The sequence below is a fragment of the Lytechinus variegatus genome, chromosome 1 (genome assembly GCF_018143015.1).
Source record: "Lytechinus variegatus isolate NC3 chromosome 1, Lvar_3.0, whole genome shotgun sequence".
NCBI lineage: Eukaryota > Metazoa > Echinodermata > Echinoidea > Temnopleuroida > Toxopneustidae > Lytechinus > Lytechinus variegatus.
The window spans coordinates 28,277,463-28,421,641 of record NC_054740.1 but is presented as its reverse complement, the minus strand read 5'-3'; the positions used below and the strand labels follow the sequence as shown (position 1 = coordinate 28,421,641).

Genomic DNA, 144,179 nt, shown 5'->3' with positions numbered 1-144,179 from the left:
TCACACCCCATCGCTTCGTTATTTCTTTTTCCTCTTTAATTTTTCAATTTTCTGTATGTTTGATTTGTCAAGGATTGTAGCCTATACATTTCTTCAATCTTAAATTTCATCTTTATCCTTTATTTCTAAATATGCAAAATAGGCTTCAGCTACAAGTTGATTTAATTATTTTAAACTATTTTTCTTTGTGCTTTTGAGAAGTGGAAGTAACAATGCCAGTGTTTGTGGTGGTCGTGGTGGTGGAGGTGTGCTGTTTCCCCCTTGATTTCTTGTTATCATTCTCGACATTATCCATGACATCTTTACCATCATCCCTATCATCATCATCATCATTTAGATTACAGGAAATTTGAAGCATATTGTTGATGCTAAATGTCTTAAAGTCAAAACAAATATTTGAATAAAAATTATGTATTTTAATGGCAATAAGTCAATGGAAGGTGTTGGGGAAAGCGACAGAGGAATTTTAATCTTGATCTCAACGGAGAGAAAAGCTATTGTTCGTATCGGAATCTTTGAAAGTATTCAATTGTCAAATCAAAAGACGCGCGCGTGGCCCGATTTCTATGAACATCCTGTGCTAAATTACTTTCCTCGATAATAGGTCAGGAGGGAGCGCGGATTAGACATTTCTCATAAAAGGGAGTCTGGGCATCTATTGTTCATGACTTGGTGGCATGAACAATAACGTGTAGTCGCTATCAGACAGGTGGCTACTTTGGTCGAACATTATTCTTTTTAATGCCGAAACAGATATAATGAATATTTCACCCCATCATGAAATGTCCACAGAGTGAATTTTACATGTTATGTTTATCGTTCTTTCACTGTTCAGCTACGATTTTATATCAAATAGTGATCCCATAGGCATAGGGCTTCCTGGCATGTCGACGAAGACCGTTGCCTTTTTTCAAACCGCTTGCTATGTATGCTCGCTCGCTGAATGAAATGAAGCCTCGCTGAATGAAATGAAGTTTGAAAATAATCAATTATTCAAAGGCAAAATATGCAATGAGGCCATTTTTTGTCTAAGATTGTCATATTTTCATTTTATATTGCATTATGAGGCTACAAAGATCAGATATGATCATATTTAAAAATATTTTTTCCAGAGATCTTTATATCCTCTCTATACAAATCATCTTTATTTCATAACAAATATACAAATTACCCAGGTCCTTTGCCGGAAATAGTGGGGCAAAGTCCGCTTCACTGGCAATCTGCAGGATTATGGAGTATATATATATAAACATATAGGTATATTGATATAAAACAAACACATAATGAGCTACGTGCAGTACATAAGAAATCTTAGTATGGGGAGATGTGTAACTATAAAAGGAATGAATTATGTGGACAGATGTCACAGGAAGAGAAAGTAAAATAAAAGTGAAAAAAAAAACACGAGATTAAAAAGAAAGGAGAGAGGGAGAGTCCAGAGATGACGAGAGATGGATGGATAGATAGATAGATGGATAGAGAGAGATGTGAGATCAGTTACGTAATAATGATAACGTATAAATATTATGCTAGAATTATGTTTTGTAATAAATACATTTAATTTTGTATTCAACCTGGGTCATCACAAAGAGGGCTAAAAATCACTGACCTCACATTTTTTTTAGGCGGGGGGGGGGGCAGACCAGAAATACAGAACAAATAGGCTTATACCCCTTTCATAAACCCAATTATGCGGCTAATAGCAGCATAATTTGGTCGTAAAATTGGAAGAGGACCAGAGTTATCCGCATTATTTTGATGCTGCTATTATCCGCATAATAGCAGCATCGGGACAAGATTTTGAGTTTAAGAACGCATTTCCAAATAATGCGGATAATTGCCATGGTACGGTCACAAGGTCCCTTTTCCAACACCACTGCATCGGAGGGGGGCGCGTCCAGTTGTCATGACGATTATCCGCCTTTTTCAGGATGGGCGCTCGTAAAAAATAATGCGGCTTATTTTCGGATTTTGTGAAAGCAATTTTTATTAAATTATCCGCTTTACTCTTAGGCGGCTAATTGGAGGATAGGTTTATGAAAAGGGTATTATTTTCATTTTGAAAGTTTTTATTGATTTTTAGTTTGTACTGATCTGCATTTCCTCTTCTTGATTCACAATTTTTTTTTCTTCTAGTTCTGTGTACTTTGCCAAGAACGCCCACATCATTTTGTGGATTTTACACCCCAAACCTGTTTTACCCTTTCATAAACCCAATTATGCGGCTAATAGCAGCATAATTTGGTCGTAGATTCGGAAATGGACCAGAGTTATCTGCATTATTTTGATGCTGCAATTATCGGCATAATAGCAGCATCGGGACCAGATTTTGACTTTATGAACGCATGTCGAAAGTAATGTGGGTAATTGCCATGGAGCGGTCACAAGGTCACCCTTTTCAAACGCAACCGCATCGGAGGGGGTGTGTGCGGTTTCCATGACGATTATCTCCTTTTTCAGGACGGGCGCTCGTAAAAATAATGCGGATTATTTCCGGAGTTTATGAACGCAATTTTTATTGAATTTTCCGCATAGGTTTATGAAAGGGGTATTAGTATTGAATCTGTCCGATCCCTCTTTATCTATATTTCAATATATAATCTTTAGTTTTCTATATTTTGTCTCCTTGTGACTGGCAATGACTTTGTTACAGTATGAAAGCCCGTATGTACGACGAATAGACCCTGACAAAATATGACCAAACTTTACACTGATTCATGCTATAGAACGATAGTTGAGTGGGTCGCAAATGTTTGTTGCCGACACTGGATAGAAATCGCCTACATTATCCAAAACAGTATATAGTTGAGTGCATCGAACACCACAAATCGTATCCAGGTTACGATTTTTCTAAAGCATGTTTTGCATTACGACAATATTGGCAAGAATAGAAATGACATAAAATTTACTCTGCACCAATAATTTTGTTGCGGAATACCGCGCATTCTAAATAAACAAGGGTCTTGTTTTGAAGACTACACGAATGTAAGGGTAAATATTCATATCTGAATGACACGCGCCTCAAAACCAAGCGAACAACAACAACAACATACGGTTGGCTGCACTGTGAAGATACATGGCTCTAATATATTATTGTGTGTGTTTGCGTGGGGATCGCAGCTGTGCTGTGATTGGTCACTTGATCGACGACGATGCCCTTTTTTGGAAAAGGATGGTTTCAATTGTGTGTGTATAAACCCTCTCGTATTTCAGAGGAAATAAATTGAATAGCAAAATAGTATTTCATTCAAAAGAGCATTATTTTTCACATTTTTGTTTGTTCAGTTACATCAATAGATACGTCATTTGAAAGGGTAAACATTGAACTTTCATTTCATTTTCTTAATTTCTTGGTATCTCTACAATTCCTTGGGTTATTTACTCTTTGAAATGTTCATGAAATCATAATTTTCTAGGTTTTACTTATTGAAAAAAACGATGTAAAATATTTCATCTTTTCTCAATTTTCCAAACGCAAATTTGAAAGGTCATAACATGATCATAAAGTCCATGAACCATGCATCATTTCATGTGTAGAAGGTTTCGTTATACAACGTACGGGTAAAGAGTTATGACCGTTTTAAAATCAGTCTTTGCTTACGTTTCGGTCAATTTAGGATTCCTCGAATATCCCTGGCACTAGAGGGGTATTGGACCTGGCACAGTAAGAGTTAATACATAACAATTATAACGTACATAATTTATTAACCCACGGAATTCAGCAATTGCAATTCTCAAAACTGTCATAAAATTGAAAACTTGCATACAATACACCTCATACTGCACAATCACGTACAAGCAGACTCAACTTAAACTGGCGTTTGCAACTATTTTACTTCCATTGACATTACGCATGTCCCCGGTCTTCGATCTTCGTTTTCCAGACCTGTTGTTGGGTGTCTGGAAAACGAAGACAGAAGACCGGGGATCGCATCCGTCTAGCTAAAATAAACCATTATTGTATTCAGATCAAATTCAGGAATATTCTGATGTTGGATATGTAATGAATTATGATTGGTTGATAAGTTAATGATTAATGATAATTGATTGAGCAATATATCGCGCTCAGCTCAGCTGGCATTAAAATTTTATACAATTGACATAACGCATGTCCCCGGTCTTCGATCTTCGTTTTCCAGACCTGTTGTTGGGTGTCTGGAAAACGAAGACAGAAGACCGGGGCCATCGCATCCGTCTAGCTAAAATAAACCATTATTATATTCAGATCAAATTCAGGAATATTCTGATATTGGATATGTAATGAATTATGATTGGTTAATGATTAATTGTATGGATATCGTAATGTGAATGATAATTGATTGAGCAATATATCGCGCTCAGCTGGCATTAAAATCTTATACCATTGACATAACGCATGTCCCCGGTCTTCGATATTCGTTTTCCAGACCTGTTGTTGGGTGTCTGGAAAACGAAGACAGAAGACCGGGGCCATCGCATCCGTCTAGCTAAAATAAACCATTATTATATTCAGATCAAATTCAGGTTTATTCTGATATTGGATATGTAATGAATTATGATTGGTTAATGATTAATTGTATGGATATCGTAATGTGAATGATAATTGATTGAGCAATATATCGCGCTCAGCTCAGCTGGCATTAAAATTTTATACCATTGACATAACGCATGTCCCCGGTCTTCGATATTCGTTTTCCAGACCTGTTGTTGGGTGTCTGGAAAACGAAGACAGAAGACCGGGGCCATCGCATCCGTCTAGCTAAAATAAACCATTATTATATTCAGATCAAATTCAGGAATATTCTGATATTGGATATGTAATGAATTATGATTGGTTAATGATTAATTGTATGGATATCGTAATGTGAATGATAATTGATTGAGCAATATATCGCGCTCAGCTGGCATTAAATTTTATACCATTGACATAACGCATGTCCCCGGTCTTCGATATTCGTTTTCCAGACCTGTTGTTGGGTGTCTGGAAAACGAAGACAGAAGACCGGGGCCATCGCATCCGTCTAGCTAAAATAAACCATTATTATATTCAGATCAAATTCAGGAATATTCTGATATTGGATATGTAATGAATTATGATTGGTTGATAAGTTAATGATTAATTGTATGGATATCGTAATGTGAATGATAATTGATTGAGCAATATATCGCGCTCAGCTCAGCTGGCATTAAAATTTTATACCATTGACATAACGCATGTCCCCGGTCTTCGATCTTCGTTTTCCAGACCTGTTGTTGGGTGTCTGGAAAACGAAGACAGAAGACTGGGGCCATCGCATCAAATTCAGGAATATTCTGATATTGGATATGTAATCAGTTATCATTGGTTGATAAGTTAATGATTAATTGTAAGGATATCGTTATCAGCTAGGGCATAATTAATACATAACAATTATAACGTACATAATTTATTTCACCCACGGAATTCAGCAATTGCAATTCTCAAAACTGTCATAAAATTGAAAACTTGCATACAATACACCTCATACTGCACAATCACGTACAAGCAGACTCAACTTAAACTGGCGTTTGCAACTATTTTACTTCCATTGACATTACGCATGTCCCCGGTCTTCGATCTTCGTTTTCCAGACCTGTTGTTGGGTGTCTGGAAAACGAAGACAGAAGACCGGGGATCGCATCCGTCTAGCTAAAATAAACCATTATTGTATTCAGATCAAATTCAGGAATATTCTGATGTTGGATATGTAATGAATTATGATTGGTTGATAAGTTAATGATTAATGATAATTGATTGAGCAATATATCGCGCTCAGCTCAGCTGGCATTAAAATTTTATACAATTGACATAACGCATGTCCCCGGTCTTCGATCTTCGTTTTCCAGACCTGTTGTTGGGTGTCTGGAAAACGAAGACAGAAGACCGGGGCCATCGCATCCGTCTAGCTAAAATAAACCATTATTATATTCAGATCAAATTCAGGAATATTCTGATATTGGATATGTAATGAATTATGATTGGTTAATGATTAATTGTATGGATATCGTAATGTGAATGATAATTGATTGAGCAATATATCGCGCTAGCTCAGCTGGCATTAAAATTTTATACCATTGACATAACGCATGTCCCCGGTCTTCGATCTTCGTTTTCCAGACCTGTTGTTGGGTGTCTGGAAAACGAAGACAGAAGACCGGGGCCATCGCATCCGTCTAGCTAAAATAAACCATTATTATATTCAGATCAAATTCAGGAATATTCTGATATTGGATATGTAATGAATTATGATTGGTTGATAAGTTAATGATTAATTGTATGGATATCGTAATGTGAATGATAATTGATTGAGCAATATATCGCGCTCAGCTCAGCTGGCATTAAAATTTTATACCATTGACATAACGCATGCCCCCGGTCTTCGATCTTCGTTTTCCAGACCTGTTGTTGGGTGTCTGGAAAACGAAGACAGAAGACCGGGGCCATCGCATCCGTCTAGCTAAAATAAACCATTATTATATTCAGATCAAATTCAGGAATATTCTGATATTGGATATGTAATCAGTTATCATTGGTTGATAAGTTAATGATTAATTGTAAGGATATCGTTATCAACTAGGGCATAATTAATACCTAACAATTATAACGTACATAATTTATTTCACCCACGGAATTCAGCCACTGCAATTCTCAAAACTGTCATAAAATTGAAAACTTGCATACAATACACCTCATACTGCACAATCACGTACAAGCAGACTCAACTTAAACTGGCGTTTGCAACTATTTTACTTCCATTGACATTACGCATGTCCCCGGTCTTCGATCTTCGTTTTCCAGACCTGTTGTTGGGTGTCTGGAAAACGAAGACAGAAGACCGGGGCCATCGCATCCGTCTAGCTAAAATAAACCATTATTATATTCAGATCAAATTCATTAATATTCTGATGTTGGATATGTAATGAATTATGATTGGTTGATAAGTTAATGATAATTGATTGAGCAATATATCGCGCTCAGCTCAGCTGGCATTAAATTTTATACCATTGACATAACGCATGTCCCCGGTCTTCGATCTTCGTTTTCCAGACCTGTTGTTGGGTGTCTGGAAAACGAAGACAGAAGACCGGGGCCATCGCATCCGTCTAGCTAAAATAAACCATTATTATATTCAGATCAAATTCAGGAATATTCTGATATTGGATATGTAATCAGTTATCATTGGTTGATAAGTTAATGATTAATTGTAAGGATATCGTTATCAACTAGGGCATAATTAATACCTAACAATTATAACGTACATAATTTATTTCACCCACGGAATTCAGCCACTGCAATTCTCAAAACTGTCATAAAATTGAAAACTTGCATACAATACACCTCATACTGCACAATCACGTACAAGCAGACTCAACTTAAACTGGCGTTTGCAACTATTTTACTTCCATTGACATTACGCATGTCCCCGGTCTTCGATCTTCGTTTTCCAGACCTGTTGTTGGGTGTCTGGAAAACGAAGACAGAAGACCGGGGCCATCGCATCCGTCTAGCTAAAATAAACCATTATTATATTCAGATCAAATTCAGGAATATTCTGATGTTGGATATGTAATGAATTATGATTGGTTGATAAGTTAATGATATTTGATTGAGCAATATATCGCGCTCAGCTCAGCGGGTGTCTGGAAAACGAAGACCGAAGACCGAAGACCGGGGACACGTATCACACTCGTGTGAAAGCGTTTGTAGTTCACGCACGAAGCGTGTACAAAGCAGTGCAAAGTGTGTACAAAGCACGTGCGCGGGTTAGAATGGACTTTGGACCTTGCCCCCTACACATGTTCTCCCATTGACATAACGCATGTCCCCGGTCTTCGATCTTCGTTTTCCAGACCTGTTGTTGGGTGTCTGGAAAACGAAGACAGAAGACCGGGGCCATCGCATCCGTCTAGCTAAAATAAACCATTATTATATTTAGATCAAATTCAGGAATATTCTGATATTGGATATGTAATGAATTATGATTGGTTAATGATTAATTGTATGGATATCGTAATGTGAATGATAATTGAGTGAGCAATATATCGCGCTCAGCTCAGCTGGCATTAAAATTTTATACCATTGACATAACGCATGTCCCCGGTCTTCGATCTTCGTTTTCCAGACCTGTTGTTGGGTGTCTGGAAAACGAAGACAGAAGACCGGGGCCATCGCATCCGTCTAGCTAAAATAAACCATTATTATATTCAGATCAAATTCAGAAATATTCTGATATTGGATATGTAATGAATTATGATTGGTTGATAAGTTAATGATTAATTGTATGGATATCGTAATGTGAATGATAATTGATTGAGCAATATATCGCGCTCAGCTCAGCTGGCATTAAAATTTCACACCATTGACATAACGCATGTCCCGGTCTTCGATCTTCGTTTTCCAGACCTGTTGTTGGGTGTCTGGAAAACGAAGACAGAAGACGGGGCCATCGCATCCGTCTAGCTAAAATAAACCATTATTATATTCAGATCAAATTCAGGAATATTCTGATATTGGATATGTAATGAATTATGATTGGTTGATAAGTTAATGATTAATTGTATGGATATCGTAATGTGAATGATAATTGATTGAGCAATATATCGCGCTCAGCTCAGCTGGCATTAAAATTTCACACCATTGACATAACGCATGTCCCCGGTCTTCGATCTTCGTTTTCCAGACCTGTTGTTGGGTGTCTGGAAAACGAAGACAGAAGACCGGGGCCATCGCATCCGTCTAGCTAAAATAAACCATTATTATATTCAGATCAAATTCAGAAATATTCTGATATTGGATATGTAATGAATTATGATTGGTTGATAAGTTAATGATTAATTGTATGGATATCGTAATGTGAATGATAATTGATTGAGCAATATATCGCGCTCAGCTCAGCTGGCATTAAATTTCACACCATTGACAATAACGCATGTCCCCGGTCTTCGATCTTCGTTTTCCAGACCTGTTGTTGGGTGTCTGGAAAACGAAGACAGAAGACCGGGGCCATCGCATCCGTCTAGCTAAAATAAACCATTATTATATTCAGATCAAATTCAGGAATATTCTGATATTGGATATGTAATGAATTATGATTGGTTGATAAGTTAATGATTAATTGTATGGATATCGTAATGTGAATGATAATTGATTGAGCAATATATCGCGCTCAGCTCAGCTGGCATTAAAATTTCACACCATTGACATAACGCATGTCCCCGGTCTTCGATCTTCGTTTTCCAGACCTGTTGTTGGGTGTCTGGAAAACGAAGACAGAAGACCGGGGCCATCGCATCCGTCTAGCTAAAATAAACCATTATTATATTCAGATCAAATTCAGAAATATTCTGATATTGGATATGTAATGAATTATGATTGGTTGATAAGTTAATGATTAATTGTATGGATATCGTAATGTGAATGATAATTGATTGAGCAATATATCGCGCTCAGCTCAGCTGGCATTAAAATTTCACACCATTGACATAACGCATGTCCCCGGTCTTCGATCTTCGTTTTCCAGACCTGTTGTTGGGTGTCTGGAAAACGAAGACAGAAGACCGGGGCCATCGCATCCGTCTAGCTAAAATAAACCATTATTATATTCAGATCAAATTCAGGAATATTCTGATATTGGATATGTAATGAATTATGATTGGTTGATAAGTTAATGATTAATTGTATGGATATCGTAATGTGAATGATAATTGATTGAGCAATATATCGCGCTCAGCTCAGCTGGCATTAAAATTTCACACCATTGACATAACGCATGTCCCCGGTCTTCGATCTTCGTTTTCCAGACCTGTTGTTGGGTGTCTGGAAAACGAAGACAGAAGACCGGGGCCATCGCATCCGTCTAGCTAAAATAAACCATTATTATATTCAGATCAAATTCAGGAATATTCTGATATTGGATATGTAATGAATTATGATTGGTTGATAAGTTAATGATTAATTGTATGGATATCGTAATGTGAATGATAATTGATTGAGCAATATATCGCGCTCAGCTCAGCTGGCATTAAAATTTCACACCATTGACATAACGCATGTCCCCGGTCTTCGATCTTCGTTTTCCAGACCTGTTGTTGGGTGTCTGGAAAACGAAGACAGAAGACCGGGGCCATCGCATCCGTCTAGCTAAAATAAACCATTATTATATTCAGATCAAATTCAGGAATATTCTGATATTGGATATGTAATGAATTATGATTGGTTAATGATTAATTGTATGGATATCGTAATGTGAATGATAATTGATTGAGCAATATATCGCGCTCAGCTCAGCTGGCATTAAAATTTCACACCATTGACATAACGCATGTCCCCGGTCTTCGATCTTCGTTTTCCAGACCTGTTGTTGGGTGTCTGGAAAACGAAGACAGAAGACCGGGGCCATCGCATCCGTCTAGCTAAAATAAACCATTATTATATTCAGATCAAATTCAGGAATATTCTGATATTGGATATGTAATGAATTATGATTGGTTAATGATTAATTGTATGGATATCGTAATGTGAATGATAATTGAGTGAGCAATATATCGCGCTCAGCTCAGCTGGCATTAAAATTTTATAGCATTGACATAACGCATGTCCCGGTCTTCGATCTTCGTTTTCCAGACCTGTTGTTGGGTGTCTGGAAAACGAAGACAGAAGACCGGGGCCATCGCATCCGTCTAGCTAAAATAAACCATTATTATATTCAGATCAAATTCAGAAATATTCTGATATTGGATATGTAATGAATTATGATTGGTTGATAAGTTAATGATTAATTGTATGGATATCGTAATGTGAATGATAATTGATTGAGCAATATATCGCGCTCAGCTCAGCTGGCATTAAAATTTCACACCATTGACATAACGCATGTCCCCGGTCTTCGATCTTCGTTTTCCAGACCTGTTGTTGGGTGTCTGGAAAACGAAGACAGAAGACCGGGGCCATCGCATCCGTCTAGCTAAAATAAACCATTATTATATTCAGATCAAATTCAGGAATATTCTGATATTGGATATGTAATGAATTATGATTGGTTGATAAGTTAATGATTAATTGTATGGATATCGTAATGTGAATGATAATTGATTGAGCAATATATCGCGCTCAGCTCAGCTGGCATTAAAATTTCACACCATTGACATAACGCATGTCCCCGGTCTTCGATCTTCGTTTTCCAGACCTGTTGTTGGGTGTCTGGAAAACGAAGACAGAAGACCGGGGCCATCGCATCCGTCTAGCTAAAATAAACCATTATTATATTCAGATCAAATTCAGGAATATTCTGATATTGGATATGTAATGAATTATGATTGGTTAATGATTAATTGTATGGATATCGTAATGTGAATGATAATTGATTGAGCAATATATCGCGCTCAGCTCAGCTGGCATTAAAATTTCACACCATTGACATAACGCATGTCCCCGGTCTTCGATCTTCGTTTTCCAGATGTTGTTGGGTGTCTGGAAAACGAAGACAGAAGACCGGGGCCATCGCATCCGTCTAGCTAAAATAAACCATTATTATATTCAGATCAAATTCAGGAATATTCTGATGTTGGATATGTAATGAATTATGATTGGTTGATAAGTTAATGATTAATGATAATTGATTGAGCAATATATCTCGCTCAGCAAAGCTGGCATTAAAATTTTATACAATTGGCATAACGCATGTCCCGGTCTTCGATCTTCGTTTTCCAGACCTGTTGTTGGGTGTCTGGAAAACGAAGACAGAAGACCGGGGATCGCATCCGTCTAGCTAAAATAAACCATTATTATATTCAGATCAAATACATGAATATTCTGATATATGATATGTAACGAATTATGATTGGTTAATGATTAATTGTATGGATATCGTAATGTGAATGATAATTGATTGAGCAATATATCGCGCTCAGCTCAGCTGGCATTAAAATTTTATACCATTGACATAACGCATGTCCCCGGTCTTCGATCTTCGTTTTCCAGACCTGTTGTTGGGTGTCTGGAAAACGAAGACAGAAGACCGGGGCCATCGCATCCGTCTAGCTAAAATAAACCATTATTATATTCAGATCAAATTCAGGAATATTCTGATATTGGATATGTAATGAATTATGATTGGTTGATAAGTTAATGATTAATTGTATGGATATCGTAATGTGAATGATAATTGATTGAGCAATATATCGCGCTCAGCTCAGCTGGCATTAAAATTTTATACCATTGACATAACGCATGCCCCCGGTCTTCGATCTTCGTTTTCCAGACCTGTTGTTGGGTGTCTGGAAAACGAAGACAGAAGACCGGGGCCATCGCATCCGTCTAGCTAAAATAAACCATTATTATATTCAGATCAAATTCAGGAATATTCTGATATTGGATATGTAATCAGTTATCATTGGTTGATAAGTTAATGATTAATTGTAAGGATATCGTTATCAACTAGGGCATAATTAATACCTAACAATTATAACGTACATAATTTATTTCACCCACGGAATTCAGCCACTGCAATTCTCAAAACTGTCATAAAATTGAAAACTTGCATACAATACACCTCATACTGCACAATCACGTACAAGCAGACTCAACTTAAACTGGCGTTTGCAACTATTTTACTTCCATTGACATTACGCATGTCCCCGGTCTTCGATCTTCGTTTTCCAGACCTGTTGTTGGGTGTCTGGAAAACGAAGACAGAAGACCGGGGCCATCGCATCCGTCTAGCTAAAATAAACCATTATTATATTCAGATCAAATTCATTAATATTCTGATGTTGGATATGTAATGAATTATGATTGGTTGATAAGTTAATGATAATTGATTGAGCAATATATCGCGCTCAGCTCAGCTGGCATTAAAATTTTATACCATTGACATAACGCATGTCCCCGGTCTTCGATCTTCGTTTTCCAGACCTGTTGTTGGGTGTCTGGAAAACGAAGACAGAAGACCGGGGCCATCGCATCCGTCTAGCTAAAATAAACCATTATTATATTCAGATCAAATTCAGGAATATTCTGATATTGGATATGTAATCAGTTATCATTGGTTGATAAGTTAATGATTAATTGTAAGGATATCGTTATCAACTAGGGCATAATTAATACCTAACAATTATAACGTACATAATTTATTTCACCCACGGAATTCAGCCACTGCAATTCTCAAAACTGTCATAAAATTGAAAACTTGCATACAATACACCTCATACTGCACAATCACGTACAAGCAGACTCAACTTAAACTGGCGTTTGCAACTATTTTACTTCCATTGACATTACGCATGTCCCCGGTCTTCGATCTTCGTTTTCCAGACCTGTTGTTGGGTGTCTGGAAAACGAAGACAGAAGACCGGGGCCATCGCATCCGTCTAGCTAAAATAAACCATTATTATATTCAGATCAAATTCAGGAATATTCTGATGTTGGATATGTAATGAATTATGATTGGTTGATAAGTTAATGATAATTGATTGAGCAATATATCGCGCTCAGCTCAGCGGGTGTCTGGAAAACGAAGACCGAAGACCGAAGACCGGGGACACGTATCACACTCGTGTGAAAGCGTTTGTAGTTCACGCACGAAGCGTGTACAAAGCAGTGCAAAGTGTGTACAAAGCACGTGCGCGGGTTAGAATGGACTTTGGACCTTGCCCCCTACACATGTTCTCCCATTGACATAACGCATGTCCCCGGTCTTCGATCTTCGTTTTCCAGACCTGTTGTTGGGTGTCTGGAAAACGAAGACAGAAGACCGGGGCCATCGCATCCGTCTAGCTAAAATAAACCATTATTATATTTAGATCAAATTCAGGAATATTCTGATATTGGATATGTAATGAATTATGATTGGTTAATGATTAATTGTATGGATATCGTAATGTGAATGATAATTGAGTGAGCAATATATCGCGCTCAGCTCAGCTGGCATTAAAATTTTGTAGCATTGACATAACGCATGTCCCCGGTCTTCGATCTTCGTTTTCCAGACCTGTTGTTGGGTGTCTGGAAAACGAAGACAGAAGACCGGGGCCATCGCATCCGTCTAGCTAAAATAAACCATTATTATATTCAGATCAAATTCAGAAATATTCTGATATTGGATATGTAATGAATTATGATTGGTTGATAAGTTAATGATTAATTGTATGGATATCGTAATGTGAATGATAATTGATTGAGCAATATATCGCGCTCAGCTCAGCTGGCATTAAAATTTCACACCATTGACATAACGCATGTCCCGGTCTTCGATCTTCGTTTTCCAGACCTGTTGTTGGGTGTCTGGAAAACGAAGACAGAAGACCGGGGCCATCGCATCCGTCTAGCTAAAATAAACCATTATTATATTCAGATCAAATTCAGGAATATTCTGATATTGGATATGTAATGAATTATGATTGGTTGATAAGTTAATGATTAATTGTATGGATATCGTAATGTGAATGATAATTGATTGAGCAATATATCGCGCTCAGCTCAGCTGGCATTAAAATTTCACACCATTGACATAACGCATGTCCCCGGTCTTCGATCTTCGTTTTCCAGACCTGTTGTTGGGTGTCTGGAAAACGAAGACAGAAGACCGGGGCCATCGCATCCGTCTAGCTAAAATAAACCATTATTATATTCAGATCAAATTCAGAAATATTCTGATATTGGATATGTAATGAATTATGATTGGTTGATAAGTTAATGATTAATTGTATGGATATCGTAATGTGAATGATAATTGATTGAGCAATATATCGCGCTCAGCTCAGCTGGCATTAAAATTTCACACCATTGACATAACGCATGTCCCCGGTCTTCGATCTTCGTTTTCCAGACCTGTTGTTGGGTGTCTGGAAAACGAAGACAGAAGACCGGGGCCATCGCATCCGTCTAGCTAAAATAAACCATTATTATATTCAGATCAAATTCAGGAATATTCTGATATTGGATATGTAATGAATTATGATTGGTTGATAAGTTAATGATTAATTGTATGGATATCGTAATGTGAATGATAATTGATTGAGCAATATATCGCGCTCAGCTCAGCTGGCATTAAAATTTCACACCATTGACATAACGCATGTCCCCGGTCTTCGATCTTCGTTTTCCAGACCTGTTGTTGGGTGTCTGGAAAACGAAGACAGAAGACCGGGGCCATCGCATCCGTCTAGCTAAAATAAACCATTATTATATTCAGATCAAATTCAGAAATATTCTGATATTGGATATGTAATGAATTATGATTGGTTGATAAGTTAATGATTAATTGTATGGATATCGTAATGTGAATGATAATTGATTGAGCAATATATCGCGCTCAGCTCAGCTGGCATTAAAATTTCACACCATTGACATAACGCATGTCCCCGGTCTTCGATCTTCGTTTTCCAGACCTGTTGTTGGGTGTCTGGAAAACGAAGACAGAAGACCGGGGCCATCGCATCCGTCTAGCTAAAATAAACCATTATTATATTCAGATCAAATTCAGGAATATTCTGATATTGGATATGTAATGAATTATGATTGGTTGATAAGTTAATGATTAATTGTATGGATATCGTAATGTGAATGATAATTGATTGAGCAATATATCGCGCTCAGCTCAGCTGGCATTAAAATTTCACACCATTGACATAACGCATGTCCCCGGTCTTCGATCTTCGTTTTCCAGACCTGTTGTTGGGTGTCTGGAAAACGAAGACAGAAGACCGGGGCCATCGCATCCGTCTAGCTAAAATAAACCATTATTATATTCAGATCAAATTCAGGAATATTCTGATATTGGATATGTAATGAATTATGATTGGTTGATAAGTTAATGATTAATTGTATGGATATCGTAATGTGAATGATAATTGATTGAGCAATATATCGCGCTCAGCTCAGCTGGCATTAAAATTTCACACCATTGACATAACGCATGTCCCCGGTCTTCGATCTTCGTTTTCCAGACCTGTTGTTGGGTGTCTGGAAAACGAAGACAGAAGACCGGGGCCATCGCATCCGTCTAGCTAAAATAAACCATTATTATATTCAGATCAAATTCAGGAATATTCTGATATTGGATATGTAATGAATTATGATTGGTTAATGATTAATTGTATGGATATCGTAATGTGAATGATAATTGATTGAGCAATATATCGCGCTCAGCTCAGCTGGCATTAAAATTTCACACCATTGACATAACGCATGTCCCCGGTCTTCGATCTTCGTTTTCCAGACCTGTTGTTGGGTGTCTGGAAAACGAAGACAGAAGACCGGGGCCATCGCATCCGTCTAGCTAAAATAAACCATTATTATATTCAGATCAAATTCAGGAATATTCTGATATTGGATATGTAATGAATTATGATTGGTTAATGATTAATTGTATGGATATCGTAATGTGAATGATAATTGAGTGAGCAATATATCGCGCTCAGCTCAGCTGGCATTAAAATTTTATAGCATTGACATAACGCATGTCCCCGGTCTTCGATCTTCGTTTTCCAGACCTGTTGTTGGGTGTCTGGAAAACGAAGACAGAAGACCGGGGCCATCGCATCCGTCTAGCTAAAATAAACCATTATTATATTCAGATCAAATTCAGAAATATTCTGATATTGGATATGTAATGAATTATGATTGGTTGATAAGTTAATGATTAATTGTATGGATATCGTAATGTGAATGATAATTGATTGAGCAATATATCGCGCTCAGCTCAGCTGGCATTAAAATTTCACACCATTGACATAACGCATGTCCCCGGTCTTCGATCTTCGTTTTCCAGACCTGTTGTTGGGTGTCTGGAAAACGAAGACAGAAGACCGGGGCCATCGCATCCGTCTAGCTAAAATAAACCATTATTATATTCAGATCAAATTCAGGAATATTCTGATATTGGATATGTAATGAATTATGATTGGTTGATAAGTTAATGATTAATTGTATGGATATCGTAATGTGAATGATAATTGATTGAGCAATATATCGCGCTCAGCTCAGCTGGCATTAAAATTTCACACCATTGACATAACGCATGTCCCCGGTCTTCGATCTTCGTTTTCCAGACCTGTTGTTGGGTGTCTGGAAAACGAAGACAGAAGACCGGGGCCATCGCATCCGTCTAGCTAAAATAAACCATTATTATATTCAGATCAAATTCAGGAATATTCTGATATTGGATATGTAATGAATTATGATTGGTTAATGATTAATTGTATGGATATCGTAATGTGAATGATAATTGATTGAGCAATATATCGCGCTCAGCTCAGCTGGCATTAAAATTTCACACCATTGACATAACGCATGTCCCCGGTCTTCGATCTTCGTTTTCCAGATGTTGTTGGGTGTCTGGAAAACGAAGACAGAAGACCGGGGCCATCGCATCCGTCTAGCTAAAATAAACCATTATTATATTCAGATCAAATTCAGGAATATTCTGATATTGGATATGTAATGAATTATGATTGGTTAATGATTAATTGTATGGATATCGTAATGTGAATGATAATTGAGTGAGCAATATATCGCGCTCAGCTCAGCTGGCATTACAATTTTATACCATTGACATAACGCATGTCCCTGGTCTTCGATCTTCGTTTTCCAGACCTGTTGTTGGGTGTCTGGAAAACGAAGACAGAAGACCGGGGCCATCGCATCCGTCTAGCTAAAATAAACCATTATTATATTCAGATCAAATTCAGAAATATTCTGGATATGTAATGAATTATGATTGGTTGATAAGTTAATGATTAATTGTATGGATATCGTAATGTGAATGATAATTGATTGAGCAATATATCGCGCTCAGCTCAGCTGGCATTAAAATTTCACACCATTGACATAACGCATGTCCCCGGTCTTCGATCTTCGTTTTCCAGACCTGTTGTTGGGTGTCTGGAAAACGAAGACAGAAGACCGGGGCCATCGCATCCGTCTAGCTAAAATAAACCATTATTATATTCAGATCAAATTCAGGAATATTCTGATATTGGATATGTAATGAATTATGATTGGTTGATAAGTTAATGATTAATTGTATGGATATCGTAATGTGAATGATAATTGATTGAGCAATATATCGCGCTCAGCTCAGCTGGCATTAAAATTTCACACCATTGACATAACGCATGTCCCCGGTCTTCGATCTTCGTTTTCCAGACCTGTTGTTGGGTGTCTGGAAAACGAAGACAGAAGACCGGGGCCATCGCATCCGTCTAGCTAAAATAAACCATTATTATATTCAGATCAAATTCAGGAATATTCTGATATTGGATATGTAATGAATTATGATTGGTTAATGATTAATTGTATGGATATCGTAATGTGAATGATAATTGAGTGAGCAATATATCGTGCTCAGCTCAGCTGGCATTAAAATTTTATACCATTGACATAACGCATGTCCCTGGTCTTCGATCTTCGTTTTCCAGACCTGTTGTTGGGTGTCTGGAAAACGAAGACAGAAGACCGGGGCCATCGCATCCGTCTAGCTAAAATAAACCATTATTATATTCAGATCAAATTCAGAAATATTCTGATATTGGATATGTAATGAATTATGATTGGTTAATGATTAATTGTATGGATATCGTAATGTGAATGATAATTGATTGAGCAATATATCGCGCTCAGCTCAGCTGGCATTAAAATTTCACACCATTGACATAACGCATGTCCCCGGTCTTCGATCGATCTTCGTTTTCCAGACCTGTTGTTGGGTGTCTGGAAAGAGAGATAGAGGAAGAGGGGAAAAGAAGAGAATAAAGAGAGAGAGAGTGAGTGGAAGGGAGGGAGAGAAGAAAAAAAGATTAAAAGAGAAAAAAGGGGAAAGGAAAGAAAAAGAAAGAGGGATAAGTAATGGGGGGAAAGAGAAAAGAAACGAAAAGGGGGAAAAGAAGAAGAAAAATTAGGAAGAGAATAATATTAAAAAGAGAGAAAGATGGGAAGAAAGATAAGAAAGAGAGAGATGGAAATGAATGTCGAATGTCCCATTGGGGGATTTGAAATCTCATCTTTTTTAGGTTGGAATATCAAAAATGTTCAGTTTAATCGTTGAAATATGTATCTTCTTAATGGCTAACTTTTCGACCAGGCCATAATATGTAACATTTCTGCTCGCGCTTCGCGCTCGTGGTAATTATCTAGTTACATACGCGTCCTGTTCAGGTTCACAAACATTGCCCAGAATGTTAAATTTTCAGGACAATATACATGAAATTTGATTTTTAGCTTGCATATGGCTTATGAGAATTAACACATTTATGTTGCTTATAAAGTAAATCTAGGAAATTACTGTCAGGACATGGGCGTTTGCCCCTTCCCCCCAACAAAAAAGAGAGAATCAACGCTTAGAAAAAATAGAGAGAAATGAAAGGGATATTAGGATGAAATATACTATTATTTTCCAAATATCATGTCAAAATCTATAATACTATCACAACCTTGTATTTTTGTAATAAAAGTGTCAACATATTTGCTTGCTCGCTTCGCTCACTGCCAACTTCTTATCAATTTTATGCGATGCGCCATATCGAGCCCCCTCGAAATTGTTGGCTCATTACGGCACTTGGACAAATCAACTTTGAGCGGCCGATCGGGGAAAATATAGGTGAAAAAATGGCCCCTCCCCCATTGGCGGAAGCTGGGACCGCCCCTGACTTAGGCTTTCAAGATAAAATACAGGGAAAAAAATCAGATCGCGCTTCGGGTTCTCATTATTTATTCAGGCCTTGTGAGATACCTCAATGTGTTTTTCAAGAATAAAATCTCAGATTTTCTTTAACGTCTACCCCCCATTTCATCTATTTTTATATCTTGGTGCCCTCGATCCCCCCCCCCCTGCACCCATGCTGAATAAATATGCCACTGATGAGGATAATTAGTCGAGATTGCATATTCCCTGGAGGTTATCATTAATGATATTGAAGGGTATACTAAAACAACAGTACAGAAACTACAGCTCCGGTTTACAATATTCTGGTAGGGCTTAATCTGGTGAGAAGTTAAACCAAATTGAAACCCCCCAAAATCACTCGTGCTTCGCGCTCCCACTGATATTACATCATGGGCGGAAATCCCAGGGGGAAAGGGGGGGGGGAACGTGTCCCACCTACTCAAAATAGTCGGGGGGACACAATATAAAATGTCCCCCTACTATTTTGGTCTTTTATAATCATAGAAATACATTATTCTAAATCGAAATAAAACATGTATTTTGGGACGAGATGACCTTAATTTGGCGATGATAACCCTTTTTTTTTTGCTTGTTGTATTTTCCCGCCCCTTCTCCCCATAGGCGGATCCAGGGGGCCGAGCTCCCCCCCCCCCCCTTGGCGGAGCAAAAAAGAAAAAAAAGGAAAGAAAGAAGAAAAAAGGATGAAAAAGAGAGGAGAAAAGGAAGAGAAGGACGACGAAGGCATGAAATAAGATGAGGGGAAGACTTGGAAAATAAAAAGAATCTTTAATGCAACTATATAAAACTTTCGCTCGCGCTTCGCGCTCGCATTGCCTATTAGGTGATTTACATATCTTGCTCAAAATGTAGTTCGAATATCAAGTTTGGAAGTCAATATACAACACATATATATTTCACCTCGGAAATCGAACTTTCATTATTTTGTGTAATTTAAAAATTGGTTTTTGAAAAGTGCTCTGTAAAAATGTCAATTTTATGGTTTGAATGTTAACATTTGCTGCTTGCGCTACGCGCTCGCAAATTTTGATTTATCATGTACCTATATTTTCGTGTATTCCATAAAGTTTTCAAAATATCCCTTTTCTTGTCTGATTGTTAAGACGCATCAGCTAGCGTGCTGCACGCTCGCATTTTGATTGGCGAGTTATATAAATGTTTCAATATATTTTATACAACAAACTACTTAAAATCCCCTTTTCATGACAGTTTATCAAAAATTATAGGTCGCGACTTGCGCTCGCATTAATGGTTACAAATATATTAACTGATGCATCCTATTCATAATCACAAAAGTGAAATGTCCAGTTTTTATGCCATGATATCATCAGATTTTGTGCCCTCAATAGGCATTAATAAATATGATATCAATTTAATAATTAAATTGTCCCTTTGTTTCATCTCACGCTTAGCAAGATTAATAGGAAGATAGTCATCATTTTCATATGATGGCATGTCGTAAGGATGTCCCGGTCCTATGTCAAAACTCAAAGTCATAATAATATCAGCTCTTTTTTAAGTGCGATCCATATCCACCTTACAATTTTTTTTACAAAGTGCTAGAAATATAAAGCACACATTGACTCTCTTTTTTCAGATCGGACTATCAAAGTTTCATGATTTTCATGATTAAAGTTGTATTTAGAATGCCTAGATTCTAGGTCTAAATATGAAACACACTCGAGCATGTTTATTCAGATACCCAACTTTCTCTAATTTAAATCATTATCCATTTTCAGATCACAATATTAAACAATTTTCTGCTCGCGCTTTGTGCTCGCATTATTAATGTAGGAAGACCCCATATTACTTGTCCTTTTGATGATTTACAGAACATGAACAGAGTGGCCCCCTTTTAGGTCTAAATCTCATTTTTTTTTTTAGGATTTACAAATCATGAATAGAGTGTCTCGTTCAGTAAATATCATGGAACTAAATCTAGAAAATTTCCGCTCGCGCTTCGCGCTTGATTTATTTGTTTTCTCATATACCTATTCTGCTTGAGTTAATAAAAAAGTGCTTAGAATTTCCTTTCTTTGGGTGAAAATTTCGAAGAGATTCAGCTCGCGCTTCGCGCTCGCATTATTTGATTGTCAAATCAAATGTAACAGGTATTTTTTTCATCAGTTCATTTCCCCTCGCGCTTTGCGTTCGTAGTAATTATTAAGTTGCATACATGTCTTTTTCAGGATAACAAAAATTGCCCAGAATCAGTTCAACTTTAAAATTTCCCAAAAAATTAGCTCGCGCTTCGCGCTCGCATCATATAAATGAGGATTATGATATTATGTATTAATTTATGAGAATAAAGCCAAGAAGTGACTAATAAGGACTACCCCTTCAAAGAAACAAACAAAAATTATCTTCGAGCTGCCGATCGGGGAAAATATGGCTGAAAACAAATTTCCGCCCCACCCCGGCCCCCCCCCCCCTATTGGCGAAGGCTGGAACCGCCCCTGTGTCCCGCTACCTTTTGGTATTTATGTATTCATGGATTTTTTTTCAAGAACACATTAAAAAGTGGTCTTTATTTCTTTTTTAATGTGATTATAAGATAATTTAAGTTAGTCTGACCGGTAGGGAGTAGGCGCCATTTTTCGAAAAGTACACATGGGCGCCAAACATCAGATCAAATTTGCTCCCCCTCCCTCCCCTTGAAATCCTGGATCCGCGCCTGCATGGGTTCTATAACAATAACCCATTAGGGCAATCACCCCCTGACAACTACTTCAAGGAAAATATTATCCCCATATTTTTTTACCGCCGGGGACTGTTACCCCCCCCCCAGAAATTTACTCTCCAGACAATTGTCCCAGATAATTATGAAAATAATAATTGTGAAAATGCCTTAACGTGACGACATGGCGTGGTACTTTATCTTACCATGTCTTAATTAATCATTGGCGGCCGAAGGCAAAACATTTAGGGGGATCCACCTGAAACTTTGGGATGGACACAGGTAAAAAATTGACAAGCAAATCAACCAAAATTTTAGGAGGGACCCCCAAAATATTTTGACAAGGAAAAAAAAGGAAGGTTATCAACCAAAATTAGGGGGGGGGGGCAAAAATATTTTAGGGTGGTCTACCTCAATTTAGGGAGAGGGGACGTAGAAAAGATATTGACGACCAAAAAAAGGTTCTCAACTAAAAATTTAGGGGGGAAAGCCCCCCCCCCCCACTTCCGCCGCCTAATTAGTAATTAATAAGCTTATTATTTCGACATCTTGTCAGGTCCATATGTCCACATGGCGAGATATGAAGTGTACAAGTCCCGGCAAGAATCCCGATGAATCGCCATGTTCTCGTCATGTTGACTGTTGACACATAACTTTTTATAAGTGGACTGACTTGGCAGGATAACGTATCTCGCCATGCGGACATAATAATCTTATTTAGTCGATATGGCAAGATAAAGTATCTCGCCATGTCGTCAAGTCGATGGCATTTTAGAGGCTCCGTATGGCGTCTAGAGGGTATATTTCCGGGGGGGGGGGGTAACAGTCCCCGACGATAAAAATATGGGGATAATATTTTCCTTGAAGTAGATGTCAGGGGGCGATTGTCCAGTGGGTCATCGTTATAGAACCCCATGGACTCGTATCATTGACCTCTTTATAACATGAATTTCATTATATTGTCATGATGATAATTTTACACACACCGCGGACTATCGGACCCGCGGTCTATCGGGCCCGCGGTCTATCGGACCCGCGGACTATCGGGCCCGCGGTCTATCGGACCCGCGGTCTATCGGACCCGCGGTCTAACGGACCCGCGGTCTATCGGGCTGTAACCGAAAAGTCTGAGATTAGTTGATCCGGATTCAAAGCGGTGTACTCAACCCACTTCGAGAAGAGGGTTACAAACGGAGTTACTCCGCACCGGAAATGCGGTATGCACTTATCGCTGTGATCTCGCAGCACGCGTATGGCGCGAACTCGCTTGGAAACCATGGCAACAACTGCGGATACACCGCTGCGGTGTTTGCCAATATGAAAGGGGGTTTAAAGTCGGTCCGCAGTACAAGCGTATAAACTCAATCGGGAGTTATTCCGGAGTAACTCAACTTCGCCTTCAGTATGAAAACGGTATAAATGTCGTCCGCCCGTCGATTCCCAGAGAGGGTTAGCCGATTCTGCGGTGCAAGATAGACCATAAAAGCCAATTCTGCATCGGCTTATGGTTCTGAGCCAAAAGCCGATTTACGTGTAAACAGGGCTTCCAAACGCGTACTGAATGTTGCTGTCTCGAAATGTACGCGTGGGAACGTCTCGGCCGGTTTAACCGCAAAGTAGTAAGCAAGCGACGCACTATTGTTTCATGTTCGCCGACCGTATGGAAAATACATTCACAAGGGCGCGCTTGCCACCTGTCTTAGGTCGATGACATTGCTTTCTATTACAATTAGGTTTATTTTATACGGAGTTTTTAATGGGATGGTCCGGGCTGAAAGTATGTACAGCTTAATGAATATAGTAGAATTCACGAGTATAATACCGAAAATTTCATCAAAATCGGATGACAAAGTTATTGAATTTTAAAATTTAGCAATATTTTGTTCGATCAATTATCATTCACATCACGACATCCATACAATTAATCATTAACTTATCAACCAATCATAACTGATTACATATCCAATATCAGAATATTCCTGAATTTGATCTGAATATAATAATGGTTTATTTTAGCTAGACGGATGCGATGGCCCCGGTCTTCTGTCTTCGTTTTCCAGACACCCAACAACAGGTCTGGAAAACGAAGATCGAAGACCGGGGACATGCGTTATGTCAATGGTGTAAAATTTTAATGCCAGCTGAGCTGAGCACGATATTGCTCAATCAATTATCATTCACATTACGATATCCATACAATTAATCATTAACCAATCATAATTCATTACATATCCAATATCAGAATATTCCTGAATTTGATCTGAATATAATAATGGTTTATTTTAGCTAGACGGATGCGATGGCCCCGGTCTTCTGTCTTCGTTTTCCAGACACCCAACAACAGGTCTGGAAAACGAAGATCGAAGACCGGGGACATGCGTTATGTCAATGGTATAAAATTTTAATGCCAGCTGAGCTGAGCGCGATATATTGCTCAATCAATTATCATTCACATTACGATATCCATACAATTAATCATTAACTTATCAACCAATCATAATTCATCACATATCCAATATCAGAATATTCCTGAATTCGATCTGAATATAATAATGGTTTATTTTAGCTAGACGGATGCGATCCCCGGTCTTCTGTCTTCGTTTTCCAGACACCCAACAACAGGTCTGGAAAACGAAGATTGAAGACGGGGACATGCGTTATGTCAATGGTATAAAATTTTAATGCCAGCTGAGCTGAGCGCGATATATTGCTCAATCAATTATCATTCACATTACAATATCCATACAATTAATCATTAACCAATCATAATTCATTACATATCCAATATCAGAATATTCCTGAATTTGATCTGAATATAATAATGGTTTATTTTAGCTAGACGGATGCGATGGCCCCGGTCTTCTGTCTTCGTTTTCCAGACACCCAACAACAGGTCTGGAAAACGAAGATCGAAGACCGGGGACATGCGTTATGTCAATGGTATAAAATTTTAATGCCAGCTGAGCTGAGCGCGATATATTGCTCAATCAATTATCATTCACATTACGATATCCATACAATTAATCATTAACTTATCAATTAACCAATCATAATTCATCACATATCCAATATCAGAATATTCCTGAATTCGATCTGAATATAATAATGGTTTATTTTAGCTAGACGGATGCGATCCCCGGTCTTCTGTCTTCGTTTTCCAGACACCCAACAACAGGTCTGGAAAACGAAGATCGAAGACCGGGGACATGCGTTATGTCAATGGTATAAAATTTTAATGCCAGCTGAGCTGAGCGCGATATATTGCTCAATCAATTATCATTCACATTACGATATCCATACAATTAATCATTAACTAATCATAATTCATTACATATCCAATATCAGAATATTCCTGAATTTGATCTGAATATAATAATGGTTTATTTTAGCTAGACGGATGCGATGGCCCCGGTCTTCTGTCTTCGTTTTCCAGACATCCAACAACAGGTCTGGAAAACGAAGATCGAAGACCGGGGACATGCGTTATGTCAATGGTATAAAATTTTAATGCCAGCTGAGCTGAGCGCGATATATTGCTCACTCAATTATCATTCACATTACGATATACATACAATTAATCATTAACCAATCATAATTCATTACATATCCAATATCAGAATATTCCTGAATTTGATCTGAATATAATAATGGTTTATTTTAGCTAGACGGATGCGATGGCCCCGGTCTTCTGTCTTCGTTTTCCAGACACCCAACAACAGGTCTGGAAAACGAAGATCGAAGACCGGGGACATGCGTCATGTCAATGGTGTGAAATTTTAATGCCAGCTCAGCTGAGCGCGATATATTGCTCAATCAATTATCATTCACATTACGATATCCATACAATTAATCATTAACTTATCAACCAATCATAATTCATTACATATCCAATATCAGAATATTTCTGAATTTGATCTGAATATAATAATGGTTTATTTTAGCTAGACGGATGCGATGGCCCCGGTCTTCTGTCTTCGTTTTCCAGACACCCAACAACAGGTCTGGAAAACGAAGATCGAAGACCGGGGACATGCGTTAATTATGTCAATGGTATAAAATTTTAATGCCAGCTGAGCTGAGCGCGATATATTGCTCACTCAATTATCATTCACATTACGATATCCATACAATTAATCATTAACCAATCATAATTCATTACATATCCAATATCAGAATATTCCTGAATTTGATCTGAATATAATAATGGTTTATTTTAGCTAGACGGATGCGATGGCCCCGGTCTTCTGTCTTCGTTTTCCAGACACCCAACAACAGGTCTGGAAAACGAAGATCGAAGACCGGGGACATGCGTTATGTCAATGGTGTGAAATTTTAATGCCAGCTGAGCTGAGCGCGATATATTGCTCAATCAATTATCATTCACATTACGATATCCATACAATTAATCATTAACTTATCAACCAATCATAATTCATTACATATCCAATATCAGAATATTTCTGAATTTGATCTGAATATAATAATGGTTTATTTTAGCTAGACGGATGCGATGGCCCCGGTCTTCTGTCTTCGTTTTCCAGACACCCAACAACAGGTCTGGAAAACGAAGATCGAAGACCGGGGACATGCGTTGATTATGTCAATGGTATAAAATTTTAATGCCAGCTGAGCTGAGCGCGATATATTGCTCACTCAATTATCATTCACATTACGATATCCATACAATTAATCATTAACCAATCATAATTCATTACATATCCAATATCAGAAAATTCCTGAATTTGATCTAAATATAATAATGGTTTATTTTAGCTAGACGGATGCGATGGCCCCGGTCTTCTGTCTTCGTTTTCCAGACACCCAACAACAGGTCTGGAAAACGAAGATCGAAGACCGGGGACATGCGTTATGTCAATGGGAGAACATGTGTAGGGGGCAAGGTCCAAAGTCCATTCTAACCCGCGCACGTGTTTTGTACACACTTTGCACTGCTTTGTACACACTTCGTGCGTGAACTACAAACGCTTTCACACGAGTGTGATATGTGTCCCCGGTCTTCGGTCTTCGGTCTTCGTTTTCCAGACACCCTTGCTTGATTCGCTGAATCCTTCGCGTCACGAGCGCGTAGTAACAAAAATGAATACATTAATGAATTTTCAAATTGACCTTTGCCATTGCGCTGATGTGCGTATTGTCTAATACACGTACAAAACCACAGTTGACGAGGGAGCAACATACGAAAATATTAAAGGAAACCAAAACCCAAGAAGAGAAGTAATCTTATTGGAAAGAGTAAAATGAGAGGAACAATTTAAAAATAGTTTCAACAAAATCGGTTATGAAATAAGCAAGCAAGTTATGGGAGTTTGAAAACTCTTGCTGTACTTTCTATGGGCATCCTTAAATTGGCAAACGTGCTTCAAAATGGCTGATTTTGTGGACAACTCTCCATTTGTTTTGTACACAAATTTTCAGATTTTCCTCATTATCTTTCAAATTGCATCTTGCCTCCTGATGAGCACAACATATGTCATGGGAAATATAATCCACACCACATATGTCAAGGTCAGGAGGAGATAATATGAAATATGTAAATAAAGGGGAAAATCTGAAAATATGTGTACAAAACAAATGGAGAGTTGTCCACAAAATCAGCCATTTTGAAGCACGTTTGCCAATTTGAGGATCCACATAGTAAGTACAAGACTTTTTAATTGTCCATAACTTGCTTATTTCATAACTGATTTTGATGACTTTTTTAAATTGTTCCCCTCATTTTACTCTTTCCAGTAAGATTGCTTCTCTTCTTGGGTTTTGGTTTCCTTTAATGAAGGCTTATTTCAGCTTCTTATGGATTAGACAAAATGGCGGAGCTTCGGGGGCCTGCATGCACACGTACACGATCGCCTATTATGATTTGCTCTAAATGAAAAATATGCTGCAGTTTTTTACCAGGTTATCATATGTCTTAAATATCTTTTATTTTGTGATGAGAAAGATGTGTTTTTCTAGATCGAACTACAACCCCCACCCCAAAAGAAAAACTTAAGTAGTTGGGGAAAAAAGGGAACATACAGAGTGTTGGTGCGTGAATATTTTGTACTGAAGTGATCTTCTCGCATTTAACTCCCCATATACTGCGCGCTCGTACATTATGTTTGCAATAGAACACTTTTACGCGAACTTACCCGGCGATCGAGACACTATAAGCACGATTCGTTTATTATAAGATCGTAACACACGCATTCCACGAGGGAAGTAACTTATGAGTGCAAACCAAAATCTCTTCCAGACTAGCTAATTTGCATGTGCGGTAACCCAAAATGTCAAAGGCGATAATTAGCATGCTCGTTTAGTAAACAAGTGGAATGCCTCTGGCCGTCTCACCTGCATCACGCAGTTCAATATAGCAGCAATGCTGACTTTGAATACTACTCTAAATCGCACAAGATGTTCAGTGATACATGGTTACTCTTATGTCCACTTTTTATGAACTAGACCAATAAACTTACAGAGATATGATGGTTATTCAACAAAAACCCCAACATGGCCAAAGTTCATTGACCTTACATGACCTTTGACCTTGATCATGTGACCTGAAACTCGAACAGGATGTTCAGTGATACTTGATTACTCTTATGTACAAGTTTCATGAATCAGATCCATAAACTTTCAAAGTTATGATGGTAATTCAACAGATACACCCAATTCGGCCAAAGTTCATTGACCTTTGACCTTGGTCATGTGATCTGAAACGCGCACAGGATGTTCAGTGATACTTGATTACTCTAATGTCCAAGTTTAATGAACTAGACCAATAAACTTTCAAAGTTATGATGGTAATTCAACAGATACCCCCGATTCGGCAAAAGTTCATTGACCCTAAATGACCTTTTACCTTAATCATGAGACCTGAAACTTGCACAAAATTTTCAGTGATGCTTGATTCCTATTGTGTCCAAGGTTCATGAATCAGATCCATAAACTTTCAAAGTTATGATGGGAATTCAACAGATATCCCCAATTCGGCCAAAGTTCATTGACCCTAAATAACCTTTGACCTTGGTCATGTGACGTGAAACTCATGAAGGATGTTCAGTGATACTTGATTAACCTAATGGCCAAGTTTCATGAACTAGGTCCATATATTTTCTAAGTTATGATGACATTTCAAAAACTTAACCTCAGGTTAAGATTTCGATGTTGATTCCTCCAACATGGTCTAAGTTCATTGACCCTAAATGACCTTTGACCTTGGTCATGTGACATGAAACTCTAATAGGATGTTCAGTAATACTTGATTAACCTTATGGCCAAGTTTTATTAACTAGGTCCATATACTTTCTAAGTTATGACGTCATTTCAAAAACTTAACCTCAGGTTAAGATTTGATGTTGACGCCGCCGCCGTCGGAAAAGCGGCGCCTATAGTCTCACTTTGCTTCGCAGGTGAGACAAAAACATGCGCACTGAGCAAATACATGTACAAACAAATTCAAAGAGCTACAAAATAGTCCATTTTCCTACAAGATTTAACACAAATTTAGCCCAGTTGACACTGTTGTAAATTATATTGGTGATAAAAATGTAGGAAACTAAATTGAAATTGATGAACAAAATTGTATTAAATAAACAAAAGTGAAATTGATGAAGAAATGACAGAGGTATTTTTTTATTTATCAATAAATTTTGTATGAATTAGCATAATTTTCGAGTCAAGATTTCTTAATTCTGTGGAGAACCTTGGTGAACCTCATGTAGCTCTAAGATGGAACAAAAAATACCAAAATCAGTCAACAAATAAACAAGTATTTTTGTTGGTTTTGAAAAATATGTATAAATTAGCATATTTAATGAGTTTCAAAGTTCTGAATTGAAATTTTGTATCCCGACCTATAGCTATCTTATAAAGCAAACAAAATTGAAATTGATCAACAGATGAAGGTGAAAAGCATTTTTGTGATTTATGAATAAATTTTGCATTAATTAGCATTAATGATTTTCGAGTAAAAAGTTGTGTGTGAAAATTTGGTAACCCTTATGTAGCTCTACTAGATGGTTGAAAAAATAAATTAGTTGACAAACAAAGATGAAGTATTTTTGGTGTGATTATGAAATAAACTTTGCATAAATCAACATATATAATATTCTGGTCAAAATTTCAAAATTCTGTTTGGTGAACCTCATGCAGCTCTACGTATATGGAAGAAAAAATAATAATTATCAGTCAAGAAATAAGGAGAAGCAATTATTGTGAATTTTGAAAAATGTGCATATAAATCAGCATATTTAATGAGTTTCAAAATTCTGTGTAGAGCAAACAGAATTGAAATCGGACTTGAAATGATGAAGAAGAGGCATTTTGAAATTCAGTCAACAAATAAAGAGGCATTTTCTGTGACTTATCAATTTTTGCATAAATTAGTAGCATAAATAATTTTCTACTCAAATTTTACAATTCTGTGTGCAAGTTTGGTGAACTTCATGAAGCTCTACCCAATTGAAGCCAAAAAATCAAAATCGGTTAAAACATTAAGAAGCATTTTTGTGATTTTTGAAAAATGTGCATGAATAAGCATATTTAATGAGTTTCAAAATTCTGTGTAGAATTTTTGAATCCCCCACTTAGTGCTATCATATAAAGCAAATAGAATTGATATAGAATTGACTTGAAATGACGAAGAAGCATTTTGAAATTGTGGACGGACAACAGACGATAGACGATGAACTCCACGCCATGGCATAAGCTCATCTGGCCCTTCAGATTGATTGATGGAGAACCTACAAGCATAATGCCTGATGGGCAAAGGCATAAAGATGGTTTGTAGGTTTTTTTCATGTCATTTGCCTGTGACATTTGAACCAAAATTCTGCACATTAAATTCAAAATTAAAACATGATCTCAACATTATATCATTTTCTGCAAAATTGAAATGAAAAGCAATTTTTGCAGGAGCTATACATGTACGTTTTTTTAAGGTTTCTATTTATTGCCATGCTAACTTATCATGGGATGATGGATTAATTTAAACTTTCTCTCTAAATGAAAATGTCATCCTTGATACTATTTTTAGTCAATATTATGTAACATATTCCAAAGTACCAATATTCTAAATATTTTGATGGATCAAATTGATATGACCTTGCTCTTGATTAATTTACTTGTGGGGGGGGGGGGCTTTGAGACAGACATGATTTAGACAATGAAAACTCAGTAAACATCTATTTTTTAACTTAATTACACTTTATTTACTTACACAGTACATGTTTATGTAAATTGTAAAGTGAACATGATCTATACAAGTGGGTTTGAGGTTCAAAGCAAGTTATCATCACCAGTAGTAGTTCTGCACTTTTATGAACCATCATTACACTATCAGTCTCCTTGGCCCATGTATTTCAAAACAAAAAAATAAACTTACCTGAATATCTTACCACTTCCAATTTACAAGTGTTCAATTTAGAACTTGTGTACTTGACATTTAAGAGAAAACAGTTTAATTGAATACAGTTCATCTGTAAAGGAGTTTCATCAATCTACGAGATTGAATGACATTGACACACACTTGCATGATGTATCACAGATAGTCAAGCATCTTTAGATACGGTTTTTCAAGCTCATAGACAGTATCCAGACATGAGACAAATCATCTCATGTTAATAAATTTACTACAAGATTTTCATAAGTGCCCCTGTATGACATAATGGTCACACAGAGTGCTAAATATGGTATTGCATGAGTCAACCTACAAGATTTGGACAAATATAAATGCAAACACTTCAAATTCTTTCATTGGTCCACAATTTTTGTCACCTGGCAAAAACAAACACATTCTAAGTTGCCTCTGCAACATTTTTGTTGGATGCCTCATCCAATTGAGTTGGTACTCATAGTGTTGAGTTTTGTCATTTTGGTAGGTGTTTCATACAGCCGTTTGTATGTTACAAATAACTTCATACAGTGTCTACGAGAATTATTTGTACAATGTACATTAAAAACACTGAAAAATGAGTGGATAGACTATGATAAAAAAAAAATTTGTAACCTGGCTTTCATAAACTCTTATGAATAATATATCAAATGAATGAGAAAAGTATAGTCTTTGTTTTTCATCTAGTTGGAAATTTTTATTAGTCACGCATAAATGATTATAATCCATTATGTGTGATAATATAAAATATTTTCATATTTTTTGTGATCATTGAAGTATAACTTGTTATACTTCAATGATCATGACTTATTTCTTATTTTTTCTAAGAGATTAGATGACATGCTTTCATTACAAGTAAATTTCAGATCATTTTCACGTTTTATTTATTTTGACAGGAAATGAAATATTAGAAATGAATCTAATTACACCCCTGTACAAAAGTCAATGGGGCAACAGCAGTCAGGCATCAATTCATTTAAAATCATTTATGAAATCTGTAATACCAACTGAAATATTAAGACATGTACAGTGTGTCCCACAAAAAACGAAACTGAGGTTTAGAGATGATTTATCATAGCTTAATCACGTACTGACCGACGCACTGTATATCAAATGAAAACATATCATCTCATCTCTTGCGAAAACAAGTCATGATCAATGAATCGTTGGGTGCTACCCTTAAATAATCATAGCAAGGTTTTAAAATATGCGTTATTGCATTTCATAATTCATAATCGTTCATGCGTGACCGATCGCAATTTCCAGCTAGGTTTTAAAACAACTGATATACTTCCCTTTCATGTGGCATATAATTCATTGTATCTTCTGATGGCCAACCTAGGAATTTTTGGTTCCAACATAGTTCATCTTCTCATTTTGCATTGCTGCATGAAGTGTACAAATAATTCTTGTAGACACTGTACTTGACTGGTAACCCTTTCTTGTGCTAATTGATAATTATTTCGCTGACTTCTTGGCACCTACGAACGTGTTTCAGTTGTGCTTAAATTTATTTGTATCTTACAATTAACTTTATTAAACATCCACCAGGTGGGTTTTTGATCTACCTTAGAAAGACTGGTGATCCTTTCTACGTGGTAATCATGTGACTCCACATAGTTCTATTCATGTTGATTTAGCACCTAAGAAAGAAAGGATCAACAGTCATTTGTAAAGTTGCTCTTAACTTAAAAACAGCTATATATGAAACACCCACCAGGCCTAAGCATTCCTTTTATTACCTCTGTGATATTTAAAATATTGAGCACTGTAAAAACACAAAAGCACTCATCAATACTATAGGATGGTGAACATGTGTTTTTTGTCATTGTGTTGGAACAGTATACAAACTTCTTGGCAACACAATAACAAAGTCGGGAGAACTGTACTGTTGCACGTTTTCAGTGCAGAGCAAGTGACTGTGTATTACTACATTAAAAATGTACAATAAAAGTGAAAAGCAGGAATATCATACCACGATCATTCCAAAATTGTGAAAAAAAAAGATTTGGACAAAAGAACTCTCAAGATAACATGAATAACAATAATTTTACAACAAACATTTTTACAAACATTTTTCCCCTCTTCCTATTGAATTCATGGAGAGAAACATTCTCTTTATTTTTCCTCCCAAGAAAACTTACTTGGTAATTGCATTAAAATACAATTAAAGCACTCGCAAATGATTAAGGGTGGCTAATATTTTGCATTTTGTACCTGTATCTTCATCATCTAGAATTCCATGGCAATACAGAATTATATATTTTGTGATTTTTCAATGCAAAACAAATTGACAACTATCACCCGTCAAGTTGTTGTTATCAGATGTACTTGGGTAGCCAATTTGCCCTGGGGCCATTTTGTAAAGCTGTTTGTAAGTTTAATAATCATGACTTGTGCATGACTGACAACACGTTAGTATGATAAATAACATCATTATGAAGCAAAATAATGAAAAATCTGTCACCACATAATGACAAATGAAAATATCAGACATATCAACCAAATTTCAAGATATTGTACTGTAATACATAATATTCCACCTGGGGGGTTATCTTACAAAGGCTTGTAAAAGATTCAGAAAAATCTCAAAGGGATACTGATTTCAAACGTTATTGGAATGTCACTTGGGCGACCATACCAGGTACCTCATACCTTGGGATATCCCCATCCCACCTTCTTGTGACTACATATATTATCAAGTAATCTTCTGTATGAGTCCCAGCTCAAGTTTCGAAAAATGAATCCACCTTGGATCATCATCATCAATCATTATTAACCATGGATGACAGAGCCTGTTTTATAGGGGAGATTGGGGTCAGTTGGAACGTGCAGTAAGTTGAAACATTGTAATTTTCTTTATTGTCTTTGAATAAATTTATGCAATAATGCCCTCAAATTATTGCTACTATCAACAGCCATCCACCGTATTATAGACAACACATGTGCAACAAGCCTAGTGATGTTAAAAAGGAATTTTTGTTTTTTCACCTTCTGAGTAATTTTTTTCCTCTTTCAGAAATTTGTATTATCCCAGAGAAGTTTATAGATCAAGTTGGCCTGTTTGGGGGTATAATGGACACTTGTACCAAGCTACAAAATAAGGTTATTAATATGCCATGGTGAAGTCCCCTTTTGGGGGGCTGTAAGCTTGTAATGTCAAGTGGGCCCCTGGGATGAGTTGGATCAAAATTGAAGGGGCTAGTTGGAATATGTTTCAACTTGCCCCAAACATAATTATGAATAAAAACATTGGATATGAGAAAAAGATGTAGAGTATTTCACACTCCTCTGAACATGTATTGTATACCATGCTTGTTTTGTTTCCCATTGATACTCTCACCAAAAAGTAGCATTCTAGTAGCATAATAAATAGAGCTAAAGGCAAAAACATACCCCGAAATAAAAAAACTAATTTAGGGCAATTTTATGCTTATTCGCACAATTATTTAAAAAATATGAACAATTAATTTTTGTCATGTAAATTTGATGCAGAAGTACATGAAATTGCTGATAGTACACTTAATTACATGAAAAATCAAACACATACAAATAAGCAGAATTCTGCTACAGTCGACTTGCATGAGTGGCTGTATAATAGAAATTATATAGTTCAACTCACTTCAACAAATCCACTTTTTATATTTTGAACTTGGAAAAAATAAAGTAAATAGGCTAACCATGTACTATTACGGTTGTAAGTAGTTTTAGTATTTCTTGATTGATCATGCAGTATTCCAACCTACCCCATACCATGTTCCAACTTACCCGTATATGGGGTAAGTTGGAATGCTTGCGATGGTCTTGTTCAAGGCGGGTTTTTTTCAGTAATCATCATAGAGTTGAAAATATTATGGGGTACATTTGAAGCACTTAGATATATGCTTCAAGCTGATATATTGATTGTTTCTCAAATAAAATACATTTGGACTTTACAGCCATTTTTTGTCAAAAATGTTCGAACTAACCCAGATCTCCCCTATCAATGGTCACACTGTATTTGCACCACCAAGAATTTGAGAGAGTATACAAGTTATTGAGAATAAATAGAAGCAGAATCAATCCCCAAACAGAAGAATGTTAAATTTTACCTCTGTCTTATACCTTGGGTTCCTAGTGGTGGTTCTATGACAAAGCCATATTGTAATGGGAGTAATGCATATTTTGTTCGCAGAATAATGGTAAAAGAAATCATTGAGTAGCATTAGTCTTCTCAGTTCAAAATTTGGAAGCACTCTAATATTCGAATCTTCAGATGATGGAACTGGGATCAATTCACAAAACAATTTTATTAACAACCACTATCAGCTCCTAAAATCTTAGCAACCGATTGACCGAGATTAATTTGAAAGTCATCCCCAACAAGTTATAACAAGATAGTCACCCACCAGGATCCTTAAGCACAAAGCTAAGCTAATGATCATTTTTGTATGATTGATTGCACATAACAATCAAGCATAAAATTAGCTCTATGATCAAACACTAAGCTTCAGTGTTGTGGAGCTCATGATAACATTTAACCATTGTTGTGTGTCTATTCAAACCACACAATAACAACTAAAAAGAAACACCTTTATCATGATAGTTTCTGAAAATGGGCAGAGAAAATACATGAATAATTACCCCAAAAAATATATACAATAACGTTGCTATGATAATCTTTCTTCTCTCCTGAATGACAAGATTCAGTTGAAAATACAGACAATTTTGAGATGAATCTTTTCACCTCCTCCTTGTCCAGGTAAGAATGTGTCGTCAAGGTCTTCTTTTTCTTGAGCTGCTGGATTTAGTACACTGGAGTTAAGGATCAAAATCAAAACATATCTCATTATGTGTCTGACAATCTTAAAACAAGCTTGTGAAGCCTTGTTTTTCTCAAATATGGCGATACAAAATCTGCTTTTCTTGTACTACATTTTTTTTCCATGAAAATGTACTCTGGGGCTGCTGAACCAGAGAGCTTAACCCTGCTCTTTTTTCAGTAGCCATGTACGAAAACATGAAGATTACCATGAAATTGGGAATTAATGCATACATTTCCCCACTCCATCAAACTTTCAAAATTGCTATGACCCATATTACATTTACTTATCATGAAACCTTATTCCTAACTCTTAACCTTTCAAGACATTTCTCAGTCAAGATCTGCTATCCCTGAACTTCACACTGATTTTTTGAATACTTTTTTTTTCTTTAAAAATATCATAGGGTTAGTACACTTTCACCCATTAAAATAAATTTCTGATTTTATTCAATCAGAAAAAAATTTAAATTTCCAATGAGTCCTATACAGAACAAGCTCCTGGGTTAGTGCATCTCTGCACTTTCATGAGTAAGGGAAGGCGTGGTAAGTTGTGACACTTATTGCATTTTGCATGTTAGAATTGTAGAAAGAAGTACATGTACCTTGCCTTTAAATTTGATTCTTGGGAAATATTATCACCTATGTATAAAACTTTCTTCCCCCAACTGAAAGTCATTGTGACCTTTGGAAAAGATGATGTCAAATGGCTCATCTAAACCAGTGATCCCCTACATCCCTACATAGCTGACCAACATTTCAGAACATGTTTTGCCAACTTTACAAACAGCTTTATAAAACATCCACGTGGGGCCGGTTTCATAAAGGACTTGCAACCGTTGTAACTTTGCCATAATGGCAACTACCATGGTAACCTTGATTATGATTGGCTTCTGAGCCCTGTTACCATGGTACCTGTACTTGCCATTATGGCAAAGTTACAAGTCCTTTATGAAATGGGCCCCTGGTGGATATTTCATGAAGCTGTTCATAAGACTTTACAAACAACCGGTGATCCTTTCTTGTGCTTATTGATACATCCCCACGTAGCTGACTAATATTTAAGAACATATTCCAGTCGCTCGTAAAGTTTTGCTTAACTTTTTAACAGCTTTATGAAACAACCTTCTTCGTATTTTTTGATCTTCCCCGGTATTCAAGGATCAGCGGCCACCAGATTGCAATGTTATTAGAGCAGAAAAGAGGCAGTGCAAAATCTAATAATACTCTTCCTTGGCTCTCCAACAGAAATTTAAAAATTCTTTGAATTTATATGCTTGCTAAAAAACAATAATTTCAAATACCCTGGCTATCAAGAATTTCCCAAGCAATATGAACCATATAAGAAACACTACTATCTTCAGAGGAGTCAAATGGTTATCTATAGAAAGGATATTGTCTGTCATCATCTCTATCATCATCGAGTGGTTCTCGCTTGATTTTCTTTTCCTTTGCAGGTTTATCCCTCACATCTGATTCTCTTCTTGATGACTTTTCTTCTTTCATCATCTCTCTATCTCGATCTCTCTCATCCTAAGAGATAAATAAGCAGTCAATTAAGGTCAGTTGATGTGTGTGATAATGAAACACCACAAAAGGCTGCAATGTGTGTTTAAATAGAGGCTATCGAAAGTGGTTTTAATCCGGATGGGCAGATTTCAGAATAAAAAAAAGAAAATTGGATCAGATTTATTAACTCTATGGATCCCCCTCCCCCTTCTGGGAGTATGAGCGTATAGCAAATTATCAAACTTTAATATTACACCGTTATTACTGTTTCGGTATTTTCTGAAGCAGTATACCTTTTTCCCTAAATGTATTTACATTACAAACATGCGGAAGGCCCCTGGCAGTCTCACCTGCATTGCACAATTTGATAAAGCAGCAGTGCTGACTTTGAAAACAGCTATTGAATAATTATTCACAAAACAAAACATTCAATAAAATACTTGTCCATTGACCCAAAATGGCCTTTGACCATGACCATCTGACCTATAAAATGTGCAAAACAATCATTCATATCGGATAACCATGATGTCCATGTTTCATGAACTAAATCCATGAACTTTCTAAGTTATGATGCCAATTCAACAAATATCCCAACACAACAAGTTCAGTGACCTTCACCCTATCTAGGCTGGGGAATTTTGGGAGTTCTTATGGCCGGGGGGGGGGATCCCAGGCCCCTATGAGATCTCGGCCGGTGACCTAGCAATCGCGCTAAAAATTGGCACGCCGATTGTCTGGGATATAATCTACAAAATTGTATGGTAATTTATTTCATGCGGATTATTATTAAGTAATTATGCCTATTTATGCATAATTAGTATGCGAAATCATACTTTATTACTTTTCCTCTAACTCCATAAATAAAGCTCCAAATGTTCTAAATTTTGGCATAGAAACTCTTTGTAGTGTTTTTAGCAAGTTTACATGAAAGAAATTGTGATATCAGATCAATTTCTAATGTATTTTTGCAATTTCTTATTTATTTCTTTGTTTTGGGGATCCTTTGTTTTTCATTGCTTTTTCAATAAAATTGGTTGGGAACTTTCTAAGATCATAAGCAGCATACATTTAGACCAGCAAAACTAAAATCATGATGCATATATGATTTTTGGTTGAAAACACAATTTACATTGACTTTGTACACAAAATCATGTTTTTTAGCATTTTTGGTCTGACATGCACCTACAAAACGTTGCGTAATTTCAAAACCGAGTACCTGGGTGATGCAAAATTGGTCTCAAAAGTTGCGCAAAACTTGAAAGTAAAAAGTCAGTGAGAGGCGCGGTCAAAAATATTTGCGCAGAGAAAATATCATGCGACTCGTTGAGGGGTCCTCCGAGGCCCCCCGGCCTAGATAGGATTAAATGACCTTTGATCTTGGTCATTGGACCTGAAACACACTCAGAATATTCAGGGATACATGGTTGCTCTTATGTCCAACAAATACCATCAACATTACTAAAGTTCACTGACCCTAAATGACCTCTGACCTTGGTCATGTGACCTGAATCTCACACACAATGTTCTGGGATACTTGATTGCTCTTAAAGGACAAGTCCACTCTAACAAAGACTTGATTTGAATAAAAAAAGAGAAAAATTCAACAAGAATAACACTGAAAATTACATCAAAATCAGATGTACATGTAAAATAAGAAAGTTATGGCATTTGGGGATTTTGCTTCATTTCACAAAACAGTTATATGCACATCTTGATCGATATGCAATAGAGGAACTGATGACATCACTCACTCACTATTTCTTTTGTATTTTATTATATGAAATATGAAATATTTTTATTTTCTCGTCATTGTCATATGAAATGAAGTTTCATTCCTCCCTAAACATTTGGAATTCCATTATTTTAACATTTTGTGCTTCAGTGAAGGAGGTCCTAATCGTCAAATTGAAATATTGTATAATTCAAACAATAAAAAACAAAAGAAATAGTGAGTGAGTGACATCATTGACTCTCATTAGGATGTAACTGGCTTGTCATATAATTATTTTGTTAAAAATAAGGGAAACTTTGAAATGTCATAACTTTGTTATTTTACATCCAATTTTGATGAAATTTTCAGCATTGTGCTTGTCTGATTTTTCTCTATTGATTCAAATCAACATTTTTCTGAGGTGGACTTGACCTTTAATGTATATCCAAGTTTCATGAATTAAATCCATAATATTTGTACCAGGTTGATACTCTCTTTCATAAATTTGATTCCATGACTTCTCATGACCTTTCTAGCAAGAATTCCATAACCTTTCCATGACTTTTACACCTTTCATTTACACGGTAGACATTCCAGGTTTTCCATGACCCGTACGAATCCTGTTTGTAAGTTATGATGATGATTACGCAAATACCCCCATCATGGCCAAAGTTTGTTGACCCAAAGTGACCTTTGACCTTGGTTATGTGGCCTGCAACTCAGACAGAGATACACTATATGTTTAACCACCTGACTGCGTAGCACGTAATATTACGTGCTGGGCGAGTGTACGATCTGTGCTGGGCACGTAATATTACGTGCTTGACCTATCTTCTGTTTGAGGCATCAGCACCGCGCTGTTAATACCCCTACGATGAAAACAGCGCATGTATATGGTCACCAGATGGCGCTATTCCACAAAAGTTATCAAAACTTTTGCAGTGATTTATATATGTTTGTATTCACTTTTCCACAGTGAAAGTGTACGACGCTCAGTTCAAAATGTCGACTCGCAGTGGAGAAGTGAATCAGGATTTTGACAAAACTTTAGACGATAGGAGTAATAAATGTAGTGCTTCCTGTGTCAGAAGGGGAGGATGATGTTTTTGTATGGATATTGGAAATAGTGATGAGGAACGTGATGTGATTATTTACAATTTGTCCCCCAAGTTGCTGTCGGTTGTAGTCCCAAATAGATCTAACTTGTAAGTACCATTCAGTAGCACCAGGGGGGTCAGTGCGAATTACAGCCTATAGCAGTCAAGTGGTTAAGTTTCATGAACTAGGCTCATATACTTTCTAAGTTATGACAACATTTCAAAAACTTAACCATGGTAAAAATTTTGATATTGATCAAGTTCATTGAGACTAAATGACCTTCGACCTTAATCATGTGACCTGAAACTCACGCAGAATGTTCAGTAATACTTGATAACTCTTATGTTTAAGTTTCATGAACTAGGTCCATTTACTTCTTAAGTTCTGATGACATTTCAAAAAGTTATTCTTGGTTAAGATTTCAATGTTGATGATGCCGTCGCGGTCGTAAAACAGCGCCTGTAGTCTTGCTCTGGTGTGCAAGCAAGACAAAAACATGAATGAATCATGATCCTGTCTACTGTATTGCAGTTTGTTCTCCTTTACAACTACAATAATTCCCATTTCTTTAAAAGCTCATTTAATTAAATAACAAGTGGAATGCCTCTGGCAGTCTCACCTGCATTACGTAATTCAATATAGCAGCAGTGCTGACTTTGAAAAAAATAAAAAAAGATAAAATGTCATCTCAGAATACCAATTTCATTTTAAGAGATAATATGAAAATACTTACCATGATTTTCTTATTTACGAGATAACTGGATATACCCATTTGATTTGCTAGTTCATTACAATTAACTTGCGTGCCGAATATAGAGTACACAATTTTCCTGCGCGCGCGCTGCATCTCCCTATTAACGCACTATCCCAAGATCATCGCGCAATTTGGCGTCCAATATCCTCTCATGAGCCTGCAAGCAAGACATGTTGTCACACAAGGTGAGGGGTAGGAGGGAGGGTTCAAATGGGTATATCCAGTTATCTCGTAAATAAGAAAATCATGGTATTTTCATAATTTACTATCAATAACTGGGATACACCCATTTGATTTGCTAGACCAACACGGATTCAACGTGAAGGGAGGCATGTCTAGACTAAGAAGTGCGTAATAATAGGAAGATGAAGACACGAAGGCCGTTGCCTTAAGGACAGAGGAGGCAAATAAAGCCTCATGTGAAGAAGTCCTTAAGAACAAGGAAGTGAAGGAAAGAGGAGCGTCAATAGGCGGTCCTCAAGAAGTCGTAAACGACGATTCCATAGAAAGAGCCCAAGAAGAATGATACTAAATATCATGGGCCCTCGGTCTAGTGTCAGGAGAACAACATCACCAGCTGATTAGATCGTAAGATTCGGATTTTGTTGAAAATTTCAACAAGAATCGTGATCGGAAAAACTGAAGCTTTTAAGGTTCATTAAGTGATCAATCAAACAATCTGAGAAGGCGAGGTATCTCAGAAGCCCGTGTGGGAGAAAGCGCCCAGAATTCGATGTCTGTCTCAAATGCGTGAGGGCAGAACATCTGCAGAATTCTGATAGAGAGCTGTGGCAGAACGTTTCTAGCGGTCCGAAAGGACCTGGAAAGACGGAGAGTAAGGTTTAAGAAAACCAAAACAGCTCAACCGGGCATGTCAGAGAAACAGCGCGGTACACATCACGACAAAACAAGTGTGATAGACCGAGTGATCGAGAGAGAACTCAGGATCCCCTTTCTCCCGTACTGATTAAAGCACCCGCCTGAGGGTGCAGCCCCCGCGGTGGAAGAGGTGGTTTGGCTCAAGCCACCATCGCCGAGAGAGCCCGTAAGGCTAGGCTGCGATGGATGTCCGCTGGGAGGGGAAATCCCTAGCAGCAGCAAGCGTAAACGACAATCAAGAGATGCTCTAAACCAACAGACATCGCCAGATATGATACCTCAACAGTTACGTTCCGAACGGAATCGAATGAGGTAACAACAGCCCTGTCCTATCAAGTTAGGGACGGAAACTGGCTAAGAGTGTCGATGTCCTCGCTTGAAGAAACAAGCGAAGGAGTAAGGAGACTTGAGGAAAGTAATCACAAAAATTTCCTTCAGTCTGCGGTGAGAACCAGTTGTTTATGAAAACAGCCACAAGGCCTGGTTTCTCTGGTGATCGTAAGAGCAAGCACCGCCGGCGCCGGTTGCGGCAGCGTGGAACAGTCCGATATCGGTAAGATAAGGAGTTCCGAAAAGCTGCGGGGGGCGGCAAAAAATGACGCCCTAAGCAGCGGGGGATGAGAATCTAAGTTTCTAAAAGAAGAACTCCAGTGAAGTAAATCACCTTCATGGAGTTCGTGGTTGGGCAGGCATAAGCATACATCCATCCACGGTTACATCATCCTCGGTCGCGCGGTGACCATGGCCACATGCATTGCATGGAAGGAGGATGAAAGCAGCATGCGAGGCGACTCGAGTGTGCCGAGTGAAAAGGCTTCTAAAAAGAAGACGATTCGACAAACGGGCACGGTAAAAACATCGACCGTAGCCCACTCCACACAAGAAGGAAACGGCGGAGACGCCCGCAAGCTTGACCCACATAGAGGGCAGTCTATAAGATAGACTGTTAGAGCTCGACCGATGGCCTGGCGGCGAACAGTTTGGTGTAAACTCGCCGACCCAGCACAGTGGGTGTGCCCAGAAAGTAGGCATAGAAATGCCGACAGAAAATCCTGGGGCTTTAAACAAGCCTGAACGCACATACACAGCCAACAATCTCATGAGATATACGTCGGTTTCTTTCCTCCGAGATGATGCTTACCCGACCGGGAAAGACTCGGGGAATAGTTGTGAATGTCAACAGGAGGGATATCTAGCATATGAATAGCTGATTCCCTCCAGGTATTTGGTGCGGGTGCTGCCGGCGGTGTCCGGGGGACGACCGGTGATGGCAGCTAGGGCAGGGCTCGTACGAGCCGCCCGAATACGAGACAAATAGGTTAAAATAACCATAATGCACCGGGTGGTGAAGGCATAGCGATTACTAAGCACAGGAGAACTTTTAATCGCCGTGACATTCAGATCCGATATACATACTCATAAGCTCGGAGAGCTACGAGATAGTGAGACATACCGCTGAGCGGTGATGGTGCTCATATCGGAGTCGCCCTCTCTACTGCGGCGATCGCTGGAGGACGGGTGTCTGTACTAGCCCTGACTCTAACCTTACAAGAGTAGGAGTTGAGTAAGACAGGGCACCCTTACTTTCGAATAAATAGTGAGGTTCAGGCCAAAAACCGACGGTCCCGTCGCCTGGGCGGACGGTCCGCGGGCGTGATAGGTTGCCCTCTCAAAAGCAGCCAAACATTCTCACGAGAGAAGGGCGGCATGCGGTATGTAAGAAATTCTTACCTCCAATCTACAGGCCTGCTTAGGGGGTAGAATGGAGTTACCGCTGAAAGAGCCGTCGCCGTACATGAATTTGACGTAGAGGGCGAATTCGGGAGGACCTGCGTAATAATGGGGGATACCCATGCAGGTAAACTCGCCGATGGCTCCCCGGAGTGCGGGTTGGCGAGAGAATCTAAATCCGCTCAATACCCGACACCGGCAATAAGACCGCGGCGGTCTTATAATGACGGAGAACATGAGGGTAAAAACCCGTAATGCTCAGGGACGCATAGATGCAACCTGTACGGATGCAACGTCCAGCCGTCGGTCACCGAGAGCTTGCCGACATGTTGATGCTTGAAAGCCGTATGTCGGAAGCACCTGCATAGAAACGGGGGTCACCGTGTAGGTGAACAGCGTTTCAATAAATGCCCGGTGTGAGAGGACAGGTGATTGCTTGAACCGCACAGTGCTTAGCAAGGCGGCTGAAGCTGATATGAAGCGTGGGGGAATTACCCGCACTGCTCATGGTAGTATGAAACATGAGAGTTGCGACGCCTGACCCACAATTATCGGGAGTCTGGTGACATAATGGAGGGCGACGCCCGTATGTCGATTACACCTGTGTATTAGCGGGGATTTCCCTTGCAGGTGCGTGAGCCGGCGAATCATGATATTGCCGGTGACTCTCCGAGGTGCAAGATGGCGAATGTCTGCTTAACCTGCCCGGTGCTCGACACGGCGGTTTTAGCTGACAGGGAGCATGAGGATAAAAATCAGTGATGCTCGAGGGCGTTCTGTTGTAACATGAAGTTACGACGCCTGGCCATCGGCACAAGAATCAGAAAGAAAGGTCTGCCCGCAAGGCGGGATTAGCGACCTAGAATTTCTTCTTCTTCTTCCTCTTCTGTGCGGCCCCGCCGGGGGGCAGAAGAGGGTACAATTATCGGGAGTCTGGTGACATAATGGCGGGCGACGCCCGTATGTCGATAACACCTGCGTATTAGCGGGGATTTCCCTTGCAGGTGCGTGAGCCGGCGAATCATGATATTGCCGGTGACTCTCCGAGGTGCGAGATGACGACTGTCTGCTTGACCTGCCCGGTGCTCGACACGGCGGTTTTAGCTGACAGGGAGCATGAGGATAAAGATCTGTGATGCTCGAGGGCGTTCTGTTGTAACATGAAGTTACGACGCCTGGCCATCGGCACAAGAATCAGAAAGAAAGGTCTGCCCGCAACCTAGAATTTCTTCTTCTTCCTCTTCTGTGCGGCCCCGCCGGGGGGCAGAAGAGGGTACAATTATGGGGAGTCTGGTGACATAATGGCGGGCGACGCCCGTATGTCGATAACACCTGCGTATTAGCGGGGATTTCCCTTGCAGGTGCGTGAGCCGGCGAATCATGATATTGCCGGTGACTCTCCGAGGTGCGAGATGGCGACTGTCTGCTTGACCTGCCCGGTGCTCGACACGGCGGTTTTAGCTGACAGGGAGTATGAGGATAAAGATCCGTGATACTCGAGGGCGTTCTGTTGTAACATGAAGTTACGACGCCTGGCCATCGGCACAAGAATCAGAAAGATAGGTCTGTCCGCAAAGCGGGATTAGCGACCAAGAATTTCTTCTTCTTCTTCCTCTTCTGAGCGGGGGGCACAAGAGGGCACAAGAGACAGGGAGGGGGACGTGATATCTCGCATGAGAAAGTCACCCAATCTGATCAAGCCGTTCAGGCACATGAACGCAATTTCATGGTTCCACCTTAAAGGGCACGCGGACGCAATTCCACGGTTCCACCCTGATCAGTTAATCGTGAGATTGACGGGGTCAAGCTCACGTGTCTCTAGCGACTAGGGGCTGGGAGCCCTTTGCTAATGCTCCCTGACGGAGGCTGACAAAGCATCGAGCCTAGTCTGTGCCAGGAAAAGAGTCCCACGCTCTTAACCTGGACTTGTCGGACCCGATAGCCGGTGGGTCAAGCAGCCCTGGAGGAGTGAGGTTTTCTATACTAGTACAACACTCCCCAAGTAGGTTCAGGTCCCGTCGAGGGAGCCTTGGCTATCACCTTTCAGGCACGTGGCCGCTGCGCCACGGTTCCACACTGAAACGCTCGGGCACGTGGACGCAGTTCCACGGTTCCACCCTGTTGATTGATTGGAACCTAAGAGAACAATCAATCAACTCAAAACAAGAACAACAACAAGTTGAAGACAAGTTTGAGAACAAGAAGGGCGATTAATTAACAATTAATCGAAGGTTGAATAACAATTGATCAATTGATCAATTAAGAATAAAAGATTGATTGAAACACAAGAGAACAATCAATCAACTCAAAACAAGAACAACAAGTTGAAGACAAGTTTGAGAACAAGAAGGGCGATTAATTAACAATTAATCGAAGGTTGAAAAACAATTGATCAATTAATCAATTAAGAATAAAAGATTGATTGAAACACAAGAGAACAATCAATCAACTCAAAACAAGAACAACAACAAGTTGAAGACAAGTTTGAGAAAAATAAAGGGCGATGCCCCTACCTGTCCAGCATAGCCTAAGCTGTGGAGAGGAAAATAAAATAAATTCAATTCAAGACGAGGCAAAGGAGCAAGTCAAGAATTAAAAGAATCAAATAATTAATTAATTAATTCAATTAATAAACACAAGAACAAAGGATTGATTGAAACAAAAGAACAATCAACTAACTCGAAACAAGAAACAAAGAACCTGAAACGAGACTGAAATACGACGCTCCTGACGTCCTACAGAACCTATCTGTGGAGAAATAATTCAAATAAATTCACGAGAGTCGTATAAACGAAGAAGTCAGTGAATAAAAAGAATTAAAGGAATTAAAAAGGAGCGAAGTCAACGCCCGCGACACGCAGGAAGGCGCGGAGCTATGGGGCGGAGAAGTGAAGACAACCCGCCTGTTGAGAAACGTATCTTAAAAAACAAACTCACGAACAAAAAACGTGAAATAAATATCACGGAAGCTCCGCGCAACGGGATAATCTTACAACAATCTTAAATTAAATAAATAAGATTGAAATAAGGGAAGAATGCACAATAAAGGTATCCAAAAAGCAAACAGAAATGCAATTTTGGGAGTGTACTTAGCTTTGCGACTGAACTCGACCGCAGGCAAAAGTAAAAGAGGAAATGGACGCCAAATTGCGCGATGATCTTGGGATAGTGCGTTAATAGGGAGATGCAGCGCGCGCGCAGGAAAATTGTGTACTCTATATTCGGCACGCAAGTTAATTGTAATGAACTAGCAAATCAAATGGGTATATCCCAGTTATTGATAGTAAATAATATAATATTTTAAAGATAAAATGACCTCAGAATATCACCCCTGCTCACTTCAATTCATTGTTCATCAATACTAACACTATATATTTAGCTTATGAAATAAACTGAGCTCGCCAAAAATTTACGGAAAAAGAATGCTACTGAGAGAAAATTTAACAGTTTTTTAATTACTCAGATTTTGCGTGCATGGCACTGCAAAACTTTGCCCATCATATCTGTAAACTGCCTCATTCGTTGTCATTTTTTTCTATTTCTTTTGTACTGTTATAATGTTGCATAATTCAAACAATAAAATACAAAACAAATAGTGACATCATTTACTATCTCATTTGCATATGACTATGTTCGGCATATAACTGTTCTGTGAAAAATAAGCAAAACTCCAGACCTCGTTATCTATCATCTGATCTCAATTAAATTTTCAAAAATATCTTGTTTTTCTCTTTCCACTCAAAACAAGCTTTGATAAATTGGTTGAATTAAACAAGATGTATGGGACCACTCACCATCCTCTCTCCATTCATACCACTGCTTGAACTAGCTCCATCACCTAATGATGACCTTTTACTACTTTTCCCCTCATGACCTGAAAATAATAATAAAGAGATATCAGTTTGTGCAGCTTGTGTATGCATAGAAGACCAAGAACAATATCCATTCAACATCAAGAGAACAAATTGTTTCATCAACGTTATGACATTCCTGATAATGAGAGCTTATTAATAAAAGATACTGCTTGACTGTACTATTTCGACGCCTTAGAAGATGGGGGGAGGCTGATGAAAATTAGCAGGCGCATTAATACCCATGGCTTAATCTACAAAACTATAAGATCAAATTCTGTGAAAATCTAATTGCCAATTGTGATTATTTATGCATAAAATCAAGTTTCCTCTAATTAACTATATAATGCCCCTAAAATGCCAATTTTTGGTACACAGAAACTTTACATGAATTTGATCAAATGTACATGGTACTAACAAAAATTTCATACATATATATATTTTCTTATGTATTTTATTGTTTTCTCAATATCTTGTTTTTTCGACATTCTTTCTTTTTATTGTTTTTTCAATGGAAATTGTAGGAAACTTTATTTTGACCATAAAGAAAATGGAATTAATTGATATCAATCAGTAAAAGGATAAATAATGATACATTTATGAATTTTGGCTTAAAACACTATTTGCATTGGATTTGTAGACAAATTCACTTTTTTGAGCAATTTTGGGTCTGCATGCATTTCCAGTCAGCATGCCACCCTGTAAAAAGATCTTGCACAGTGGATTAATTGCAAAACATGTCAGGGGGAAGGGCTGATTCAACCCACCACCCCCCCCCCCCCTCCGTGATAAATTGGACGCACAAAATTTTTTGACCGTGTTGCTCATTGACTTTTACATTCATATCGCGCGCAACTTTTGAGACTGAAATTGCGACCCCTGGGTACAAGGTTCCGAAATTACGCAATATTTAGTAAGTGCATGCAGACTCAAAATTGCTCAAGAAAGTGAATTTGTGTACAAATCTAATGCAAATAGTGTTTTTAGCCAAAATTCATAAATTAAACCTTATTTTTCCTTTCACTGATTGAAATCAATTAATTACATCTTACATGTATTTATGGTCAAAATAAAGTTTCGTCCTATTTCCATTGAAAAAACAATAAAAAACAGAAATTCAAAAAACAAGTGGAATGCGTCTGGCGGTCTTACCTGCATCACATGATTCAATATAGCAGCAGTGCTGACTTTGAAAACTAGTACCTCGCACAAGATGTTCACTGATACTTGGTTACTCTTATTTCCATGTTTTATGAACAAGACCAAAACACTTACAGAGATAGGATGGTAATTCAACAAATACCCCAATGTGGCCAAAGTTCATTGACCTTACATGACCTTTGACCTTGATCAAGTGACCTGAAACTCGCACAGGATGTTGGGTGATACTTCTTTACTCTTATGTCCAAGTTTCATGAATCAGATCCATAAACTTTCAAAGTTATGATGGTGATTCAACAGATACCCCCATTTATGGCCGGAGTTCATTGACCTTTGGCCTTGGTCATGTGACCTAAAATGCGCACAGGATGTTCAGTGATACTTTATTACTCTTATGTCCAAATTTTGAACTTGACCAACATACTTTCAAAGTTATGATGGTAATTCAACAAATACCCTTAATTCGACCAAAGTTAATTGACCATAAATGACATTTGACCTTGGTCATGTGATGTGAAACTCGTGCAGGATGTTCAGTGATACTTGATTAACGTTAAGATTTTGATGTTGATTCCCCCAACATGGTCTAAGTTCATTGACCCTAAATGACCTTTGACCTTGGTCATGTGACATGAAACTCAGGTAGGGTGTTCAGTAATACTTGATTAACCTTATAGCCAAGTTTCATGAAGTAGGTCCATATACTTTCTAAGTTATGCTGTCATTTCAAAAATCTTGAACTTCAGTTAAGCTTTGGTGTTGACGCCTCCGCCGAAAAGCGGCGCCTATAGTCTCACTCTGCCATGCCGGTGAGACAAAAATGAACGTGAAAAAAAATTGCAATATCAGATCAATTTCTCATGTATTATATTGTTTTCACAATTTCTCATGTATTTCTTTGTTATTTTGACCTTTTGTTTTTTCATTGTTTCTTAGAAGAACCTTGTCGGGGATTCTTTTGAGATCATAAACAGCATAAAATAAATCCATTTAGACCAGCAAAACTAAAAATTATCATACATTTATGATTTTGGTTGAAAATACAATTAGAAGGGACTTTGTACATGAAATCATGTTTTAGAGCAATTTTGGTCTGACATACACTTACAAAATGTTGCGTAATTTCGTAACCGCTTACCCGGAGTCGCAAATTTGGTCTCAAAAGATGCGCAAGACTTAAAGGTAAATAGTCATTGAGTGGCACGGTAAAAAAAATTCAAGTGGCGAAAATATTGCGCAAATATTTATGTAGGGGGGGGCTCAGAGGCCCCATCCCCAGCCTACATGTACATAGGGTTAAATGAGGTGCACTTGATTCAAGCATTCTGCACACACCGTGGTTTGAATAGTCATCTTACTTGTACATGAATATTCGGGTCATTGTATCTTTTAGTTATTTTTCATATCACAAATTTCTGATCACTAGCTTGGCAATCCCATACAATAATTAACTTTTTGTATGTCTTACCCATAAGTCTTCATTTTTACTTTCTTAATGTTTAAACCGTGATAATTTGAGGACATGGAGAAAACAAAAAAAAAAAACATTTCATCAAGTCCCATATTTAGGAGTCAGATGAACACTCTTATATCATTGCCAAGATTTACATTAAAAACCTCATACCTGAATCACTGCCTTTATGTCTCTTAGATTCATGATTGACATCACCGGCTGAATGATCCCTCTTCTTCTCACTCTTCTTATCTTTCTCTCTACTTCTTTCTCTCTCTGGCTCAGGGGCTTCAAGAACTTCTCTTTCCCTGTGACGCTCCTTGCTCTGGAATATGGAACAGAAGTGGGGAGAGCAGAGAGTGAAAACTGATATGCTGGTTTAATCAAACTCACCTAAACTTAAGAATAATACATTGTGTTGGTGCAAGAACGCCCTTAGCAAAACATTTCTGCACCCCATCAGTACAGAAACACCCTTAAGCAATGCACTTATGCATGCTGCTAAGGGTGTTTTTGCGGGCATGTGATGCGCTCAAGTGTGGTGTTAAGGGCATTCTTGCACCGACACAATGAATAATACTTATTTCTTTTATAGCACATCACACATAGCAGATTGCAAGTCCCTAAGAGATAAAGGTATAAGAAAAGTATAAAGTATGAAATAGGATTTTACAAACAAGAAGAATTATGTACATCCAATTCATAATTGTAAAAGCATTCATGTGCAAAAACAAATTAAACAAGCTTTAGACGGGACTGGACAGGGACCTGATATAGTTTTTTTGGAACATGAATGATTGATTCATAATTCTGGAGTTTGCCTTTACTGTGATATTTACTAAAAGGACAAGTCAGACAAGCATGATACTGAAAATTTCATTGAAATCGGATGTAAAATAAGTTACGATATTTTAAAGTTTTGCTTATTTTTCACAAAATAGTTATATGCACAATTTAGTCACATGCAAAAGAGAAATCGATGTCCCTCACTCACTATACCTTTTGTTTTTTATTGTTTGAATTATACAATCTTTCCATTTTTACAGATTTGACATTAAGGACCATAAAATGTTTGACAATGCTAATTCCCCATGTTCAGGGAGAAATACAAGTTTGTTTCACTGGACAATGAGGAGTAAATTAGAATATTTCATATTTCACATAATAAAATACAAAAGAAATAGTGAGTAAGTGAGGTCATCAGTTCCTTCATTTGCATACCAAACAGGATGTGCATATAACTATTTGGTGAAATTAAGCAAAATTTAAAATGTCATAACTTTCTTATTTTACACCTGATTTTAATGAAATTTTCAGTGTTATGCTAATGGGATTTTCTCTTTTTATTGAAATCAACTTTTTGTTGAGGTGGTCGTGTCCATTAACAACAATACAGTCAAGAGTAAGCAGCAAAGGAGAAATTCATCCTGACAAGAAGTTTATTGCAAAAATAGCAGAAAAAAATAATACTAACTATTGATGAAGGTTTGAGAAAAATCCATCAAAGCATTAAAAGATTATTAGAATTTTAATTATTTGATTTGAGAAGTCACTTGTGAGCAGCATTTCTACAAAGCAAATGGTAATGTCATTTTTTTCAAAATTTTAATGGTTTTAATGTACCTTTTGTATATCAATACACAAATAATTTCACACCCATTCATGAAAAGAAAACAAAAACAAGTCATCAGGAACCATTGGCGGCGGAGCAGAGGATAATCTTTTGTGTTTAAGGGGGACGCAACAATAGACGTCCCCTCAAACACAAACGATAATCCTCTGCTCCGCCGCAAATGGGAATGCATTTTACATATATTGGGCAGCTGCTTGTTTATGATGTCACAAATCCAAAACTTGAAATTCTCAGAACTTTCTCAATCTTTAGCAGATTTTACTCAAACCTTCATCAATGTCTTTCATTATTTTTTTTTCTTCTATTTTTACAGCAAACTTTTCTTTGGGGTGAACTTCCCCTTAATGCATTGTTTGATGAAATAAATTTGGCCTATCATAAAATTCCACTCTTAGAAGAGAGTTGTATCTCACCTTACTTCTCCTGTGTTTGCTAGAAGATGTCTCCCTTGCTAGGTCAGGAGAGCTAGAGCTAGATACCTGGAAAAAGATTTTAAGATATGGGGGATATTCAGATAAAACAAAATGCTCTATCTGTGAAACATCCTTACATTTTTTTCAAATAGGTATTCTGAGAACCATTTCATCTTCAAATTATCTCTGTAATACACAGCTATTTTTGAAGCAAATAACCCATGAAAAATGCTGTTTTAGAGCACTCTCATGTCATTCAACCAATGAAAATCTTTTTAAACAAATGTTCACAACACACTGGACATCAGCTCAAGTACACCCAACCTTTTTGTAGAGTGAACTGCTACATGTACAGTATGTTCCCAAGAACCATCTGTATTTGGAATACTCTCCCAAACGCTGCTGTAACTTCGACCTCTATAGCTGGCTTCCGGGAAGCAACATTGCCTATCATTCAGCAAATGTTGCCTCCCCGCCCCTTAGGATGCTGTAAGAGGGGCACACACGCAACCCCCACACACTGCACCTAGCACACTGTATATAGTGCACCAAGAATACCACCACAGGATCACCACATCACCTGAAGCACTGGCAGCACCTGACACAGCACAACCCTCTCCAGGACAGCGTGTACGCTTTTTGGGAGAGTACTTCTTCAAGGCTCAAGGTGGCAAAGGAGTGAGATCGTGTCAATTTATTAAATGCACTTGCACTCCACACTAAATGCGTCTTTATAGGGATTTCTTTAAAAATAATGACATACTGTCATCTTTTTTATGTCAATATTTATTTCATTACAACATTTTAAAGACAATATTAGTCAAGAAAACTCTTATGAAATAATTCCCAATACTGCATGAAAAATGTAAAGGTATTACTGTCAATGATTATTTATGATTAATTTTTCTTAAAAAAAAACATTCTTAAAGATAAAAACACCCTTAGTAACTAAGTAAGAAAAGAGCAGTATGGCCCTGCATCATATTAATCCATCTATTATACCATCCTATCATATATGTGTTTGAATAATTTTAAAGAATGTCAAATAAATGAATTGAAGTGAATTAAGGCACGTAATACTAAGATGAAGCCACATCTGATCAAAAGCTTCATGTGCTCGAAAAAGATATAAAATAATTTTGAAAGTCTTGAACTACCAGATGTTTCTTTTTCCCTCACAGAATGCAGTGTTATATAAAGATACCACATAACTTTGATCTTTTTCTATACATTATTGTATGCATCAATCCCATCCCCCCACCCCTGGCCGCTGACTACACAATTGTCGCAAACATTGACATAATAGTAGTATGTGAGGTACTCTGCAAGGCTGTATGATTAATTTTTCAAAAATATTCAGATGTTTAAAATACAAATTATGCTAATTTATGCATTAATAAGAACATTATGATGAGAAAAAATCTAGCTCTTAGAATGCAAATGCATTCCTAACTATTTTGTTTTAACCCTATCTAGGCCGAGGGGGGGGGGGCGCCTCGGAGGCCCCCCCTCAACGAGTCGTGCGATATTTCCGCCGCGCAAAATTTTTTGACCGCGCCGCTCGCTGACTTTTTACTTTTAAGCCTTGCGCAACTTTTGAGACCAATTTTGCGTCACCCGGGTACGTGGTTCTGATGGTTCTGAAGTTACGCAACATTATATAAGTGCATGTCAGACCCAAAATTGCCTAAAAAACGTGATTTCGTGTACAAAGTCAAAGTAAATTGTGTTTTCAACCAACAAGTGGAATGCCTCTGGCCGTCTCACCTGCATCACGCGGTTCAATATAGCAGCAGTGCTGACTTTGAAAACTACTCTAACTCGCACAAGATGTTCAGTGATACATGGTTACTCTTATGTCCACTTTTTATGAACTAGACCAATAAACTTACAGAGATATGATGGTTATTCAACAAAAACCCCAACATGGCCAAAGTTCATTGACCTTACATGACCTTTGACCTTGACCATGTGACCTGAAACTCGCACAAAATGTTCAGTGATACTTGATTACTCTTATGTCCAAGTTTCATGAATCAGATCCATAAACTTTCAAAGTTATGATGGGAATTCAACAGATACCACCAATTCGGCCAAAGGTCATTGACCCTAAATGACCTTTGACCTTGGTCATGTGACATAAAACTCATGCAGGATCTTCAGTGATACTTGATTAACCTTATGTCCAAGTTTCATGAACTAGGTCCATATACTTTTTAAGTTATGATGTCTTTTCAAAAATTTAACCTCAGGTTAAGATTTGATGTTGACGCCGCCGCCGTCGGAAAAGCGGCGCCTGTAGTCTCACTCTGCTATGCAGATGACACAAAAATCATAAATGTATGATTATTTTTAGTTTAGCTGACCTAAATGTATGTACTGTACGCTGTATATGATCTTAGAAGAGTCCCCAACGAATTTCATTGAAAATAACAATGAAAAACAAAAGGTCCAAAAAACAGAGAAATACATAAGAAATTGCAAAAACAATATAATACACATTGATCTGATATCACAATTGTTTTCATGCACACTTGCTAAGAACATCACAAAAAGTTTCTATGCCAAAAATTAGAACATTTGGAGCTTTATTTATGCAGTTAGAGGAAAAAGTATGATTTCGCATACTAATTACGCCCAAATTAGCGTAATTAGGTAATAACGATTCGCAAGAAATAAATTACTATACCATTTTGTAAATTATATCCCAGACAACCTGTGTGCCAATTAACGACGTGATCGCGCGGTCAACGGCCGAGATCTCAAGGGGGGTCTGGGAGGTCCCCCCCCCGGCCACATGAACTCCAAAAATACCCTGGCCTAGATAGGGTTAAAAGAACTTTGGTTTGAAGATACAGGTAGTTGTCTTCTGTATTTTATGTATTTCCTTACTTAAAAAAATATTCTTTGGGTGTTTTTTTTTGCAAATTTTTTTTTACAGTATAGCTATGCTAAAATCAATTAATTTCTGCTGCTAAGAATCTAAAAATAATCATATCTTTCTAATTAAGATAAGAAAACTCAATTTGCATTGACCTCACACATTTTTGAACAATTTTCGGAACAACAGTGAAAAACATCTCATACAATGTAGAAAGAATAGGGTTGTGAGTTCGAAAGTTAACCCCAGAAAAAAAATGTTTTCTCCTCCAAAATAGGCTTATAATAATGACCTAAGAATACAAGCTATTATACTCACAAGTATAGCTGATGCATCCACTTTTCTCCTCTTGTGCTCCACTGAAAATAAAAATAGAAATAAACAGTATTTAGCCTTGGTACAGATTCAACATTGTAATTTGAATTGGACTAAATCATTCCATCTTTAAAAAAATGTGTGATGACAATAAAACTAATTTTCAGTGAATAAGAAATATGGCAAAATGTATTTTTCATTCAATAATTTTTGCATCTATTTATTTATTTCACTTAATGTCATTTTAATTTATTCAATATTATTATTATTTTATTGTTATTTTTACTTATTTCATTTATCAATTATTATTGTTATAATGAGCAAAAATATATATTGGTAAAAATTCCCAAAGGATCTTGCCCTATATTCTATCGTTCTGACCTCTGTCTGAAGAGCTGGTTGCTGGTGATTCCTTTCTAGATGCTGAGCCTACCGATCCCTGACTGGAGTTAGATGCAACACTTTCTTCCCTCTGTGACCTCTCCTTAGATGACCTTTGACCCCCGTCACTACCACGCTCTTCCTTCTCCTTGGATTTATCTCGGTGGGTGGCCTTCTTCTCCACCTTCCTTACCCTCTCTCCTTCCTCTGGCCAGCTATCAAGCTCTGTTGACGGAGCCCCACCCCAGTTATCACTGCTGTAATTCTTACTGCTAGATGCTGTAGAGATCAACAAGTTATAAACTGAGCACTCACAGCAGTTAATTTTCATTTAGCCCTCAAAAGAATAATTTGATGCCTGAAAGATGGATGGGGGGATCTCAAATGTTGACAGCATCATTGAAGTACAAATTAAAAGATGTTTTAACTGTTGCCTGTGACCTTTTAAGACTGGCCACCTTTGGGTAATTTGGGGGCTGTTGCGCAGGTATATCATAACATTGGAATCGGGCATCAAAAAGTTGGTCTAAATGATGATCAAGATCAATGAAAAAAAATGAAATCACAAACACATTTCGGATTTTTCACAAATAATAATAATGATAATAATAATAGGTATTTATATAGCGCCATCTATCTAGAAATATTCTATTCCGAGTCTCATTGTTTATTATTATTATTACCCTGGCTTTAGCTCGAGCTGCCTTTCAGCGCTCAGTGCATTCAAGGAATTAATCCTGCCAGGTACCCATTCACCTCACCTGGGTTGAGAGCAGCACAATATGGATAAATTTCTTGCTGAAGGAAATTGCGCCATGGCTGGGATTCGAACCCACGACCCTCTGTTTCAAAGTCAGATGACTAATCCACTGGGCCACAACGCTCCACAAAAAAAATGTTAAGGGGAGTGGGAGAATCACCCGCATTAGAATGTGATGGTCAATTTCCCTAATTCAGGTAAATATGCAGTTGAAACTTGTAGATGAATATCAGGCCCCACCTTGCAAAGACTTATCATTGATCCAGCAGTGTCATAATTTTTTTCTGCAGAAAATTTGCAACATGTCATTTGTAAACAAAGGAGAACACATCATATTGTCAAAAAATCAATGAATTTATGGATATACATTCATCTCAAATTATTTTATGAACAAACATGCATTTCATATGTTGACTTTAATGGTTTTCCATAGTTGCGACTGATCGTATCAATAGCAACTCTTTGTAAGACAGGCCCCAGATCTCCTCACACAATAATGATAACTGTTTTTACTTTTTCTGTGTTCAAATTGCGTATTCTAAGTTTATATTCAATCTGTTCCAAGTCAATATCATCACATAACCAATGACTTCATTTCAGATGTTTATCAGTCTTGTGGAACATGCACCTGTCAAATTTTGAAGGATAAATACTCACCTTTTCCATCTTCTCGGTGTGACTTCTCACTGCTCCCAGACCTTTTGCCTTCTGATGACCTTTGAACTTTAACTTCCTTGACAACCTTCTCTTCCTTGATGACTCTGTGTTCTTTAGAAGCTTTATCTTCCTTGTTTGATCTACTCACACTGCTCTCTTTGTGATCGTCTTTTTCTCTCTTGAATTTACTCCCATCGCTGGATGATCTAGACCAACAAAACAAGATGACCATGGGTGATTTTAAGGATTAAAATGATCACCTGCTTTGTATGTATTGTGTCCCAAATCATGTGAACCTGTGTACAGGTAATTGCTAAGAAACAAGGGAAATGAGCGAGCAATTTTTTATCAAATGACAGCCCCTTTTCAAAGAAATTATAATTATGTTCCCACAAGTGCTTATCCACATTCATTAGCTTCAGGTGTGGGTATTCAGCATAAATTCCAATGTTTAATGAAGTTAAAGTGTGCATAAAATATTTGAGTTCAGCTTAAAACTATAATCATACTTGGTTTCTTTGCTCCTTGCAGATAGAACCAGAGTAATCATTTTTTTTACACTATAAAGTGAAGATAATTTCAGAAACATCAAACATTCACTGATACGAAGCTGATGAAGCAAAAGCAGTCTCAACAAGAAAATGAAAATAGATATTTTCTATGCTCCATTAAAGCATCAAACTGAGATTTTTCTTCCTGTAAAAAATGAGGAATGAACTTTTGGAGATACATGTGAAAGGTCACTAGGGTGAAATGCATGTTGATTTTCAGCAGGATCAGGTGGCATCCCCCTAAAATATAACAGTCAAAATTACTTGACAAGACCACGGTCACATTTCATACAGAGAGTCAACCTTTCCACTTTTTTAACTGTCATGGAAACCTTGATTATGAATGGCTGCTGTGACCCGTTACCATGATGGTAGGTTTTATAATAGCGAAGTTACTATCATTTGCAAACTTTAAACAGGCCCCTGGCCCTTTATCTTTCACTTACTTTAAATCTGATTTCTTAGATCCTGATGATGTGCTGGCACTGACACTGGCTGAGGATGTAGACGTCTTTGATGAATTACTACTCGACTTGGATGATGATGACGACGTTGATGACTTGCCCTGCAACTGAGATGATGACTTGACAGAGGACTTTGATGTGGATGATGATTTCGTCGTAGATGACGATTCTCTGTTGGACGACTTACTACTTGCTCCATGAACTTTTTCAGTATCAGCTTCTATTCAATAGTTTAATCAAAAGTTTCATGAACGCTAGGCTTTAAAAGTACATTTGCATCAAAACAGGGGACTTATTCATGAAAATTGTCAGCACTGACAAGTAATCATTATCCAACAGTTACCATCAGATGTATCACCTTGCTGATGAAACACTTTAAAAGAAGGTTGAAATGGTGGTGGGAACCATGAAATTATTTTATTCATCAAGATGGTAATAATGTGGTCAATTCATTGTAGAATAAGATATATTTATTCAAACCATGGACAAGTAATGTGATCTGGAATGAGCACTATATCAGCTCTGATGTCAATATAAATGCTGAGATGGACTCATATACTCTTTTACTACAGAGTGAAGATAACAATCAACATTTAAGCAAACTTTATTGCAGTGTCTTAATGCATTTGAGAGGAAATTTTGATTGTGTAAATCTTGACTGTTATTAACTTCAATTAATAGCAAAACTACACAGGAGATAAAAATAGGCCTACAGTCTATCCAAGAAACAAAATGGAAATTCATGCTAAACTTCAGCTATCTGATGAATGTGATTGTAAGTGTGACAGATTCAATACATATATGAGATTTAAATAGGGAAACATTGTGCCTCGAATGTGAATGCTAAAAATGACTTAGAATGGGACTAGTTGCATGATCCCTGAATAGCCTGCAAGACTGCATAAGAAACAAACCTTTGCTAAGATGTTCCTTGCCTACACCATTGAGAATAGCATTACTGGTGCTACTGACTGATGTTGAACTGCTAGACGATGTGGCCTTCTTACTTGATGACTCTGAGGATTGGGTAGTAGACTGGGAGCTTGAAACTGGCTTCTGATAAACCAATATCAAATCACATTATAGAATATAAAGAGAAAATTATAAAGCCCAGTCCAAAGTACAAGATCCTTTGTGATCCAATTTTCAAAGTAAGTGTTTGATATGACATGAATAGTATTATCTAAATTTCAGTCTTTTTTGAGCAAATTCAATCCCACATCGTAATACTTTCAGCTGGGACTTAAAGCCGATTTGAACTTTACTCCAACCACAAGGTTCGCAACAAGGCAAATTCTGATTTTAGTGTTCCTAGCACTATGCCAAACTTCATATAAAATATAAAGTTTACTTCTTGAAACTTTCATCTTTAACTCAAGCATACCTGGGCTTTTTATTTACTTATTTATCTTTTTTTGGGGGGAAGGGCATTATGACCCCCTCTAGATCTCGATGAACTCATTTTGTGTATCGAGGGCAAGGTTGGGTGGGATTAAAAAAAAATAGGAAAGCTTTCATGTTGGTGTGTAACTGTGAATGTAATACAATCATTGATTATTTTTGAAAAATTATCTCGGTAACATAATTTTTAAACCTGTATGAAGTTTTCTTGTCATTTTGTAATTATTACTTGGGTATTCGAGTTCTCCCAATGTCATAATCGGAATCTGCCGAACATTTGATTTGTGTAAATTTTGCTAATCGATTGGTGATTGGCGGCATGCCAATCTAACCATTCAATCAATCGATGTTTACTCCCAGGCCTAGCATTTATGTGGGCTTAAAAATACGCCACAATGGGGCTTCCTTAGCGTCTCTATTTGATGAGAAGGCCGTCGCTTCCGCGCTCCGCGCGGGAGGGGTGAACCCACCCCCCGGGAGTGGCAGCACAAGTCCCCGACATGGGTGAATTTTTTTCTGGCGAGAACGCTGGGTGCATGGATGTTAGGCCTGGGACGTTTGTCATTTTTACCATTCAATAATTTCCTGAAAAAATAATCGAATGATTCGATTGTTCGTCGGGAATCAGGTCTTTTAAGTCACAATAGTTGACCTACTTTATGGTGAAATCTCCATCAAAGTCACATGTTTAGAATAAATGAAAGTAGGACCTTTTTCCCCTTCTCCATGATATTTATATCAAAAGAAACTACATGAAATGAGATTAAAACTTTCAGTTTATTGTTCCAATGAAAATCCTTCCAAAATCCATGCTGGTACTCTGGTATTATGCATGCATCCCTCCAAGTGCCACACCCCTGCATATGAATGAATCAGCCCAGATCAGTCCAAAGTCCAAAGCCCAAAGATGTAAACAACTCATTCATGAACTATTCTTTGAGACTGACCCCAGGTGGAGCATTTCTTGAACAATTTCATCCCTTTCCCACACCATGTCCCCGCCTTCACTTGTGGCACTGCCAACGATTCTACACATGTATTTCAAAAAAAATATTTTGCAAAATATTTAATTTGAAATACCTTTTAAAATTATGATTTTTTTATCATTTGAACCTACATGTATAACTGGGTCTATTTTTGGAGACTAGTCGAGAAAGTACAGGTGAAGACGGCACATGTTGGAATGTAGTTTTCATTGTGTGAGGGGATAGAAAAAGGGTTGCATTATTGTTTTGAAACATGAAAGGAATTCTCCGGCTCCCACCCTTATCTTTCTCTCTCCCTCACACACACACAGATGGGGGAGGGGTCAATTTATTTCTGAAGTCATGACCTCTCCTGATAAGGGAACCACTGCCTTCTTCTTTGTTTCCCCAAAAGTTTCATTGGCTATCCGAAGGTCCAATCAGCTCAAGTGAGCTTGGTTGTGTGTTTTCTTATTGTTTTGTGCATGCAGACAATGAACTCATTTTGTGTATCGAGGGCAAGGTTGGGTGGGATTATTACTTGGGTATTCGAGTTCTCCCAATGTCATAATCAGGAACTGCCGAACATTCGATTTGTGTAAATTTTGCTAATCGATTGGTGATTGGCGGCATGCCAATCAAACCATTCGATCAATCGATGTTTACTCCCAGGCCTAGCATTTATGTGCATTTGTGTGGGCTTAAAAATACGCCACAATGTGGCTTCCTTAGCGTCTCTATTTGATGAAAAGGCCGTCGCTTCCGCGTTTCTCGCGGGAGGAATGAACCCCCCCCCTCCCGCACCAACCCCCAGAGTGTCAGCACAACTCCCCGACATGCATGAATTTTTTTCTGGCGAGAACGCTGCTTATGATAAGAAAATACTATGTCAATTGACCCAAAATGACCTTTGACCATCATCATTTGATTTAAGACTTGTGCAAGACAATCAATCATACTTGATTACCATTGTGTATGTCTTTCATTAACTACATCCATTTAAATCCATATAAGTTTTTTAAGTTATGATGACAATTCCACAAATATCCACAACATTACCAGATTTTTTACCCTAAATGACCTTTGACCTTGGTCATGTGACCTGAAACTGCACAGGATGTTCAGTCTGCCTGTATTACGTGATTTGATATAGCAGCAGTGCTGACTTTGAAAACAGATATTAAAGAATTATTCAACAAGAAAATATTCTTATGATAATAAATACCATGTCTTTTGACCCAAAATGACCTTTGACCATGTTCATGTGACCTAGACATGTGCAAAAGAATCATTCATACTTGATTACCCTTATGTCTATGTTTCATGAACTACATGTGTAGATCCATAATCTTTCTAAGTTATGATGCCAATTCAACAAATACATGTACCCCCAACATGGCCAAAGTTCATTGACCCTAAATGACCTTTGATTTTGATCATGTGACCAGAAACAAGCACAAGATATTCAGAGAAACATGGTAACACTTATGTCCCAAGTTTCATGAACAAGATCTATTAACTTAAAAGTTATTATGACAATGTCACAAACACCCCCAACATTATAAGAGTTTGTTGACCCTAAATGGTTTTTGACCTGGCTCATGTGACCTGAAACTCGCACAGGATGTTCAGGGATACTTACATGTAATTTTTCCTATGTCTTGGTTTCATGAACTAGATCCATAAAATGTCAGTTATGATGATATTGCAAAAACTTAACCTTGTTTAAGATATTAATTCGCCCAACATGGTCTAAAGTCATTGACCCTAAATGACCTTTGACTTTGGTCATTTGACCTAAACCTCAGGCACGATGTTCAGTAATACTTAATACCCTTCCGTCCAAGTTTCATGAACTAGGTCCATATACTGTTATATATGAGAATTGTGAGAGCAATTACATTCATTTATTTAGGTATTTCCTCTTGAAGGATATTCTTAGCATGTAATGAATATGAATATTCCAGAATGGCTCATTAAATGAAATGAAGTAATCTTTGTTATTTCTGGGATGTACAAGATAGACAATAAAAAGACTGCTAAACAAAAGAGCCTGCCAGCAATGGAAAATCACAATAGAATTAGCTTTTTTATTTAGATTGTTGATTTCACTGAGGTCATTCAAGAGTCTTCTAGAATTGTTATTGAACTGCTTTCGAAACAAGGAGAATGTTCTTTTTAAAGACAATACTAGAAGCTTCAAGAATAGTGTAAATATATATATATATGTGTGAACTGGCAGTTCCTTCGTTATATCAGATGAAAACTCAGAGTTTCACACCAGACTTTATGTCAGAGCACAGTTAATTTCCAACTGAAATACAACACTTATCTTCTGTGGAACTATATGCACGCCATCAATGAACTCTTTGCAGTTACTCTGAGAGGAATTCTCAGTTCTCATTGAGATCATCAAGCTGTTTTAGTGAGCGCTTTTCAACCCATGGACTGCTGAAATTGAAATAAGTCATCATCAACTTCCTCTTCATGGACATTTCAACTCATTACAGTGACTCTTGTTATTCATCATGATTCAACATCAATTTCATCATCGCCATCATTGTTAACTTAAATCTTCACCAACCAGCTTGGATTTTATCTGGATTTACTACAGGACTATCATAACTTTTGATTGCACATGTAACTCTTCAAGACATGTAAGATGTTCATGTTTTTTTTTTTTACTGTATGATTGATCTATTTCCTGTAATAAAAAAAAGGAAATCAAATATGAAACTAAATTTTCATTGTTATTTCTTGCAGCATCGTAACGATACTTTTTAAGTTATGATGACAATTCAAAAACTTAACCTTGGTTAAGATCTATAGTCTCGCAGTCGGAAACATGGCGACTATAGTCTCGCTCTGCTATGTAGGCGAGACAAAAATGTATTTGGGCATACCAGTATATGTAAATGTATTTGGCCGTATATGTATCTGGGAACGTCGTGTGTCTAGTGGTTCTGACTCTCGCCTTTCAAATAGAGGGTCGTGGTTTTAACCCTAGTCATGGCATGTTTTCCTTCAGCAAAAAATTTATCCAGACTGTGCTGCACTCCACCCAGGTGAGGTGAATGGGTATACTGCAGGATTAATTCCTTGAATGAGAGAGCTCTGAAAGGCAGCTTGAGCTAAAGTCTAGGTAAAAGTAGTCATAACAATACGCCTCGGTATAGATTGCTTCTATACACAACAAAAAAAGTAAGTCCCCCCAAAAACAAACATCAATAATTTCCGAACCAATGCGAGTTTTTTTATATATTTTTACATGAGCGTGTAGGTAATTTTATAAGCTACCCTCTGAGTAAATGTTGTGGACGTATCTTATGTCGTGCTTCAGTAAGCACCGTCAAAAGGCAAAAATGTCACTTTTCAAAAGTCACAAGCAAAATATCATGACTTTGATTCCATTTTATTGGAACTAATTTCACATTCTCATCATGAAAAATAGTCAGAAGGCTTGTAAAAGGTACTTTCTAAAAGACAATACAACTTTTTTAGCTAAATTTCACGGTTAAATAAACTCAAGTCCAAATTTGCTATAATTGGATTTTTACACATTTCTATCAATAAATATGCTAGAATATGATGACAGTTATTTTGGGGAAGACTGTCTTCAACAATATTCATCGTTTCACGGTTCAATGAATATTTATTGGAAACAAAAAATGCGATTTTCAAATATCGTAGGCAAGTATTGCTTCATTTTGGTAACTGAAAATGATCTTTTCTCAACTTTTTCATTATGTTCAAGACCAATTAACATGCTTCAATGATTCAAAGGTGTCAAATTAAACATTTACACGAGAATGAACATGTGGAATGTGATTAGCTCTTTTTTACGTTATTGGAAAAAATGAAATTTGTAACTATGGATATCTGTCACAAAACTCCTTGCACAGTTCATTTGATTTGATTTTTATGAAAATCCTGATGTTTAATGCATCAGTGAGCACACAATATTCGAAAATTATGCAAATGAGAAGAAAGTTCAAGGCCTTGGCCCCACTCTACCGTATCGAATGGTTATCTTGGTTTGCGCACCTTTTGGATAGTGTTACTCTGAAGCCATGCGCGAAGTTTCATGAAATAATTGTTGGCAGAAGTGACAAAAACCGTCAATGAAACAAACCCTCATTTCATATTTGTTGAAATTTTGACTTCCTCTCTCATAGACTTGTGTACATTATGTGTGCATATATGTTTTAGCATATGTAACCCCTTATTCAATATGGTGTAACTTTTTTTCAAGGCTGTCTTTAGCAATGTCGTTTGGCAGTAATGTTTATCAACCTATGGGCAGAATTCTGTGCAAAAGTGAAATCGATTTGTTTATTCATGGATGAGTGAGCATGCATCAAAGTGGGAAAATTGGTATTTTCAATGTCACAGACTCATTTTAAAGGGTAATAAAGTGAATATTGGGGGCAAATTTGGTTTCAAATGTGTCTTTAATTGCTTTTGTTTTTATCATCCATCATTTCTATCACCAAACACTTTCCGAACTTTAACCATTTTCATGGTTGAGCGAGCACATTTCAAAAACTTAGGAATGAATACTCTTTATACTGCATAAATGTATTCTTTTCCTAACAATTTATCAGGGTCAGTTGAATGTATGGACAGATCAGTGGTGGATCCAGAATTTTAAATGGGGGAGGGGCCTATAAATGGGGGAGCCATCAACATTTTCAAATTTTAACATGATTTAACAAGATGTAGAAGATACTACCAAAAAACCCTATGATGATACGTCACAATACAGGGGCCGCAGAGCAGTTTTGAAAGTGGGGGGGGGGCTGACCATGCCAAAAATCACAATCGTATTACATTTTTTACTTGCTTATGGAAAAAAGTGGGGGTGTTGAAGACCCCCCCCCCCCCGCAGCCCCTGCAATACATCGTGCTCACTCAACCATGAAAATACGATATCAAAATTTGGTCTGAAGTTGTTAAATGATGGATAGTAATACAGCATAACACCATAAAATTCACCTAAAAACAATTTTTGCCCAACTTTGTATTTGAACAATCTGAAAAACGACTCGAGTGACTTTCAAAAATGGTCATTTTTAATTCAATCTTTAATTACTCATGCATGACTCAACGGATCAATCTCATTTTTCCCCAGGAGTTGCTTAATGAGTATAGAAAACGACCCATGAAATATCATATTTTAAAATAATTCTGTTCAAAAGTTACAGCAATTTGATTTAGGGGGGACTTACTTTTTTGTTGTGTATAGATAGATCGCGCAATACAAATCCCTATTATTATTATTTGCTTTCATTGAAACCAACTTGACGAGAATAATATATAGACTTCCTCTGAAATAGAAAAAATGAATTTTATACTCACATCTTTCAAATGAAACTTGTCCTCTGGGATCATGTGCTGTTTCCTTGTTTTGAGTTGGCCAGAGTAACTACAAGGTAATCAACGTTATCATACCATATCAATCCATGCTCATAGCCATACCAGATTTGATAGATATCAACAATATTCAGTTCAATTCATTTGTTTACCATATTTTAAAAATTGGTCACAAACACAAGGATGAAACGATACAACAAACAAACAAGGCAAAAACGATTTTGTGTCTCGCCCACGTCTGAAAATAACCAGAAATATCGTGATTCGCGAGGGCATGCAACAGAATTGTATCAAAACTTCATTGTAATATGACTGGGATGGAATAACACTTGCCTTAAGAGCCGTGCACGTAATTTCAATGTTGACCTGAAAATGACCTTTGACCTTGACGTGTGACCTCCGACTACAGCATAACATGCAAGTCCCCTAAGTCCATCTACCATCCAAGTTTGGTTGAAAAGCACGTTACGGTTGCGGAGTTAGGTAAGGTTGACCTGAAAATGACCTTTGACCTTATCATGTGACCTCCGACTACAGCATAACATGCAGGTCCCCCAAGTCAATCTACCATCCAAGTTTGGTTGAAAAGCACCTTACGGTTGCGGAGTTAGGTAAGGTTGACCTGAAAATGACCTTTGACCTTATCGTGTGACCTCCGACTACAGCGTAACATGCAAGTCCCCCAAGTCCATCTACCATCCAAGTTTGGTTGAAAAGCATGTTACGGTTGCGGAGTTAGGTTAAGGTTGACCTGAAAATGACCTTTGACCTTATCATGTGACCTCCGACTGCAGCATTACATGCAGGTCCCCCAAGTCAATCTACCATCCAAGTTTGGTTGAAGAGCACCTTACGGTTGCGGAGTTAGGTAAAGTTGACCTGAAAATGACCTTTGACCTTAACGTGTGACCTCCGACTACAGCATAACATGCAAGTCCCCTAAGTCCATCTACCATCCAAGTTTGGTTGAAAAGCACGTTACGGTTGCGGAGTTAGGTAAGGTTGACCTGAAAATGACCTTTGACCTTATCATGTGACCTCCGACTGCAGCATAACATGCAGGTCCCCCAAGTCAATCTACCATCCAAGTTTGGTTGAAAAGCACCTTACGGTTGCGGAGTTAGGTAAGGTTGACCTGAAAATGACCTTTGACCTTATCATGTGACCTCCGACTACAGCATAACATGCAAGTCCATCTACCATCCAAGTTTGGTTGAAAAGTGACTTAAGGTTGCAGAGTTAGGTGTCATAAGAGAGTCTTGCATGTAAACTTTAACGTTGACCTGAAAATGACCTTTGACCTTACCATGTGACCTCCAACTGCAGCATAACATGCAGGTCCCCCAAGTCCATCTACCATCCAAGTTTGGTTGAAAAGCGACTTACGGTTGTGGAGTTATGTGGCATTAGATTTGTGATGGAGAGACGGACGACGGACGACATTTGGATCCCTAAGTCTCGCCTTCACCTCTGGTGGGCGAGACAACAAAATATAATATAACCCTATTGTTACCAAATTGGTAATATAAACACCTTGTCAGGGTAATCCAGAGTCCGAGTTAAACAAAACAAAACAGTGTGTTAGTAGTTCATTTTCCCTATTCACCTCCTACCAAAATATAAAGTCCTTAATTCAACTAAAATGACGAAAAAATCATTTCAAAAGAAATATACCTAGTACATCAAAATTTACAATGGAGTAAAAATATTGATATTAACTGCTTTGTGTTACAGGGTCAAGGATAATTTCATAAATTCTCTTTAACTTCAAGAAAGACTGGAACCCTTCTCAGGTTCTTGGCCATTCATTGTCTGGATTGAAGAAAACATTTAATGACAAAAATCAAAAGTAGTCATAAATATCATTGATGCAACTCAGTTTTACTCACTGGGGCCAGAAAAGAACCCAGAACATGTTAAAACCTCATATGTGATGCCGGAAACATCCTGGAATGGGAAGTTGTCAGGGCCTTAAAATCAGGCAAATGCCTGAAGACTGGCCTCTATGAAATATGTTGATGGGTGAATCAGCAACCTAGTTTTTGAGGATTGCTGACATTGGCAAAGATTTGATGAAAATCATGAAATATCTTAGGCAATGGAGGAAGAGAAAATATTAGAGAAAGAAACAAAGGGAGGTGGGGGTACTTCAGTCAGGTACTGTACCTACCCCATTGCTAAAGCATAAATATCAGGTCTTTTTTCCTTCTCCTCTGTTCTGATCTTGTCAACTCTCTTCTCAAGTACCTGACCAAGGTTCTGCACCAATGGGAAGTATGGCAAGATCTGAAATACGAAGATGTATCAAAGTGGGAATGCATTTAGTAAAAACATTACATATCAATGAGAGCTAAAATTTATTCTACACATTTTAAGAAAGTATGACAGTATTTCAAATAATTACGCAGTCTGTCCATTTGACAGATATCTTTATTAATCATTATCATTATGAACATGATCCTCATATATTTACAATAACAGTTATATTATACAATCATGTAAGTCATATGATAGTCAACCTAATTCATCCTCATTTTGAATTACATTACTATTTTATAGTAAATACAGAAAAAAATATTCTTTGCTCCTAAAAATGTGTACAGCAGGGATTCTCAAATGGTGGCACGCACGCCACTTGTGGCGCACCGAGCCTTGCCGAGTGGCGCTTGGGAGCCGGTATTAAAAAAAGTAAAAATAAGGAACAAGTGGAATGCCTCTGGCCGTCTCACCTGCATCACGCGATTCAACATAGCAGCAGTGCTGGCTTTGAAAACTACTATAACTCACACAAGATGTTCAGGGATACTTGGTTACTCTTATTTCCACGTTTTATGAATTAGACCAATGTACTTACAGAGATAGGATGGTAATTCAACAAATACCCCCAATGCGGCCAAAGTTCAATGATTTCACATGACCTTTGACCTTGATCATGTGACCTGAAACTTGCACAGGATATTCAGTGATACTTGATTACACTTAGGTCCAAGTTTCAAAAGTCAGATCAACAAACTTGCAAAGTTATGATAGTAATTAATTCAACAGATACCCCCATCATGGCCAAAGTTCATTGACCTTTGACCCTGGTCATGTGACCTAAAATGCGCACAGGATGTTCAGTGACACTTGATTACTCTTATGTCCAAGTTTTATGAACTAGACCAACATACTTTCAAAGTTATGATGGTAATTCAACAAATACATCAAATTTTGCCAAAGTTCATTGACCCTAAATGACCTTTGACCTTGATCATGTGACCTGAAACTTGCACAGGATGTTCAGTGATACTTGATTACTATTATGCCCAAATTTCATGAATCAGATCCAAAAACTTTTAAAGTTTTGATTGTAATTCAACAGATACCCCCAAATAGGCCAAAGTTCATTGACCTTAAATGACCTTTGACCTTGGTCATGTGACTTGAAACTCATGCAGGATGTTTGGTGATACTTGATTAACCTTATGTCCAAGTTTAATGAACTAGGTCCATATATTCTCTAAGTTATGATGACATTTCAAAAACTTAACCTCAGGTAAAGATTTTGATGTTGATTCCCCCAACATGGCCTAAGTTCATTGACCCTAAATGACCTTTGACCTTGGTCATGTGACATGAAACTCTAACAGGATGTTCAGTAATACTTGATTAACCGTATGGCCAAGTTTCATGAACTAGGTCTATATACTTTCTAAGTTATGATGTCATTTCAAAAACTTAACCTCAGGTTAAGATTTGATGTTGACGCCGCCGCCACCGCCGCCACCGCCGTTGCCGCCGCCGTCGGAAAAGCGGCGCCTATAGTCTCACTCTGCTATGCAGGTGAGACAAAAATTGGGGAGAAAAAATGTATCTACCAGTAACCTGGAAATAAGGATTTGGTGATCATTTAAATACAAAGCGAAAACAGAAACTCTTTACTTGACACTTAAAATTGCTAATTGATTCCTCAAATTTTGTCCAATTTATCACTAAATAGCCCCTATCATGGAGGATCGATTTATTTTTATTTATTCTATGCTGTACAAAGTTTTTGTGCCCCACAAGTGATTTGAAAACCCCGTTTGTAGGATATCTATTTCAACGGCGAGAAATTTTTCCTTTTCCAGTGAGTATATGTTTTGGTTAAGAGTTAAACATCAAATATTATGATATTCAAAGAACATCCTGATCATAAAAGATTATGAATTTGGGACACAAACAAGCAGAAACTTTGTTTCCGGAGCCAATTAAAATCCAAAGTTGTAAAAGTAAAATACATGTATGCTCAGTTGTATTGCTTGCCATGATTGCCTGCATGCACTCTTACTTAACACGAACTGAATGAATGATACCACACGTGAGTTGATGTAATAGGTCCATGGTTGTAGAAAGAGAGGGGCAGTTTGGAGCGTTAATAGTGCAACGCCTAATTTTCAGACCTTGCAAAATCAGGGTACGTAACTTCAGCCACTGGCGTACAGATGCCCCCCCCCCCCCCCCCCCCCGTGCGAAGAAAAGGAAAAGGAGAGTTGAACATTGTATTAAATTTCTTAATATTAGGTCAAAATATAGATTTTTGTATTGAAAACTCCAATATTTTTGCTTCAGCTGCCATATCTAGCCCCCTCATTTTTTTTTTACTCATTATGCCACTTGCTTCAGCCAATAGATCTGGTGCAGAACAGTCTGAACTAGTGGTATCATTGGAATGTTGTGAAAAAGTCACTGGTCATTTTTCTTTTTATATTAATATTGTGTAGTTTGTTGGTATTTGTATTCTGTTGAGATTAATTATAGCCCCTTTGGGCAATTTAAAAGGTCTCATATTTTTAAACTTCTGGGGGCTCTGCCCCTTCGACCCCCATTAGGGACCTCTGGATCCCCTCCGCTGATACATTGCTGGTTTGCGTAATGGACAGTGGAGCATTACAAAATTTCAACAAGAAATGTGGCGCTTCAAAAAAAGTAATTGAGAATGGCTGGTGTACAGCATACTTGCCAACCATTCCGATTTTGGCGGAATCATCCCGATTTTTTATTGCCAATTCCGCATTACAAATATCAACTCCAGAATTCCGATTTTCATTAATTTTTACATTGATAATATTGAAAAAATGGCTGGAGCGAAGGTTAGACCAATCTGAAGCTTGCGGACACCTGAATATCGCGATATCCCAAATAGCATTATTTTTCCACTAACTGAACACACTCTTGTACGTAGTTTTTCACTTTGCCTATCTCACATGGCGCGCACATTGCAGAAGCGCGTGCAAACACAGCTAGAGCGACAACACATGCAAATACAATGCATGCTGCGACGTCGCGAGCGCGAGTATACCTCGCTGCTAACCCAGGGAGCTTCGGCCTGTGCCGGGTTACCGACGGGCCGGAGCTCCGTGGGTTACCGCGCTGCGCAAGCGTAGGTGCGGAAACGTAAGATCCAGCTCAACGATCATCAGATTAATGGCCAAAGGATATAGTTTTCCGTGAAATTTTGAAGCCAAAATTACAAATTTAGTGTGTGGAAACTGGATACCGTCGCCAATGCGTCGTTTGGATTGTGAATGTGAGTTGTGACTGTGATTCCGATCGTTATACAGACAGTGCATGGGTGCACTGGGCAGTGACTGAGTACGGTACCTAGCCCAGTCACGGCCCGCCCGCTTCGCGGGTCGGAGCTCCCTGGGTTAGTGAGTACCGTACCGGTGCATTTGCAATTGCATAAGTTCATGTGTAAGTTACATATGCATTTAGACTGTTAGTCTGTTTTCGTGAAATAAAGCCAAAATTATTTAGAAATACAAGGAGTATTCTGAGAAATATCCAGTTATTATTGTAATGGAAATACATGTTTTTGAAGTAAAAAAAATATGGTACAATTTCATGAAATGAATCCTGTTTATTTTCGTGTTTCATATTTCATTACTTTGGGACAAAATTAAGATATTTTTCTTCTTTGTGGACAGGTAAAAGGCACTCCAAAAGTGAAGGAAAGCCCCCCATTTCATGTTCTAAAATTCCAAAAATTTCTAACCGTGGCAGGGGGGTACCCCCACACCCTTCCCGCGCAAAATGTCACACGCTCGTTACTCTGCGTGAAAAATGGATTCCTCTTTTTTTCTTCTAGAGTTGGCAAGTATGGTACAGTATAATAATGTTTTATAAGTGTGTTTTCTCCTTGCCCTCAACAACTTTTATCCTGACCAATTATCATATTTTATTATAGACAAACTGGGGATGTGTGTGGGGGGGTTATAAAAAAGCAAAGGACCTTTCTAAGGCGATATTCCTTCTAAAACACATGGAACAGACTTTTAAAGAGTTGCCTTATTACGGGGTACAAATCAAATTGCAAAAGACCTGTTAGAAAATGGTTGTTTTAAGATGAAACTAATAAAAAAAAATTCAAAGTAAAAAGTACATGTTCCTGATGGTTGAATTTAAGTTGCACTTAACTTTAGAAGCTATTAGAAGTTAAATTCAGTGGCACCTCTGTCAATTCCCCCCTCCCCCCACTGAGAAAAATATTACTATACCTTGGTTAGAAGTATAAGAGTATTCCTGATTTGAGTATACTCCTTGGATTCCAGACAAGCAACCACTGCCTGAAAAGGAAGATCACACACACCACCAACATTTACATATAACAAGCCAATATTTCTTGTATGCCATACATGATACTATTAATACCTCGGTCACCTTTGCTCTACGGTCGTTTTAGCATTTTTTGTACAAAAAAAGCTGGTTTGAAATAAAAATGAATAAAATGGCTGTCTTCGACTCACTGTACACCTGCTGTAGAGCAAATGTGACCGAGGTCAATAGGTTTCACACTAATTTATCATATATTAGCAACCTCTATTCATAGTGGCTTTTCATGTTTAAATTTCTTGAACAAAAAACTGTGGGCTTTGTGTGGTATAATAAAACAAAGTAGTGGTTTTAACCCTATCTAGGCCGGGGGGGGGCCTCGGAGGCCCCCCCTCAACAAATCGCGCAATATTTTCGCCGCGCGAAATTTTTTGACCGCGCCACTCGCTGACTTTTTACTTTCAAGTCTTGCACAACTTTTGAGACCAACTTTGCGTCCTCCGGGTACGTGGTTCCGAAATTACGCAACATTATGTAAGTGCATGTCAGACCGAAAATTGCTCAAAAACGTGATTTCGTGTACAAAGTCAATGCAAATTGTGTTTTCAACCAAAATTCATAAATGTATGATTATTTTTAGTTTTGCTGCTCTAAATGTATTTATTGTATGCTTTTTATGATCACAGAAGAGTCCCCAACAAATTTCATTGAAAAAACAATGAAAAACAAAAGGTCAAAAAACAAAGAAATACATAAGAAATTGCAAAAAACAATAAAATACATAAGAAAATGATTTGATATCGCAATTTTTTTCATGTACACTTGCTAAGAACACCACAAAGAGTTTCTATACCAAAAATTAGTACATTTGGAGCTTTATTTAGGGAGTTAGAGGAAAAAGTATGATTTCGCATACTAATTACGCAAAAATTAGCATAATCACTTAATAGTGACTCGCACGAAAAAAATTACTATACAATCTTGGAGATTATGTCCCAGGCAACCAGCATGCCAATTTTCGGCGCGATCGTGCGGTCGACGGCCGAGATCTTAGGGGGGGCCTGGGAGGCCCCCCCCCCCCCCCCGGCCATATGAACTCCCAAAATACCCCGGCCTAGATAGGGTTAAGGATGTTTGAAGATGGAGATGATGGACAGCAGCCACGAGCAATAAACTGGCATGAATAGGAGACAATGCATAACAATAGAACCTATTCTAGGCAAGATTTGGTGGATCAAATCAATAACAGGACATGAACATTGTGCATTACTCAATCAAAAACACTTCTCTCACTCTTTAGCTGATCCCTTCACTTCTTTGGAGATTTCTTAAGTCCAATTATTATACTATTATATAATTATGATATAATGCACTAACATTGTGCCATCTTTCTAGTCCAATTATTCTGAGACACATCTATTATACTCACTAAGAAATCATTAACTTTTACTGATATCAATTAACTATACTGTGGTTTTCTCCAATTTTTTATCAGCATTACATGTAGTAAATGAATTCTTGTGTGTCTGAGGTTACATGATCTAGCATCACAATAATATTTGTTTTGAATTCCAGATATTCTCAAAGAATATATAGCCATTGGGTGATTTCAAAGTGAAAATATATCTAATTAGACGTAGTATCATGTGTTTGTTGTATTAATTCACTCTTCTAAATATTGACAATGTTATAAGAAATAATGTTCTGTAGCAACAACATTGAATATTTTATTTACTATTTATGTCACCATGGGGACATACCTTAGGAACAAAAGTATGGAAAAATCAATGCGTAACAAAAATACACTCAGTAGAGGATTGAAAGCATCAAAGGTAGATTAAATGATTAAAAAATTGATGTTTTCCATTATAATTTGAAAAGTATACCAGGGAGTTTGTAATTGTTCTTACCTTTGTCAGTTTGTACTGCCATTTATGACAGACATGTCTGAAGTTTTCATAGTCCAACTGATCTGCCTTGTTACTTGACTCTGTACCACTTGCTCTAAGCACCGTTACAAAGCCAGGAAAGTTGCCACATTCCTAAAAGAATACAAATAATTACCAACCTTAACTAAAGGTGTATTGTGAAGGCGGTGTAAAAAAAAAAAAATAGGTCAGAGACCTATCTTTCCGCAGAAAATTTAAGAATGTATTTACATTGAAGATTCTCCTATTTCATGTGGAATAAACGGGATAATAGGAAAGATGCTGAGTTAGTCTACAAATGTAGACCCACATCTGCAGTGTGTACTACAGCTGATTCATGGAGTCTGCATAGCAGACTAGGTCTACTATGGCTCGCTTCGCTCGCCCTTTTATGCTGGTTTGCTTCGCAAACCAGTAGCAGATCCAATCTCACAAACCATTCAGAGTCTGCATTGCAGACTAATCCTGAGTAGGATTTGTACTTAAAGATGCAGCAGAGAACATGTTTGAATTATTCTTTTTAAAGAAATATTTACAGAATTTGGGTCATATGAATAACAATTTAAAGGGGGCCAGGGAACTATTATATCCCTTGTTCAAACTTTGTGACTTTTGGAAAACAAGCCACATTTTCTTTGTGTCATGTGCCAAAGCCTACATCATATTCATAAATGTAGGTGCGTCACTCTTTTTATACTTGTTTATCCCATTAAGTAAAATAATAATAATAATAAAAATAGTAAAAGTCATGTAAAAATTTGTGTAAAAACATCTTTACGGCACTCTCGATTGATCGATCGAAAAAAAAACCTGTCAAATTTACAAAATACTGAAATCTAACCTTCTCATATATTTCCTTATCCCTATGCCATCTCATGACTGTTTCCATCATTGCACATAGGAACCTGCCATACCGACTGGCTTCATGCTCTGTACAGCTGGCTACAGTGTAGGTGATATCCTGAAATACCTGTAAAGATACAAGATAAGATGTAGATAAGGTGTTATAAAACACATACTCCAAATGAAGAACTAAACTTATTATTTGTGTAGGGCTCTTACAAAAAACATTACCTTACATAATAACAAGGAAAAGAGTGACAAAAGCAACATTTTATATTGATATTTATAAATGTCAGATGTTTCTTGAAAAATTGCCAAAGAAGGAAAGTTGCCAATCAGTACCGACCGCACAGAAACATTAGCGCTAACAGAGCATTAACAGCACTGTTAGCGAGGAAGCATAATGTTAGCCCAATCACTAGCTAGAGCTGTTAGACTAACCTTACAAGGTCGCACAGAAACTAACATTAGCGCTAATGTTTGCACTATTCACTTACATTGCCAAGGGCACCGATAGTGACAATGTTAGTGAATATCTATTGCGTATCTTACATAAAACTTGTCTTCTTTTTATATCAAGTGCTTTAAAATAGAAATAGACAGAATTAAAAGTGTACTCCAGTCCAAAGGCGGATCAAGTTTCTTACAAAAGGGGCCCGGAAATGGGGGGGGGTCACATAGAGTTTGACAAGCAAAAAAAAGTTTTACGTCTAAAATTAAAGGTATTGTTGTCCCAACAAAAATTGACATGCAAAAATAGGGGGTTTTATTGCTTCAAAAGGGGGGCACACTTGGGTAAAAATGGCTGGCATGTTTACATTAAAAATTATTGCTTTGGATCGGCCAATGCTCCAACCCCCAATAAGTATGGGAGAAAACAGAATGAAATTAGATGAGAAGACTGTAATTACGATCAATAGCATAATTCTCCAGTGGAAAATAATGAAGAAAGACAAATGAAATATGAATTGAATGAAGTGAATACTGTACAGTCATCTGGTATACTATCATGCCTATCATGCCACCATGAATACCCTAGTATAGAATTACGAAGCCAAGTCCCATTTTTTTGTTTTAATGATTATTATTACATGTACCTTGTTTTCCCCCATGTTGTGATTATGATTGTGCTTGCAAAACCAATATAAGTCATTAATAAACAAGGTCCCATAAACTCATTTATTCCACTGTAAGAACAAATTCAGTTTAAATGAACATGATTTCATATATACAAACATGGACCTATGAAGAGATGGATATTCATCGCTTCGACAATGAATTAACTTACAGGTGACTGTAATTGTCATCTGAATAACATTCTCTTCAAACTAGTCTTCTTTGGTCCTATGATCATCACCGTGAGAAGGGACTGAAGCAGTTCGTGATTGGACATTCATATTTCACAAATTATAGGCGCAGTTGATAACAAATCAATGAAATAAAGGAAAATCGATGTGCAGTTTTTGTTTACCTTAGGTAATCTTAGTTCCATGTGTTTTATTTAGGGAAATATTAGAGGCAATATTGTGATTGAATGTTTACCATTTAAAATTCTATTTCCCGAGTTTCTCCATAATATTCCAGATATACATGGCACATAACTTTTATAGATTATGTATCTCTTAATGTTATTGAGGTCCTAAAGTGTGAGCGATAGTCAGCGGATCGAATAATATCATATATTTTTATATCATAAAAATCGTCTGCTCTCAAGTTTGCTGCTCCATATATGAAGCATATTGACTGAGAGTCACATGCTGAAACAGGGTATCAGCAAACAAAAATCAGGATCGGGAAACTGTTCCGTTTTGGGGTGATCAGATACCCTTGGTAGTCATGGTCATTGCTATTGTAACAACACCTGTATGTTCTCATTAAGATGCATATAATCAGATGACGATGACTATCATTGGATCAAAGAAATACTCGCGTTAATCGTCCATTTTTTTCATTGGTCCATGATACACATTAATAAGTGGAGAAATGACAAATGACATCATCAGCTCGCCTATAGAAAATATAATATATAATAAAATTTTTACGTAAGTTATGCAAAAAAAACATCACATAGTTTTAAATGCATTTTTTGTATTTTATTAATGTTCAATTGTTTGTATGACTATACTCCACATCCTGCTTCCCGATATACACCTCCATAGAAGGAAGTCATTCTTCCACTTTAGTGGCAAACCTATATAGCCCCCTTCCTTTATCAAAAAATTATTGATTTTGCCATTAATAGATCATTTTTTTCATGGATGTTAAGGTTTATGTATTATGTTAAAACATGGACCTACTATGGTTACAATAATCAGAATTCAGTAATCAATACTGCGGTACAATCTCATCACAAAGTAAGAAACAATGTTGCAAATCCGAGCCCCTGTTTAATGAGAATAATACATTGAGCCTATGGGATAAAGGCCCTGACATTGTATCAATCCGCACATCATCACTATAGTACGTCATAGATTTTGCCTATCTATAATGCTCAAACCCACTATCAACACTTGTGCATAACAGCGCTTTCTGTGCGTTCATTCTGCTCATGGTGTTAGTGGCTGATTTGTTAGTGACTTGTTAGCGCTAACACCTTCACGAACAGCGTTTCTGTGCGGTCGCTACAGATAATTTGCAAATATGCCACATTAAAATGTACTAAATGGTGCCAATTGGTACCTGGCATATGCAAGTAATCTCATTGAATCAGATATTTTAACAAATAAAGGCATTCTAAAATTACTCTGCATTAAAGCCTATTGTCTTGAAAAAAAGGAGATTTCTTACCCGATCATAACACAAAAGAGTAGAGAAATTTGGTGTCTTTAGCTTATGAACAGTCAGAACAAACTTTGCACAATAGAGGGCATCACTGGCTGAGAAGCAGCAACGTGGGAAGACACACAGCTGTAGAAACTGTGTGATGGTCTCATTCTTTGTTGAACCTGCAATGTAGTGATAATTATTGGTTGAAATGCACAGATTCAAAACGCATGCTGGACGGGGTATGAGCATTGGGACCTATAGTTATGCTATTCAGTATAATTTTCAAATTGCTTCCCCCACATAAACGCCTTGAATACACATAATTGAGCGCAGATAAATATATACGCTGAGAATTCATTATTTTCTTCAATTGATGTAATGTATCATATATGAGAGTCATATATGAGTCACTAATAATTGGTTAGGGATAGCACCATTAATGTTTCTTGTGAAAATTAGTATTTCACATACCGTATTATCCGGTGTATAAACCGCGCCTTTTCTCCCGCTTTATAATCTTGAAATATTGGGTGCTGTTTATACACAGAAACAACAAATTTTCATCAGAAAATTGACTGCGTTTTGTTGGTGGTATTACGTATATTTGAACCAACAATAATATAGAATATTTAATGTATAACATGGCCTAATTTGTTGGTTACTAAAAATAGGGAGTATACTTTGCGAAGCTTTCTTTGAAAAATCTTCTTTGTAAAGATTGGTTTATATTATTTATTTAACTACTATCAATTTAAAAATGTTTTCCAAAAAAAACCTGATCGTTTTGTGATGAAAACACGGAAAATACGGTATTCAAACATGAGGCAAAGTACATGTAAATCATTATTTGACACAAACATCACAACACTGAGCCAATTAAAAAAAAAATTAAAAAACATGAAAAGTCTAAAATGATGTCTTTTATCCATTATTACACATCAGCAACATCTTTACAAACATAATAGGGAAAAAATATCAACATCAACAATACCTTCACACTGTCTTACAAGGTTTATTCAGAGATCAAAATCTTGAATGTATCTTCATACTCTTAACCCTAAAAAGACTGGGGGGGCTGATTCAGCCCCCCCCCCTTGACATTTTTTGCGATAAATCCGTCGCACGAAATTTTTTGACCGCGTCACTCGCTGACTTTTTACTTTCAAGTCTCGCGCAACTTTTGAGACCAAAATTGTGACCCCCAGGTACGCAGTTCCGAAATTACACAACATTTCGTAAGTGCATGCAGACCCAAAATTACTCAATAACGTGAATTTGTGTACAAATCCAATGCAAATGGTGTTTTTAGCCGAAATTCATGAATGTTTTATTTTTACTTTTACTGCTTAAAATCAATTAATTTTATCTTTTTAATGGTCAAAATAAAGTCAATGATGATTTCCATTGAAAAACAATAAAAAACAAAAAGTCAAAAAACAAAGAAATACATAATAAATTTAGAAAACAAAAGAAAATAAATGTGATGTTGAAAATTTTGAAAAATAAATTTAATCAGATGCCTATCTACACTATGTGAAACAAAAATTAGCATTTTAGGGGCATCATTTTATTAATTAGAGTAAACTTATGATTTAAAGCATAAATTAGCATAATTAATGAGCAATAAGATTTTTCGCAGAATTTGATAATATAGTTTTGTAGATAATGCCATGGGTAACGCGCATGCCAATTTTCGTCGCAATCTCGTGATCGACGGCCGAGATCATAGGGGGGGCTGAATCACCCCCCCCCCTGTCTTATTAGGTGTCCAAATAGCCCAGTCTATTTAGGGTTAAAGATGATCTTCTTTTTTGACAGACAAGATAGGGCAAAACAATTCACTCAGGAACATCAAAGTACCATCCAAGTAATATTTATTGCTCATTCAATGTGAAAATTCTTAGCCAGATCCTTGAGCTTCCTGATGGGTGCTTCAGTTCAGTGAGAGGTCAGTCGCACCTATGCATCACTGCACTGGTTAGATCATGTGCTTGTGATGTGTATTACCGCATATTCATCATTCACATTACATGTTAAAGGTCATGAGCATGCTGACGTTTCAGCATGACTCTAATGGGGAATTGCTAGAAAGTTGAGTTGCAATTGATTTCAAATCGACTGCAAATTTGCAGCCGATCCCAATCGACTGCAACTAGCAATCAATCGCCAATTTGTATTGCAAAAAAAATCCTTGCGACTGAACGTAATTTGCAGCTGATTTGCAGACGATCTGCAGTATTTTGCAGCTCAATTTTGAGAGCTACACTCAATTTGCATTCAAAGTTTTTTGCAGCACCCGATAAGTCACACGTAACTATTACTGAACACCCCCTAGGTCCCTGTTGCATAAAAATTAATACCATTATGGTAAATCTCGCAATCCGATGGTAACGGAATCCTTGATTTTGATTGGTTGGTGACCAGCACTACCATGGTACTAGTTACCATAATAGTAAATGTTATGCCAAGAGGCCCTGGTGTACTATTTTGTATACCACATTATGCAGAGATGAGAAGAGTAAAAGGTAGGTTGCTTACGTGCGGTGAACCATGTCTCACACTCCTTCTTAAGACGGGCCTCTATCCTCTGACAATGTTCCTGTTGCTTTCTTTCTTCATCCTTTAGTCTCTCAATAATGATAGCATATCTCTCCTTTTCTTTCTTCCTTTTAGCTGAGGCCTATATGAAGCATTAATGTACCCATATGACAAGGTAAAAGTAAAGTAATACAGATACATGTATACAAATTACTCACAAACCAGCAAAAGATAAGACAAGTGGAATGCTTCTGGCCCTCTCAACATAGCAGCAGTGCTGACTTTGAAAACTACTATAACTCACACACGATGCTCAGTGATACTTGATTACTCTTATGTCCAAGTTTTATGAACTAGACCAACATACTTACAAAGTTATGACAGTAATTCAACAAACACCCCCAATTCGGCAAAGTTCATTGACCCTAAATGACCTTTGACCTTGATCATGTGACCTGAAACTTGCACAGGATGTTGAGTGATACTTGATTACTATAATGTCCAAGTTTCATGAATCAGTTCCAAAAACTTAAAGTTTTGATTGTAATTCAACAGATACTCCCAAATTGGCCAAAGTTCATTGACCCTAAATGACCTTTGACTTTGGTCATGTGACGTGAAACTCACGCAGGTTGTTTGGTGATACTTGATTAACCTTATGTCCAAGTTTAATGAACTAGGTCCATACAATTTATAAGTTATGATGACATTTCAAAAACTTAACCTCAGGTTAAGATTGTGATGTTGATTCCCCAACATGGTCTAACTTCATTGACCCTAAATGACCTTTGACCTTGGTCATGTGACATGAAGCTCTAATAGGATGTTCAGTAATATATAAATAGCGAATAGGCATGAGTGCAATGGTGCGAGATTTCGCATGAGGTGAAAGAAAGATGCTCTATTCAACGAGGCGTTAGCCAAGTTGAATAGAGCGTTTCTTTCACCGAATGCGAAATCTCGCACCATTGCACGAATAAGACTATTCGCTATTTGTGTTGTACAACGCCTCGGAATCTAGCGATAATATGGAAAAAACAAGAGTTTTTTCCCTCCAGTAATCTAAGAAAAGGGAGCAAAATATTGAAAGCGAAAAGCTAAATCGCACATGATCTTGGACAGCAATGCGCATTTAGCCAGCGGGTTGTACTTATTATTCAATGAAATCGCATTGTGACGTCACCTCCTAAAGCCATGCAATGGTACATTTTGGATGGTACGTTTTGGATGGTACGTCTTGTGTCCAACGGGATGAATGTGTGACATTCAGCCTCCCATTTGATCGCGTACAACAAGCTAAGTAGGCGTTGTACAATACTTGATTAACCTTATGGCCAAGTTTCATGAACTAGGTCCATATACATGTACTTTGTAAGTTATGATGTCATTTCAAAAACTTAACCTTAGGTTAATATTTGATGTTGACGCAGCCGCAGGCACCGTCGGAAAAGCGGCGCATATAGTCTCACTCTGCTATGCGGGTGAGACAAAAACCATCTTAATCTTTAATAAGTAAAACTGATAAACATGCTTATTTTCTTAACCAGCAAAAAGGAAAAGGATTCTGAACCTGTAAGGATCAATTCCACCCCAGAAAATTGTTTATTTGAATCGATATAGAAAAATCAAACAAACAACACTGCAAATTTCATCTAAATCAGAAGTAAAATGAGAAAGTTATGACATTTTTTCGCTTATTTTTCACAAAACAGTTAAATGCACAACTCAGCGATATGGAAATGAGAGAGTCGAGGATGTCCATCACTCACTATTTCTTTTGTTTTTTATTGTTTAAATAATACAATATTTTCATTTTTACAGATTTGACAATAAGGATCAAATTAACTTAATCATAAACTGTTGTACAAATAAATAGTGAGTGGGTGACGTCATCAGTCTTCCAATTTGCATACCGACCAGGATGTGCATATAACTGTTTTCTGAAATTTAAAGGGGAAGTTCACCCTGACAAAGAGTTTATTGTAAAAATAGCAGAAAAAATAATAAAAAATATTGCCGAAGGTTTGAGAAAAATTCATCAAGTAATTAAAAAGTTATTAGAATTTCAATTATTTGATTTTTGACGTCATATGCGAGCAGCAATCCTACATAGCGAATGGTAAAAAAACAATGAAATGTCATTTTCTCAGAAAATGGAAAATGGTTTTCACTGTACCTTTTGTATATCAATAGACAAATCATTTCACACCCGATCATGAATAGATAACAAAATTAAGTCATCAGGAACCATACAAAATTTGAAATTCATGCATTTTATATTACATAACACATGGGGCAGCTGCTCGTTTATGACGTCACAAATCCAAAACTTTGAACTCTAATAACTTTCTTACTCTTTGATGGATTTTCCTCAAACCTTCACCAATATTTTTTACTATTTTTTCTGCTATTTTTACAACAAAGTTTTCTTCAGGGTGAACTTCCCCTTTAAGCGAAAGTTTAAAATGTCATAACTTTCTTATTTTACTCCTTTGAATGAAATTTTCAGTGTTTTGCTTTTTGGATTTTTCTCCTTTTTTCTAAAACTAGTCCCCTAAATAAATCATGATTATTCTGTATTAATCCACATATTTGATTTATGTGATTAGTCATAATAACAGGACATGACATGAGTAAGGACCTGTGAAGAAGAAGGTCTTGTACAATTCATGTATTGATATAGAAAATTACACTATTTATTCGTTCAATTATTTCCAGCATTAATTAACTGTATTCATTCATTTTGTTTTACTTACTCTTTTCAGTATTTATTTATTAATTCATTTATACAATTATATATCATAATTATCATTATTATTATCATTATAGTCATTATCATCATTACTATCTATTATCATTTTCCGATTTTTAAATGTATATATATATATATAAAAATTCATTTATCTATCTTATATTGGGCGGTCATGACAAAAGGACTACCTGGTATCATCCCCTACCAAGGCAATTACATGCTTACATGCAGATGACCTGGTACACATCAACACACAATTCGAATGTTAACCCGTTTTTCACTAAACCTAAACAAGTTTGAAATCGATTTCAGTCACACAGAAGTTATGGATTCTCACCAATTCTTTGTTGTCGTCAACATTTGCCATGGTAACCTTGATCTTATTGATTTCTTTGTCATAGCTTGGGCTCGGAACATGAAGGTCATACATGGACAGAGTCCAGAAGCTAGCATAGAACTGTGGGCTGTAAAGAAATGTGGACAAAAGGATTTTAATTAAAAAATTTAATGGGTACATAATCAAATTACATTCTCTCATTGCCCCTCAATCCACATCTCTACACAAAGCAAATGCACACATAATTTCAATAAACATTTAACAAATCACACAAGTTAATAAGATATGTCCAACCAATCTTGACTTGCACAGAGGCCCTACTTGAATGTGATTACTGTGAGCAATTATATCAATTGAAATATTAATAATTACAGTTGTAGAAATGAAAATAAAAACTCCATTTCACAAGAATCTCCGACCTCTTTCCTATGATTTGCACAGATAAACAAAAATATGTGGGAACTGATTTGGGCAGAAAACAAGTTACTGATCACTAATATGCCAAACAAGCATGGCATTTTGTCAAGAGGTTCCTTGCCAAGCAATAATAATACATTTGTTCATGTGGTAATTTATAGCTTCAATAGTTCAATTTGATTATGTCACAAGGCTAGGCTGCTGGCTATGGAAAGGACTTCATGAATTAGAATGGGTCTTACGTCCACAGTTCGACTGCTTGTGGATAAATATCAAATAATTTCAAGACTTGCCTGATATCATCCCAGACTTTGAGAGGATGGAAGGAATTTATTCCCTCAGTCAATGGAGACATAACAGCTTGGGATGCCTGGACGTATCGTTGGGTGCGGTTACTTGGTGTTTTACTGCTCTTTTCCAGTCGCCGTAATTCATCTACCTTTGACTATTTAAGAAGATAAAGCAAAATCAAGAAATTGTAAGAGTCTTATTATTTGCAGAATCTATCAAATTTGTTTATGCATACCGATCTTTGAGCTGTATAAGCTGAATGAAATAACTTCTACACACAAAAGTACAGCTACACTTTGGTGGTATACATGTACATGGCTTCTTATGGTATACACTGGAACACTTGACTCCCTCCCAAGTGTTGACTATGAGTACACACTGCATGGATACACAGCAATAATCTTCAATCCCTCCCTGGTTTGCTCTCTGGCACCCTAGATTTCGTCCCTCTATTGGTGCCAACCAACAGGTATACAATAGTATCCTTGACCCCTCCCTAGCTCTACTCAATGTGGTTACACACTAGTACCTTTAACCCTCCCTAGGGTATATACTGGTTACCTTGAAGCAATCTCTTGTGGTACAGTATTATCTTACATACTGGTACTCTTAATCCTTAATAGACTGGGACATTTTGATGCCTAAGAAGATGGAGGGAGGGGGGAGTGGGGCTGATTCAGCCAGTTTAATTCATCTTTAATGATCTTGTGGATCACCCGATCATGACAAAAATTGGCAAGAGTGTCGAAAATTTTGTCGGCTACATCAGGCCCCTCCCCATCCCCGTCTTATTAGGATTAATCCTATTCCTAGGATGCAGGGTTAGGGCTGCAATAGGGTTTTCAGTTGGGTTTAGGGTATAGTGTTACACCTAGGGTTGGGGTTGAAGTTGGTCATTTGATTAGTGTTTGGAATTCAGAGCGGACCAATCTCATGGAACCCCTCTAACATACTCCTGGACTGTGTGAGATATACAAGAATTCCATGGAATCCACGACTACTCACCTGTATATTGTTGGTACACATTGGTCTGTAGAGAAAGAAGGCACTCTCAGGAGTGATATGATAGTTGGTGACCATGTTGACTAGATCAGGGAAGTGCTTGGAATAGTCTTCTATACTCAGTAGGTTGGATAAGAACCCACCTAGCTGTACAAGAGTATCTTGGCACTGCAGGAAACAAGGGCACACCAAAACATAAAAGGGCCATCACACTTTATTCCAAAAATATTCACTATAATCATACACTGTTAAAATCACTTTCGTTTAGAGCACAAAAAAAACTGTTCAAATAATTCCCCTCATATCATGCTCCACATGGATAAAAGGAGATGATGAAAGAAAAAAAAGAGATACTTAATATACATGAAGTTAATTGCAGCGATTACACATGCAATAACATGAAAAACAATGACAACATACAATTACTATTCCCATTTGCACCTTTTACTAAAACAATAAGAAATATGCATTCCTTGTAATCATTTAGCAATGAAGGAAAGAGAGTGATATAAAATCATCTAAAACAAGCATGGGAGAAAACAGAAAAATAAAAAAACAGATCAACAAAAGTTTGACATAAAATCGGACAAATAATGAGAAAGTTATGAGCATTTGAATATTGCGATCACGAATGCTATGGGGATCCTCCAATTGACAATACGACAAAGATGTGTGATGTCACTTGTGAACAACTTTTCCCATTACTTTAGTATATATTTCACTTAAATTGCCTCTTTTATCACATCTATCGGTAGATCATGTGTTCTTTCCAGAGGAGGGCATGTAATACAGATTTTTAAAGGATACATCATGGATACAGAGTTTGTATCACAATAAGAAACAGCAAAAAGAGACATTTTGAGGGTATTTTATAGTCCATCAAAGGGGAAGTTGTTCACATGTGACATCACACATCCTTGTCACATTGCCAATATTCAAATGCTCATAACTTTCTCATTATTTGTTTGATTTTTCTCAAACTTTCTTCGTTCTTATTCTTTGATTTTTCTGTTTTGACACACGCCTACTTGTTCCAAAGGTTTCATTCCCCTTTCGACTGTGTTATTTAACCCTGAAAGGATTGGACCCCCCCCCAACACTTCGCACGATATTTCCGAAACGAAAAAAGATATTTAATTAAAATTTAATGACTTTTTCTTTGAAGTCTGATGCAACTTTTGAGACCAAGCATTCAGAATTTTTTCATACTTGCTTGTAGTTTATGTGGTAAAGAATGTGCACACCAAATTTCGGCACAATCGTGCGAATAGCAACCAAGATCAGAATGGAGCATCATGCCCCTATCCTCAATACATCCCAAATAGCCCAATCCATTGAGGGTTGTTCTCTGTAAGCCTTGGGGTAAGAATATGAAGCAAGTAAATAAAATATATTCACAGTAACCAATCTTACCTGATCATACAACATTCCAACAAGTTTGAGATGAGTTCCTTGTTCATGTTTATAGACAACCCTGTACTTCTCTTGGGCCATTAACATACACATACTAACAGCCAGGTCATCTTCCAGCAAAGCTTCCTTTAGACGCTGTGATGATCGCTTTGTGTTACGCACCTGGGTAAAGTAACCTCCCTGAGGAACAGGTAGTCGAAGAGACAATTACAAAAAAACAAATAATACTTATTACAGCGATGACCCATTCAGGCAAATCCAAGAGTTCATTTCAAAGAAAATTAAAATAAATTTGAAGGTTGTGACAGGTTATGATTATATAACATTTCTTTCAAAACATTTCAAAATTGCATTTTCAATGATTGAAAATGTAGCGACATTGTATTAGCCTTGCAGAAGCTTAAATATCTAAAATACCCCCGCCGTACACCGTTACCATGGCAACACATGAAAAAGGTATGTCTTCCCTTGTATTACCCCAAGACCAATGCCTGGCTAGATATGACACTTGGTTAAAAACAGATGAAGTAGTTCAACCCCCAAGATTTCTGCTTAATTTTTTGACACATAATATTTTGTTACCATTGCAACCAAATTTCCAACACAGATAAAACATGTGTCTGGAACATCTTCACCTCAAAACTACTGAGTGAGGCAAATTTCATGAGAATTGGTTGAAAACTGATGAAGAAGTACAAACCGCAATTTTTTTACAGAATTTTCATCACATAATGTGTTGTTACCATTGCAACATGATTTGTGACACACACATATACAGTGCGTATCAAAAAAAAATTTACACATTGAAAAAATCCTGTAAAACTATACATTTGTAATATCCTGAAGATTGTTCCACATTTTAACATTGGTACAGGTCCATTAAAGCAAATGACGATATAACTGTCGAAAAATATTTCCACTTGAGTGAGCAGCACTTACTTTTGAAAAGTTAGTGAAAATTGATTTGCGCAGAAATTTGAAATAGTTATGCGAATAAAAGTAGACCTTAATCATGAAGAACATATGGAATTTAGCTGGTAAAATTGATTTGAAGATATCTTCTACATTGTTTGACTTGTTTCCTTGCCCAAAACACTTCGAAGAGTGCATTTTGCCCCACCCCACTCCCCCACACACCGAGGCCATCGCGACGATATTTGCTTTACACTGAGCTGCCTGTGATTTGCATGGAATGGCTTAAGCTTGATTTTCATTTGTTAATCATTGCTAAGCTTGGGAAAAGTGTGGAGAAACAAGTATTAAATGAGAAATGAAATGTAAACCAACTTTCAATGATAAAAAGTTAGTGAAAAATGCTGGAGATGTCTGATATAAACTTTTGTTCAGATTCAGTTATGTCCTCAGATCCAGCTGGCACAAATAGGGTAAAGGTTGTGCATATTAAGTGTTGAAAATTCAATTTGGGTGGCAAAATTGTTACAAAATGCTTGAATTTATCCGTTTTATTCCAATTGACTAAAAGTGCAAGGGAAATATGTGATAAATCTTTCGTAGTGTAAGTTTGATTTCGTCCTTTCCCTTGACACAGCATGAAAACGAGCATTTCTGCGCAAACAGATTTCTGCGAGCTTTACAGAAATGGACAGTGCTCACTCAAGTGTAACATTCTGTCAAAAATTTTACTTTCATTGGATAGATGAGACCCAAACCCAAGATTACATGTGAAAAAATTACCTGCATGTTGTAAATTTTTTAATTCCCAGGGCTTTTTCAAAGTGTAAACTTTTTTTTGATACGCACTGTATTTTTGCTTAATTTTTTGACACATATACATGTATATTGTTACCATTGCAACAAAATTTCCAACACATACAAAACATGTGTCTTGCAGATTTTTCCCTCAAGACCAATGTATGCACCAAATTTCATTGCTTAAAAACTGAGGAAGTGGCTAAGATGCAAGATTATTTTTGCCATAATATCCGGTTACCATGGCAACACAGTTTTAGACACATACGAAAAATATGTCTTGCACATCTTTGCCCCAACACCACAATGTGTGCCATGTTTCATGAGAATTGGTTAAAAACTGATGAAGAAAGTTTGATGTGCAAGATTTGCAACAGACCGACAAACCGCCCGTACACTGATTCCTATATTCCTACTTCAAACTTTGTTTGGCATTGGTATAAGGACCCTCCCTAATCATGTAATAAACCCATTAATTCAGTTTGGTACGGCTTCCTCACAGGAGGCACCTGTGGAATTCCATGGGCTCTGCTAATACTATTAATTTCTCTGGGGCAAGTCAATTATGCTCTTCCCATAATTCCATTTCAAGTCTTGAAAGGTGCCCAAAACTATACATACAATAAAAATCTGAGATTCTCTATTTCACTCTTGGATTATCCATCGCAAAAAAATGTATTAATGCCTACAAGATTTACAGATTTTTGTTTACTGTGCCAGAAAAGGGCAGATCAGATCCCATATGCAGAAATTGATGGGAGTGGTATAATGTTATCTGAGTGTATCTTATATAAATTGATATTTTAGTCAAGAAAAAAAAGGAAACATTCCTCATGTTCTTGGCAGCTTCCAACTAAATCGTAATGATTCAAGGTAACATGGACAACAGATGGGCATTTCACAGATGTAAAGATATGTGAAATTTTCAACAACTTTTTGGAAAGTTTTTTTTTCTAAACAAGGTCAAACTGTTGGCAGTACACGTTTTGGATTAGCACTAGTTTATCCTATAACATCCAAATTGAATCAAATCATTTCTAACCCACCTCGGCTCTGAGAAGCTCTCCTCCAGCCAGTGCTTCTAACTGGTCAGCGGTCATCTCTTCTGTTACCTCAATTCCAGCCATTTTCAACACCACTTCTCTCAAGATCAAAAGATCAAAACTGTATTTTCAAAAAGAGAACAACAAAGAATATACGGGTGAGCCTGCCTAAGATTATTCTCCTGGGACCTCAGAAATTTCTTCAGATTGGGTGCAAAATGACTACAGATAAATTGCCTAATCTGGAAAAAAAAAATTGCTCTTTAGTTATTGGATGGCTCTTAGCTATGGATGGCTGCGATTTGAAGACGAAACTATACAACATGAAAAGGCAAAATCAAGCTAGTGATATAGTAACTGTTTGCTAATGAAGACTCGATACATTGTGATATCAATATTAAGGTATCTATTTCAAGGAGGGCGATCTTCAATCATCAATTCTACTTCTTTCAGATGATAAAAAAAAGATCCTCTTTTATCATTTTTTTTCCTCCACATATGACCTGAAGAGCCTCTCAGTGAAAAATAAGGCTGTTTTTCAGCGGGGTCTAGTCAATACCAGTCATTAATTAATGTTTCTATTATCTAAAGTAAATGACTAGTCATGTGATCGCTTTCAGCCAATCATTTTTAGGTTCCATATCACCACTTGAAATTTTTTCAAATGCAGTTTAACAAGTATAGCTTGTATAACAGCTTTGTAAAATATCACAAATCTTGAAATATGAGTTATAGACAAAATCTTATTACAACTCAATCTGCTGAAAAAATATAGCTTTACAAAAAAAAACTGTTTCAGTACCTTTTGCCAACTTTGAGCTGATTTGCAACAAATTGGAGTAGTCCTGTCAACTCAATGTTGTATTTGCGAAACATGGCCCCACAAAATGATGCCAAACCTAAGTAACAGGAATAAAACACATATCTTTTCAATAACCAACAAAACAATTCACAAATACAGTTGGAGAAAAGTCAATTGGTTGTTTTGTAGAATTATTGTCATCATTTCAACTATTGGCACCACCAAATACTTTTGATTTACCACTCCTAAACCAATTTTCTACTACTACTAATACTACTACTATTAATACTACTACTACGACAACTATTCCTACCACCTAATACTACTACTACTACTACATGTACTACTGCTAATGCTACTACAACTACTACTACTTCTACTACTACTATTACTACTACTCTTACTACTTCTACTACTACTACTGATATTTCTACTACTACTTATACTAATACTAATCTTACTATTACTCTTTCTACTACTACTACTACTACTACTACTACTACTACTACTACTACCACTACTACTTCTACTACTACTACTCTTTTTATTCTTTTCCTTCCAAATGATTGTTACTCAGCTATTGCTATAAAAAGTTAAATTTGATTTGCTACATTTCAAAATTATCAAATAGCAATTAGTTGATGCTTGCAATTGATTGTAAGTTTCTTGTAACATCTTTTACAACTTACTTTGCATCCAAAGTGAAAGACTGGTCTCATCATGTTTCATGCGTTCCTTCTCTGGGTTTGCTAGAGCTTCTATCACACAATCTGATACAAAATCAAACTTAAGGAATCATAATCATAAAGCAATAAAATTTACCATAAACACAAATTAAATCATTAAACTGGGGTATATTCCTTAACACCTTGCCATTATTACACAATATAGCAGAATTGTTGTCTTCACATCACTGATACATCTTCTTAAAAAAAATTACCTTTCTTTCTGAACACTGAATTTCAGATTTTGAATTGATTCAAAGACACCTAGAAAACAGCTTTCAATGGCTGGAGGATCAGCCTCTCTTTTTCCTTGGACATATCTGGTACAACTTTCAGTTCAATTCAATACAACATCACTATTCAGTTTGCAACATTGAAATATAAATATTCGTTTTAGACTTACATGTACCATCAGAATAGAAAAAGTAATGGTGGATGTTTCATAAAGCTGTTCGTACATTAAAAAGAGTGCCTGAGAACAACTGGTGATCCTTTCTTGTGGTAATTGACAGTCACCATTAGATGTTCATTGGTGATTATTTACAGTGTAAGAAAGGATCACCAGTTGTTCTTGAAGTCACTCTTAACTTACAAACAGATATATACAACGTCCCCCAGGTCTAAAGTTACTCCAATGTCATCAAAGCCATGGCTGTGGATGCACTGAGACTGGTTTCTCTTTGGCCAGGGAAAGTCTGGTGGCCCTGCTAGTTTTTCATTTGTGATTTTATAAAGCGATCAAACTGACAAGAAAAAGGGCAATATGGCATATCAATAGCAAAACGTGATACCAAACATGAAACCAGTAATAAAATGAAAAAACAATCTTTCCAAAATTATCAATCAGCAATATTAACCTTTTACTTGCTGAATGCCGAAATGTGCCCACACTGGTCTTGCTCTACAGCTACTAAGCACTCAAAGCCTGAAATGTAATCCTACCCTATATGTGACCCAGCACCACAAAAAGTTGCACTGTGTGATTTCAAATGGAGCCAATATAAATAGCATTTTGGTCAGAATGTTCAAATTTCAGATTTCGGTGTTTTCTGAAAGAGTATACTCTCCCTTGTTCACTGTAAAAATTTGTATGTACCAATCAAACCTAAAGTGTAATTATTGAGTGTTTTTATAAGACCTATTTTTGTCCTTTTGAGTTAATTATTATCATGATTTATTTCCACAAAAACCTGAATATTTATCTGTCTTTGAACTCCTATAGATTTAATAACTTCTAACATTAATATATATCATCTTTATTCTCCAAATAATATGTCACATATATGTGACACTTCTTTACAAAAAAAACAATAAATCACAAATTAAATACACAAATAGGGAAGGAAGATGGAGTAAATTGAAACTAAGAAATGCACAGAAATTCTATCAATACTTGTTCAAAATAATGGCCAGGATGAACCTAATTAGTGTGCGAAAATTGGGGACAAGCTGATAATTTCTTCTATCCACATTTAATCTTCCTTTTTTTGACAATACACAATAGCAGAAGAGTAAGTATTCTTCAATAGACTAGTAATTTCTATAGTAATATCTAATCCCTCTTTTCTCAAAAGGAGTGTCCCACAGTAGCGAAAATTCTCCTCTTACTTGTGTGGGTCTCACTCGTGTGTGTTAGGATCAATCCTTGTGCATTAGTTCTATATCATTATGAAGCTTAAATTCTCCTCTTTCAGAAGGGCTTTATATTTATTTCTGGTGACTTTTTTGTGGTGCCTGGTCACATATGTCCAAGTACAACTAATGTAGGGCAAGTCCAAGAAAAGGTCACCCTAGAAGGCAAAATTTCATCTTTAATTTAAGAAGTTATCTTTGGTGGGGTAAGAAAGCCCAAATGTTAAATTTTAAAATTTAATTAAGAAAAATCTGATAATATGCATGTTTATGCTAATTAGGGGCACCTAATTTGCATAATTGGTAAAATGGGCGTTACGTATGGGACAATTATAAAAACTCATAGAAAATAAAAACAAAACTTGTGAGATTTAGTCATAGGTGGGACATGGACCCCCTAACATCTTATTACTTTTGGGGGAAAAATGTGATGTCATCTAATTAATTATGCAAATTAGGTCTTGTCCAAGGATGGAATGTCCCATACGTAACATTTTGAGGATGTTTTTTTAAGTTATTTCTCATAATACAATACTTGCATTGTTGCATCTCTGGGAAGTTCTAATTTATAAAGTATGAAAATGTTATACCCAAAAAAGTTTCAAAAATAGAGTTTACTTTTTAATTAAAAGTTAATTAAAAAATTGTTACGTATGGGACAACATGTTACGTATGGGACATTTACACACAATGTCAATGGGGAGATTTGTGTACAAAGTGAATGGAGAAAAAATTCAAGAGTGCTCTAAAAAAGTGATTATTTACCTTTTCTTTAGTTTTTAAAGACTGATTTGTTATGAATACTGATTAATGAAAACAATTGAAGTGAAAAAATTGTGAAAATGGAAAAATATGAATAAAATAAAAAACAATAGAAATACATAAGAAATTCATTAAACCATGAAAAACAAGGGAAAAAAATGTTGAAATGGCTAATTTCCTTTTCAGTCATATCAAATATGTCTCAATAGAACATTTTAAAAGATAGAAACTCTTTTGTTATTTCCATATTTTAAATTATTTCAATTTGTTGAATTATGGGGGAAATTGTGTACGTTCTCTATGGGGACAAAATGTCCCATACGTAACTGTCCCATACGTAACATGTCATTAATTTGTTTAATTAGAGTCTGTAATTAGAGGGATTTGGCTTATGACATGAAACTTGCCTTAGATATACTAGAGTATTGTGACTTCTATCACACTAAGTTACAAGTTGTCAAATGAAATACTTTCAGAGAATTCTCAACTTGAAAAAATTGTTTTAAAAATAGTCTTTTTTCTGCGTCCCATACGTAACGGCCCATCTTTTCTCTCTAAAAGGTCAAGGTCGAGGTCATGTGCCACCATTTTTTCCATGATTATTCTTCTCCTAGATGTCTACCATCATGAGGGTATTCAATCTAATCAAAGTCAAATAACACTATTTTTCAGGTCATTGAAGCCTCTGAAATGTCCCATACGTAACGCGCGCGAATTCTTGGACTTGCCCTGTACTGGTTACTGCTATTTCAGACTTCAGGGAATATGAGCATGAATCAGAAAAATTGATATTGCTTCAAGCACCTCTGTACTTATAGTAGCTGACCCCGTATTTTATCGAACTCACTATATCACATGCTTATGTATGATTTAATTATCAGTCTTTTCTGTATTATTTACAATATATCTCTTCAATTGTCACATTTGAATTGTATTCAACTGTAATATATGTTTGGTATTAGGTGAACATGTTAATTCATCATTGATTTATGAATAAAATGCAGAAACTCCTTGAAAAAAAATACATTTTAAAACTTAGAATAATTCACTGACCTAAAATGGCATTTGAGATAGACAAATCCATTACCATCATGTAAACATTTGATAAAGCACTTTTGAAATGATGAACAAAACTTCTATTTTTATCAAATTAAAATTCATTTTAGATGACCATTGTCCTTCACTCAGTGATCTGAAATTGTAATCACATACAGTGTAACTGCCTGTACTTAATAAAAATAACAATCATATATGACTTTCATGGAATAGTAACTGATAGTTCTAGGACACAATTGGGGTTTACTGATAATAACAAGGATACAAGCTAGTATATCATATGACAGTGATGTAAGGTATTTCAGAGAATCCACCACAGGAGCAATTAGATTATCATACATCTGAATCTGAGATAATACCTGGTCAAGTGAAATGAGAAACAAAGAGAAATATAAACAAAAAATGGATGCATATGTAGTAGGCAACATCATTCCATGCATTTAAACTACTTTAGAACTCCTATCAATACTTTTCAAAATCATTATCACCATAATTATCTTCATTGTTGCTGTCATCATCATTAAAATATGAACCCCCATTTATTGAACCCCAATTGTCATCATTTATTGCCCCCCCCCCCAATTCACCATTGTCACCATTATCACCACCACCATTACCATCATCAACTCTCTCATCATCATCTCCAATCTTATCATCCTCACCATTATCAGCAGCATCCTTCATTATCAACACCATCACTTAATTGTTATTATTATCGCAAATTATTATACCTAGGATTTGAGAAATTCATTCTTGTCAAATTTACTTTTTTTTACTTAAAGCATTTCCCTTTCATATTGTGATTGCTATAACTAATTTCTGCCTTGAACATTTTACATCAAGATCATTTACACCAACCAAACTGACATATATTTGTACTTACATAAGAGAAGAGTACCCCGGGATTGGAATGGCTTAGTTTCCCAAGCTGTCTTCCAGAAGGCTTGACATTTTCCTTGGTTAATCTCTTCATGATGTACTTGGCCCTGTCTGTAGTATTAGCTTTGATCCGAATCATTGGGGGATGGATACCATAGCAATGATTTATCCATCGCGCATACAAGCAGTATCTGTACATATTGGGTTGAGAAAACAAAGTGGTTAGGACAAGGATTCAGCAACAACTGTATACATGTCGCGTTGCACTCCACCTAGTATGACTTTTCTTAATGCACCAAATGTTGGGAGTAGTGACAATAGAGAAGAAGGCAAGTGCTGCCCTTTGTGAAACAAAAATTCTGCTCTGAGTATTTTGGCTCGTCTCAAACCAAGAAGATGCATAATATCATGTGCTGTTGACCATTGAAACCAAGGATGCACAAATACATGGATAAGATCGATAAGACTCATTGCCCAGAAGGTATGAAGCGCTGAGGTACTCCAAATGGTAAATGATGAGGGTCAAATGCCTTGCACAGGTCAAATGTAACTGCAAGGGCATATGGTGTGCACTCAATACAAATTCACTCAAGAGCAAACTTTGTGTGTATCTTTACCTTCTATGATACGGCAACATCTTCATTAGAGACCAGACCTCTTCAGAGAGACAAGCATTACATGGCATCATGCTGATAGAGGGTAATATCACTTGCTCAATCACCGATAGCATCTCATGAAAGACAGAATTCTATAATGATAAACAACAATAGGAGAAACAATGTTAAATGTATTGCCCGGAGTTGAAGACAGGGCAATATGATTCGAACCAGGTTAATGTCGTTTTCAAAAGTAGACAGTCCATATCATTATTTGAACCTTGAAATTCATGAATGTACAAAAAATCATTGACACATCTGCTAGCAAAACTATATTCATATGAGAAACAATGTCAATGCTAATTGCATTTTTAACCAAAAATCATTAATGTTAAATTATTTTTAGTGTTGCTGGTATTCTGTTTATGATCTCAAATGAGTCCCAAACAAAGTTCATTGAAAAAACAATAAAAAAACAAAAAGGTAAAAAAAAAAACAGTGAAATTCATAAGAAATTGGAAAAAATAATACATTAGAAATTAATCTGATATTGCTTTTTTTTCATGTACATTTGTTAGAACAACACAAAGAGTTTCTCTATCAAAAAAATAGAACATTTAGCGCTTTATTTAGGGAGTTAAAGGAAAAAGTATGATTTTGCATACTAATTATGCATAAGTTAGCATAATTGCTTAATAGTGATTTGCAGGAAATAACTTATGATACAATTTTGCAGATAATGTCCAAGAAAACCTGCGTGCCAATTTTCGGCCGAGATCTCAAGGGGCCTAGGAGTCCTCTCTCCCCTGGCCATATGAACTCACAAAATACCCCGGCCTAGATATGGTTTAATGTCCAATGTAAAAAAAATACATCTAACAATAAACTTTGCAAAACTTTTGAATCATTTTCTTAATCATAGCGCCTTTATCAATAAGTCAGGGTGTCACAGGTTAATATTGCAAATTATGCAAACCTGGAAGTATGCCCTGTTTAATAAGGCAGGCTGTATAGTTTTACTTTTCTAAAAAAAAACAAACAGAATATTTCAAACAATATCACACCCTTCTTCTAAAGTCAATTGTGATGCAATATATTGAACAAATCTCTCTAAAAAAACAGATTCATCCTCCCTTTCAAGTCTTCAATTCAGGCTCCCGATATAAAACAATGACAATGACAAAGTTGTATGAATGAGGTGTAGGATTACAAACTCAGTCCGACTCACCAAATCTTCTTTCTTTTCCTCTGTCATTGAGGCTCTCTACAAACACAGAAGAAACAGAGGAATAAACAAATAACTAGCACATCAATGATGTGGAGCTCATCCGGCATCTCGCAAAACAATTTAACACAATTCTAATTTCAGCCCAGTTGTCACTGTAGTGAATTGTATTGGTGACATGAATTGAGGATATAGAATTGAAATTGATGAAGAAATGACAAAAGAATCATTTTTTGTGATCTATGAATAAATTTCATATGAATTAAGTATTAATTATTATCTAGTCAAAATTTCTTAACTCTGTGTAGAACCTTGGTGAACCTAATGTAGCTCTCAGATGGAACAAAAATAACCTAAATCAATCAACAAATAAGTAAGCATTTTTTGTGAGTTTTGAAAATATATGAATAAATAGCAGATTCAATGAGTTTCAAAATTCTATGTTTAAATTTTGTATCACCACCTCGAGCTATCATATAAAGCAAACAAAAAACTGAAATTGATCAACAAATGAAGAAAAAACATTTTGTGATTTATGAATAAATTTTGCATAAATTAGAATAAATAATTTTCCAGACAAAATTTCAAAATTTTGTGTACAAGTTTGGTGAACCTCATGCAGCTCTACCAAATGGAAGAAAAAAAATCAAAATCTGTCAAGAAATAAAGAGGAATTTTCTGTGATTTATGAATACATTTTGCATAAATTAGCATAAATAATTTTCTACTGAAAATTTTCAAAATTCATGCAGGACCTAGCCTGTGGAATTCTCTCCCACACAGTTTGAAAACCCAGACTTCAGCGACCACCTTCAAGGGCAACCTGAAAACTTACCTGTATAAAAGTGTTGTTCAGACACGTATTACATGTATATGTAAATAGTTTTTGTTCTGCTCTGAAGCGCCTTGAGCATCTAATCAAGATGGAAAGTGCGCTATATGAATCTTATGTATCATTATTATTATTATAAAAATTGTTCTAGTCAAAATTTCAAAATTCTGTGTACAAGATTGGAGAACCTCATGAAGCTCTACCAGATGGAAGAAAAAAATCAAAATCGGTCAACAAATGAAAAAGCATTTTATGTGAATTTTTAAAAATATGCATAAATTAATTTCGCATAAATTAGCATAAAAATTGTTCTGGTCAAAATTTCAAAATTTTGTGTAGAAGTTTGGTGAACCTCATGAAGCTCTACCAGATGGAAGCAAAAAGATCAAAATCGGTCAACAAATAAAGAAGTAGCATTTTTTGTGAATTTTGAAAAATGTGCATAAATTAACATATTTAATGAATTTCAAAATTCTGTGTAGAACTTAAGTTTTGAACGCCCCACCTAGTGCTATCAAATAAAGCAAACAGAATTGAAATCGGACTTGAAATGGCGAAGTAGTAGCATTTTGAAATTGTGGACCGACGACAGACGACGGACGCCACGCCACGGCATAAGCTCATCTTGCCCTTCGGGCCGGATGAGCTAAAAAAGGATATAACTAAACAGATCATATAAAGAAAGATAGGCTAACTAATAAGGAAAACCCAAAATGCACTAACTCCATCATAGCCTGCAGCAGACTAATACCTATAGTGCTACATGTACAAAGCCAGTGGGAATTCCGCAATTCAGTGGTCACTTGAATGAAATTTTCTTTGATATGGAAAACAAAGTTGGCATATAACCATAGAGGTGGATTAACCCTATAAGGATGTTGGGGAGGGGGTTGAAGCATGATGGTCCCCTCAATTTTATGACTTTTTTCTTTTAAGTTTCCAGCAACTTTTGAGACCAAATTTGCGACATACAGGTACAACATCGCTGCACTATAGGACTTTTTAAGAGACAATGTTATGCCAAAAATGGCTAATTTTTATACTTTCTGTACAAAGTCAATGGCAGATGAAATTGATAAAAGGGTGATTATTTTTCATTCTAGTTGGCTAGCTTAATCAATTTAGGGTTCCATTACATTGCTATATGGTATGTAAAGATATCCATTGAATAAAACAATGTAAAACAAAAGTTAACAAAAAACAAAGAAAAATATAAATTTAAAAAACAAAATAGATGGGGAAATAAAATTGGCTTTCACAAATTTTATTTGAGGAAACATTTGAATTATATTACAAAGATGACATCTGAAAAAAAGAAAATTTGAAGCGAAATTGAGTGTTAAATAATGTTTTTCATGAGTAGATTTGCATATTTCATTTATAATGAATAAAAAGTAGTATAAAATGTAATATAATATTTCCAGATTTTTTTTTCATACTGGCTTGTAGTTCATGTGGTAAAGAATGTGCAAGACGAATTTCAATTGCCCCCAAAGGGTGGCTGAGATCAGATGCCCCCCCCCCCATCCTTTTAATTTTTCTAGGTTAAAGCTGTGACCATGGCAATGGTCCAATATCAACTATTGTGCTGACTTCAAATATCTGGAAGTTTTATTATTCATTACATTGGAAGCTTAAGACTTTAAGATTGGAGCATTTATAATATCATGTTTATGTACCATCATAAAGGAATATTATTTTTGAGAAATTAAACTGTTGCCATGGCAAGAACCAAAGACATCATTTTGTAACATTCATATTTGTGTTTAGCACCCTCAAAATAGGGGCAATGGAACAAACACAATCATATTCTAAAGAATTGGGAAATAATAAAATTTAAAAATGACTACTAGCTGTGTATATGTCATCGAGCAGGTACAATTGCCCGGTTCGGTAATGGCGGCCAGTTTACATGGCTGGCACAGCGCAGTTGCTTTCAGGCTATTATGACTTAATGCTCAAGCTTTACTTTTATCCACCTCTATGCATATAAACTAATCTCACAATCAAGATTTCTAAAAGAATTGATAATCATTAGCTAATAAATAAAATACGATATAATAGAAAACACTGCACCTCTCTGCTCAGAGCAACCAGCAAGCTAACCAGAGTCAATTGGAATTATGCTCCTTTTGAACAAACAAAATTACTGGTATGTTAAAGTGTAATGAAAGGTATTTAAGAAAACTACCTGAGCAAGTAGTGCTTTGCCTAGCCTGACAAGTTTCCAGATGAGGATAGGTTGTAATGATGCATATGGTCCAAGATAGCGACACATCTCAAGGACTCCTTTGATGTCTCCTAGGTTCTGAACAGCCGGCAAGGTGCCATTCTTCGGAGGTGAAGGTATATGATGCCCTTTTGCTCCCTGTGGTTGACAACTCCTTCAACACACAATAGATCATAACAATCATTTTGATTGATTGAATTGTAAGTTTACTTGTCACATTGCCAAATTACATTAGTTTGTTTTTTTTTACTACTATCAATTTGGTCAAGTTTTCTTTCTGTCTAGTCATTTCTTCATTCAAAATCAAATAAAGCTTGTAATTAGACCTGGATCCTGTAACACAAAGGTTACTGATGAATCGTGTGCTTGATTTTTTACAATAGAATCGTGCATTAAAGTCAAGCAATCAATTAAAAAAAAAAATTTAAGTTCTACAATGACTGCTAAGCTTTGTGTTTCGGACCCCAGATGGTAATTTTTTCAATGATTTGAGACTTTAGCATTAACATAAGTTGCTATATTAGCACTCTGGGTTTCAGCTACACATGTAACATTGGCCATATAGAGCAAAGAGGACATTGACCATGTTGGACTTTGTAATATGAGCTCAAGAGAAACACATAAAACTCCAGCTTATACAATATAACATCATTAGACCAACTATAAAACAGACAAACTTGCTGTCAACAAAGTGGAATTAAAGAAGTGAGAACTAAAAAGCCTTTGATCAAAAGTTGTCTGACAAGTTGTCAAACATGAAAACTTTCCTTGATTTTAACTTGCTGAGAGGCATATATCTGACTGCCACTGACAGTAGTAACTGTCAGATAAAAAAATCTAATGAAACAATCTTCAGACCAGTCTGGTAATAGACAAAGTTGGACTGAACCAACATAATGAATTAATACAAGACACAGACCAAAGAGCGATTTGTATATTTGCAATCAACTGAAAGACTACAGATGTGGAGTGTTGTGGCTCAGTGGATTAGTCTCTGAACTTTGAAACAGAGGGTCGTGGGTTCAAATCCCAGTCATGGCATAAATTCATTTGGCAAGAAATTTGTCTACAAATTATGCTGCACTCAAGCCAGGTGAGGTGAATGGGTACCTGGCAGGAATTTATTCCTTGAAATGCATGTGCGCTGTAATCTTGGTAATTACAGCTGCCTAGCTACAGCTGGGGTAATAATATTCAAGTCCTTTGGAAGCACATAGAGACATTATTCATAATTGTGATATGAGCTAATGTATACTAGAGGGTTGGCTTTAAAACATATAAAGAATATAAGCATACAAGGCAGGACCTACTTTGTGTACAGAGGTTGAAGTATAGATTCAATGAGGTTGCAGAGAGCCTTGGACACAGTAGGGTTACTCGTAGTGCCATACTCAGGCAGTTTGTCTAATAGTTTCTTGGCATGTACCCAATCTCCTATTAGAATCATGGCTTCACACAATCCAATCTTTTGGTTGTCAATAACCTATAGGACACAAGAAAAAGAAGGTGATAAAAGTTCTGGCAGTCATATTGAATTATTAATGAATGTGTCTAAAAATGATTGTGAGGTAGTTTATAAAGCACAGTGTAAATGATATTTGCCTTTAGTAACTGGAAACATCCAATGACAACATACCGACTCAATTCTGACAAAAACTTACATCTACAATATACACAGATATGCATGCATGGGACCAGATATAAATAAATGGCTGAAGAGTAGATGTTTGCAGTGAACCATTTTCCCCTGGATATCATGCTATAGATTTTGAAAGTTCATAATCATAACTTCCATGTCTATAGTAATTTTCCTTCAAGGTATGTTTATCATCCACTTTACAAGTTAACTTAATAATAATTCTGAAGGAAATGGGTACATTCACCTTACTGTATTACGCAATCAGTTTCATACAAATCTATCTTCGAAAGTCAAAATCTTAACCTGCAATAAAGTTTTATTAATACGTAACAATAAAGCCAAGTCTACTGGCCTGAAATCCAAACCAAATGACCACTGATATTTTTATTATGCCCAAGTTGCATGAAACAGGAGCTTGTACTTTTTTAATCATGATGACGTTTAAAACATGTTTGTGTATTAAAATGAAGCCTTGTTGAAAAAAACACACTCTTGCTTCTACTATTCAGGCAAAACAAAAATTTGTATAAAATACTAACATTACGTAGTCCAAACCAGAACAGCCTTGGTGACAATGACATTTGCTCCGGTCTAATTATCTCTGAAGGTAGAGGTTTAAAGAGTGTTTGGTTCAGAATAATATAGAAATAGGGATTAAGTTTTAGTTAGTTTTGTAGGTTAGGAGCAAGTGTCATGGAAACAGTGCATTTGCTGTTCAATCATACAGTATAGATAATACAGTCATCTACTGTTATATATATGTATTGGGATCAGGGGTACTACAGTCACACTTAGTAAAGATATCTGACTCTCCCTGCAAGAAGATTGTTATCAATGCAACTTTGTCTCTGAGAGCAGGAAGGTCTTAAGGACCAACAAAATGGAAGATGGAGATTTCACCTTACCTAGACAGCTCACACACTTCAGTGTCATCATCCTGATTTTTAAAGCGTTTCAGAGAGAAACTAGAAAAAAAAATCAAACCTGTTCATCTTTCTCCTTCTCTTTCTCCTTGTCATCTTTGTCATCCTTGTCAGCAAGAACAGCCATGCTCATCTTCCTAGCATACTGCCTTGCATCAATAATCTCCTGCTTGTGGGCCTTGAAGATATCCACATCAGTCGGAGCAAGCTTGAAGTCAGATTATAGGAACAGATGTAAATGATTAATCAATTAATCATTATTTTTTGCAATAAAGCTGTATACTATCTATACTGTTAAAGGTTAGCCCACCCCAGAAAAAAATTGGTTTGAATAACTAGAGAAAAATCCAACAATGCTGAAAAATCCAATAATGCTGAAAATTTCAACAAAATTAGATGTAGAATAAGAAATTACATTTTAAAGTTTCGCTTATTTTTCACAAAAAGTTATATGCACAACTCGTGACATGCAAATGAGAAAGTAGATGAGGTCCCTCACTCACTATTTCTTTCATTTTTTTTCAATTATACAACATTTCATTTTTTACAAATTTGACAAAAAGGACCAACTTGACTGAACCACAAAAAGTTTAAACAATGGTAATTCCACGTATTCAGAGGAAAATAAAACTTCTTTCATACTGCCATGAGGAGAAAATCAGAATATTTCATATTTCTATCACAAAATACAAAAGATATAGTGAGTGGATGATGTTATCAGTCCCCTCATTTGCACACAGACAATTTTTTTTTTTAACAATTTTTTTTCCAACTAAGCGAAACTTAGAAATGCCATACATGTAAGTTTCTTATTTTACATCCGATTTTGATGAAATTTTCATTGTTTGCATGTTTGATTTTTCTCTTTTTATTTCAATCAACTTGTCCTTTAATGAAACAGCCATGATGCATTGTTAAGGTGAACACTATACTTTTTAAATCTATGTAGCCAATATTTTTGACAATAACTATTCAAATGCTTAAAGACTATACCACAAAATTTCATAGTTTTTTGCTTTCTAGTCTTGCAAAATTTTTAAGACTTAGATTCGCAACTTCCAGGTATGTGGTTCTGATTTATGCTACAATTTGTAAGTCCATGTCATAACGGAATTGCTAAGAAACATGCTAAGAAACATGATTTCAAAAGTCAAAGAACATGCAAGCCCTGAACATGCAATCTTTTGCTTGCAAGACAGTTACTGGTAAAATGCACAGACAGAATCAACTAAAGACAGACACTTAACTCAAAAAAAGACTGGGGGGCTGATTCAGCCCCACCCTCGACATTTTTCGCGATAAATCCGCTGCGCAAAATTTTTTGACCGCGTCACTCGCGGACTTTTTACTTTCAAGTCTCGCGCAACTTTTCAGACCAAAATTGTGACCCCCGGGTACGCAGTTCCGAAATTACGCAATATTTTGTAAGTGCATGTGATGTAGACCCAAAATTACTCAAAAACATGAATTTGTGTACAAATCCAATACAAATACCGTAAGTAACGGTGTATTAACCGCACCTCTTTCTCGGCGGGATAGAAGCAAAAGTTGGGGGTGCGGTTTATACACGGTGACGGGTCTGAGCCAGCCCGCCGTAACCCCTACCGTCCAAGTACGATGTCTGCCAGTTCACAACACATCGAGTGGCCAGGCGTAGCCGCCAAGGCAATGTCGTTTAGAGGGGTAAAAGCCAAGGGTAATGGGAAGCGATTATTACGATCTTAATTAAATATTGTCCATAACAAACACACCCACCTTCATGACATTAATTTTGACTTTATTCTCAATTCAAAGTAGTGAAGTTCCCTGGCTAAGTTAAAAGAGACATCAAGCACACTCGGTAATATTTTGTCACTGCTGAGCGAGAGTTGAGTGAGCTTAGAGATTGCGTTGTAATATGGTTATTGTGCGACTTAAGCTGGCGCTATTCAAAGTCCCGTTTCGCGCCAGCTTGTATTTTTTCCTTCCTGTTTGCTTTTCATAAGATACCATGTAAACCACGCACGAGAGAGACGGCACGAAGCCGTAAAAAACAACTGGAAAAATGTCAATTTCTTTGTTTCTTGAACCTTCCTGTAATCCCGTATCCAAAATTCATGCTAAGACATCAAATTTCTGAAAGTGATTGTGAGGTTGTGATGCAAGAAATGTGAATGTTTCTTCCTCCTACGCTGGGAAAGACACATATCATAATTTGATAAGATGTACTGGCATGACTGGTACTGTATCGTAGTTTGCAATGTAATGGCAGTGCTGTGTGTGTGTACACTGTGACTCAGACTGTGAGGTGAGTGTGTTAGTGGCCAATATTATCGGGACCATTCATTCTTTCTAACATTTGTAGATGAATTGATCAAGAACAGCAGATTTCCGCATACCGGTAATCTCTTTGGATACTTTGAAATCTTATACTTAGTTTTTGTTTCTTAGTACCTCAAATATGCATGTAAATGTGAGAAGATTTTTTTTTTCTTAGTCCAAAGTTGGGGGTGCGATTAATACACGGGTGCGGTTAATACACCTTTACTTACGGTAGTGTTTTTAGCCAAAATTCATAAATGTACTTAGGGTTAAGCTCTCTCAGCTCTCCATCAATACTCAAATTTTCAGATCAATCATGCATTTGTTCATACAGTAAGTAAGCCCCCAGAATTTTTAAAACATAAATCAGTCTCCCACAGTAAGTAGCCTCATACAAATTCAACCATTTAACACGATAAATGGCAGTTTGGATACGATTTCACATGAATTCCTACAGAATCCACTCAAATCACAAGTGTACACGCATAGTAAATTTGATTAACCTTATGCCTAAGTTTCATGAACTAGGTCCATATATTTTCTAAGTTATGATGTGATATCAAAAACTTTACCTTTGGTTAAGATTTTGAAAATAATTCTTCCAACATGGTCTAAATTCATTGACCCTGGATGACCTTTGACCTTGGTCATGTGACCTGAAACTCGACAGAACTATCAGTATTACTTGCTTTACCTTATGTCCAAGTTTCATGAACTAGGTCCATATACTTTCTAAGTTATGATGTCATTTCAAAAGCTTAACCTTAGGTTAAGATTTGATGTTGACGCCGCCGTCGGAAAAGCGGCGCCTATTGTCTCGCTCTGCTATGCAGGTAAGACAAAAACTGTATTTTTTTCAAAAAAAGTGTATTTCATAATAAAATATGTGGTGCACTAGCTCATGGCAGCGCCCAACCTGCATGCAAGCTAAAATGCGCACTGCTCTTGCAGATGAAAAACCAAGCATATGTGTATCTCACCCTGGTTTTAAACAAAATGATTGAAAAAAAGTTACCTGAAATTACATTGATCTTATAACCATACTTGTGTAAGTTTTATGAAACAGAGATAATTTTTCTTCTTTTTTTTTTTACAAAAACATATCTTTAAAAGAAAAAACATACTGCCGTATTTTGGTGGCAAAAACATACTACATACGCCAAAAACATACTGGTTGGCAGGTCTGTGCTAACAGCACTTACTTTCACTGAAGGGAACATGAGGACAGAAGTAAATAAAATGAAAAAGCTTGAACTGGCAGAGTCTGCTGAAACTCAAAAAGAGAACTTACATGAGGGTATATGTCATCCAGTTCAACAATATGATGTTGAAGAAGCTGCGCTGTGACCTTGTGAAGAGATTTTGGAGTTCGTATATTTTCTTCCTGTATGAAAACGTAGCACAGATATTGAAATGCAAATATTCTACGATGAGTGCATAGAATTGTGTTCAGACATTTCACATTCGGTGAAACAAAGAGACACTCTTAATCAACTCAGCTATGCCTCCTTGAATAGAGCTTTCCTTTCACTATCAGGTGAAATCTTGTACTATTTCACTCGTGCACATTTTTCATTTGCTTGGCACAGCTTGACTTATGAGAGAGGCTACGATCTTTGTATAATATCCCCTGGACTATATCCAGAAAAAATATCAGCCTTGTGATAATCCTTTCAAAGGCTATTTCCATCAAGAAAAATCATTTAATTGTTCTTTAAAGCTTTCCCACTGAGTGGAGACAGGAGAATGCTAGAGTAATTCATTTCACCAAACCCTTACATTTCAGGCCAGGGTAGCAATTTCAAAGAATTAAGTAGAAAATCATATCGTGCTTCATTTATTTTCATTAATTCACATTTATACAAAATTGTATCAATTAACAATTGTAAAATTAAAAAGTTCGTTACATATATAGCACAGGATTCACTATGTTTCAAATTTGGACACTCAATAATAACCAATCAACAGTGTGTTGTTACATGTCATGTATTTAAGATCAGCTACTGATGGAACTGCTCCCCACTACAATAAGGAAACACACTCTTTGACTTCCATTTCATTTCTGCAGTTTGGTATAAAACAGTTTTTGAGAGCCAAGTTGCAAAAATAAGAATGTCATTAGATATGATTGTGCTACCGCATTAGGTACTAACTGGACTCTCCTACACGCATTTTTTTTTTACAGTGATCAACTGATTCCGTAGAAACCAAATTAAAATTTACAAGCGCTACCGTAATTGCACCTGCATTTGCTTCATGCAACATATTAGAGGCATTGAAAAAAATCTCACTTTCATGGCATCTATTCCATCAATTAGATTCAATGAATTTTTATCAAGGGACATCAAACACTCAAGAACATTCTATTCACAGGAGTGGAACTACGTACATTTAGAAATCATATTACAAAGCAAATTTGTCTGATGATTGCTCTCAGCATCAGGTTTCTCATAAAACAGTTGCACAACTAACACAAACAATGTCCTACTACCAATCTATCAAATTAATATCAAATGGGGTTTATCCCTTAAGCTTTCAAATATTTGGTAGAGCGAATTTGAAACAAAAGGAGCTCATGATAAGTGGGAAAGGATTAAGATCATGCTCAAGACTAGTAATGCTACTAAAAGTAAATTTCCTGAAAATACAGTAAGATAAGGGAGAATTTGATACACACAGATTGGTACCATAAATGCTGGGGAAGGGATGCCAGAGAAGGAGATCATGCTTTGATTCCTAATTTCACCTATAAAAGAAGCATCCTTTTTGATGAATAGATTCTGACTGACCTTGTAGAACTGAAACTTGAAGCCTAAGACCTGACATACTGTTAGAGGGTCACACATGTATGACCTGAGTAGAGGAACAAAGACATGATCAAGCTCAGGAGCTGTCTCAAAGGCCTCTAAGATGATGTCAAGGACCCGGTTTGGATCAAGGTCAAATCCACCTAAATGGGAAAGAATGGAAATAATACTTTCATCAGATATTGAATCACCACAAATATATTTTGTTATTTATAACAAAAAAGGTTCTTGGACACTTATATAAGTTAAAATATTCAATATAGATATTTGATTAAAGGCAAATTATTGTATGTCAACATGATCAGACAATATTATTCTTCCAGTATGACATGAAATTTTCATGTGAACAGTCATGCATGGGTGGTTAAATGCAACGACCATGCCTCGATAGGGATCGAGTAGTGGTAATGTCAGTGTCATCTCCAATCTCCCGCACAAACTTTTGAGTGAGATTGGCGATTTTAATTTTGATATCGGAGCAATCTACAGTCATTTTCAACAGTTTATATTTGCTTATATGAGAAAGAAAAATCAAGTGAAAAAATGTGAGTACTGAAATCATCGTCAGTTCATGAATTACTAGTAGAAATTTAGACAACGTAAGGAATACAAGTTATCATAACTTACATAGCTGGCTGTTTGTGTTTACAGCATGTACACAACCGAAAAACATGCCGTGTACACGTGCATCAAAAATGGACTTTCAAAACAGGCCTACTTCTAACATCCATCCACCCTATTACGTACAGACACCTGGAAGTGCTTTGCGCACTGAAATAATAGTCATCTAACTGATCACATACACACCTATAAGTGCTTTGATAGTCTTTGACACCTGAGAACTTGTAGAAGGATCACATGTGACTTGAGTAAGCTCCGAGACCAACTTAGCAAAGCCCTCACTCTCTTCACGTAAAAGGTTGAACTTTTGTTGTTTATAGCTGAGTAAAGAAAGAAAAAGTTGGGGAAAATTTACTACCCCCATGAATCAGTAGTAAAGAACTGTACTGAAAATCAACAGAGTAAAGAGACAAGTCAGCATATCCTCACATTGATAAGCAGTGGCGGACCATGACCCGGAGGAGACAAAGCATTGGGGGGGGCACAGCATTGTTCACAGACAATGCAGTGCCCCACCCCCAATGCTTTGTCTCCTCCCGGTCACAGTCCGCTACTGTTGATAAATAATGATATCTCACTTTGTACAATTTTTTTATTTCAAGGATGAGTTCAGAGATATGCTTTACAGAATAATTTCAATCAAGATTCTCCAAAACTGGGCCCATCCAACTCACATATGCAAAAGTTTAGAAATAATCCATTCCATGGCATACACCTTATCGAAACTACTCTTGTGCTGGTAAAGGTGATGTTTTACCTACTACTTCTGATGCAATCTGGATAAAGCTATAAAGTTATATGAATATAACTGACATTAGTGTACATTTGAGAAAGATGGCATGCCCCTCTGCCAAAAATAAAAAAGGGGACAATGTGTAAACATTTATTCTATAAGTACAGCAAGTTCAGCCAAAACCCCAAGCCTCTTTTAACAATGCGATTTTAATATGTCATATGGCTGAAAGCCTGCGATTCTTAAGCAATTCATACATAATTACAAAACATTTTTATGGCCTAAAACTATTTTCTTGATCAAGTTCCAAATAACTAATAATAATAATAAGTGGAGTGCCCCTGGCAGTCTCACCTGCATTGCACGATTCAATATAGCAGCAGTGCTGACTTTGAAAACTACTTTAAAATAATTGTTCATAAAAAACACCATTCATACAATGATACAATACTATGTTCATTGACAATAAATGACATTTGACCTTGATCATGCGACCTAAGACTTGTCAGTGATACTTAATTACCCCTACACTGTATCAGACCTTCATTTTTGAGAGCGATCGCGCTGGCACTCCTAAAAAAAATAAGGAGAGCAAAAAATCACGCTCCTAAGAAAAAAAAATTGCTAAAATTTCATATTTTACACCTTTAAATCCATGAAATGGCCATCTATTTTCCAGAATTCCTTGAAATTATTTTGATTCAGTTGAAAACTATCAGAAAAATAAAGAATATTCACCTCTTTCCTGAATCTGATGTGAATTTGAACTCGGTAATAATTGTAGTCCCATATGCAGATTTTCGTGGCAACACAAATGAAGTCTACATGTGGGACTACAATATTTACCGAGAGTAAGTTCAAATCAGAGTCGGGAAAGAGGTGAATATTCTTCATTTTTCTGACAGTTTTCAACTAAATCAAAATAATTTCAAGGATTTATGGAAAATAGATGGCCATTTCATGAATTTAAAGGTGTAAAATGTGAAATTTTAGCAATATTTTTTTTCTTCAATTTTTTTTTTTTTTTTGGGGGGGGCAGGAGCGTGATTTTTTGTAAACGTTTTGACCCAGGCCTAGTTTCATAACAGATTAATTAATAGCTACACAGCTATTGTATATACGATGTTACAAAAAATCTACAATTTATCTAGTGTTGTTATCTAGAAAAAAAATCCTGGTCCGAAACCGTCCCGGCAACTTCAAAATTTCCTTATCGGGATCCCGGCTCGTCCCGAATCCCGAAACGTATCTCCACGCACAAATGCAATCCAAAACTGTGTACCTACATTTCCAGCCTTAAATACAACACTGCGCACTGGCGGTGCACCAGACAGTCAAAGTGTGCATGCCACCACCGCAAATTGTAAACATTCACTCAAAACGTGGGGAAAATAATGATGAGACAGTCAAAGCGTGCCACCACCGCAAACTGTAAACATTGATGACCACTGACATGACCCGAATTATGTTTGAGTCGATCCAGCTGCTGATCTGACAGTCCAATAACACATGTGTCGGTGCCACTGATATGTGGTCGGTGCGCACGTGGTTGACAGTTATATAAGCGAATTGCATAATGTCTTGTCAGTGCGCCTGTGGCCCTAGCTAGCCCGGAATATGGATTAACTTTTAGTTTCACTCTCTCTCTCCCTCTCTCGTAACTCTGCCCTGTTATGTCATCTCCTTGATGTTAATATCCTCTCTCTTGATTGATATGTTCTTATCTCACTTTTATTTTTATGACATGAGGATCCAGAGGACACACGTTTCTTTCTCATCATTTTGTTGAATTACTGATACCATATATTCATAACAATTTGATACTTCATTTTTATATCTAGGCAGTCTTTCACTTTTGTATTCTTTTCTTTCTTTCCTATTTTCCTTATTCTTACATTTAATTTTGTTTATGGATGCAAAATCGGTTTAAAGGTGTGATTATGCTTAGTTTATGCTGCAAAACGTCTGTCTCTTCATTATTTACTTATATTTTATCTGTGTAATACGGTGAACATGCATGAATGAATAAATAAATGAATAAATAATCTGCATTTTTTATGTTTAACTTTATATGATTCGAAAAAACAAGAAGTTGCCGGATCGTTTAAAAAATGGCTGTCGATGACAGATGGTCCCCAGTCGTGAACGACCAAGCACTTCCCGTAATCCCCCCCCCCTCTCTCTCTCTCTCTCCCGGCTCTAACCAGCTGAAACATGGTGTGCATTCGTCTAGTTGTTATTTGCAAACCTTTTCGCTAGTGCTGCAAGTCAGGCGGCATGTTCGGGTTCGGTTCGGTTCGGCAGGGTTCGGCAATTTTTTTCCGAACTTTGGTTCGGTTCGGGGTTCGGCAATAAATGCCAAATTATATTTAACATATAAAAAAATAAAGATCGCCGACCCACAAACAAGTGATCTCCAACATGATCTGTCATGTATTTATAATAAATTTTGTTTCTTAAAAGAATAGTTATGAAAATTGTTTAACTTTCTTTTGTTTTAATCTTTAAACAAAAAATAAGTCATTTCTACTTTCTTTTTTAAAATGAAAATTAAAAAAAAAAGAAAAAATATTGATAATGAGAGAATCAGGACAGAAACAGAATTACAAAGATCAGAATATTTTTTTCATGATTATTTCAAGTAGCTATGATCATGATCGATTACGATTAGGCCTGGGAGTAAACATCGATTGATCGAATGGTTCGATTGGCATGCCGCCAATCACCAATCGAAAAAAAAAAATTAGAAAAATTTACACTAATCGAATGTTCGGTAGATCCTGATTATGACATTGGGATAACTCGAATACCCAAGGTATAATAACAAAAACAAGAAAACAACGATGACAACGGTTTTTGAATACTTCATACAGGTTTAAAAATTATGTTACCGAGGTAATTTTTCAAAAATTATCAATGATTGTATCACATTCACAGTTACACACCAACATGAAAGCGCTCCGAAAATTTAAATCCCACCCGACCTTGCCGTCGATACACAAAATAAGTCATTGTCTGCGTGCACAAAACAATAAGTAAACACACAACCAGCTCACTTGAGCTGATTGGACCTTCGGATAGCCAATGAAACTTTGGGAAACAAAGAAGAAGGCACGTGGTTCCCTTATCAGGAAAGGTCATGACTTCAGAAATGAATTGACCCCTCCCCCATCTGTGTGTGTGTGAGAGAGAGGGACAGAGAGAGAGAGAGAGAGAAAGATAGGGTGGGAGCCGGACAATTCCTTTCATGTTTCAAAACAATGCAACCTTTTTATATCCCCCTCACACAATGAAAACGACATTCCAACATGCGCCCGTCTTCCCCAGTACTTTCTCGACTAGTCTCCAAAAATAGACCCAGTTATACATGTAGGTTCAAATGATAAAAAATCGTAATTTTGAAGGTATTTCAAATGAAATATTTTGCAAAATATTTTTTTTTAATACATGTGTAGCATCGTGGACAGTGCCACAAGTGGGGGCGGAGACATGGTGTGGGCAAGGGATGAAATTTTTCAAGTGAAATGCTCCACCTGGGGTCAATCTCAAAGAATACTTCATGAATGAGTTGTTTACGTCTTTGGGCTGATTCATTCATATGAAGGGGTGTGGCACTTGGAGGGATGTATGCATGATGCCAGAGTAACAGCATTGATTTAATCTCATTTCATGTAGTTTCTTTTGATATAAAAATCATGGAAAAGGGGGAAAAGGGCCTACTTTCATTTATGCTAAACATGTGACTTTGATGGAGATTTCTTCATGGGGGGGGGTCACCATAAATTAGGTCACCTATTGTGACTTAAAAGACGTGATTCCCCAACGAACAATCGAATCATTCGATTATTTTTTCAGGAAATAATCGAATGGTGAAAATGACAATCGTCCCAGGCCTAATTACGATGTCATTGCCAACGCAGCTTCTCAAATTGGAAAGTGTTGATCGGGAATGTCGAAACAGTAGACATACAACCTCCACTCAACTGTTATTATACCGGTAAAATTCACATTCCAAAGAATATGAGTGTTTTAGAAAGTCCCTATTTTCAAAAGTGGTGAAATCTGGTCAATGAATTACTTAAAAAAAATGACATATCAGTCCATTCTTTGTCCAGAAAGATCGACGCTCCGTGACTTCAAACATATTTCCAACACGAAAATGAGTACATGAGAGTACACTGTATTTTAGTGTTGTGAAATCACCCGGCGTTGATCATCAGAACTAAGACGGAACTGATAATTTATCATTTCATTTTCAGTAATTGACGAGATTAAACCACTTTTAAGAAAATATTGACAATGGAAAAACGTTTCAAGTTCGGAATACGAATTTACCTGTATAATAGCAACCGAGAGCAGGTTGTTTGGACTTCCTGTTTCAACTTTCCTTACCAACCATTTCCGGAACATCGATCAGGGAACATGCGTTGATTTGGTTTGAATTTTTATATTTTCTGTTTTTTCACCCTCATTCCTTCATCTCTTATTTATTTATCTTTTTATATTAATATGGAAATTTCAGAAGGTGGAATATATATACTTTACCATTACTTTGTCAGTCACAAGGAATTAATTTGTCGTCTTTTTCTTTTTTTAAATACAAAACAATTAAATGTACGTCCGATTACAGCAATACGTAATTCAACTACACTTTTTAACTGAGTTAAGCTTAAAATGTCCCCACATTTTATAAGGAAAAAAATATATTCATGTTTATAAAAAAAATTGAAAATGATAAAAATTTAATCAAACACGAGACCGAAACTGTCATACTTTGTCATTTACAAGGAATGAATTTATGTCTGGTTCTTTTTCTGTATTAAATACAAAATCATTAGGTCCGATTACGATCACGATCGATTATGGCAATACGTAATTACACCACACTTTTATACCGAATTAAGCTTCAAAATGTCCCCTCATTTTATCAAGAAAAAAAATATTTATGTTAATAAAATATTCTTAAGTTGATAACAGTTCAATCAAAGACGTGATGGGATCTATCATAGTGGATTTTAAAAATATATTGAGTGGAATTCTCTTTGTGCACAATCACTAACCAATATTTTTTTGTTTAATTTCATACTTGAATCTAGTTTGTAGTCATCACACTTACGCATTGCATGTTAACATTTTTTTTTTACCGAACTTCCGAACCAGGCCTTTGTGTTCGGTTCGGTTCGGTCCGGAAGTGCCAAGTTCGGCGAACTTCCGTTCGGTTCGGCGGTTCGGCTGCAGCACTACTTTTCGCAAAAAATACCCCAACAAATACAATCATCGCAAAATTAATGTCGACTTTTTTTAAATGAATAAATTTGCAAATACTCATAGATCATCATTGTCAATTGTTAGTAAATTATTTCATGATAAATTCACTAGTCCATACATATCGTAGCAGATTCAACTCGAAAGTATGGGGTAAATGAATGACTCGGTAAAACGAACTGAGGCGAAAGAGGTTTGCACATGAGACTATACAGTAGACGATTGTTGTCTGCGTAGATCTCTCGGAGCCGTGTGCAAAGCTAGATTGCGTGCATGCTCATGCGATCGACAGGTAGCTATGTAATTGCGTAATATTTCGAGGTGCATGTGCACACAGCCAGTTGAAACTAAATTGTTCTCTCGTATTTCGTAAGTACAATTACTAATTAGGGAAATATTACAACATGAATTTGGCCATTATTGATTTTATTTTCCTGCCGGGATACGGTCTAAGTTGATTGATCCCGGAACCGTCTCGGGACCGTCTCGGAGCCTCAGACCACCGGGAATTCATCCCAATCCCGGACCGACTGACAACACTAAATTTTTCATACATGCATTGTATTGAATTGATTTGAGCTCCTCAAGGAGAGCGATTCTGTATATCAACATTCTATTAACTATATCTGCAAACTTTATAAGTTATGACAGCAATCTAATCACTACCTCCAAAATGGCCAAAGTTAAATGACATTAAATGACCTTTGACTTTGTTTACTCTTATGTCTAAGTCTTATGAACTAGATCCATACACTTTCAAAGTTATGATGGTTATTCAACAAATACCCCTAACATGGCCAAAGTCCACTGACCTTGGTCATGTGACCTGAAACTCGCACAGGATGTTCAGTGATACTTACTCTTGTCAAAGTTTTATGAACTAGACCAATACACTTACAGAGATACGATGGTAATTCCACAAATATCCCCAACATGGCAAAAGTTTATTGACCTTAAATGACCTTTGACCTAAATCATGTGACCTGAAACTCGCACAGGATGTTCAGTGATACTTGATTACTCTTATGTCGAAATTTCATGAATCAGATCCATAAACTTTCAAATATATGATGGTAATTCAACGGATACCCCCAACATGGCCAAAATTCATTGACCTTTGACCTTGGTCATGTGACCTGAAACTCGCACAGGATGTTCAGTGATACTTGATTATTCTTATGTCCAAGTTTCATGAAATAGATCCATATATTTTTTTAAGTTATGATGACATTTCAAAAACTTAACCAACTTGGCCAAAGTTCATTGACCTAAGTGACCTTTTACCTTGATCATGTGACCTGAACTGGCACAGGATGTTCAGTGATACTTGATTAATCGTATGTTCACGTTTCATCAATCAGATCCATAAATTCTCCAAGTTATGATGGTAATTCAATAGATACCCCCAACTTGGCTAAAGTTCATTGACCCTAAATGACCTTAGACCTTGGTCATGTGACCTGAAACTCAGGCAGGATGTTCAGTAATACTTGATTAACCTTATTGCCAAGTTTCATGAACTAGGTCCATATACTTTTTAAGTTATACTGTCATTTCAAAAACTTAACGTTGCCGCCACAGTCGGAAAAGTTACACCTTGTGTCTCACTCGTCTCACTGTTTCGCAGGTGAGACAATAATATATAAAATTTATCAAGCGATTTATAGGGACGCTTAAAAGTGCTAAGAAATAAGAAGAAACAAAAATTTAAGTACAAGATATAAGTTTCTTATTAGTTTCATTCCCCTCCTTAAAAATTGGCATCCTTTTTAAAATAAAATGAAGTAGCCTTATATTTATAATATAAAAATCAAACAATGTGTTGAGCTTACGTATAGTGCAAAAAATGATTTACTCACTATAGTTTTGTCTTGAGTCGGACATATCTCTGAGCAAAGGCTTGTTTGTTGGAGAGAACATTGATAGCATCAAGAGTGTCATTGTCTAATCTCTCCTTCAATAAGCCGCTATCCAAGAATGCCTGCATGGAGAATATAGGACAAGGATAATAAAAATGTATTAAGCAATCACCTTTATTAACAGGATCAAACCTCCCAAGATTGTCTATAATTTCTATTTCAATCTACAAATCCACTGGGATTAGTACATGTTACCCCGGGCAAAAAAAAGAAAAGAAGTTGTACTTGAGTACTTGGTGATTAAGCATTGGAGCTCCTTAAAGGTATCTTTTGGGCTAATCCTTCTGGTCAAAATTCCACTTTCGGGTATCATATGATAACATTAGATTTACCAGTCAATGTCAAAATGACCCCCCTCTATCTAGTGTTTGTTACATATATTTTTTATGTATCTTAATTGTAGCTTATGAGTGGAAATTTGAGTTATTTCTTTCATCTTCCCTAAATACGAAAACAGTGTAAACTGTTTCATAGAACCTTATCCAAAAGTCACACAGAATTTACTCTGTTTTAAAACTTGGGGGCAAACTGATGACTCTTCCAAATATATATCTTTTAAGTTCAATTTCTTTGTCACCTGTGCATAATAATGGGAGATCCAGGGTGCTTAAACAGGCTTGCTGAATAAGTGATGTTCCTCATCGTAATTTGCTATGCCTCCCTTAACATAACTCTTTCCTTCATTCATTCTCTCTATACAATAATCAATTTACTTACTGTACAAGCTGTCAGAAGAGAGATTAAATTTTCCTTGCATATGCCATCCTCTGTTGAAGTGGTTTCAATATCTGGAAAATCAAATCAATATTGAAAAGAAATATATTAACTAGCACATCAATGATGTGGAGCTCATCCGGCATCTCGCAACACAATTTAACACAATTTTAATTTCAGCCCAGTTGACACTGTAGTGAATTATATTGGTGACATAAATTGAGGATATAGAATTGAAATTGATGAAGAAATGACATAGAAGCATTTTTTGTGATCTATGAATAAATTTCATATGAATTAAGTATTAATTATTATCTAGTCAAAGCTTATTAACTCTGTGTAGAACCTTGGTGAACCATATGTAGCTCTCAGATGGAACAAAAATAACCTAAAATCAATCAACAAATAAGTAAGCAATTTTTGTGAGTTTTGAAAATATATGAATAGCAGATTCAATGAGTTTCAAAATTCTATGTTTAAATTTTGTATCACCACCTCGAGCTATCATATAAAGCAAACAAAACTGAAATTGATCAACAAATGAAGAAAAAACATTTTTTGTGATTTATGAATAACTTTTTCATAAATTAGAATAAATAATTTTCCAGACAAAATTTCAAAATTTTGTGTACAAGTTTGGTGAACCTCATGCAGCTCTACCAGATGGAAGAAAAAAAATCAAAATCTGTCAACAAATAAAGAGGAATTTTCTGTGATTTATGAATACATTTCGCATAAATTAGCATAAATAATTTTCTACTGAAAATTTTCAAAATTCTGTGTAGAAGTTTGGTGGGCCTCATGAAGTTCTACCGGATGGAAGAAAAAATATCAAAATCTGTCAACAAATAAAGAAGAAGAGGCATTTTCTGTGATTTCTGAATAAATTTCGCCTAAATTAGCATACATGTAAGTAATTTTCTACTGAAAATTTCAAAAATCTGTGTAGAAGTTTGGTGAACCTCATAAAGTTCTACAAGATGGAAGAAGAAAAAAAGTAAAAATCAGTCAACAATTGAAGAAAAAGCATTTTATGTGAAATTTTAAAAATATGAATAAATTAATTTCAAATAAATTAGCATAAAAATTGTTCTAGTCAAAATTTCAAAATTCTGTGTACAAGATTGGTGAACCTCATGAAGCTCTACCAGATGGAAGAAAAAAATTAAAATCGGTCAACAAATAAAGGAGAAGAAGCATTTTATGTGAATTTTTAAAAATATGCATAAATTACAAAATGTAGCATAAAAATTGTTCTGGTCAAAATTTCAAAATTCTGTGTAGAAGATGGTGAACCTCATGAAGCTCTACCAGATGGAACCAAAAAATTCAAAATCGGTCAACAAATAAAGAAGAAGCATTTTATGTGAATTTTTAAAAATATGCATAAATTTCGCCTAAATTAGCATAAGTAATTTTCTACTGAAAATTTCAAAAATCTGTGTAGAAGTTTGGTGAACCTCATAAAGTTCTACAAGATGGAAGAAGAAAAAAAGTAAAAATCGGTCAACAATTGAAGAAGAACAAGTGGAATGCCTCTGGCCGTCTCACCTGCATCACGCGGTTCAATATAGCAGCAGTGCTGACTTTGAATACTACTCTAACTCGCACAAGATGTTCAGTGATACATGGTTACTCTTATGTCCACTTTTTATGAACTAGACCAATAAACTTACAGAGATATGATGGTTATTCACCAAAAAAACCCAACATGGCCAAAGTTCATTGACCTTACATGACCTTTGACCTTGATCATGTGACCTGAAACTCAAACAGGATAATCAGTGATACTTGATTACTCTTATGTACAAGTTTCATGAATCAGATCCATAAACTTTCAAAGTTATGATGGTAATTCAACAGATAAACCCAATTCGGCCAAAGTTCATTGACCTTTGACCTTGGTCATGTGACCTGAAACGTGCACAGGATGTTCAGTGATACTTGATTACTCTAATGTCCAAGTTTAATGAACTAGACCAATAAACTATCAAAGTTATGATGGTAATTCAACAGATACCCCCGATTCGGCCAAAGTTCATTGACCCTAAATGACCTTTGACCTTAATCATGAGACCTGAAACTTGCACAAAATTTTCAGTGATGCTTGATTACTATTATGTCCAAGTTTCATGAATCAGATCCATAAACTTTCAAAGTTATGATGGGAATTCAACAGATATCCCCAATTCGGCCAAAGTTCATTGACCCTAAATGACCTTTGACCTTGGTCATGTGACGTGAAACTCATGCAGGATGTTCAGTGATACTTGATTAACCTTATGTCCAAGTTTCATGTACTAGGTCCATATATTTTCTAAGTTATGATGACATTTCAAAAACTTAACCACAGGTTAAGATTTCGATGTTGATTCCTCCAACATGGTCTAAGTTCATTGACCCTAAATGACCTTTGACCTTGGTCATGTGACATGAAACTCTAATAGGATGTTCAGTAAAACTTGATTAACCTTATGGCCAAGTTTCATGAACTAGGTCCATATACTTTCTAAGTTATGTCATTTCAAAAACTTAACCTCAGGTTAAGATTTGATGTTGACGCCGCCGCCGCCGCCGCCGTCGGAAAAGCGGCGCCTATAGTCTCACTTTGCTTCGCAGGTGAGACAAAAAGCATTTTATGTGAATTTTTAAAAATATGAATAAATTAATTTCCAATAAATTAGCATAAAAATTGTTCTAGTCAAAATTTCAAAATTCTGTGTACAAGATTGGTGAACCTCATGAAGCTCTACCAGATGGAAGAAAAAAATTAAAATCGGTCAACAAATAAGGGAGAAGCATTTTATGTGAATATTTAAAAATATGCATAAATTACAAAATGTAGCATAAAAATTGTTCTGGTCAAAATTTCAAAATTCTGTGTAGAAGATGGTGAACCTCATGAAGCTCTACCAGATGGAACCAAAAAATTCAAAATCGGTCAACAAATAAAGAAGAAGCATTTTATGTGAATTTTTAAAAATATGCATAAATTTCACATAAATTAGCATAAAAATTGTTCTGGTCAAAATTTCAAAATTCTGTGTAGAAGTTTGGTGAACCTCATGAAGCTCTACCAGATGGAAGCAAAAAAAAATCAAAATCGGTCAACAAATAAAGAAGTAGCATTTTTTGTGAATTTTGAAAAATGCGCATAAATTAGCATATAATGAATTTCAAAATTCTGTGTAGAAGTTTTGAATGCCCCACCTAGTGCTATCATATAAAGCAAACAGAATTGAAATGGCGAAGTAGTAGCATTTTGAAATTGTGGACGGACGACAGACGACGGACGCCACGCCACGGCATAAGCTCATCTTGCCCTTCAAGCCGGATGAGCTAAAAAGTGGAAGCTATTGCAGGGTTTCAAACTGATGACTAAATTTTGGTTGGAATTTTTTTCTCACAGTTTCAATCTTTTTTTTTTAATTTGTACTATGCTACTCAGTGTACACAAAATGTTATTTGGTCAGGGGTGTAAGAGCAATATTGGAAAAAATCTAGATGAAATAAAAGGTGTGCGCAAAGCGCACAACACGAGCGCTAGGTTGTGGAAGCACTGTGGTGTAGCGGTTCTGACTCTCGCCTTGTAATCAGAGGGTCGTGTGTTCGAATCCCACCATGGCCTAGCCTTCTATGGCAAGGCGTCAATCCACACTTTGCCACTCTCACCCGGGTGCTAATTGGGTACCAGTAGGAAACAACCAACAACGTGGTTGGTTTAGCGAGTGTGCGCCTAACAGGCTGCTTGAAATGCTATGAATCCAGTGACCGGGTAATAATAATTGTGAAGCGCTTTGAGCAGTCGTAGATTGATAAAGCGCTATATAAATGACAATTATTATTATCACAAGGCTCCACACTAACCCAATTTTTTCTACTGGTCCAACCTATTCATGTCGGACCAGTAGATACCCAGTTTTTCAAATTTTTACTGGTCCGAACCTAAAATCTACTGGTCCCCAAAATAAAGAAAACATCAAAAAAAAGGCGCAAGTTTTATTTGTCTAGCCTTCCGTTCCCCCCCTCCCCCCGCAATGAAATGAAGGAATGAAGGACGAAAAGAAAGCAAGACAGAAACGAAGAAGGAAAGACAGAAAGAAAGAAAAAAGAAAGAAAGAAAGAAAGAAAGGAAGGAAGGATGAGGAAGGAAAAGAAAGAAATAAAGGAAGGAAAGGGAGGAAAAGAAAGAAAGAATCAAAAAGAAGGAAGGAAGTAAAAAAAGAAAAGGTTAAGAAAGGATAGATGTGAAGGAAGGAAAAAAGAAAGAACTAAAGAAGGAAAGGAAGGAAGGAATAAGAAGGAACAAAAATAAGAAAGAAAGAAAGAAAGAAAGAAAGAAAGAAAGGAAAAAAGAAATGAAGGAAAGAAATGAAGCAAGCAATACAGAAAGAAAGAACAAATCCGGAAAGTAGTAAAGGAAAGAAAGAAGAAGCAATAAAACAAGAAAGGGTTAAAGGAGAGATGGAAAGAAGGACAAAGAAAGAGGAAGGAAGGATTGAAAGAAGGAATTAAGGAAGAAATAAAGGAAAGGTAAAATGATAGATAGAAGGAAAGAAATAAATCAAGGAAGGAAGGGAAAGAAGGAAAGACGCAAGCAACATAAAAAAAGAAAAGGCAAAATAATAGATGAAAGGAAGAAAAAAAGAAAGACTGAGAGACAAAGAAGAAATAAAAAAAGGTAAATAAATGATTGGTGGAAGGAAGAAAGAAACAAAGAAAGTAATGAAGAATGAAGGAAAGAAATGGGTAAAAGGAAGGAAAGAAAGGTAGAAGAGATGAATATAGGATGGATGGACTCAAGAATTAAAGAAAGAAAAATATCAAAAAGAAAGAAAGGAAGGAAGGAAGAAAGGAAGAAGGAAGAAAGGAAGAAGGAGAGAAGGAAGAAAGGAAGGAAAGGAAGGAAAGGAAGGAAGGAAGGAAGGAAGGAAGGAAGGAAGAAAGAAAGAAAGAAAGAAAGAAAGAAAGAAAGAAAGAAAGAAAGAAAGAAAGAAAGAAAGAAAGAAAGAAAGAAAGAAAGAAAGAAAGAAAGAAAGAAAGAAAGAAAGAAAGAAAGAAAGAAAGAAAGAAAGAAAGAGAAAAAAAAGAAATAGAGAAAAAAAAATTTTTTAAAGGATAGAAAGAATGAAAGAACGAATTAAAGAAAAAAAAAGGGAAAATAAAAAGAAAGACAGTAACCAAAAAAATTAGGGAGGAAACAAAGAAAGATTGAAAAGAAAGGAAAGAAAGATAGGAAGAAAACAGAGGAAGAAAGCTAAAACTATCATCATGAATAATTTATCAATTTCTTTTTGGCTCAATTAAAATAGCTACGAAAGAAAGTCAGAAACCAAGTGTATCAACACACACATAAATGCATATGTGGGGCTAACTTGTATTCAGACGATATCACCCGAAACCCGATCTGTTTGAACAAAACAGAAGTGAAAATTTATCCTTTTACTGCTTACATATGACAGAGTTACTCCAATTTTTAGGAAATATGGACATTATAAGAGCCTTTCATGAGTATGAACCGCGAATTTTGACAGTTCTGTGAGAGATTTCTGCCAGAGTTTAGCCAAGCTTCGTTCGCGCAGCCAGTAAAGAATTTACCACGTGAGTTGTGTGGCTGGCTAGCTACATATGTACACTGTACTGTATCTGCTCTAGTAGCAATTACGTGCGATTCATTCTGTGTGTGAATGACAGAATTTATCGGGGGGGAATGGTTTGCAGTGAATTTGACCATTTCTGGAAAAGTTATTGGCCCAACAATGGTTTCTATTACTGGTCATGTCGGACCCTTAAAATCTTGCTATTTTTGGAAAAATTACTGGCCCAACAATGATATTTTTTACTGGTCATGTCGGACCAGTAAATCTTCCTATTTCTGAAAATCTACCGTCCCGACAGCGATTTTTACCGGTCCGGGACCGTCTGACCGCCGCTAGTGTCGAGCCCTGATAATCATTATTAAGTCCAAACAGAGCAGGGTCCAAAAAATATTTTTTTCAAACAAGAAAAATAGAGAATAAGAACATGTATCTATTCCATTCCCTACATGTACATGGACAACATTGTACAGTGTATATGTTGTCCTTTATAAGAGATTTCTTTTACGCAACTAACCTTTAATGTTGAAGACATCCACTAAGATAGATGGCACACCAGGATGGATGTCCTACAAATTCAACACAAACACAGGTAAGTGAGAGATGGACATAGTTAACCCAAAAATTTTGCATGCACATTCTTTACCACATTAACTACAAGCAAGTATAAAAAAGAAATTTTGAAATTATAAATTTAAAAAAAAATTATTTTCATTCTTTTTTTTGCAGGGGGTACCAAAGTAGATTCATATATCAAGTTCTTATATATTAGCTTTATTCTCACAAACATGAGTAGGTATCTGAGTCCAAGGCCTAATTAAATAAAGTATGAAGCACAAGCAGAATTTTTTTGTATATGCCATGAAATTTAGAGCTGAAAGTTACACAATTTAAACAATACATAGGTGTAATTATGATCATGATTTCTATCTAAATTTCAGAAATTCGTAATATTCTGATATAAAAACGGCTCATTTAATACACATTTTTTTAAATAACTAAACAATTGATGCAAGCCCAAAGGGCAATCTGATTTTGTTACATCACAATCTTTAAACGGACATTTTAAAGAGGTTTTGAAATAAAGAACACTATGTTCTATTAAAACAAAAAAAAAGCCAGCACAAGCGCAAGCTGGCTTTTATTTTAACAAGTGGAATGCCTCTGGCCGTCTCACCTGCATCACGCGGTTCAATATAGCAGCAGTGCTGGCTTTGAATACTACTCTAACTCGCACAAGATGTTCAGTGATACATGGTTACTCGTATGTCCACTTTTTATGAACTAGACCAATAAACTTACAGAGATATGATGGTTATTCAACAAAAAACCCCAACATGGCCAAAGTTCATTGACCATACATGACCTTTGACCTTGATCATGTGACCTGAAACTCGCACAGGATGTTCAGTGATACTTGATTACTCTTATGTACAAGTTTCATGAATCAAATCCATAAACTTTCATAGTTTTGATGGTAATTCAACAGATAAACCCAATTCGGCCAAAGTTCATTGACCTTTGACCTTGGTCATGTGACCTGAAACGCACACAGGATGTTCAGTGATATTTGATTACTCATATGTCCAAGTTTAATGAACTAGACTAATAAACTTTCAAAGTTATGATGGTAATTCAACAGATACCCCGATTCGGCCAAAGTTCATTGACCCTAAATGACCTTTGACCTTAATCATGAGACCTGAAACTTGCACAAAATATTCAGTGATGCTTGATTACTATTATGTCCAAGTTTCATGAATCATATCCATAAACTTTCAAAGTTATGATGGGAATTCAACAGATATCCCCAATTCGGCCAAAGTTCATTGACCCTAAATGACCTTTGACCTTGGTCATGTGATGTGAAACTCATGCAGGATATTCAGTGAAACTTGATTAACCTTATGTCCAAGTTTCATGAACTAGGTCCATATATTTTCCAAGTTATGATGACATTTCAAAAACTTAACCTCAGGTTAAGATTTCGATGTTGATTCCTCCAACATGGTCTAAGTTCATTGACCCTAAATGACCTTTGACCTTGGTCATGTGACATGAAACTTTAACAGGATGTTCAGTAATACTTGATTAACCTTATGGCCAAGTTTCATGAACTAGGTCCATATACTTTCTAAGTTATGATGTCATTTCAAAAACTTAACCTCAGGTTAAGATTTGATGTTGACGCCGCCGCCGCCGCCGCCGCCGCCACCGTCGCCGCCGCCGTCGGAAAAGCGGCGCCTATAGTCTCACTCTGCTTCGCAGGTGAGACAATAAAAATGAAACATTCTAAGGCGCGATAGCTCAATTGGTAGAGAGGGGGTTTCGGATTCCAATGACCTGGGTTTGATTCCTACTTGGTGCGGTAGTGCCCTTTTGTTAGGCATTTAAATCCTCATTAAAGGTCCCTCGGAGAGGACCTTAAACCGTCACCCCTCTGGTTGGTCGCTTACAAGCATTCATGCTTTCTTAGCAAATGAGGTTACTGTGAGTTGAAAATTTCGAATTAAAAACGGAGCATTTTTTAAACATGTTTTAATGGCAGAAAAGAATGCATAGCTCACGAAACAAAAATGTCAGCGTAAAGCGCGAGCTAAAATTGGGAGAGACTTAGAGCTGAAAAATTGATATTCTCTGAACATTTATTCAATGGATGGGTATTTAACTGAACAATGCGATCGTGAGGGCAAGATAAAAATTTTAGATTTTCTAACTTGACAAGTTAACACAGTTTAAGAATGTCTTTTAACATACAGGATGCTGTTTATCTCATTTTAAAAAAAAAATGCCAGCACGAAGCCATGTTGAAAATTTATTCAGCATTTTTTTGTAATCCTGAGTAGAGTGCCTATCCAGCAAATCTAAAATAGAATAAAGTTATTCTGAAAACGGTATATTTTCAGCCCCATGTAATAATCCTTTCGGGCACTACACATGACCTTAGACAGCGGAGGGGGCAGAGGTAGTTGCGGCCAGAAATTTTGTATCTCATTTTAAGTACACTGTACATGTATGTACTTTATGTTTATAATGTACAGTACATCAATTTCACATTCAAAATGCCATCCGATAAATTATGCATGTCCCCTTTTGGATAAGATACAATGATATATCTCCCATCTTATCTGAAAATTCTTTAATATTTGTGACATCATATTGATATATATTCAATAGACAAACGCATTTAAATCGAAAACTTAAGTTGTAAAAAAACACTTTGAATTATTGATAGTTTTCACAAATTTTTATTTCGAGTAAAGCATGGTATCATGTTTCATGGTGCCATACATGAATATGTGTGTGAGAAGTTCCAATTTGAAATGCATATTGATTAATAGACTTATAATTTGAAATTCAAAAAAAGAATTATGGTACATCAAAGGTTTTTAAAAATTCTAACATATTCCGTCAAAATATCAAAATGTGTGATTTTCAACATTCTTTCAGATTTTACGCTACAAATGATACTTTCAAGCAAAAGTGCACTTGGCATCCACCCGTACATTATTCCTCAGTATTTCCACCAGACTTTAAGCTGGGATGCAAAGAATTGACAAATTTTGCTATCCAAAGTTTTTTTTGACTACTTCGGATTTACAATTTGGGTTTAAGAAATATTCATCGTACACTTGCAATGTTGGAAACCATTTCATATTATAATTCTTGTAAAAGTAATGTATATGTTGCTGTGATTAATGCATCTAAGGCTTTTGATAGTGTTAACTATGGTAAATTATTTAGGTTGTTAATGAAAAGAAAAATGTTTCCTCTGATTCTTAGATTTTTAATTAATCATTACACAAATCAGGCACTACAGGTAAAGTGGGGAAGTCAAAAGTCTACTAAGTTTTCTGTAAGTAACGGAGTAAAACAAGGAGGAGTATTATCTCCAACTCTGTTTTCTGTTTACTGTATGTGAATGACCTTCTTGTAAAACTTGAAGAAGAAGGAATTGGTTGTAGAATTGGTAATTATTTTGCAGGATGCTTAGAATATGCTGATGATATCACTCTTATGTCACTGACAAAGATATGTTTACAAACCATGATAAAAATATGTGAGAACTTTGCCACAGATTTTGATATTACTTTCAATGGATCTAAAAGTCAATTTCTTGTCTTTACAACTGGTGGCGACAACAATTCAAGGGAATATTCTGTTGTTATTAATGATACTAATGTGTCAAATGTCAATAGTGGGGTTCACCTAGGTCACCATATTTCAACTATTGACAAGAATAGCTTGGTTTCATCAGCTACTGCTAAAGTCTGGAAAAGTTTCAATATTCTCAGATCTGATTTTGGTCATATTAAATCATCAGTGCAGTGTTTATTATTCAAACAATATTGTTGAAGTTTCTATGGAGCATGCTTGTGGCAATTAAGAAGTAAAGCTGTATTGAACATATGCACCTGTTCGAGGAAAATTCTGAGAAACGTTTGGAGAATAAATAATATGGCTGATTGTGATCTGGTAGCTTTACTGTCTGATTGTCAACCTCTTGAGAATGCTTTAAGATATAGATTTCAAAAGTTTAATAACATAACTGTGAAGACTGGTTCGGGATTCATAAGAATGGTCTGGTTCTTTTTGGCATATTTCAAGACTTGAAATATGCCAAAAAGAACCCTTTTTCAACTTAAAAGGACAAGTCCATCCCAACAAAAACTTGATTTGAATAAAAAGAGAAAAATTCAACAAGCATACATGTACCACTGAACATTTCATCAAAATCGGATGTAAAATAAGAAAGTTATGGCATATTAAAGTTTCGCTTATTTTCAACAAAATAGTTATATGAACGAGCCAGTTACATGCAAATGAGAGAGTTGATGACATCACTCACTATTTTTTTTGTATTTTATTATATGAAATATTTTGATTTTCTCGTCATTGTCATGTGAAATGAAGTTTCATTCCTCCCTGAACACGTGGAATTCCATTATTTTAACTTTTTGTGCTTCAGGCAAGGAGGTCCTAATCGAAAAATTCGTAAAAATTGAAATATTGTATAATTCAAACAATAAAAAACAAAAGAAATAGTGAGTGACATCATCGACTCTCTCATTTGGATGTAACTGGCTCGTTCATGTAACTATTTTGTTGAAAATAAGCGAAACTTTGAAATGTCCTAACTTTCTTATTTTACATCCGATTTTGATGAAATTTTCAGCATTGTGCTTGTCTGATTTTTCTCTATTGATTCAAATCAACATTTTTCTGAGGTGGACTTGACCTTTTCAATGAGGTGCAATATTTTCTCAGTGAATGTAATAAGAGTAAGGACTGTGATGTCCGGGCATGTAAAGAACTGGATGTGAATGTTCTGAAAGAACTTATAGCAGTAAGAGATCAGGGGCCGTATTCTGAAAATTGTCTTAAGAGAAATATTCTTGTATCTTTGGAGTTACAATAAAATCCGTATTCCGAAAATTGTCATAACTTTTATTGTAACTTTTCTTGCAACTTTCACTGAGCGTGTATGATGTTAGAGATATGATAATGCGTAAATGTATAATTGGCGCATATTATGTCTGTGCGCAAGATAAAATATCGAGATACAAGCTATTCCAAAAATTCTCCTATCTTTACGTTCTCTTAACTTCCTTGGAAAATACAATAAAATTTACAAGAGGTGGGGGGCTATTGTAACTTATTGTTGCATGCGATATTTGCCCGTCTGCAATAATTATTTCTTGCTGCATCCCGCAAGAACATCATGTTTTACAAAAGGAGACATTCAAAAGACATATAATGACGGATTGGTAGACTTTTCAGCAATTACAAATTGGTATTCGAGATGATGAATCTTTTCAGAGAAAATATATCTTTGAGAAGAGCCACGTGTATTTTTAGCACAGAAGCGCACAAGCATAAGCGTCGGGGGGGGGGGCGCAAGGAAATTACGCCTCATATCAACAATGCGCTTCATTATTTTTAAGAAGAGATGCTTCTATTGGTTGGCCTAAGCATATAACAAGCTTAATAATTGGTTGATGACAGAATATTGGGCGTGTCAGAGATAAAATAGGGGACGTCCTTACAGAGATAAGACAATTTTCAGAATACCAATTTAAGAGAATTTTAGCGCGCTGTTATCTTGCTGACTTACAAGAAAAGGTAAGAGAAAAGTTAAGACAATTTTCAGAATACCACCCCAGGAATGTATCTGTAACACGTTAACAAGGGAAGAAGTGGGTCAGTTGATTGAATTCCTATGTATTTCTTAGCTTCAATTCAATTTAATCTATCTTCTCTCCCTATATTTATATTAATTGTGATTTATTGTGTACAATTTGTTTTGTTTTGTTCTCTCTTTTTTATAGAAGTGCCGCATAAATATGTTACATGTATATTATTTGGCAAATAAAGATTATATATATATATTAAAAACTTGTTTTAGTATGTACTTTTATGTACATTATGTACAATATTTTTCAATTTTTCATTCAAAATGCACACATGGTAAAATACATGTACATGTACACATTGTCTCCTTTCCGAACATAAAATGAGATATCTTCCATCTTACTAAATAGGTTCATTATTGCGGATTGAAATAATCGCTAGAGGGTATTCATTTGTCTCGCAATCTACTATGGTCAACAAGGAAATTCGTGATCACTCTCGCAAAAAGTGTTCACTGGCTTTCTAGGAAATTCGTGATCACTCTCGCAAAAAGTGTTCACTAGCTTACAAGTTCACGAGCTTTCGAGTGCCGCTGCAACTCTTTATCAAGTGACAAGGATTGTCCGATATCGTACTGTATTTATACTAATCTCCAAGACCGTACGCACAAGCGCGAGAACAATAGGTGGGCACTGATCTGTTGTGTGATTGGCCAGTCAACCCCCGCCCACGGGAAACTAGCGAGCCCGCCAATTTTGGTCTCATTTGCATATTGCCGACCCACGGCGTATTTGCATATAATTTGCATAACTCCTGACCAATCACACAACGGATCAGTGCCCACCTATTGTTCTCGCGCTTGTGCGTACGGTCTTGGAGATTAGTATAAATACAGTACGATATCGGACAATCCTTGTCACTTGATAAAGAGTTGCAGCGGCACTCGAAAGCTCGTGAACTTGTAAGCTAGTGAACACTTTTTGCGAGAGTGATCACGAATTTCCTAGAAAGCCAGTGAACACTTTTTGCGAGAGTGATCACGAATTTCCTTGTTGACCATAGTAGATTGCGAGACAAATGAATACCCTCTAGCGATCTTCCATCTTATTTGAAAATTCAATTAATACTTGTGGTATTAAGAGATTTACCATAAATTCGATGGATAAACGAATTTAAATCGATGAATTTAAGTTGTGTAAAATAACTTCAAAATATTGATAGTTTTCACAAACTTTTATTTTGAGGAGATCATGGTTTTATGTTTCACTGTGCCATATTATGTACATGTACATGAATGTGTGTGTAATATTCAAATTTGAAATGTATGTTTATGAGACTTAAAATTTGAAACTCCAAAAAATAAGAAGCGCATATCAAAGATAATCAAAATCTCTTACATATTCCGTCAAAATATCAAAATGCGTGATTTCGACATTCTTTCCGATGTTACGCTAAACATGACACTTTCACGCAAAAGTGCACTTTGCATCCGGCCGCACGCTATAACTGGGTATTTAAGCAAGAATTTTAGCTGAGATGCCAAGCATTAGCAAGCATTAACAAATTTTGCCGTCCAAAGTATAAACAAAAATTGTTTTGGCCGGTCTACTACAAAATATGACCATGAGAATGCTGAAATCCATGAAGAACAAAATGATGAAATCAATCTTTGGTACTCTATACTTACCACAATGGCACTGAGTGTGGACACTGCAAGATCCTGCTTCAAGTTCCCTTTTATTGTCTGATCAATCAAGTCATGAAGACCAGCAACCAAAGCTAAAAGAAACAAGGATTTCATAAACAAGCCTTTATTATTATAGCCTATAAAGGTACAGAAAGAAGGAAATACAATGCTCACAATGGCAGTATTAACTTTGAAGGCAGTTAAGAAGAAGAATTTCAAAAGAAAAATACACCTCAGATGACGTTTGACCTAGCCTCTTGTCAAGGCCCTGGCGGCTGCTTCCTCGGGCTAAGCGAGGGATATCATAATTGGTGCAGCGAATTCGGCATCTTGACATCTGAGCCGAATTTCACTGACTTTCTTTTTTTTTATTGTTTTTACCAATATTCTGACCAAAAATTTGTTGGTGAAAATCATCCAATGAGAGCACAGGCTGCTATGAAATCATATTGAATTTTCACGAGCTCATCTTGAAATTGCATCAGAGGAAAATGAAGACCCATGGATTCTTGGCAAAGAGTAATGACAAAATATCAAAGAGCATTGAAAATTACTCTAAAATGCTGAAGTTTACCCATCTAAGGATTTGCAAGTTGATGGAATCATAAAATCTGCACTGAATGGATGAGACGTGTTTGTAGATCTACCCACAGGATATGGAAAAAGTGTAATTCTCATGCAATTCCATTTTGCGTCGATTATCTCCACAGTGAGGGAATGCTGGAGTCGAGTTGTTCAGTTGGCGCTTCCCCTTGTGGAGCAGGCCGATCTCCCCGTAAGTTTTGGGACAGTAATGGGTCAGTTACGGTTAGTACTAGTAGTAGTACCACTACTTGCAGCATTCTGATGGTTAGATTCCCTTTAGTGACCTGCAATGAAATGAATCCCCTGCAAAATAGTGGACTATTCCGAACCCGGTCAATTTCGTAGGTTATCGTTAAATATTTATGAGCTCATTTACATTCATTCGGAAGATGTGACTCATGAATATATAATTCAGCTACATGTAAGATGTCAAGAGGCCCTGGCTCGCTCGGCAAGCAGCCACCAGGGCCTCGACAAGAGGCTACATGCACCTTTGACCTTGACTTCAAACTTGTCATTCATTTCATATCCTTTGTGATTATATCTAAACCTTCACATAACAGTTCAATAAATTCAAAGAAATACTTTAAAAATGACTAACAAAAAAATTCAATTCCTCTCCAAATTATTTGACATGAAATATAAATGAAATCTTATTGCTGATGTTGACCGAAATGCTTCAATTCAGGAAACTTTACCCCCCCCCCTTCTTTATAAAGGCATTTAAATCAAATTGGGGAGGATTTCAGGGAATTTTTTTTTCAAGTTACTGAAGACAATGATTTACTGAAAGATTGTAGAGTGCAAGATTCTGGAATAGCCTTTTTTTTCTTGCTTCAGATCACATTTACACTGGCCTACTGAATGCACAAAGAAATGCATTGAGCCTTATAATCAAAATAGGTTTTATACAGGAATTGTGTCTGTCTGATACAACCCTCCAGCTGGGGCCTGTAACACAAAGCATAGCAATGATCATACAACATTTTTCTACGATTGATTCCATTGACTACAATGTACAATCAATAGTGAAAATCAATGATCGGATTAATCGTAAACCTTTGTGTTATGGGATCCTGGTGAACTTCAAAATCATCCCATCTATAGCTTAGTACCAGGCTTGGTCAAGGTGATCTCAAATATGAATATGAAGGAGACCTGTCTACCACATACTCCACCAAGATTGATCACAATAAGGCAAATTCTATAAAAGTTCCATCTAACAATGCCCCCCCCCCTCCCCAGGAAGTAAATAGACTGCACTCTGCAGAACTTGGGCAACAAGCTTGTATCCCAGAAAGGTTTATTTAAAAGGGCAAACAAAATCCCCCAAAATGCTGCCAAAATATTATTCATGGTATAGCATGATCTTCCTTTTCTTAAGATGGGACACTTGATGCTGTTTCTGTGATCAAAGACAGATGTAAAATGAGGCAGTTATGCCATTTTGCATATTTTTAAACTCTATACACAAGTGAATAATGCAAATGAGAGAGCTGATGATGACTCAAATTGACTCCCCCCCCCCCCCTGCATGTTGGTCTGAAATAGCCCAGTTAAGATAGGGTAAAGGGAAGAATCAAACCTCATTTCATATTATAAGAAAAAAAAACTTCATATTTGAATGCTTGTAAATTGAGTGGGTAAAGTCATCAGTTACATCATTTGCATACTTACTAGGTTGGACCAGGTCGTGCGTATACCGTATCTGTTTTGTGAAATCTGATATTTAAAAATTGGCAGCATTAAGATTATTTCTTTCCCTCTTTTTATTCATGCCGGCTTTAGCTAGGGTGGATTTCCCCTTTGAAAAAATCAAGAAAGTCATTTACAATTTAAGACATCACTTACCCTGAACATTTCCTGTAATGATCCCATCATCAGACGCTTCTGATATCCTACTGCGGCAAAATTTTAAGCTAGGAGGGGAAAAAAACAGAAGAAATTCATAGCAATTAAAACAAGTGGAATGCCTCTGGCTGTCTCACCTGCATCACGCGATTCAACATAGCAGCAATGCTGACTTTGAAAACTACATGTATAACTCGCACAAGATGTTCAGTGATACTTGGTTACTCTTATTTCCACGTTTTATGAACTAGACCAATACACTTACACAGAGATAGGATGGTAATTCAACAAATACCCCCAATTCGGCCAAAATTCATTGACCTCACATGACCTTTGACCTTGATCATGTGACCTGAAACTTACACAGGATATTCAGTGATACATTGTGTCCAAGTTTCAAAAGTCAGATCAATAAACTTGCAAAGTTATGATGGTAATTCAACAGATACCCCCCATTATGGCCAAAGTTCATTGACCTTTGACCTTGGTCACGTGACCTAAAATGCGCAGAGGATGTTCAGTGATACTTGATTACTCTTATGTCCAAGTTTTATGAACTAGACCAACATACTTTCAAAGTTATGATGGTAATTCAACAAATACCCCCAATTCGGCCAAAGTTTATTGACCCTAAATGACCTTTGACCTTGATCATGTGACCTGAAACTTGCACAGGGTGTTGAGTGATACTTGATTACTATTATGTCCAAGTTCCATGAATCAGATCCAAAAACTTTCAAAGTTTTGATTGTAATTCAATAGATACCCCCAAATCGGCCAAAGTTCATTGACCCCAAATGACCTTTGACCTAGGTCTTGTGACGTGAAACTCATGCAGGATGTTTGGTGATACTTGATCAACCTTATGTCCAAGTTTAATGACCTAGATCCATATATTTCCTAAGTTATGACATTTCAAAAACTTAACCTCAGGTTAAGATTTTGATGTTGATTCCCCCAACATGGTCTAAGTTCATTGACCCTAAATGACCTTTGACCTTGGTCATGTGACATGAAACTCTAATAGGATGTTCAGTGATACTTGATTATTCTTATGTCCAAGTTTCATGAAGTAGATCCATATATTTTTTTTTAAGTTATGATGACATTTCAAAAACTTAACCAACTTGGCCAAAGTTCATTGACCTTAAATGACCTTTTACCTTGATCATGTGACCTGAACTTGCACAGGATGTTCAGTGATACTTGATTAATCTTTTTTCCAAGTTCCATGAATCAGATCCAAAAACTTTCAAAGTTTTGATTGTAATTCAATAGATACCCCCAAATCGGCCAAAGTTCATTGACCCCAAATGACCTTTGACCTAGGTCATGTGACGTGAAACTCATGCAGGATGTTTGGTGATACTTGATCAACCTTATGTCCAAGTTTAATGACCTAGGTCCATATATTTCCTAAGTTATGATGACATTTCAAAAACTTAACCTCAGGTTAAGATTTTGATGTTGATTCCCCCAACATGGTCTAAGTTCATTGACCCTAAATGAACTTTGACCTTGGTCATGTGACATGAAACTCTAATAGGATGTTCAGTAATACTTGATTAACCTTATGGCCAAGTTTCATGAACTAGGTCCATATACTTTCTAAGTTATGATGTCATTTCAAAAACTTAACCTCAGGTTAAGATTTGATGTTGACGCCGCCGCCGTCGGAAAAGCGGCGCCTATAGTCTCACTCTGCTATCTAGGTGAGACAAAAACCTGGGAAGTTAACAGAATCTGCAGCACCCTATCCCCCCATAAAATATACGACCTTAGACCTTACTTCATAATTTGATAAATCAACCCCAAATTTTGTGTTCTTCCTACACCATCAATATGAGAATGGTAAATTCTGACCCAAGGTATATTTTAAGAAGTGTTTTTTTCACTGGTTTCTTTCAAAATCTCAGTCGACCAAAATCAGAGTTTCCATGGTGGTTCACACCATTGCAAAATTACCATAATCAGAAATCTTTATGCAAAGGTTACAAGCATTTTCCCCCATAGGGGTGGGGGGGCACTCACAAACATGTATATTTGTGGTACAGGGATGTGCTTTGATGGCCCCCTTTTTAGACCTAATTTTCAGTTATCCAGATACTCCGAATGGTAAATTGCCAATTCGTCCACTGCCAGCTCGTCCACTAACCACATGGTCTCCCTTCATTTAGTCTAATGCCATTCCGTCCATCAACATTTCATCTAAAACCCATTTGGTCCAATAACCATTTGGTCCAATCATCACTTTGTCTAATCACCAGTTTGTCTATTAACATTTTGTCTAATAACCAGTTGGTCTAATACCCATTTTCTTGACCATTGCCTCCGCAATCACCAGGTGAATATCATCATAAACAATTTGGATAATAGTGCATCTATTTTGGTAGGTCATGTGTCCTCTACGAGTTTACGATTGCCTGTGCCATCACCACGATGTTGTAGAGAAGGTGAATAGCATCTTTAAACAACTTCAGATTGTAGTGAGCCTATTTCCGGAACTAATGCGACCTCTAAGAATTTACGATTGCCTCTGCCATCACCACTATATAGCAGAGAAGGTGAATATCCTCGGAAACAACTTCAGATTATAGGGCGTTGATTTCCGGAAGTATTGCGACCTCTACGAGTTTACGATTGCCTCCACCATCACCACGATATTGTAGAGAAGGTGAATATCCTCATAAACAACTTCAGATTGTATAGACCAAAAGCTTCAGTCTCTGTATTTTGGTTGTTCCGCTGAACTGCGTTGGCTCACTCACCAATACATAGACTGAAAAGCTTGGAGGCCCGTACGTACAGACAACGTATTTTAGCAGTAACGTTAGATCGAACAGCGGGAACCCGATTTTCTGATCGTTTTTTTGTACATAAAATGTCATATTATGAAAAAGAAATCACATCCATATTTACGAAAGAATGTTTAAAATTCAGAAATATCGTACCTTAGACCTCAGTTACCGCTAATTCTTTTGAAATGATGATCGAAACATCGTCATCTTCGATCCTTTCGTTGGTCAAGGTAAGTTGCCATCTTGGATGACGTCATCATTACAGACGTATTTACCAGTCGCTACCTATCGCGATTTGTGCCGCTGCTTTGCGCTGCGCTTGGACATATTGATGTGCGTGCGTTCGGAACTTGTCGCTCGCATTGATTGGCCAAGATATCGAAAATTTAATCGGAAAGCCTTGATAAAAGCACAACTCGTTGACGGCTGCCATATTTTCCTCTCCGGCAGAAAGTCAAAAAATAAGGAATAACCCGGGGAATAACTCATCGGTAACGTATATTTTCAAAATATTATAAAATGTATATGATATCAATAGAAAGATTAGAGTCTAACGAAAATAGTGGACCTTCGTCCAAGATAGTTTAGTGCTGTAGCTCGGTTCCTTCAACTCGGTCCGAACCCGGCTCGTAAATCTTATCAGAATCATAGCTCGACCCGGAGAGGCCCGGTAACCCGGTCCGGCTAAAATTGATTTATGTCCATGCAAAAGTACAAAGTTTTGACCTACTTGACTCTTATCTGTGACCGACATCACCTTCTGACCTTGTTCTCAAAAGACGATACAAACCCCCAAAATATTTAATTCATTGTTTATATCATCCAGTAGTAATGTAGAGAGGGATTGAGACGATACAAGGCCAAATCGCAATTCCTCACATCACCAGTGCAGCGGTCAACAGCACAGTCTGTGCACCGCTAGTGATTTACTACGAAACATGTGCTTTGAGATGATTTTTTTTGTGTGTGTGTGTGAAATCAAGAGGCAGATTACAAACCACATTGTTTATTATGTTATCATTCTGGTGACCCAATTTTCAAACAGGCTCTCACAGAGATTGTTTCTGTCTATCATAGGGCAGATTTTTTTCGGAGGGGTGGAGGTGGCAGAAAGAGTTAATTTCTGAGCGTATTTCATTCTTCATATTTGCTTTGAAGCAATAGAATATTTTAATCAAACTATTTTTTGTGTATGATTTATTTTTATCTGTCTTATTCTAGCCTTCAGCTACCGGTAATAATATTTTTAATAAAAATATTTTTAATAAAAAAAATGAATCAAAATACATTTTTATTTCATATTAAACTTTGACAATCGGTCCAATATCATCCTACCCCCATATCATCCATTTAGTCCTCTCACGTTTTTTTTTGTTGTTTTTTTGCTCTTGTAGTACACATACCCCCCCCCCCCTCTCTCTCTCCCGGTAACGGCACCCTCCTCTTCTCGTCCGTCTCGTCCACCCTCTTTAATGTATCCTTTAAATGGGAATTAAATTGTTTTGCACCCACTCCCAGCTGAGCTATTATTTTCGGATCACCGACTTTGTGGAAAATGTCAACACAACAGGGTTTTGGGGGAGGGAGGGCTTTTATGGTTAGCAGAAAAAACTGGTATAAAAGATATCTCAATAAACCGGACAGATTATTTTACCAAAAAAGAGAGAAATATTCTGCATGTCATCACAGTCATAATATCAAAAGGAAAACTTCTTGAGTTATGACCATGCCTAATGGACCAACTGGCCTTTACTTGTAAACAAATTGGACATTCTCACCCAGTGAAACCATTACTCTCAGCCAATCACATGACCAGTCAGACGATATCACATGGCAGGTACTGTGTGCATGTGCGCCGTTAGCCGGCTAGCTATATCATCTCGATCCCTCACACACAAGGCCATAACTCAGACAGGAGGTCCGATCATGATGGGGAAAAAATGAAAAAAAAGGTAGGGATGGTTGGCCTTTGACCTGTCCCCTCGACCCACTCACACATTGTACGAGGTTAGTATGTACTAACCTCGTACAATAGACTGTGTTTGACCCTGGATTTCGAAGTAGTCGGCAAACATCGCTTCATTGCTGAAGTAATATTTGCCGAAGCTCCTTCTCGCTACGCACCGGGGCTCTTGCCGGTAAGTAGCAAGAGTTTTTTGAATATAAAATAATAATAAAATAATAATCCGATAAAAAAAAGCACATTTTGCTTACCTCGGCCTCGAAAGTGACTTCGCTTGTCTCTTCCACGGAAATACAAGGAAGCCCGTTGGTGGCGCTAATAATTTCACAACCTTGATTCAGCTCCTCGGTAATTTTATAACTGTATCTAAATTCTTTGAATGCGCAATCCTCATGATTAATTTACTAATTATGGGCACCAATTAATGAAATGCCTTCAAAAAACATAATTAATGATTATTATTGGTGATGATAACACTCATTTGCATTAATTTAAAAAGATGACTGATAAAAAAAAATGAAAATAATATACGTGCCTGGAAAGAAACCAGCAGTAAAAGCTTTGACGAACGTCAATAATACGTATACGGTGTACCAAAGTCTATACAATGAAAAGATTGGACACTTCACGGACTTTGCGTAATGCCTTGCGTCGATATGCGTGTAAAATAGTGTAGGTGCCTATTCTTTCCCTTGTCGTGTCTTTGATATGAATATAAATCGCGCGCCCTCTTCAGGAGAAAATTGATATCAACGCTGTCTGATTTCTATCTCCGTAACATCTTCACTAAAGATCAAGAAAATATACATATTTTTAGAAAGAAACTTCAAGGAGAAGTCACGGAAGGATCTAAATGATTCGGTAAGTGTCATAGCAGGATGTGGAATGTTTATTTAAACAAAATATTTTATGTGGGCAAAAGCCCACTGTATTTTCGAAGTGTAGTGGTGTGTCGCGTGCGTATGACTGATAATCCTTCACTCGCGAGACGATATGAACCCATGGGTGCCCTCGACCATCACACTAGGTGGATGGATTGCTTGTTAAAGATAGTTTCACAACTTTTATTGCGGTGACAAATGACACCTCAAATATTATCAAACAATCCGGGTTTATTTTCCGGGTTCGAGGGATTCAAAGTGAAACCCGGCCCGTAAAGCTCCGAGCCGGTCAATGCCAACTCGGCAGGATTCAGCCCGGTAAACAATCCGAGCTACAGCACTAGTCCAAGATAATATAATGTCATTTAGAATCTAAAAGAAGTAACAAATCTGGACAAAACCCGTCCGCCGAATTGTCGGACCAGATTACACATGAAGGCTCGTACTGACACATTGCCGTCGGTAAATGGGGATTGTAGTAAAATGTCAGAAATTGTTGAATAAATCCCCAGAAACGACGGTTATTCCTGTCTACAGATTGTAGTGCATCTATTTCTGGAAACTTTTTCATGCGATCTCTATGAGTCTGCGATTACCTCCGCCATCACCACGATATTGTAGAGGACTATTGTTGACCGGCGGAAGCGTCGCGCGCTGCATCATCATTATCTTCTTCTTCTTCCTCCGATTATGTCGGAGATCAAAAGAAATCATCATCTTCTTCCTCCCCTTTTGTCGGAGCCCACCGCATCGGGCAGCTCGACTGCCAAGAGACCGGCTGTGACAAGGGTAGCTGGCACCTGTTATATCTGGACTGCGCAATGTCAGAATGGTATGATTTTAGATTTTTTAGTAATGTTAATATATTTAAAGTCAATTTTTATACCTCATTGGAACGTTCTTCTACTAACCACAAAAAATTTTCGAACATTTACGCGTCCAAAAATTTGATGAACTTTCAAGCTCCGATATCCATACTTTACAGGCGAGTATCCACATTGAAACTTATATGTACAGAAAGTGCAAGTCAGGGTTCCTGCACCTTCCATTAACAAAAAATCCATGACTTTTCCATGCATTTTTGTCAATTTTCCATGACAATATTAACCTCGCATGGCTAGCAATTTACCTGTGGTAATGTAATTTCACTTGACAGATAAAATGAAGCCGGCAAGCATGGCAAGAAATTGTTGTCGCCACAGATATGAATGGGAGAGCCTAGTATCAGTATGAGTATAAATTAAAAAGTTCGTGTAAAAATAAATTGAAGTCTGATTTACTGGACAACTTACAACTCATTTCTGCCACATTTCTCCCAACTTTTACAGACTTCGTCATTGATGAGATAACACGCCATGTTGTATGGAAATATGGTATTGTATTGGCGCAAACTGTCGACCAATAATACCGACTACAAAAAATATGGAGTCTCCGAAAAGATGCAAACAAAAGGGAAATTGTATTTCTCTGTGAGGATAAGGATGTAGGATTACGCGGGAGGGAGGATTGTAGGAAATTAAGGATGTGATATAAATTGGGGATAGAAGTGAAATAAAGCATGACTTTCTTGAAATTATCTAACTCCCCGAATTATAAAAGTTAATCTTAATTATTATGGATGTATAAGTATGAGGAGGCCATGAAATGAAATGTGTTTAACAAGGATGAAATTTGTGATTAAAGTACCATGACAAAGAGGGAGAGAGTGAGAGAGGATCGAGGATGAGCATATACGTGCGTCTCATGGAAAATTATATTGACATCTCTATGGTTTGTTAACATTAGATTGTTTTTTTAGCCTAATCTCACTTTAAAATGCAAATGTCATAGGTAATTTTATTTATTGAATTGTGTTCCTTAATTAAATCTATTAAGATTATGTTATATATTTTATTATGTCTTGCAGTATGTTAGACCTTGTTATCATTAAATTTATCATATGTTGTGAATGGAAATCAATAAATCAAATCAAATCCTCATTTCCTTATCAAAACACGCCGAGATAAACTTGACTTCTATGCATGTGGTTCAGTGTTGTAGTGCCTTGATGCTCAGCCTTGGCCTTAAGGGGCCTTAAGGCCTATTTTCTCAAAGCCTTGGCCTTGAGAGGGCCTTGGCCTTGGCCTTGAGGATTTTGAGCCTTGAAATTTCAAGGCTTTTTCAAGGCATTTTGTATTTTGTACTTTTATTTGTTATATATAAGTAATTATAAATGTTTCAATTGTTCTGTATATTTAATGACACTAAATACTACCAGTCAGCAGTAGCAGCAGCAGAAGCAGTAAGTGTACTTAGCAGTGTCATCAATTGCAATTATCACTCACATAATTATGTAACAAAGAGAAGTGATGAAAATTAATATTATTTATTGGTAATATGATGTAATCATGACTAATAAGGATAATGACAATATCAATAATAATGATAATAATTATGATTAGGATTATAGTCAGTGGCGTAACTACAGGGGGGCATGGGGGCACGTGCCCCCCCCCCCCAATCAGCTGACTAAAAAAGGAGGAAAAGAGGGAGAAAGGAAGAGAAACGTAGTGGGAAAGAAGACATTAATGTTCATTATAATGTTATAATTATGTTATGTTACATTACATTAGAAACATTTTTTTCATATAAATGAAACATGATTTGCTCAGGGCATATGTCTTCATTGTTCCTGGTGCTCCCATTGTCTGTTTACCGAGATATATAATCCTGTTATACTAAAACCTCCCGTTTTCAAGTCAATATACACCAAACTACCAAATATATTTCCTCGCACTTCGAGTTATTCTTTTACATGTACAATAGTATGCTTCTTTTTCATGAATACTTTAAGTAATTGTTCCATTTTAAGGTCTTAATATAAAACATTTCCTGTCCGTGCTTACGTTCGCAGTAGTGGATTGGTGAAAGATGTCTGCTCTCCATCAATTCCTAGAATGAGTCCTTAAAATGTCCCTTTTTCTGATCTGAATATCAAAAATTTTCAGCTCGCGCTTCGCGCTCGTTTCATTTGGTTAGTGAACTACGTAAGGTCTTCTTGAATTCCTACAAACAAGCCTTAAAATGCCCATCTTCAGGTCTGAATTTCCTAAATTTTCAGATCGCGCTTCGCGCTCGCAAGATTTGATTAGTGAGATAGGTATGTTAATCATGATTACAAGTGCTTTATGTGCATGTTTAGATGTAATTCTGACAAATTCAGCAAGCGCTTATTGGCACTCCCATTAAAAGACTATGGTGAGATGTGTATAATATTAATAGATAAAAGATTCCTAAAATATAGTCCTTAAAATCTTCCTGTTTGGGGTCAATATTTAAACAAATTTCAGTTCGCGCTTCGCGCTCGCATTATTTAGCAAGACAGGTACGTATCATGATTACAAAAAATTGATTGTAATGTCCCTTTTTAGGTTTGAATATCAAAAATTTTAAGCTCGCGCTTCGCGCTCGCATATTTAACTAGTGAGATACATGTCCGTTTATTGACACTGTCCTTATAAAAATATCTCTATTAGGTCAGTATACCTGGCAACTGGTCGAGCTTCGCGCTTACTAGGCAATTCCAAGTTTTTGCTGGTGCACCCAATGCCGTGACCCACGGTACGCCACTGATTATAGTGATTTTATGACAGGAATAATTCTGGCAGATCTGACTGCAATTTTGACAACAATTTTCATACTTTAAAAATAGCTTACTCTAAAGAATGATAACAAGATTGATTTCTATTCCATTAGGTTTTCCTTGTATTAATTTCTTTGACCAACAAGAATGTTTTAAGTCTTAATGATATTCTGAAAAGATTCGGTAAACTTAAACACAAACTTCAATTTTGTCATTTCCAAATGGGCTATGGCATCAATGGCATGATGAGCCAAAAATTTTGAGGGGCCAAGCATGGCATACAGAGCAAAATTTTAGGTTTCAAAATCAACAAATTTTGGATTGTGCTTGCATAAAATATTGTTAAGTAAGGTTCGCATTCAATTTACACACAAAAAAAATGCTTAGAATGTCTAGTTTTTAGGTCGGAATATTACAAATTTTTGAGCGAGCGCTTTCCGCTCGCATTATTTGATTGGTGAGTTATGTATCCTATTTATGAGTCATTAAATACAGTCCAGAACAGCTTCCTTTTCTGGTCAGTAAAAATTTCAGCTTGTGTTTTGTGCTCGCGTTAATTTGTTTAGTAAGATGCACACCTTTTTCATGATTACAAAAACAGCTCGAAATATTAAAATTTCATTTCTTATTACATCTTATTACAACATCTCGCAAGGATGCCCTTTTAACAGTGATTAGCACCATAATTGACCCAAAATCAAGTTTTGCAACTTCAAAATTGATTTTTTTTTCAAAACCACTTGCTCGCTTTGCTTTCTATAGCGGGAAATCAAAGCCTAAATCAAAATATCTTTCTTATCAATTAGAAAAAGCTTTGCTGAACTTAATTTCCACAAAACACACAACTTCTTCACACAGTTGATAATCTCATTTTGAAAATATCTGTTTGCACCAAAATTCTCATTTTGACTTATACTGTAAGTGCATTTTTGGCTTTGACCTCCCCCCCCCAAAAAAAAAAAAAAACATTCTGCCTCCCCTGTCCCAGGTAGAGGAGAAAGACATATGTTAAGAATGGGCATGCCAGGATCAGATCACTTTGGTAATAATAATTATTGCAATGTGAATCGCCTAGAACAATAATTAAATGTACAAAGGTAACTATATACTTATTTTAATTGTATGTCTAAATCTACATGATCTATCATGAAATTATTTTCGTTTTAAATGTACAAGGGTCAAAAATTTTGCTCGCTCACACCTTTTATTCATTTGGTCCTGTGTGTCGTGTATGCCGCCTAAGTATTGTTGTCTAATTTTTTCCATATATTGTACAATTGAAATGCCTTGGCCTTGGCCTCGA

At 36.6% G+C, this 144,179-nt stretch overlaps 1 protein-coding gene across 1 annotated transcript; it reads right to left on the bottom strand.

The window, feature by feature from the left end:
- Positions 1–34,062: 34,062 nt before the first annotated feature.
- Positions 34,063–140,674, bottom strand: LOC121410510 (THO complex subunit 2-like). Its single transcript, XM_041602660.1, has 40 exons — positions 140,547–140,674; positions 133,613–133,680; positions 131,177–131,268; positions 123,875–123,926; positions 117,764–117,834; positions 116,987–117,108; positions 109,316–109,449; positions 108,491–108,651; positions 106,993–107,085; positions 103,462–103,608; positions 102,149–102,321; positions 100,800–100,992; positions 97,780–97,815; positions 96,573–96,703; positions 95,960–96,146; positions 95,342–95,435; positions 91,591–91,671; positions 90,902–90,998; positions 90,103–90,220; positions 87,347–87,526; positions 85,937–86,101; positions 84,934–85,085; positions 84,224–84,350; positions 81,135–81,276; positions 78,618–78,775; positions 75,829–75,957; positions 74,970–75,101; positions 73,005–73,073; positions 68,657–68,772; positions 66,472–66,538; positions 59,662–59,803; positions 58,730–58,967; positions 57,733–57,938; positions 56,316–56,594; positions 55,938–55,978; positions 52,739–52,804; positions 50,864–51,017; positions 48,022–48,101; positions 37,942–38,078; positions 34,063–36,533 (listed from the first exon to the last, which is right to left on the bottom strand). The coding sequence occupies exons 1-40, from the start codon at positions 140,609–140,611 to the stop codon at positions 36,500–36,502; spliced, it is 4,929 nt and encodes a 1,642-aa protein (XP_041458594.1). The 5' UTR covers positions 140,612–140,674; the 3' UTR covers positions 34,063–36,499.
- Positions 140,675–144,179: the final 3,505 nt, after the last annotated feature.

What these genes read in the sequence shown, in the direction of transcription:
- LOC121410510 (XM_041602660.1), bottom strand. Translation starts at nt 140,611, where the DNA reads ATGGCGTGTTATCTCATCAATGACGAAGTCTGTAAAAGTTGGGAGAAA. An exon ending in AAAGTCTGGGATGATATCAG is followed by an intron (nt 84,351 to 84,933) that starts GCAAGTCTTGAA and finishes ATTTCTTTACAG; the next exon opens with CCCACAGTTCTATGCTAGCT. An exon ending in GATAGAGATGATGACAGACA is followed by an intron (nt 36,534 to 37,941) that starts ATATCCTTTCTA and finishes ACTCCAGTGTAC; the next exon opens with TAAATCCAGCAGCTCAAGAA.